The sequence below is a fragment of the Meriones unguiculatus genome, chromosome 9, assembly GCF_030254825.1.
Source record: "Meriones unguiculatus strain TT.TT164.6M chromosome 9, Bangor_MerUng_6.1, whole genome shotgun sequence".
Lineage (NCBI taxonomy): Eukaryota > Metazoa > Chordata > Mammalia > Rodentia > Muridae > Meriones > Meriones unguiculatus.
This window is the reverse complement of record NC_083357.1, coordinates 100,122,966-100,267,144: the sequence shown is the minus strand read 5'-3', so window position 1 is coordinate 100,267,144 and position 144,179 is coordinate 100,122,966. Positions and strand designations below refer to the sequence as shown.

General features: G+C 40.2%; 1 protein-coding gene across 2 annotated transcripts; it reads left to right on the top strand.

Moving 5' to 3' along the window:
- Nucleotides 1–69,025: 69,025 nt before the first annotated feature.
- Ednrb (endothelin receptor type B) lies at nt 69,026–140,433 on the top strand. Of its 2 annotated transcripts, XM_060391570.1 has the most exons (8): nt 69,026–69,311; nt 69,916–70,449; nt 89,593–89,705; nt 89,838–90,042; nt 91,277–91,426; nt 92,175–92,308; nt 93,040–93,148; nt 95,520–98,178. In XM_060391570.1, the coding sequence occupies exons 2-8, from the start codon at nt 69,967–69,969 to the stop codon at nt 95,652–95,654; spliced, it is 1,329 nt and encodes a 442-aa protein (XP_060247553.1). In that variant the 5' UTR covers nt 69,026–69,311; nt 69,916–69,966; the 3' UTR covers nt 95,655–98,178. The 2 variants fall into 2 exon arrangements, with proteins under 2 accessions (XP_060247553.1, XP_060247554.1); XM_060391571.1 differs by lacking the exons at nt 69,026–69,311; nt 95,520–98,178 and adding an exon at nt 139,833–140,433 and having other exon boundaries at nt 69,702–70,449.
- The last annotated feature ends 3,746 nt before the right edge of the window (nt 140,434–144,179 follow it).

Below are 144,179 nucleotides of genomic sequence, written 5' to 3'. Positions count from 1 at the left end.
ATCGGGAAATGGCTGGGATACAGAGTTAATAAAATGTAACTGATAAGAAAAAAAATAAAATTAAAAAAAAAGAATGGATCTCATGCTTCGTCAGGTGTTCATGTGCGTGTGTGTGTGTGTGTGTGTGTGTGTATGTGCGAGCGCGTGCACGCATTCATACATCCAAGTCTGTGTTATAGGTATATATCATATATATCTATATTTTCATATCAAACACTGTAGGGCAGCGTCTCATCTGTGATCTGTCAATTGCCACCTTCTATATATATAAGACTTGTACTGTGCCTGACCTGGAAATATGAACAAAAAGTGTCACCGAGTTAACAGTTCTATAGCATCACTGCTCCTTCAAGTGAGGACAAACTTTGGCTAGTATATTTCTGAGAAAACCCAAACAACTGCACAGAGAGTATTGTGTATATCTGTATTCTTCTGGGGGGGGATAATTAATTTTAAAACAATAATGTACAGGAGACACAAGTCACGAATTCCCACTTAGGATCTACAACATGAGACTTGTCATTCAATTGAAAAGAAGCTGAGCTGTATTTGACAAAATAATGTACACAGCACAGGTCAGGTGGCTGCCAAATTGATGCTACATTATGAGAAATGATCCTCAAGCTACAGATTACAAAATCAGGCAGAAACTGGCTTTATCTATGAGAACATTCCCAAGACTGAACCGTCAGGAAAGTCACATCCTCAGACAGACTCAGATTTTCCACCCACTGACATTTGCTGTAAGCATGAATAGAGTTTCTGAGCACAGTTTTCAACTCTTACAGCGATGACCCCTTCAAAATGACACATATATTTTTAAAAAAGGCTCATTCTAATTTGTTTGGAAACATTTAAAGTCTAACACAAACTTTATAGTAATATTCTAAGAGATTTGCTAAATATACCTTCCTAACTGAAAAAAAAAAAAAAAAAAAAAAAGCCTCTTCCTGAGTGCTGTTTAATGAGCTAGGGACTAGATATTCAGTTTTAGGGTGGAACAGTGTCTTTACAAGCATCAGGAAACAAACAGTTCTCCTGGCTTTTCTACATGCTCCCTCATATTAAATATGACCAAAAGCATCAGAAAAAAACCCCAGACTTAGGTACCATTAGTCTTATAGTAAAATCGTTTTTAAAAATGGGGCAAGTGGCCCAAGGTTACAGAGTTCTGTGATTAAGCCAGGCTGAAAAGCCAGAGAATCTGACCTCAGCGTCTGTTCCTAGCAGCTGTGTAGGTACAACGTATCAAATTGTTTCGTTGTTGTTGTTTGTTTTCTTAGATTAAAATATAATCACATCATTCCTCCCTTCCTTTCCTCCCTCTACACCCTCCCAGATACTTCTTGTTTCTTTTCAAATTCATGGCCTCATTTTTCAGCAATTATTTTTTAAAATATTTATTATATTCAAAAATCTTTCTAAATCAATCTATAGGGTTCCATATACTGACTTTGTTGTGCTCTTTTTTTAACTTGTTAATTTATTTAAAATTTTTTTTAATTTTTATTATTAGATATATTTTATTAACTCTGTATCCCAGCTGTATCCCGCTCCCTCATTCCCCCCCAATCAGTAACCAATTGGTTTTCCTAGTAAGGGGAACAGGGACTATTTCTGACATGAACTCAATGGCTGGCTCTTAGACCTCCCTCTCCCCCCCATCCCCCCCCCCCCCCCGAGGGAGGAGCAGCCCTGCTAGGCCACAGAGGAGGACTTTGCAGCCAGTCCTGAAGATACCTGATAAAATAGGATCAGATGAATGGGGAGGAGGTCCTCCCCAATCAGTGGATTTTTCAGCAATTATTGCTATGTACATATATGTATGCGTGTATACATGTACATTCCTAAATTGATAATCAAAGCCTGCCTGGTGTTAGGCGTTACTTGCATGCACTCTTTCAGGGCTCACCATTGAGCCCTGGCTAGCCAGTTTTTGTCACCTTTCCTGGGGAAGGCCTTTTCTCCTTAGCACTCCTTACTTACGTGCAGTTCTTAGTCTAGTGTTGAGGCCTGTGGGGCTTTCACCCGTCGTGCAGTATTTCATGAGTCTGCTTCACTCCTCCAACTCCTCCATCTTGCAGATGGCATCATATATTTGCTGAAAAACAAGTGGTTGCTACTTTGTTCTCATAATGTTCCAGTGAAGTGTGTATTCTGCCCTCTTATGATTCCATAGCCTTTTTCGGTTGGATAGGATATTTTAAAGTTACTGGGATTTTTATAAAATAAAGTCATGAGGTGACCTATTCAAAGCAGAGATTAATATTTGTGTTATTATTGACTTTTTAATAATGTGCTTTTCTTACTTTTCTAACAGAATTTTGAAGACGGTGGTAATAATTTTGCACTGGAGAATGAGAAGACAGAGCTGTTACTATAACTTTTAGTTACTCAGAAGATTTAGCTCTATGCTGACCTGAATTTTAAAGACTTTTTTTTTTTTAGGATTTAGACTGTAACTAGGCCAGAGAGCACTTGATTAGCATTTGTGGGACCCTAGTACAATCCTCAGTACTGCCTCCGACCCTACAAAACAGCCCTCCTCACTGGTTCCTAGTGATTCATTGTGGGAACCTGTTTGTTTGCTTGTTTGTTTGTTTGAGGTTCCTTTCTTTTTCCCCCAATTCCGTGAATAGTTTAAACAATTCTGGCTGAGGACAAACAGGAAAAAAAAAATGTTCCTGTGGAACCTAGCCTGGGCTTGCTGATAAAGGGAGCTAAGCCAGAAAGTGTCTGTGGTCTCTTGAAAAGCGCAAGGGCTCTGCATCAGCTGAGGAAGCAATGGGTGAGACCACCACGGAAGACGCATACAGGATGAAACTGGATTATTTTTAACAACCGCCCAGTTTTTCTGCTGTTTTTGCTAGATAAGCCCATAAGGCAATAACCTTGGCAAGTATATAAACAGATATTAGCTTTTTAGCCAAAATAGACGTACCTTGCAGGCGCTTCCTTTTCCTCTGAAGCTAGTCTATCTTATTTTATTCAGCAACTGCAAAACAAATGCCCCTCAGTTCACTCCATTTGTTAGAGCGGAGAGTACCCTGTCCCCCCATGTTGTCCCCACCCCTGCCTGCTGCAAACCGCTGATACCACTGTTGTTATCATAGAGGCTGTTTAAAGCAAAAGTACAGGGAACCACAAATGTATGCATTCTGTCCCCGACATGTTTCCTTTCTGCTGGGAAGCTCTGTTTATGGCGTCCCCAGTGTCCCTAGAGTGCTGTGGGGTTGGACTATGTGACCATAATGATAGAAGAAGCCACTGTCTGCTATAAGGCTGAATAGACACGATCAGCTTTTGACTGCGCATGGGGAACATGGACTAGCGTACGTATGGCACTACAACATGCTGTATATCACGTGGAACCTTTAGCTCCGTCCCGACCTGTCTTGGCAGAGATGTAGTCACTGGTAACAGGACATGGCGGTTGCCGTCTACACAGTGAGGGCAGATGCTCTTATTCCAGGCTCACGGAGACCCATATGTGGCATATCCTTGGGGTTTGCTGGCTTCAGAACATTCCAATACGGAGCACAGTCATTTCTGTTTCTAGAAAAAGACTCTTCGTGAAGTTAACAAGACTATGATAAAAGAACGGGAGCCAGGGGTGTCACTTTAGAGGTAGATTGAAGCCACAAAGACGAAAAGTATAAGCAAAGCTTTTGGGAAAAGCACACGACAGACACTTCACGTGGTTACATGCATTCCAGTGATCTTTGATGGCCTGGTAATAGCAACAAGATTTAGGAATGCTGACATGCATCTGATTACATGTAACTAGTGAAAAACCATGTGCTAAGACAAGCATGTGTGAGCGTTGGGGTAGGAAAGATGAACAGGTGACACCTGTTTCTGGGGGCCACCTAGCAAGAAGTCAAAACACAAACTAAATTAGGAGAATTAAATTCTTCACCTGGTAGCTACAGCAATATCATCATATACATGCATTGAGCCAAGAAGGAATTTTTAGGTAATTCTTTAAATGCAGCAAGTGGCAGGGTCTCACTAGCCTGGAACTGAAATTTTATTGCTAGTGAAGAGCTACTAACTTTTTCTTTTTCTTAAACACCTTTGGTACCAGATGCTTGCAGTTTGTTGACTTTTTTTTTCCTCGAAAAAAATCAAGTTGTAAACTTTTATTACGAGTTAAAAATGAAGTTCTTAAAAATCTCAACTTGTTTAGCTCTGTTCCCCATTTTTTAATTGGATTACTTGATTTGTTGCTTTTCAGCTTCTTTAGTTCTTTATATATACTGGATATTAGCCCTCTGTCAGATAGAGGGTTGGTGAAGATTCTTTCCCAATCTGTAGGCATTCGTTTGTTTTGATGAGGGTATCAAATGGCAGAGAAACACTTAAAGAAATGCTCAACCTCATTAGCCATCAGGGAAATGCAAATCAAAACGACCCTGAGATTTCACCTTACACCCATCAGAAAGGCCAAGATAAAAAACTCAAGTGACAACACATGCTGGAGAGGTTGTAGAGAAAGGGGAACCCTTCTCTAGACTGCTGGTAGGAATGTAAACTTGTACAACCACTCTGAAAATCAATCTGTCACTTTCTCAGACAACTAGGAATAGCACTTCCTCAAGATCCAGCTATACCACTCCTAGGTATATATCCAAAAGATTCTCAAGTACACAATAAGGACATTTGCTCAACCATGTTTGTAGCAGCTTTATTTATAATAGCCAGAAGCTGTAAACAACCCAGATGTCCAACTGAAGAATGGATAGAGAAATTGTGGTACATCTACACAATGGAATATTACTCAGCAATGAAAAACAAGGAAATCATGAAATTTGCAGGTAAATAGTGGGAAATGGAAAGGATCATCCTGAGTGAGCTATCCCAGAAGCAGAAAGACACCGTATATACTCACTCATATAGACATATAATATAGGATAAACCCACTAAAATCTGTACACCTAAAGAAACTAATCAAGAGGGAGGACTCTGGCTAAAATGCTCAATCCCCGTTCAGAAAGGCAAAGAGGATGGACATCAGAAGAAGAAGAAAACAGGAAATAAATTAGGAGCCTCCCACAGAGAGCCTCTGAAAGGCTCTGCCCTGCAGACTATCAAAGCAGATGTTGAGACTTATGGCCAAACTTTGGGCAGAATGCAGGGAATCTTATGTAAGAAGTGGGAAATAGTAAGATCTGGAGAGGACAGGAGGTCCACAAGGAGAGCAACAGAACCAAAAAAAAATTGAGCACAGGGGTCTTTCCTGAGACTCATACTCCAACCAAGTATCATGCATGGAGATAACCTAGAACCCCTGCACAGATGTACCCCATGGCAGTTCAGTGTCCAAGTGGGTTTCATAGTAATGGGAAGAGGGTCTGCCTCTGACATGAACTAATTGGCCTGCTCTTTGATCACCTCCCCCTGACGGGGAGCAGCCTTACCAGGCTACAGAAGAAGACAATGCAGCCACTCCTGATGAGACCTAACAGACTAGGATCAGAAGGAAGAAATAGAAACCCTCCCCTACCAGTGGACTTGGGGAGGGGCATGCATGGAGAAGGGGGTGGAGGGGAGGGGTTGGGAGGGGAGGAGGGAGGGAACTAGAGGGGAGATACAAAGTAAATAAAGTGTAATTAAAAATAAAATAAATAGTACATGGGAGCCAAGATGGCGACTAGCACACACAGTTTCTGAGCAGTGGGATACCTGATCTTCTGAGTTGGAGAATGGAAGGACCCCCAACCCAGGAAAACCACAGCGAGGCTTTCTGAACACCAGAGAACATCGCAGGAGGTGAAAACTTTGGCCTCCGGTCACCCGGAGACTTGCTTGGGGAGGGAGAGAAAAGATCCTTTGTTCTTGCTGCACTCCCTTCCCCCAGACCTCCTTCCTCCTCGGCACAGCGGCACAGCGGACTCATCTTTCTCAGCGCAGACCTAACTGCCTGGGGTATACAACCGCTGAGACGGAGCCCCAACCACTTTAGCGGCAGACAAAAGCCAGCAGTACGTACCCCGGAGTCCCAGATTCGCGCAGCGGCTGCACCATCCTCCCAGGGCGCGAATCTGCTAGACACCATACTAGCTCTGCAGGATCGCCATCACTGACGGTACGACCCGCCCAATCCCACAGTGACAGAGAATACGCTATATACTCACCGAAACCAGGCAGAAACGTCATACAACCTGGACACACCAGGCACTGGGCCTCCCAAGCTTGGAGAGCACAACGAAGAGATCCCAGGACTTCCCAGAAAGCATTGGGACTAGCAAGCCAGTCTCCAGTTACAGCGGGACGTGGCGGCGGAGCAGTACTGAACTGGCGGGGCACCACAGCCCTCCAGTTTAAGACTAACCAGGGCCAAACCAGAGAACAGAGAGCCTGATTACCCCATCCCTGCTGAAGTGACCACCCTGAAATCTCCAGCTCCAGCAAGACCTCAGAACCTGGCAGTGACAGCAGCACAGAACTGGCGGAACACATCAAAGAAGCAGGGCCAAACCAGAGAGCAGAGAGCCCCGGATACCACGATCTCTGCCAAGAGACCTGCCTGTACAGCTAGTCCTCAGCACACGCTGAGAGTGCTCAGCTTCCTGAAGAACTCTCCAGACACCAGAGAGAGACAGCACCAGTCTGATCTGCAGAATCCAAAAACAAACAGGGAAGGTTTCAGATAAGCCAATGGCCAGAGGTAGGCGAAAGAACACTTCCAACATAAATCAGGACATCATGACTTCACCAGCAAACCCCAAAATCGATGGATACACCAATTCAGCAGAAGCACAGGAAAATGATTTTAAAGCCATGCTTGCCCAATTATTTGAGGCTCATAAGGAGGAAATGAACAAGTCTTTCAAAGAGATGGCCAGTCAATTGGAGGCAAAGAAAGAAGAAATAGACAATATCCTTAAAGAAACACAGGCAAACATAGCCAAACAAATAGATACACAAGTAGAGGAAAAATTAGTGGCATATAAGAAGGAAATGAAAAAAGAAATAGAGGCCATCGTAGAGAGACAGGAATCCAAATTCAAACACATGAAAGAAATGGTGCAAGGCATGAAAACAGAATTAGAATCAATAAAGAAAACACAAAATGAGAAAACCCTTGAGCTGGAGAACTTGGAGAAAAGATCAGGAACCACAAAAGTAAGCATCACCAACAGAATACAAGAGATGGAAGAGAGAATCTCTGGAGCTGAAGACACACTTGCAGAAATGGATACTTCTCTCAAAGAAAAAGTAAAATCAGAAAAGTTCCAATCACAAAATATCCAAGAAATCAAGGATGCTATGAAAAGACAAAATCTAAGAATAATAGGAATTCACGAAAAAGAAGACTCCAGACTCCAAGGTCCAGAAAATATTTTCAAGAAAATCATAGAAGAAAATTTTCCCAACTTAAAGAAAGAGATGTCCATAAATATACAAGAGGCCTACAGAACTCCAAATAGACTAGACCAGAAAAGAAACACATCACGTCACATCATAGTCAAAACACTAAATCTACAGAACAAAGAAAAGATATTAAAAGCAGCAAGGGAAAAAGGCCAAGTAACATATGAAGGTAGACCTATCAGAATCACGCCGGACTTCTCATCAGAAACTATGAAAGCCAGAAGGGCCTGGGCAAGTATCATGGAGACTCTAAGAGATCACAAATGTCAACCCAGACTACTATATCCTGCAAAGCTTTCAATCAACATAGATGGAGAAAACAAAATATTCCATGACAAAACTAAATTTATACAATATCTACACAGCAAACCATCCCTACAGAAGATACTAGAAGGAAAACTCCAATCCAATGAAAACAAATTCACCCAAGAAAACAGGGCATACAGATAATGTCCCAACAAAAATGAAAAGAAAACAAGCAATGAATCAGGGTTAGATCATCGACTCCATTACAAAAGGAACTAACATGCATTGGTCACTATTATCTATCAATATCAATGGACGCAACTCACCAATAAAAAGACACAGGCTAACAGAATGGTTAAGGAAACAGGATCCAACATTCTGTTGCATCCAAGAAACACACCTATGCAACAAAGACAAACACTACCTCAGAGTAAAGGGCTGGAAAACTGTTTTTCAAGCAAACGGTTCCAGAAAACAAGCTGGAGTAGCCATCCTAATATCTAATAAAATAGACTTTCAACCCAAGTTAATCAAAAAAGATAAGGAGGGCCACTATATTCTCATCAAAGGAAAAATCCACCAAGAGGACATCACAATCTTGAATATCTATGCCCCAAATACAAGAGCACCGACATTCGTAAATGAAACATTATTAAAGCTTAAATCATACATTGATCCTAATACCTTAATAGTGGGAGACTTCAACACTCCACTCTCACCAAGGGACAGATCAACTAGACAGACACCAAATAGGGAAATAAAAGCACTCACAGAATCCCTAAAGCAAATGGACCTAATAGACGTCTACAGATCATTTCACCCAAACTCAAAAGAGTACACCTTCTTTTCAGCACCCCATGGAACCTTTTCCAAAATAGACCATATAGTGGGCCACAAAGCAAGCCTCAACAGATACAAAAGGATTGAAATAATCCCTTGTATACTATCTGACCACCATGGACTAAAGCTCGACCTCAACAACAACAGAAACAACAAAAAGCCGACACGCACATGGAAACTAAACAACTTACTACTCAATGACAGCTGGGTTAAGGAAGAAATAAAGAAAGAAATTAAAGACTTCCTAGAATTCAATGAAAAGGAAGGCACAACATACCCAAATTTATGGGACACACTGAAAGCAGTGCTCAGAGGAAAATTTATAGCACTAAGTGCCTGCAAGAAGAAATTCGTAACATCACATACAAACAACTTAATGGCCCAACTGAAAACCCTAGAACAAAAAGAAGCAGATACACCCAAAAGGAGCAGACGGCTGGAAATAATCAAACTAAGGGCTGAAATCAATCAACTAGAAACAAATAAAACTATCCAAAGAATCAATGAAACAAAAAGCTGGTTCTTTGAGAAAATCAACAAGATAGACAAACCCTTAGCCAAACTAACTAAAAAGCAGAGAGAAACTATCCAGATCAGCAAAATCAGAAATGAAAATGGGGACATAACCACAGACATTGAGGAAATCCAAACAATTATTAGGTCATACTACAAAAGCCTATATGCCACAAAATTTGAGAATCTAAATGAAATGGATAATTTTCTTGAAAGATTCCATCTACCAAAACTAAGTCAAGATCAGGTAGAAAGACTGAATAGCCCTATATCTCCCAAGGAAATCGAAGCAGTCATTAACAGTCTCCCCTCCAAAAAAAGCCCTGGACCAGATGGCTTCAGCGCAGAATTCTACAAGACCTTCAAAGAAGTGCTAATTCCAATTCTCCTCAAGCTATTCCACAAAATAGAAACAGAAGGAACACTACCAAATTCATTCTATGAAGCCACAGTCACCTTAATACCTAAACCACACAAAGACCCAACAAAAAAAGAGAACTTTAGGCCTATCTCTCTTATGAACATTGACGCAAAAATACTCAATAAAATACTTGCAAACCGAATCCAAGAACACATCAAAGATATCATCCACCATGACCAAGTAGGCTTCATCCCAGGCATGCAAGGGTGGTTCAACATACGGAAATCCATCAATGTAATCCACTACATAAACAAACTGAAGGAGAAAAACCACATGATCATCTCCTTAGACGCCGAAAAAGCATTTGACAAAGTCCAACACCCATTCATGTTTAAAGTCTTGGAGAGATCAGGGATACAAGGCACATACCTAAACATAGTAAAGGCAATATATAGCAAGCCTATAGCTAACATCAAACTCAATGGAGAGAAACTTAAATCAATCCCACTGAAATCAGGGACAAGACAAGGCTGTCCATTGTCCCCATATCTCTTCAACATAGTACTTGAAGTCCTAGCCAGAGCAATAAGACAACTAAAGGAGATCAATGGGATACAAATCGGAAAGGAAGAGGTCAAAGTGTCACTATTTGCAGATGATATGATAATATACATGAGCGACCCCAAAAATTCAACCAGAGAACTCCTTCAGTTGATAAACACCTTCAGCAAAGTGGCAGGATACAAAATCAACTCAAAAAAATCAGAAGCCCTCCTATATACCAAAGACAAAAAGGCTGAGAAAGAAATTAGGGAAACAACACCCTTCACAATAGCCACTAATAACATAAAGTACCTTGGTGTGACCCTAACCAAGCAAGTGAAAGACCTGTTTGAGAAAAACTTCAAGTCTCTGAAGAAAGAAATTGAAGAAGATATCAGAAGATGGAAAGATCTCCCGTGCTCATGGATTGGTAGGATTAACATTGTGAAAATGGCCATACTGCCAAAAGCAATCTACAGATTCAATGCAATTCCCATCAAAATACCAACTCAATTCTTTACAGACCTTGAAAAAAAGATTCTCAGCTTCATATGGAGAAACAAAAAACCCAGAATTTCCAAAACGATCCTGTACAACAACAGATCATCTGGAGGTATCTCCATTCCTGATCTCAAGCTGTACTACAGGGCAACAGTAATAAAAACTGCATGGTACTGGCATAGAAACAGAAAGGAGGATCAATGGAACCGCATAGAAGACCCAGAAATAAATCCACACACCTATGAATACTCAATATTCGACAAAGAAGCCAATTCCATTCAATGAAAAAAAGACGGCATCTTCAACAAATGGTGCTGGACCAACTGGATGTCTACATGCAGAAAAATGAAAATAGATCCATATTTATCACCCTGCACAAAACTAAAGTCAAAGTGGATCAAGGACCTCAACATAAAACCAGATACCCTAAATCAATTGGAAAAAAAAGTGGGGAACAGCCTAGAACTCATTGGCACAGGAGACAACTTCCTGAACAGAACACCAACAGCACAGGCTCTAAGAGCAACAATCAATAAATGGGACCTCATGAAACTGAAAAGTTTCTGTAAAGCAAAGGATACCGTCATCAAAACAAAACGACTGCCTACAGATTGGGAAAGAATCTTCACTAACCCTTTATCTGACAGAGGACTAATATCCAGTATATACAAAGAACTAAAGAAGCTGAAAAGCAGCAATCCAAGTAATCCAATTAAAAAATGGGGAACAGAGCTAAAGAGAGAATTCTCGACAGAGGAATATCGAATGGCAGAAAAACACTTAAAGAAATGCTCATCCTCATTAGCCATCAGGGAAATGCAAATCAAAACGACCCTGAGATATCACCTTACACCCATCAGAATGGCCAAGATGAAAAACTCAAGCGATAACACATGCTGGAGAGGTTGTGGAGAAAGGGGAACCCTGCTCCACTGCTGGTGGGAATGTAAACTGGTACAACCACTCTGGAAAGCTATCTGGCGCTTTCTAAGACAAATAGGAATAGTGCTTCCTCCAGACCCAGCTATACCACTGCTAGGTATATACCCAAAGTTTGTTCAAGTACACAAAAAGGACACTTGCTCAACCATGTTTATAGCAGCTCTATTTGTAATAGCCAGAACCTGGAAACAACCCAGATGTCCATCAACAGTGGAATGGGTACAGAAATTGTGTTATTTTTATACAATGGAATACTACTCAGCAATCAAAAAGGAGGAAATCATGAAATTTGCAGGCAAATGGTGGGATCTAGAAAAGATCATTCTGAGTGAAATATCCCAGAAGGAGAAAGACAAACATGGGATATCCTCACTTATATAGACCTATAAGATATGATAAACATAATGAAATCTATACACCTAAAAAAGATAATCAATTGAGCGGACATGGGGTAAGATGATCAATCCTCATTTAGAAAGACAGATGGGATGTGCATTGAACGTATGACAGGAGTCTACTGAGAGCATCTGAAAGACTCTAACTAGCAGTGTTTTCAAAGCAAAGACTCATGACCAAACCTTTGGCAGAGTACAGGGAATCATAAGAAAGAAGGGGAGTTAGTCTGATGGGGAAAGGATAGGAGCTCCACAAGGACCAAATATATCTGGGCACAGGGTCTTTTCTGAGACTGACATTCAACCAAGGACCATGTATGGATATAACCTAGAACCTCCACTCAGATGTAGCCTGTGGTAGCTCAGTAACCAATTGGTTTCCCAAAGTGAGGGGAACAGGGACTATTTCTAACAGGAACTCGATGACTGGCTCTTTGGTCTCCCCACCCCCGAAGGGAGGAGCAGTCCTGTTAGGCCACAGAGGAGGGCTTTGCAGCCAGTCCTGAAGATACCTGATAAAACAGAATCAGATGAATTGGGAGGAGGTCCCCCCATCAGTGGACTTGGAAAGGGGCACGGTGGAGATGAGGGAGGGAGGGAGGGAGGGAGGGAGGGACTGGGAGGGAATGAGGGATCGGGACACGGCTGGGATACAGAGTTAATAAAATGTAACTGATAAAAAAAAAAATAAAAATAAAAAAAATAAAAATAAAAAAAAATAAAAAATAAAAAATAAAATGGCAATATCTTTGTAAAGTGGGGCTTTAGGGTCAAAAAAAAATAAATAAAAATAAAATAAAATAAAAATTAAAAAAAAATCTCAACTTGACCAGTTATGAAACAATTTTAAAACAATTAAAGGTGTATTGAGAAAAAAAAAAAACAAAAAACAGGCCTTTCTTTTTTCTTAAAAGGCACATTTGTCATTACCAGCTTTCGGTAAGAATAATAAAAACCCCATGCTGCATAGATAACTCAGATCGTTCTAGTGTATCTGGTCAACCAGCAAAACGCAAGCACTTAGGTCTTCAGCTCCAATCTTTGTGCATTTCTTATTGCTGGAATTTCATATTCATTCCTTCTTGTTGGATGGCCAAACTGGAGGATGGTAAACGGCATTTACCCAGCCCTTCCCCGGGAAAATCAAGGAGATGAGACCCAAGGTCAGCAGCCACCTCAACGTCCATATCGCAGCAACTTCAATTACCGACACAGATGCCCACAGAACCAAAAATCGCAAGATGTCAAAGAAGCAAAAGCAGCCTATCCACCAGCTGAGAATTTGTCCACTCCCGAGACTTTTTACTTCTCAATTAGATAATATCAAAAATTTGCAGTTTTATAAAATTTTAAGCATTATTCTAATTCTAAAATACATGCTTTGCCTAGGACTTCACACCAAGCTTAATGAAACTTTTTTCAAAGAAAACAATGAGGCTTTTCAAAAATACAGTTACAATAACATACAGTTATCTTTACATACTCAAAAATTGTGACTTTTTATAACACCTGGATGGGAACACATGGATTCATTGGAATTCCTTAGTGACTATGGGCATGTTAAATATTACAGTCAGTGTCTGCAAAATCACCCAATAGACCAGAGGAAAGTTAGCATTGCTGCCTTCAAATTTCTAGCAGTTCTAGATAACGAAAGCCCTTGGTACACCAAGAATTCTTTTTCAATGTGTAGGTGGTTTCCAATGTTTAATAGAATTAAATAGCTTAGGGCTTTTCTGAAAATCTATAAGTACTTTTTATGATTGTAATGCTTACCCACTCAAAGTTACAATGCTACAAGTTCCCCATATCTTGGAAATCATGTGCTCATATAGACACTTTCAGCCATGTGATTTAAGGAGACTTATATTATCCTTCTTCACGTGTGTTCTTTACCTAATACAAATTTGTAGGTGTAGTTTTTAACTCTATTTTATTTTGGTTTCTTATGTCTCTTTATGTCTCTATTCCACCCAACCCCTTCCAACACCCAACACCGGGTAGCTAAGAAAGAAGGTTAGTGGGGAGAAGGGACAGAGTCCTCTTTAGCTATTTCCTGCTGGTTAGGGTTCTCCAGTTCCTTGGGGCAAGTCCAGTTCTTGTTTCAGGAGATGTCCAACTTCTAGTCACAGTGCATCAACAGTAACCAGGAGCAAGGGGGAGCAGCATTATCCTTCTTCTCTCTAGGAGCTTCACAATCTTCTCTGGGTTCTGGTATTTATTCCTCAAATTTAAACTCTCTGTAGCTAACAAAGGGCTCCTCTCAGAGCTAACATGAGGCAAGTATTTTGCTGCTGTGGACAGTGTGAATTGGTCCCATATCCTACATGTGGGATTAAAACAAAAACATGTTTACATCCACAACATTATTATTGCTTAGTTCATGGATATGGTCTTTGCCATCTGGAATTTGTTGAATTCTGGAGACCTTTAGGTTTATAAATATGATAGACCAGAGAAAGAGGGTGTCGTGGCTTGGAGGAAGCAGGGGGGCACTGCTTGCTGCTCTTGCTGGCTTGCTGGTTACCTGAACTTCTGGATTTCCTGATGGTGGATATTTCTCTGGGCCCCACAAGGATCCCATGACCCTACCCAGCAGGAAGAAGTAAAGCGGGCCATGCCCCCTTTCCCTCCAACCTTTTTCCCCTGCCTGAGGTTGGGGGTTGGAAGGGAGGTATAAGCTTCAAGGAACCCCAAAATAAAGTACTAGTTGAAAAACTGGGGTTTACACAGATTAGCTAGAGGACTGAAATAATGATGGCGGGAGACAGTGGAGACAAGACAAATAAGTCACCTAAGGCAATATGAGACAACAAAACAGAAAACCTAGACTTGTGCAATTTATGTTTGAGATGATACAGTAGAACACTTGCTCATTTTGCAAATAATACTTTATCACCACATTTCTCTTAATCATTTCCTAGAAGGTAGGTAATGAGTTACTGCATTTTAACATTTGTGCATTTTATTTATTTTGTGTAAGTATGTGTGTGACACACATGCATGTGTGTAGTTCAGAATAAATTTCACGGACGTTGCTTCATTCCACTGCGTGGGTCCTGATTATTCAACCCAGGTCAATAGGCTTGACAACAACGGTCCTTTCCCACTGAGCCATCTCACCAGCCTATATTAGTATATTTGAAAAAATTCCTATCCAAAAGGATACAAATTAAGGAAGAAATAGAGAGTAGCTGGTTAAGTAGTCAACAATCCTTTCTTCAGGATAACAGAGTGATTTCTGTGCTGTAACTGGTGTCACATTTGTACATGTAGCTTCCCTAACAAAAGAAGCTTCTGGGGAAAGAAACCAAGTTTCTTAACGCATCATGAATCTCTTTCTGCACATGTTCTTTAAGCTGGAAATAAAATAAGCTCACGAGCACATCTTGGTTTGCTCAGACGTGCTCATCCTCTGCTTCCCCACACTTCTGCCAACTTAGGAACCCAGTGCCCGGGCTTCTCAAATAAGCTTAGAATTAGAAAAATTGCTTTCAAACTACAGTACTTAGGGTTGGAGAGCACTTGGAATATGTCTGCCAATTTGGAGGGGAGGGAAAAAAACTTTCTTAAACTGTTGGAGCTCATACATCCAGGCTTGGGGAGTTTGGGGTATAACTTAGCTTGCTTGTAGGACACACCATTTCCTCTTGTGTCACACCCAAGTCTGCAGACTTTCCCCCAAAGTCTGTTTTGTAAGGTCACAGACCTCATCACTATCCCCAGTGTATATGTCACAGCAGCAAAAGCAGCAAAAAGGCTGTCTTCTGATTCTGTCCTAACAAATCCTACAGTGGCTTTATGGCCTGATGTTGAGTAACAGTGTACCTTTCTGGAGTATTTCCAGGAGTCCGCACTGCCCAGGCCTCTCCACGCAGTCAAACAATTTTTTTTTCTCTTCTTAGCCTTCGTGAATGCTTAGTACATTTTTTAATTGTTGTGCCTAAATATTGGAGAGTAGTACTTAATGGGAGGCAATTTTCCATTTCTGGCTTACTGTTTTAGAAGTTTCCATCGTGGAGAAAGGGTACAGTGAACAAGGACAGTTCACACCATGGCACTTAAAAATCTGAGAGATTGACACACCCAGAAATGTGCTTATCTACTCTCTTAGCCATTTCTCAGTCCATACAAGTTGACAAAATTAAGTATCACTGTGACATTTTAATATTCTAACAGAGTAACTGTATTTTATATTCCTAAGTAAGATCTACTCTAAGGCAGGCACCACACATAAAATGAATGGGCTCATTGACATTGTCACAGTCAAGACAGCTAATCAGACTTAGTCAATCAGAGTGATCAACATTCACATGCTCCCAAAATTGTTTTATCTAGTAGAGAAATAAGACAATCAGTAAGACCATACATAATGAGAAATAAATTATAATAGAATAATATAGAGAATGCTAGCAGCCATAGGGAGGATGCTGAGGAGAAAAAAAAATATTCTAAATGATTGCTTTGCAGAGATACATTACTAAGCTGAAACCACGTAGACAGTGAAATCAGGAGACAGGCTAAGAAACAGAAAATGGAGGCCGGTGTTATCTGTAAGGAGGAAGCACAGTCGGAAAGAGCAGCATCACGTTCAAGGTCAGGAAAGTAGAGAATAGGGCACAATGCAAGATCAGTTTTGCAATAAGGAGAATTTTATAAGGTAAAATTTTGGGGGAGAAATGAGGCTAGAATGGAGAACAAAGGTCTATCATGGAAATATTGAATCATGAAATGAAGTCTAACCTTTATTCTTGGGACAGTGAGAATCACTGAAAGGCTTTGGGCAGAACATGATGGGAATTTGAGTTAGAGTTTAGGAGGATCATTTTGAACACTTGTGAAACATTTAAAGGGAATGTTATGAGATGAGACAACGTTATTTGAAAGAATTCTGCAATCATCTAGGCCACTTTAGGTGGCCTAATGAAAAACTGTGGAAATAATAATTGAAAAATGCTTTGCAGAAGAATTTCATAGGTACCATTTTAGCAAATTGTGTTCACCTTTGTAGGGCAACTGGGTTAACGGTTAAATGCTATTAACTAAAACAGCAGTGTAAAAGAGATGCAGTGTGGAGAGGAACAAAATCAGCGAATCCAGAGTTGGCATGCCAAGTATAGGTGTGGCATAGCCTAGGATATCCTAGGAGCTGTGCAGTAAAATAAGCTATGCATACGTGCCCAGAGCTCAGAGGAATGTTCTGGAATGTCTTTGTGCTTTGGGACTCAGAAGCAGAAACAGAGTTCATTGTTGTTTAATGAAATGCATACAGTAAGAAAGCTGATAGGACCTAAGAACAATCCCTAAAACTCATTACCTTCTGCACACTTATTAATTTCTGTCATATTTTGCATTAAAATTGTTTTGTGGACTTTTAGGAGAGAAAACAATTAGTCTATAAACTGAGAGCCAAAGAGGCTACATATCCTAAAAGATTGTACGGCTGCTGTATGTGAGAACCGAGCCTAATTCTGAAGCTTAGCTCAGAAATCCCTTGACCCTGTCCATTTATCTCTAGTTTTCATTACACACTTATCAGAACCATGGGAAGCTAAGACTTCCTCACCATGCAATCCTGTTCTTTTCCCTCAGTCATCCTTAGATTTCCTTAACTGTCTTAACTTTAACAACCTCAATGAGCCATACTAGTTGACAATGAATGATATGGACACATATCCTAAATCATGCTGTAGTTTACAATAAAAATGTCAGTGGCATTCTTTGTAATTTAAACAGAGAAGAAGTCTGTTTATATTCCTTCCAGAAAACAAAATACTCCACACTTCTTGCAATAGCCTTGTAGATAAGAATGGAACTGGCTTGACCTCATTCTTATCCCAGTATTTCCAGATAAATCCCTCTTGTTGAGCTAAACAGTCTCCAAAACTATAGCCAAAGCCTATCAGTGTCTCTCTTCACATTGATTGCACCTACTCCTCCCATAAGCCCTTAAATCCAGGCCTTGCTGATGGCACTTTTTTCCCAGACTCTATCCACCTACTTGAGTTTAAAGGAGCACCAACTTGTGACAGAATTCTCTGCGAAGTTTTATAATTTCACATTGTTGGCTACAACTAGGAGTTAAACACAATATTAACAAATTTCTTTTGCACTATCTTTCATTTTGTTCAAATGTCCCAGTTTTTATTGCCCTCATAAAATGTCTGTGAATTTTCTCAGTGTGATTTGTGCAATTCTCTTGTTAATCTCCCTACGTATTTCTTGGTTTTATGGGACTCAACCTTCTTCACAGCACTTAGGTAACACTTTGTAACTCCATCCATGATAGCTTGTTATCCTGAATCATTGTTTGTTTAACCAGAGACTGTTAACTCCTCCAGAATAAAGACAGTCTTATTTTGTGTAACTAGAATCTAGCACTGTTCCCACCATAAAACTAGGATGAAATAAATATATATTGAACAAATGCATGAGGAAATGAAGACACTTAATTGACTATTATTATTTATCTACATCTCTTTTGAACCAATATTTTCTAAAGTTCTCTAAGTATTCATATTTAAAACTTTCATTAATTTATGGCAACATTAAAAAATATATAAGACACCTAAAAATGATGATAGATGTATACAAACAGACCATTACATAGAACTCCATAAAAAATAACTAATAGAAATTGAGTTTTTAATATTTTTAAATCATGAACCAGAGAACTTAACTTTTAAAAATTCATTATTCCTAAAAATTCACCTATAAACTCAACATAATCCAAACAAAAAAAATTAAACAGTCTATGGAATTTGACAAAAAACAAACAAAGAAAAACCTGAAATGTTTGTAACATAAACAAAGATTACCATGAGAACTCAAACCTTAGCTGAGGGTAAATCTCAATCATGGAATGTGTTCTAGCATGCATGGCACTCTTGGTTTGAACTCCAGAGACTTAGAAACAAACAAAATAAATAGTCACTCAAGCCTTATTACAAAGTTATCCTACAGTGTGCTAGCAAGTCAAGGACAGGTATATAGATTAAAAGAAATAAAGAAGCCAAATTCAAAGAGTGACCATAGTTAGAATTATCCCTAATTGACACCAAAGACAACAATTTAGTATAGCTAGAAAGATGGTCTATTTACATGCATGGTCTGGAGTAAGTTAACTCTATATGAAAATATGTGAGTCATAGTCCCCTAACCAAACTCAAAACCACATATAACATCGATTTTAGATGTTGAGGAAGCTGAATGTGAAAGGAAAGCAATAAGATTGTTCAAAAAATATATATAAAGGCAAACAGAATAGACATCAGAAAACAGGGAACAGGACAGGAGCCTACCACAAAGGACTTCTGAAAGACTCTACCCAACAGGGTATCAAACCAGATGCTGAGACTCATAGCCAAACTTTGTGCAGAGTGCAGGGAATCTTATGAAAGAAGAGGAAGATAGAAAGACCTGGAGGGGACAGGAGCCCCAAAAGAAGACTAACAAAACTAATAAATCTAGGCCCAGGGTCTTTTCTGAGACTGATACTACAACCAAGGACCAGGCATAGAGATAACCTAGAACCCCTGCACAGATGTAGCCCATGGTAGCTCAGTGTCCAAATGGGTTCCCTATTAATAGGAATAGAGACTATCTCTGACATGAACTCATCAGTGGCTGGCTCTTTGATCACCTTCCCCTGAGGGGAAGCAGTTTTACCAGGCCACAGAGGAAGACAATGCAGATAGTTCTGATGAGACCTGATAAGCTAGGGTCTGAGGGAGGGGGAGGAGGACCTCCCCTATCAGTGGACTTGGAGAGGGGAATGGGAGGAGATGAGGGAGGGAAGTGGGATTGGAGGAAATGAGGGAGGGGGGCTACAGCTGGGATACAAAGTGAATAAACTATAATTAATGAAAAAAGAAAAAAGAAATCCAAAAAAAAAAAAAAGAAAGAAAAGAAAAGGTGATAACAAACTACCAAAATTTGGAAACACTTGGAAGCCTACAGAGTGCAAAACAGTTCAATCAATGTGGAAAATAATTTGTGTCTCCTAAAGCTGCGTGTGCATACTTCGAATGCCCTGGAATTTATTCTAAGTATATAGCCCCAAAAATGCTGTTATGAGATTCAGCAGATAAAATCCTAACCCCCAATATAGCCATCATTTTTTGAAGATGGGGACTTCAAAGCAGCAACAGATGAAAGGTAATAATAAGAATAGGGCTTTAGTTCTGTGGATCTGGTCTCATGAGTGGAACAAGAAATGCCAGGAGTGAGCACACAGGAAACCTGCATGGATACCGAGAATGCCCCCTGGGGCATCAAACCTGCTGACCTGTTCGCTTTGGACTCCTTTCTCCAGATCACCAATAACTAATTTCCGTTGTTTAAGCTACCTCATCCTTGCTGTTTCGTCTAACTCTCCTAGCAGGCCAACACAAATGAATTCAGATGTTTGAAAAACAAATAACCAAGATTGTTCCCAGGAACACTGAGAATAAGCAAGATGTGGAAGCAGCCCAGATGTGCATTAAATGTAGATTGTATAAATTGTGGTAATTTATGTAATAGAATATAATTAGAGAGTGAAACCGTTAGACTGCAGCTAGACACAACAACACAAAGGAGCCACATAAACACCGCTTGGAGCAGAAGAAAACAACTGTGAAAGAGAGTGCACGCAGTGATAATACTCAGAGACAGTAATTCGGAATGAAATAAACTTAATTTTTGCTGTTCGAAATCAGCAAAGCGGGGGCCAGTAGGAAACAGAGCACAGAGCCCTTTCTGGGTGGTTGCTTACACGCATATGTCTCCTGTGAGAAGTAGTTAAATGGCACAGCAATTCATGTAGTCTGTGGCCTGCACAGCACAGTGACAAGAAATAAACATCCATCTTGGATTCAAACGACAAATTCCTGACCTCAAATCTGTTCACTTTACCAGCGGTTTGATATTCCAGTCATATTAGGTAGTCCTGGATATATGTGTTCATGCTTCAATAATTCAGAGGATTAAAGACCTAACACTTCTGTCATAACAAGACAGCTCCTGAGAGAACATTCTCCTCTGAATGCTCCCCCCTTTGTTTTCCATAACAGTTTTAATCTGTCCCCGCCCTTTAGACAGGAAGGGTTTTCCACGGTCAGTGTTTTCTTCCATGAAGCTCAGGGCCATAGAGTTTGTCTTTCACAAGAGCCCCTGCACGCTCACAGGACTGATGTTTCCCATGCTGAGTCACTCTGGGAATGTCCCCAAGCCCATGGCTTTGAACATTCTCAGAAACTATCTAAACTCCAGCTCTCTGAGCACACCCAGATTCTGATGTATGATAGGACCCAGTGCTCAGCCTGCCTCTTCTCACTTTTAGCCTCTGACTTTCCCTTCCAAGCTCTCAAGTACTTACCCCTTTGCCAAATAATTTTCATTTCGACTTAACCATTTTTTTTCTTTGCTATTTTTTCACTTGAAACACATTTCCCATACTCCAAAGAAATTTCACGACCACAGATATTCTGTTTATTCATTTTTTTAAATTTGTCTATTCATTTTCTAAAGTTGAGTGGGGCAGTGGGGAGGATCTGGGAGGAGATGAGGGAGAGGAAACCATAATGAGAATATATTATATTAAAAATCAATTTGTTTTCAATAATAAAAGACTTATTAAATCCCACAGTGTTAAAGTCAAAGTTTTAATGTTCTTATTGATAATCAATGCTACAATTTATGATGCAAATATTAACTTGATTTTAAATAAATACGACTAAAGCTCTTACTATGTAAAGAATTATGTATTTGTGACATTTTTCCTTATATGCTATTGTACCTTCCATTTTACCAGTTTGAAAGAAAAATTTTAAACTTGGAATTAGCTACGGCTTTACTTTATTTATTTATTTATCTATTTATTTATTTATTTATGCTCCTTTGCTATTTCTTTTTAAATTTTAACTTAATAATTTCTATTTTTGAGATTATTTTTTTATTAATTTTTTTATATTAATTACACTTTATTTACTTTGTATACCAGCTGTAGCCCCTCCCTCGTTCCCTCCCAATTTCACCCTCCCTTCCTCATCTCCTCCCTGCCTCTCTCTAAGTCCACTGATAGGGGAGGTCCTCTTCCCCTTCCATCTGACCCTAGCTTATCAGGTCTCATCAGGACTGGCTGCAATGTCCTCCTCTGTGGCCTAGCAAGGCTGCTCCTCCCTTGGGGTGGGGGAGGTCAAAGAGCCAGCCACTGAGTTCATGTCAGAGACAGTCCTTGTTCCCCTTATTATGGTACTCACTTGGATACTGAGCTGCCATGGGCTACGTCTGAGCAGGAGTTCTAGGTTATATCCATGTATGGTCCTTGGTTGGAGAATCAGTCTCAGAAAAGACCCCTGTGCCCAGATATATTTGATCCTTGTGGAGCTCCTGCCCTTTCCAGGTCTTACTAACTCCCCCTTCTTTCATATGATTCCCTGCACTCTGCCCAAGGTTTGGTTATGAGTCTCAGCATCTGCTGTGATACATTGCTAGGTAAAGTCTTTCAGAGGCCCTCTGTGGTAGGCTCCTGTCCTATTTTTTGTTTTTTATTACTTCCAATGTCCATCCCATTTGTCTTTCTAAGGACGGATTGATCATCTTACCCCGGGTCCTCCATCTTCTTTAGCCTCTTTAGGTGTACAGATTTTAGCATGTTTATCCTATCTTTTAGGTCTAGTATCCACTTATAAATGAATATTTAGCATGTGTGTCTTTCTGCTCATCACTCAGGATGATCTCTTCTAAATCTCACCATTTGCCTGAAATTTTCATTATTTTCTTGTTTTTAATTGCTGAGTAGCATTCCATTGTGTAAAAGTACCACAATTTCTGTATCCATTCCTCCATTTGAGGGACATCTGGTTTGTTTCTAGGTTCTGGCTATTACGAATAAAGCTGCTGCAAACATGGTTGAATAAAATGTTCTTATTTTGTACTTGGGCATATTTTGGATATATGTCTAGGAGTGGTATAGCTGGATCTTGAGGAAGCACTATTCCTAATTGAGAAAGTGCCAGATTGATTTCCAAAGTGGTTGTACAAGTTTCCATTCCCACCAGCAATGGAGGAGGGTTCTCCTTTCCGCACAGCCTCTCCAGCATGTGTTGTCACTTGAGTTTTTGATCTTAGCTATTCTGATGGATATAAGGTGAAATCTCAGGGTTGTTTTGATTTGCATCTCCCTGATGACTAATGACGTTGAGCATTTCTTTAAGTGTTTCTCTGGTCTATATTTTGAGATTATAATTACAGCATTTCTCCCTTCTCTTCTCTCCTTCCAAATCCCCGTGTACTGTGTACTCCTCACCCCTCTCACTCAACCCCATGGCCTCTTCCTGGTACTCTGGTAAGATTGGCAGCTGTCAATAGACATACACACCATGCTCAGAGAAGGGAATCACTTTCGGCAGGGCCTCTTGGTAAAAGCCATTTATCTAGCACTTGAGAGTAGAGGCAAGAGAATCAGAAGCTCAAGGTCATTCTTCGTGAGTTTGAAAACTGTAAAAGTAGTTGATGTAGGAGAAAAGTCTCTTCCATAACTGACATTGTGAAAGCTGGATATTGTGACTGAAAAGAATGCAATTGCACCCTTCTCTTTCAATGCTAACATAAAGTGAGTGTGAGTATGACTGCAGGAGCTACACCATCTAAACTCCTAAAAGAAAATATAGAAGAAAACCTTTTTCACAGTGGCCTTTGTGATGGTTTCTTTGATAAAATAACAAAAGCCTGGATAATGGAAGCATAAATAAACAACAATGTTGTATGAAACAACAACATTGACAAGAATACTTTTTGCATAACAACAGGAATATACAACAGAATGGCAAGAACCCCCAGAGGGTGGGAAAAGTATTCGAAATCCCTATGTCTGATAAAGTTAATATCCAAGATACATAAGGGATATGCACAAAGCACTGACAAGGCTACCAAGACCTGTCACCTCCCTAACACATCAGGAGGGTCTGCTCAGCCAATCCTGCAACTGCACAGCGGTCACACACCCACAGATGGCCGGTGCTTCCGGTCAGCCTTCCTCCTTCATGAAGAAAATGTCAGCAGGGCCTGGGATGTGCAAGAATGTTTGGTATTCACATCTGATATTCAGCAGTCCTCATTTTGCAGGAGGTCTGGATTTAAGCTTCTTGCAGTTTAACCATCTAATGTATCCCTCTAAATATGCATTTAAAATATATCTTTGTTCTATTATTGATGATGGAAAAATAACAAAAAAGAAAATATTCCTTTTGAAGCTTTCTCAATATACACGTGTACTTTTTCTTTGTTAACATGTTTTTTTTATATATTACTTAACCAATTAAACTTAATGAGTTACATAAACTCAATAGGATATTGAATTTTTCATCAGCATCAGTTCCTGAAAAAATTCTGGAAATCCATATTTATGCACAGTTTGGAAGAGCAAAGGTGAATATTAGAGAAACAGTCCAATCAATTTTGCACAGGTCAAAAGCTCAATGTTGTTGTCTTTTTAGTTTTTGTTTTTGTTTTTTTTTTCCTAACGTCTTGTGGCTTGTTTACCTGCAGCCTCAGATATGTGCCCACTTCTGGTGTCCGGTGTTGGAAGAATGCAGCTGACCTCACCCACACATTTCTGTGTCAGTTACACTCTGAAAGATGATAGAGTAATCCAGAGCAAATATCTCTAATCTGCGATAGCATGAGCCACTTTGTGTACAAAAAGCAGTAGTTTGGGACAGAGTCAGGCCCTCGAAAGCAAGAGAGTAGTTTCCCATCATAAACACATTATTCCTGTTGAATCAAACGCGGATAGAGGAGGTGGGGAAGGCGCTGAAAGCAGAATACATGTTCCTCATGACTTCCCTTGTGAACGGGGGGCCTCAGATCAGCCTGCAGTGGACATCAGACAGATTCATGTTGCCCCAGTGTGATGAATAATGGAACACAATGCATAATTGTCAGCAAGCTCTTAGAAGCTCCTCAGACCCCAGCTACCATGCAGAATGCATTACCTCAGGCTCCACGGGGTCACAAGGGAGGTAACCAAGGGTCCGGACGAGTAAATAGACAGTATTGTGTCAAACTCCTGTCGTTATAACAACCCTCTAGAAAGGCTGGAATTCCATTTTCTCGGCTGCTTTCACTGCTCTGTGGGGAAAGAACAAATGGCCTTTGCAAGCAGCAACCCGCCTCTAACTTGACAGTCCCACCGTAGACCTGCCTGCCCACACAGCTAGCTCTGTTTTTCCTTTTCTTTGTCTACAGAAAATCATCAACATATTCTTGTTATATGAAAAGTACTTAGTGAGACTTAATCTTTTGCAACGTGAAGTCATGATACAGGAAATCTAGGTTACGTTTACAGTATAATGGATAGAGATTTTAGTACCATAGGCTGCATCAAACTCTCCTGCCTCAGGGGCCAGCAAGACACCCCTTCACAGTGTGAAGGTCTTTAGTAGCTGAAGGCTTCTCTGTGCCATGAAGGGTGATGGAAAGCAGGGCCCTGTTACCCCTGCCAATCCCAAGAGGGATGTGAGATTAAGGAAACATTCGTGTGACTTCCTCTACGGCCCAGCTTCTTGTCAGGGAAAAGTGTACAGTTTTGTGCATGCACTAGCTCAGGGGGCAGAAGATGTGCAGGGTTGTCAGACTCTCCAGTGAACAGATAACTGTGTTAGCTAACAGCCCACACAACATTCTCAGCTCTCCTCATTGCACAGCATGGGATTCTGTTTGTGTCCTTGAAATGGTAAAACTTCTATTTTTATTTTCTTGCTAACTCTGCCATTTAACATAAATTATATGTAGCCAGAAAATATGTTTGTCTTATGCAACTTTCTTTTTCCTAGGACCTCAGGATTAAAGTTCAATGAATGCCTACTGAATAAAAAACTCAGGAACAAAAATAGTTCTTTTATAAAAATAAGTCATTTTATTAATTAATGAAGTACATGTGCATGTGTGTGTGCATGTGATTGTATGTGGAGGAGTGTGTGTTTGTGCACGTGTCCGTGCTACATGCATGGCTGTGAATGTGTGCATATGTGTGTGCATTCATGTGTGTGTGTGCATAGGAGTGTTTGTGTGTGCATGCATGTGCGAGTGTATAGGAGTGTATGTGTGAGAGAGAGAGTGTGTGTGTGTGTGTGCTACTGTATGAGCATGTGCGTGAATGTGTGTGCGAGTGTGTGTGTGTGAGAGAGAGTGTGTGCTATCTATAGATGAGAGGACCACTTGCCAGAGTAAGTCCTCATCTACCAATGAATCCTGAGGATGAACTCAGATGGGAACTGACCTGACAGCAAATATCTTAACTGGATCATGTGACTGGACCAAGGGGACAGATACTTCTAACGTTGCTTAATATACCAGGATTGTCACATGTAGGCTTCTACTTCATGAGGTAACTTTGACCTTTAAAAACAAAAAGAGGGTCTGGGGATGTAGCTCAGTGGTAGAGCCCTTGCCTAGAATTCATGATGCCCTATGTTCAATCCCCAACACACACACACACACACACACATACACAGAGAGTGGAGACTGGCAAGAGGGAGAGTGAGGGAGGGAGATGGGGGTTATCATAAATATAAGACAAAGTTTTGAGTTTAGATACAACTCTTCATGAGTTTAGGGATGAACCTGAGCTGTTTATGGAACATTGTCTTTTGGTTTCACATTTATCTAAAAACAGCATTGGATGCCTACGATGTTAGAAAATCCTAAGGAGAAATAGCAGGTGAGCTAGAAAAGAGCCATCAGAGGGGCATCCTGAGAAAAGTGGGGCTTCAGGAGAGGCACTCCACCAAGGAGATGGCCTGGCCCAGGCTGCAAAGGAACATCTTCGTAACTCCACAGAAGCCAATCTCATGGCAAGCTGGGAGCCTGAGTAAGAACAGCAAAGCAGGGCTGGCTAGGCAATGATACTAAAAGCTAGCCTTCTAGATGAGTGTTTACAACATGCTTTTAAGAATATTAGTCATTGTTTGTGACTGTCATCTTCCTGACTAGGCTGTGCTTCTCAGACACACCTGCCAGGAAAGAAGTGGGCTCTGAGCAACAGAGTTCAATCTGTGTTGATTGAATAAGGATTGCGTGCATGTGTGTGTGTGTGTGTGTGTGTGTGTGTGTGTGTGTGAGGTGGGGCTTCTATTCCAGATTATAAGGCCAACTCATTAGAGAGTTAAGGTTTAAAAAGAAAAGTGATACTAATGACAGTTCTTTGCAGCAGGGTCCCTCATACCTCTCACTGACCAATATTGAGTCTCTCATCACTCCCAACAATGGCAGAAGTAGAGGAACTGGATTATTTGGCTTACAGAAGACATGGAAAGACACAAATGACACAAAGTAGTTGAGATAATCAACGTGTAAAGACTCACCACTTCTTTTTGCTCTTATTGTAGTTTTTTTTAATCATATTTGGTTCTGAAATTATACTTAAAGATCTCTAAAAGTAGCTTTTTTTAAAAGAGCTAGAGAGATGGCTCAGTGGTTAAGAACATATATTGATCTTGCAGAGGACCCCTGAATTAGGTTTCCATCACCCATGATGGATGGTCCACCACCACTCACACCTCTACTTCAGGGAATTCAGTACCCTCATATGGTCTCCACAGGCACTTGGTCTCACACATAACTTAAAAATATAATTTAAAAAAGATAAATAAAATATTATGTTATTTTAAAAAGTTAATAAAGGTAAGCAAAGATGATCAAGAGTAATTTCCACTTATTAAAACTCTTGTAAAAATTTTTGGCAAGGAAAAACTTTTTTCTTCATTAACTTTTAAATTTATTTATTCATTTTACATCCCAATAGAAACCCCACTCCCTCCTCTCCTCCTATTCTCACCCTCCTACCCACTTCTCCCATATTTTTTTCCTTCCCTACCCTCCCCCAACACAGGTACCAACCCACCCTGATACATCAAGTCCATCAGGAGTAAACTCCTCCTTTTTCACTGAGGCAAGACAAGGCAGCCCTGCTAGGAAAATGGAATCCAGAGGAAAGCAACAAGAGACCAAGTCAGAAACAGCCCCCACTCCAACTGTTAGGGGACCCATTTAAGGACCAAGCAGCCCATCAGCTTCATATGTGTAAGACCAGCCCATGCATGTTCTTTGGTTGGTAGTTCAGTCCCTATGAGCTCCCATGGGCCCAGGTTAGTTGGCTATATAGGTCTTCTTGTGGCTGACCCCTTTGGTTCCCTCAATCCTTTTCCTAAAGCTTTCACAGAACTCCCTGAGTTGAGCCTAAGGTTTGGTTGTGGGTCTCTGTATCTGTTTCCATTATCTGCTGGATGAAGCCTTCAAGAAGACAGTTATGCTAGATTCCTTTCTGCAAGGATAGCAGAATATCATTAATAGTGTCAGAGGTTGGGTCTCTCCCATGGGGTGGCTCTCAAGTTGGGCCAGTCTTTGGTTGGTCATTCCCTCAATCTCTGCTCCATCTTTTATCCCTACACATCTTGTAGACAGAAGAAATTTTGGCCCAACGGTTGTGTGGGTCGGTTGGTATCCCCTCCTTCTGCTGTAAGTCCTGCCTCACTACAGAATGTGGCAACCTCAGTCTTCATAGCTCCTGTTGCTAGGAGTCTCAGCTAGGGTCACCCCAAATCTTCCCAGGAGCCTCCTCATCCCAGCTCTCCAGCTTGCCCCAGAGTTGCCCCAACACAAATTTTCCTTCTCTTTCTCAGCCCCTTCACCCCCCCATCCCTGCTCTCCCTACGCCTAACTCACTTTCCCTTTTCCTCTTTACCCCTTCTCTTACCCCGTTCACTCTCTCCCTCTACTTCCTATGACATCAACTTTATTTTCCCTTCTTGGAGGGATTTAATCATCCTCCCTTGAACCCTCCCTGTTATTTAATTTCCTTGGGTCTGTGGATTGTAGCATGGATATCCTGTACTGTATGGCTAATCTTCCCTTACGACTGAGTACATACCATGTGTGTCCTTCTGGATCTGGGTTACCTCACTCAGGATGATCTTTTCCAGTTCTATCCATTTGCCTGCAAATTTCATGATATCTTCGTTTTTAAAAAGCTGAGTAGTATTCCATTGCAAAAATGTACCACAGTTCTTTTATCCATTCTCTGGTTGAAGGATATCTGGCTATTACAAATAAAGCCATTATGAACATAGTTGAGCAAGTATCCTTGTGGTTTAGTGAAGCATATTTTGGGTATATGTGCATATTTTGGGTATATGTATAAGAGAGGTATTCCTGAGTCTCGAGGTAGATCTAGTCTCAATTTTCTGAGAAAATACCAAATTTATTTCCAAAGTCATTGTATAAATTTACACTCCCACAAACAATGGAAGAATGTTACCTTTGCTCCAAATCCTCACCAGCATGTACTGTCACTTGAGTTTTTGATCTTAGCCATTCTGATCAGTGCAAGATGGAATCTCAGAGTTGTTTTGATTTGCATTTCCCTGATGACTAAAGAAGTTGAACATTTAAGTGTTTCTCTGCCATTCGATATTCCTCTGTTGAGAATTCTGTTTAGCTCTGTACCCCATTTTTTAATTGGGTTATTTGGTTTGCTGATGTTTAATTTCTTAAGTTCTTTATATCTTTTAGATATTATACCTCTATTGGATGTAAGATTGGTGAAGACTTTTTCTCAACCTGTAAGCTGCCATTTGTCTGATTGAAGGTGTCCTTTGCCTTACAGAAGCTTTTCAATTTCTTGAGGTCCCACTTATTAAATATTGATCTTGGAGCTTAAGCTATTGGTGTTCTGTTCAGGAAGCTATCTACTGTCCAATGTGTTCGAAGTTCTTCCCCACTTTCTCTTCTGTTAATATTTAGTGTATCTGATTTTATGTTGAGGCTGTTGATTCACTTGGACTTTAGTTTTGTGCAGGGTGATAAATATGGATCTATTTGCATTCTTCCACAGCCTGACATTCAGTTAGACCAGCACCATTTGTTGAAGATGCTTTCTTTTTTCTATTGTATGGTTTTGGCTTCTTTGTGAAAAATTAGTATTTAGGTGGGTGGGTTTATTTCTGCATCTTCAATTTGATTTCATTGGTCTACCTCATTTCTTTATCTTAATGCCATGTGGTTTTTATTACTCCTATAGTACAGCTTGAAATTGTACTTTTCAATTGCCTACTTGATCATGGTGGATGATATTTCTGATGTGTTCTTAGACTCTTTATGCAAAGCATTTTATTGAGTATTTTTGCATCAGTGTTCCAGGGGGAAATTGGTCTGAAATTCTCTTTTTGTAGTCTTAGTGTGGTTTATATCAGGGTGATGGTGGCTCCTTAGAATGAGTTTGGTAATGTTCCTTCTGTTTCTATTTTGTGGAATAGTTTGAGGAGTATTGGTATCAGCTCTTCTTTGAGCATCTGGTAAACTTCTATGCTAAAACCATTTGGCCCTGAGCTCTTTTTGCTTGGGAAGCATTTTCTTCTTTTTTTAATTTTTATTTTTTATATTAATTACAGGTTATTTATTTATTTATTGACTGCTTCTATTTCCTTAGGGGTTACAGTACTGTTTAAAGTGTTTGCCTGATCTTGATTTAATGTTTCTAAATTAAATCCATCAAATGAAATCTTTTATTTCATTTAGATTTCTGAAATTTTGGAGTACATGTTTTTGAAGTAAGACCTAACAAGTCTTTGAATTTCATCAATGTCTGTTGTTATCCCCCCCCCCTTTTCATGTCTGATTTTTTTGAATTTTATACTGTCTTTATGCCTTTTGGCTAGTTTGGCCAAGGGTTTGTCTATCTTATTGATTTTTCTCAAAGAACCAGCTCTTGGTTTCATTGATTCTATCTATTCTTTTCTTTGTTTCTAAGTTATTGGTTTTAGCCCTGAGTTTGAATATTTCCTGTCAACTACTCCTCTTTGGAATGTTCCCTTCCTTCTGCTCTAGAGCTTTCAGGTGTGCTGCTAGGTTACTAGTGTAAGATCTTTCCGATTTCTTTATGAAGGTGCTTAGTGCAATGAACTTTCCCCTTAGCACTGCCTTCATTGTCTCCCATATGTTAGGCTATATTATGCCTTCATTTTCATTGAATTCTAGAAAGTCTTTAATTAATTCATTTATTTCCTGACTCAGTGGTCATAAGTGGAGAGTTATTCAGTTTCCATAAGTTTGCAGGTTTTCCCTTGTTTCTGTTGTTGTTGAAATCCAGTTTTAATCCATGGTGGTCTGATAAGATACAAAGGCTTATTTTAATATTTTTGTATCCATTGAGGCTTGCTTTGTGACCAAGTAACTATCAATTTTGGAGAAGCTTCTGTGAGGTGATGAGAGGATTGTAGGCAAGGAATACCTTTAAAACACAAACTAGGATTTTTAAGTTGCACTTGTTAGTGCATAGAGTATTTAGAGGATATATTATCTATCTATCTTTTTTTTTTTTTTGCTGACCCTTTGGGAATTCAAAGTATTTAAGTTACATAATTATTTTCCAGTATGTATTTAGTCGGTTGATAGAAAACTGCACAAATGTCACAATTTCAGCTAGATGTTCTCTGAAGAAAGCATAACTATGAGAGTATGAAATACAATTTTACTGTTGAAACAACCCTGGCCAGATCTCTGCTTATCTATGTTGAAAGACCATTTGCGTAAAAGACGTTCCAAATTTTATTTTTAGAAGGCTATGAGAAAAAAAAAAAAAAAACATCCAAACAGACACTCATGAGACATTTCTTCCACATTTTTATTTAAAATTAGCATCCAGTTACTTTTGAATTTGGTTCTCTTGAAAATCCATATTGGAATTTGCTGCTGTAAAACGTAGTTCAGACCAATTAAATTTCATTCATTAGAGTCTTACTATGTATTAATTATGACTGCAGTCAGACTAAGAGGAGCTCAGACTGTAGTAGAAATGAAATCTGTGTAACTGGTGGTAGATAGGATGGCTCCCCAAGGACATAGGGACAACATCACTTCAGCTCCATGAAACTAAACCATCTAAGGGATTCCTGGGAACATGGCCTAAGTTACTCCACTGAACTGCCATGGGCTTATGTTCCATTCATAGGCCACTAGTGAGCATCTTCAAGATGCACACCGTATTCATTACTTTTATGATCTGTGACCAAATACCTGACTAGAAGCATGGAAGGCTGCATCCTGGCTCATGGTTTGAGGCATAAGTTTTATCATGGTGACCAAGGCATGGTGGCAGTTGGTTCCTGGCAGTGGGAACAGGCAGAAACCTACTTGGTGGAGCTCAGTAGTGACTCAGGTCAGAAAAGGTCTGGCTACAAACTGAAAACTATTCTCAGTGATCCACTTATTTCAGCAAGGCTGCAAACCTCCAAAAATCTGGCTTCCAACTGGACACTGTTCTAACATTTGAGCATATGAGGGACGTTTTGCATTCACACCATGAAAACGTCCTACATAGAATTCCACTCAACACACTCAAACCCAATAGGATGAAGAAGACTGTCGAGCCTTAGTGACATATGTGAGTATGTACCTTCACATTCAGATGAAGTTCTTCATCCACAGGAGTCATCTGAAGTTGCTCGGCATGCCTCCAGTCTTTCTTTCAAAGCAAAAGCTCTATGTTCTGACTGTATGTCCAAGAAACTGGGAAAAATGTTAAACTACTGATGCCAACTTTCCAGCCCAAAATTTATTGAAAAATATTCTAGCATAATTGCACCAAAACAATGGGTCTTACTCTTGTCTATCCATAGGAATTATGAAGATTTTAAAAGAAATATTAGAATAATTTATTTTATCTTATATCGGTTATTTTATTATGTGTATGAGTGTTTTGCTTGGGTACGTGTCTGTGTACTGCAGTACATACCAAGTGCCCTTTGAGGTCAAAAGAGGATGTCAGACCCCCGGAACTGTAATTATAAGTGGTTGTGAGCTGCCATATGGATGCTGAAGGATCAAATCCTGGTCTTCTGTGCTCTTACCACTGAGCCATCTCCCCAGCCCCATGAGTTGTGAGGCTGTAAAAGATGCACACATTCAGACAGCTGAACATGAGTGTGTGTATGAATGCATTGCACACACACACAATTCAGACACATTAGTCCTTATATACGATTTAGAATTGACCCAAATAGCAATCATCACTCTCATCAAAGACACTAGATGCACATGGCTCTTTGCTATCTTTCTAAAATGAATATTCCCCTCAAAATCCATAAAGACTATAATATGGATTATAACAATACAGGAAGCCATGGAATGCATCAATTTACAATCTCCCATTTGATTACTTTTTGTAAAACAAATACTACACTGGTTATAAATTATATTTCTGATCAATGTGCTTCAGTGTAAGGCTTTCAGAACTACTCATTGAAGGATGCTGCCAAAATATGTGATTTCCTTCACAAATATGTAATAAACCATAAAGGAACAATCACAAAGCCTCATAGAGGCGTTCCCATGGCAGGTAACCAGGGATTCCTTACGGGTTAATAAAAGTACATTTATTGAACAGCATACTTTTTCTAAGAATTTTATGCAATTTATACATTTTCTCATAAGTGGCTTCCAGGAAATTAAGGGCTGTAAGTTTAAATGATGCTTTTACTTATCAGAGTCATGGAATTTTGATGGCAAAAATAAATGATAGATATTACAGGAACTTTATTTTTAGGAACAAAACATAAAATGTCAAAATTATGATCTCTGTGTCAATAAATACCAATATTTTCTTACTTGTGTTCTGTTAAATATATATCACATATGTATATTACTTGTCAAAACCCAAATCTTATAAAGAGTTTCCCTCCTCAAAGTTTTAGGGGTTTTTTTTATCCCTGTCAAAGAGCTACTTAGGAACCTTTAAGAAAGAGTTTTAATAAAATGGATGGTGACTTAGGATCTCCATAAAAGAGCAAATCCATGCTCAAAAGAAACATATAAGTCACTCTACAGTGTTGGAATTTATTGTTCAGTGACTCATTAATATTACATTGTTATAATTAAATTCATATAAACTAGAAAAATGTCAGTCTCCCAAATCACAAATATACTCTGATCAATAGAATAACAGACTTCTCAAAAAGTCCATATCCTACCGCCTGGGACCTGTTAATAGGGTGTCTTAGTTGCTTCTCTATTTCTGTGACCCCTAATCCTTCTTAAGCAAAGTGGGGCAAATCATTCAAATACATGAGCATGGGGGGGTCACTCTCATTAAGACTACCACACACAGGTTCGTAGAGACAATTAAAAATGAGGGAACTTGAGATGCCAAAGTATCTTAAATTCTCTGGAAGGTCCCTAAAGAATTATTCAGGTCTTAAAAAGTACAAATGGACAAGTCAGAGAAAAGTGACTTGAAAAGACCATTCTACCTTTACTGAATTGGAGGTAGAATAATTATCCATGAGCCAGGGAATATGCTTGGCCTCAATACACTGATAAGCAAGAAAGTAATTTTCTCTTAGAGCTTCTAACAAGGGTTACATGCCCAACAATTTTGTGATTTTTAGTCCAAGGAGACGCATGTCAGGCTTCTAACCACAGATAACAAAATTATGTTTTTTTTAAATATTAAATTCATGGTGATTTGGTATAACAGATTTTTAAAATGAATATAGGACAATAGTGCACATTCTTCTCACTTTGATGCATTAAAGTGAGTACTGAAAATCCTGGCCTGAGCCATTAAGAAAAATAAATTAATGTAATAAAAAGAATAAAATTGGAAACAAATACTCATGTTTGATGATGACATGATTGTGCATGTAGAAGTCCACAGACACTTCACAAAAAAATGTTGAAATTAATAATTCACTACATTGAAAGATTAAAAATCAACATTCAACTAAATATGCAAAATCAATAAATAAAAATGTAAAACTGAGTTTTTACTTGTCAAAAAAAAAGACAATATCGCATGTAGACATATAGATCAAGGGAACAGATTCTAAGTCTCAGATATCAACTCGTATTTATGAATTGTACTGATCTTCCACAGGTGTAACAAGAATACATAATAGGGAAGAGTTTGGCCAACAAGTGGTATTGGGGAAACAACATTCTAGTGCTAAAGAATAAAACTGGATTTTTACACCACACACAACCCAATTCAAATTTGTTTAAAGACTTAAACACAAAGCTGAAGTTATTACAGAGCCCATAGAAGAAAGTCTATGCTCCCCCTCACTATAAGACTCACATGGAGACTGATCAGCCTATGGGCTACATCTGAGCTCAGGGTCTAGTTTCTCTCCATGCATGGTTCTCTGTTGGTGCATCTGACCCCACTGGGGTCAGATATTTTTAGCTTTGTTGGTCTCCTTTTGGGGCTCCTGTCCCTTTAGTATCCTTCCATCTCCCACTCCCCCTTCTTCCATAAGACTCCCTGTGCTCGGCCCAAAGTTGTACAATCACTTTGGAAATCAATCTGACACTTTCTCAGAAAATTGGGAATAGCACTCAAGATTCACTTGAGTGAATTATACATATTAATATATAACATATTAATATGTATAATTATTATACATATAATATATAACATATTCATTATAACATATGCACATATTTTATTCTATACCATTCTTGGGCACAAACCCAAAAGATGCTTCACCATTCAACAAGGACATTTCATTTGCTCAACTATGTTCATAGCAGCTTTATTTGAAATATCCAGAATCTGTAAACAACCTAGATGTTCCTCAATGGAGGAATGGATACAGAAATTGTGACACATTTATACAATGGAATACTACTCAGTTATTAAAAACAAGGAAATCATGAAAATTGTAGGCAAATGGATGGAACTAGAAAAGATCATCCTGGGGGAGGTGACCCAGAAGCAGAAAGATGCACATACTACATACTCACTTATAAGTGGATATTAGCCATGTGATATGGGATAACCATACTAAAATCTACAGACCTAAAGAAGCTAAACAACAAGGAGGACCCTAGGGAGGATGCTTAAATCTCATTCAGAATGGCAAACAGGATAGACACCAGATGTGGTGGAAGAGAGGGAACAGGATGGGAGCCTACTATAGAGGGTTCTCTAAATGACTCCCCCCAGCAGGGGATCGAAGCAGATGCTGAGAGTCACAGCCAAACTTTGGGCAGAACTGATTCTTGTTTATTTATCCATTTGTGGATTTTGTTTTCTTGCTTGGTAATTTTGTTTAGATAGTCTCATGTGACCCAAACCAACCTCAAATTCTCTATCTTCCTGTCTCCATGTCACAAATGCTGAGAATAGCTGCCATGCTGTTCTGCCATACCTGACTCTGAATTGGTTTATATATCTGTGCATCCTTTTCCATTTTCATAGTCAGGGTCACTCCAATACATAGAATGCAAGTATCTAGAACTTGTTCCCCAAACTTTGAAAGTGCATTCCCATCTAATATCCCTATAACGTCCTCCAGATCCACCCTTTAATGTTTGCTGCACTGCAAACATGATAACTAGCGAACATGATAACTGCGACACTTTTTAGGGTTCTTTCTCAGACTTTTAATTCTTTTAAGACTTTTTAGTCTTTTACAACTCTGTTGCTGAATATGAAAACGTATTAATTATAACATATGCACATATTTTATTCTATAGTATGATATATCTACTTTTCATTTCATGTCCCTCTTTCATCCTAAAATACAATGTATTGTCCTTGTGGTAAATTACTTAGTTGGATGAAAATAGCGGTGTTAACTACTCAGAAATTGGCTATTTCAAATTTTGTGAATGCATTTACTAGGTTTCTGGGCTTCCTCAAGACTGGTTATTGCCTTCCTTCTAAGCCAAACTTGATTTTGAAAAATCTACAACTCTGGGGTGTCCTCATGGCAGCAATCTTAAATTTGGGTTATTTAAAAATATCTGTAAAAAATCTTTAGTAAAAATAAATACAATTGTTGAAAAATATCAAATATATGTTTCTCTCCTCGTTTGGAACTGTCTTTTGAGATGCCATTGACATCTGAGGACTGAGCTGCCCTGTGTTGGGCTGGTTTCGGGAGCTTTTACTCTGCGGCCACTAAATGTTAAAGAATACTTTCTATAAAGTCTTACTTGTGTCAACTCCAGAGGAATGTAGCTTGCCTGGGGCCCTGACCTCCCCAGCATCATAAAAATGAGTGTCTTAGCAGCGTGTACAATCTTAACCTACATAGCACTACAAGGGCCCCTTGATTTGACAACCAGCATCTGAGGTTCAGGGTATCATGAGATTAAGGAAAAAACTGGCTTTCTGTTTTAAGAACACATGTATATTATCTTGGAGAGTCTCAATTAAATTTTTTCTTCATCCGGAATACTTTCACTCTAGAAGAGTAAATATAGTAATTTAACTTTTATTGAGTGAAATCAGCTTTTTGCATAGAGCCTTTCCCAACTGTTCACTTTTCTTGAGGACTTGGATAATAAAATAGACAAAGCCTTAACAACTTTGTGAGCCACTTTGATATTGAGAGTATGATATGATGAAAATATTTATGGAGCCTCAGGGTGACTTGTGAATTCCGTGAATACTTCCCAGCCTCTATTATTAGGCAAACTTCCTCTTTTGAAATTTTGGCATTGTGTTTCTTTTTTATCCTTCTACCTATTTTGTTTTGACCTTCTTTTCTAGTCTATCCATCACACTGATTTTTTTCCAGAATGGAGTCTCTGACAGTCTTTCCATGTTATCTAGAAAACAAATTGTCTCTTCTACGCACTTCCCTACCACTTGTGTCCTCTTCATAGATCTTTCTAGTCACTCTAAAGACGCCCTCACCTTTGGCCTCCTTAATGGGTGGAAATTTATGCCTGGTACTTGAATCCTGTCCAACTGCCCCACGATGATGAGGTCATCAACCCTAGAGAAGAATTTGCTGAACACCTTTTCTAAACTAGTATTATTTCTAGCTGAATTCTAAATAGTTGTCTTTTTTACCCATTGAAAAACGTAGTTCTCATTTCTCATCAAGAAACTTTTTTCTTTTTAGAAATCATTACAGAAATACCAACCTTTTTCTAATTTAGTATTTTCTTTTTCCTTATTGGTTCTTTTAAAATTTTTTGTAATGTATATCCCATTTTAAAATTGGATTACTTGATTTGTTGCTTTTTAACTTCTTATGTTCTTTATATATTCTGGATATTAGCCCTCAGTCAGATACAGGGTTGGTGAAGATCCTTTCCCAGTCTGTAGGCTGTTTTTTGTTCTGATGACAGTGTCCTTTTCTTTACAGAAGCTCTTCAGTTTCATGAGCCCCTCCCATTTATTGATTGATCTTAGAGCCTGTGCTGTTGGTGTTCTGGAGTACAGAGCTAAACAGAGCATTCTAATAGAGGAATATTAAATGGCAAAGAAACTCTTAAAGAAATGCTCAAATTCCTTAGTCATCTGGGAAATGCAAATCAAACAACCCTGAGATTCCTCCTTACACCCATCAAAGTGGCTAAGATCAAAAACTCAAGTGACAATACATACTGGAAAGAATGTGGAAAAAGGGAACTCTTCTTCATTGCTGGTGGGAATGTAAACTTGTACAACCACTTTGGAAATAAATCTGGTGTTTTCTCAGACAATTAGGAATAGTTCTATCTCAAAATCCAGCTATACCACTCCTAGGCATATATCCAAAATATGCTCAAGTACACAACAAGGACATTTGCTCAACCATATTCATAGTAGCTTTATTTATAATATCCAGAATCTGGAAACAACCCAGATGTCCCACAATTGAGGAATGGATACAGACATTGTGGTACATCTACACAATGGAATATTACTCAGCAATTAAAAATAAGGAAATCATGAAAAATTTGCAGGCAAATGGTGGGATCTAGAAAAGATCATCCTGAGTGAGTAACCCAGAAGCAGAAAGACACACATGCTATATATATTCCCTTATAAATGGATATTAGACATATAATATAGGATAAAATACTAAAATCTGTATAACTTAACAAGCTAAACTAGAAGGAGAACCCTGGGTAAGATGATTAATCCTCATTTAGAAAGGCATATGGGATAGACATCGAAAAAGGGAGAAAAAAAGGGAACGGGAAAGGAGCCTACCACAGAGGACCTCTGAAAGACTCTACCCAGTAGGGTATCAAAGCAGATGCTAAGACTCATAGCCAAACTTTGGGCAGAGTGTAGGGAATCTTAATAAGAGAGAAAGACTCAGTTTTAGATGCTGAGGGAGCTAAATGTGAAAGGAAAGCAATAAGATTGTTCAAAAAATATATAAAGGCAAACAGGATAGACATCAGAAGAGAAAACAGGGAACAAGACAGGAGCCTACCACAAAGGACCTCTGAAAGACTCTACCCAGCAAGGTATCAAACCAGATGCTGAGACTTATAGCCAAACTTTGCGCAGAGCGCAGGGAATCTTATGAAAGAAGGGGAAGATAGAAAGACCTGGAGGGGACAGGAGCTCCAAAAGAAGACTAACAAAACTAAAAAATCTAGGCCCAGGGTCTTTTCTGAGACTGTTACTACAACCAAGGACCAGGCAGAGATAACCTAGAACCCCTGCACAGATGTAGCAGCTCAGTGTCCAAGTGGGTTCCCTATTAATGGAAATAGGGACTGTCTCTGTGTGAACTCAGTGGCTGGCTCTTTGATCACCTCCTCCTGAGTGGGGAGCAGCCTAATCAGGCCACAGAGGAAGACACGCAACCAGTCCTGATAAAACCTGATAGGCTAGGGTCAGAGGGATGGGGAGGAGAACCTCCCTTTTCAGTGGACTTGGGGAGGGACATGAGAGGAGATGAGGGAGGGAGGGTGGGATTGGGAGGGGTGAGGGAGGGGCTACAGCTGGATTACACAGTGAATAAGTTGTAATAAATAAAAAATAATTATTTTTTAAAAAGCACTAACTGTTCTTTAAAAAGACTTGAGTTCAATTTCCAGCACCCAATGGAGATTCACAAAACCCAGTTCCAGGAGATCTAATAATTGCTTTTGGCTTATGCAGGCACCAGGCATACAAGTGATACACATATATACATGCAAGCAAAGTACCCATACCAAGAGAAAAGAAGAAAACAGAACAAAACAGAAGACAGCAGAGGAGGGGAGGGAAGGAAGAGGAGAAACAGGGAGAGGAGAAGAGGGGAGGGAGGGAAGGAGAGGAGAAAAGAAGAAAGGAGATTAAAGAATAGTACAATGGATTCATTATTATAATGAAAAGAAATGAAATAGCAGGCCATGAGAATACATGAGGATGCTTAAATGTATGTTTATAATGGGAAAAGGCCATTATCTTAAGAAACCTGACTACTATATAACATTCAGAAAATGCCAAAACTGTAGAGACAGGTTGCCAGAGTAAAGAGGAAAAGAATAGGCAATGCAGAGACTATTTAGTGTAGCAAAGTAACTCTATTTGACAGTACAATGATGGATGTTATAAGCCCGGCTCTTCACATGGAATATCAATACCAAAGAGATGAGTATCAGGACAAAGGAAGTTGACTTTACTAAGGATGCTCACTATCAACCTGGAAAGAGGTGAACTAGCATCCCCAAGTCTTTGAGGGAAATAAGAGGATGTCCACAGAGGGACTGTGGAGAGAAATCAGTAATTCCAATGAATGTGAGTCAGGCAGTCTGGTGTTTTGACAATGAGCAGAAACGATGATCTTCTCATGTTGGCCTAGTCATGTCTTAAGGGGAAAATGCTCCAGGAATGCAGAGCAAAGGACGCATCATCTACATAGAAAAGGAACAGTAATAAAGCAAGATGCTGTCCCCAATGGCAGCAGCCTTGGACAAATGCATCCAAACCGCTGAATATGCCCCAAAGTGAACCATGACTCCAACCACTCTCTATACCTATGTTGGCTTCGCTTTTTCTGGTACACATGAGCTTTCTTCACGTGGCAGGAAAGCAGGCTTCTGAGTTTTACAATGTATGGCTTCCATCTTGGTACATCAGAGCCTTGGTACTTGTCTTGGTACATCATAATGCTGTAAACAGAGTGGTATAAACCTACAAAATATACTTACTTATGTGGTCTGAGAAGTTCAAGTCCAAGACATTGGTGGATTCATTGTCTGGTGTGGGCTGCTTTCTAATCTGTAAACTTCAGCATTTTCTTTCTATTATCACACAGGGCAGGAGACAACCCTTCTTTCCTCAGCTACCACCAAGGCATCAATCCCATTCTAGTGAGCTCCACCTCATGACCTAATCCCCTCACACAGGCTTTATGATGAAGTGTGACCACGCCAGAGATTATGCTTCAATATATGAATTTGGTAAGGAACACAAATACATCCCATGGTAGTTTTTCCTGTCCAGAAGGGCCTAAGCTCTGTTTGTTAAAATGCATGTTAAATCCCCTGAAAGGGAACCCCCTGGTTTAGCTTGGACCCCTGATCAACACAGATAAAGTGCTGTATCATGGAGAGTGGGTCTAGTTGCTCAGAGGCTTATCCTTGGGTCCGACACTGAGGTCAGGGAGGAGGTGATAGACATCAGCTCTATGGCAGCTATGTGAATTGCAGCAGTTCCAAGAGGGCTGAAGACAGACCAGAGATAATACCAGAGATACCCAACAGAGGAATGCCCCCTGGAGTGTGGCTTACATCTTCCCACTCAAAGGCAAGGCTTCTGGCACAGTAGACTGACTGCTGTATTACCAGGAAAAACGAAACCCTTTCTTCCTTTTGCACACAGCATCCGTCATTGACTGCTTCTCATTCTTACCCGTTTTAGAAAGAATTTCCTCCCTGGTTTATGTGATATCACTCAGTTCTGATAATTTCTTATCTGGTGATTCCTGCCTCTTATAAATTTGTTGTATTTCTCTTTTGCAAGTATTCTGTGTAATATTAAAAAACAAACAAACCAACCTAGTTTATTGCAATAGCTTCTTATGACCTGCTCTTCTATCCTCTGTGTCTTAATGAATTGGCATGGAAAGCAAGGTGAATACTGTGAAATGCCAAGAGCCAAAATCACTGTGTACTGTAAGAAGAGGTTCATGTAGCTTTCCCATTATCTCAGAGCCCTGACACTAGCACATCATGTGGCCTGAATTCCAGTCCCATTCTCTCTCCTTCTTTGACACCTCCCCTCTCTGCCAGAATCTTCAAGTCTCTTCTCTGGGAAAAGAAACTTTCTGCTTTTGTCTGTTTTTTATTTTGTGTTGCACTTTTCTTCTAACTCACTGTGTTTTCCTTTGAAATTTGGTTCAGCATGAATAGATTATTCAACACATGGTCTCGGGATGGGTAAAGACTATATTTAGGGCTGAAAATTAAGTTATATTTTTGCTTCTTGAAGTTCACTATAATCGACCCCAGATGCATTTAGAGAGATGCATACAATTAAAACCAGGGAGAGATGATAAATTAATAGTTTGTATGGCTGGCAGAACACTTGCCTAGCAAGTACAAAACCCTGCTTGCAATCCCTAGAATAGGGAAAAAATAGTGATACCACAGAGCAGATGAATATTAAAAAAGAAAAAAAAACTGTTGATATCTACCATATAGAAACAGCTCTTACAAATTATTAATACAAGGATTATGACTACAGGTGAAAGCAATTTTTAACGAGCAGGGGTACATGCATGCATGCATTCATTCATTCATTCATTCATTCATTTTTAAATAGGATCTGAAGAGATGGCTCAATAGTTACGAGTACTTGTTACCCTGATAGAAGTCAGCTGGTGAGTTCTCAGCACCGACATCTTGGCTCACAGCCATCCATCACTCCAGTTCCCGGGAATTTGAACCTCCCCCTTCTGACATCTGAGGGCACTAGATACAAATGTAGTACAGCCTGCACACACATGAAAACAGAACTAATGAACCTTGAGAAGTTCTTTAATCGTACAAACTTTCCAACATTAAATTATATCTGATGCCTAAAAATATAGGGTAGTCAAACTGATGACACAGGCCTTTTAACTCCAGCCACTCAGGAGGCTGAGGTGGGAGGATCACAAGTCCAAGACCTGCCAAAGCTACAGAGTGAATTCAAGGCCAACCCCAGCAAGTTCCTGAGAGTACTTTTCAAAACGGGCATTCTTAAAAATTAAGTTTTCTCCAATAGAGTGACAGTCCAGGGCAAAATGGACTCCACAGATTTTGTGTGTGTTTTATTTGGATAATTTGGTGTGTGTGTGTGTGCGCACGTGTGTGTGTTGACCTTGATTTTTTCTTTTTTTTTTAATAGCAAACCTACTTTATGGTTATTAAATGTTCTCCTCCCTCCTTTCTGAACCCCCTAACACCAGGTAGGAGGGAAAAAAGGTTCGTGGACACAGGGGCTGGAGTTCTCTCTGCTACTTCCTGCTGTGAAGGGTTCTAGGATTCTTTGGGGGACAATACCAATATCAGTCATCCAGAAGTCCAGGTAAGCAGCAAAGCAGCAAACAGCAAAAGCAGCAGCAGAACAAACCGGCATCCAGCAATCCTCCAAGCAGCCGCACCTTCTTGCTCTGGGCTGTCCTATTTATTCCCCTCAGAGTCTACAGAATTCAACTGATTTCACCTGGCAAACACTCCGCAAGAGACACGTAACAGGTGTAGACCAACTAAACCCCCAACTTGGGATTTTAATAAAAAAACATGTTTACGTATCGTAAACCAAAAGAGTCCCCAACATTTGTGTGTGTGTGTGTGTGTGTGTGTGTGTGTGTGTGTGTGTGGCGTTATTTTTCAGAGGTTGTGGTTTTGTTTTCTCGGTTTGGTTTTCTTGGTTGTATTGAGTTTTTGTTTTTTAAGAAAAAAATTAAAGTTGGATGGAAAGGGAGCAGAAGAAAACCTACACAAAGATGGGGAAAGAAAGAATATGATTAAAATACATTTAAATTTAAAAATGTTTTAGATAATAAATAAACAAAAATAAAAGTACATGAACAAAGAGCTGTGGGTGAAGTTCTTCTGTTGAGAGGATTTTGCCCATTAAATCAGGAACTTTGTGAGAACTGGAATCCAAAGACAAAAATCCTTTAAGTGCAACTTACAAGTCGTGGCCAGTGACCAGCATGCTTATGGCTTAGCTGTTTTTAGGACAAAAACAATTAGCTATTCCTAATTAGGATTATTTCTTTCTAATTATGTTTATGAAAACCAGGTTTACCAGATTTGCTGTTAAGATATGCTTAAAATTTTGCATATGTGAAAAATGAAATTAGTTTATCTTTCAGTGGTTTGAGGTGGTCATTCAACATGAAAGCCCATAAAAAACAATCTTGTTGTTAGATGAATGCGGCAAGAATTAAGGAGACCATCATCATCATCATCACTTTACAGACAGTCCTTAGAATAAACACCCAGCTCACACTTGTTTTGCTTTCTGTGCTCAGAGCTGTAATCAGATATTAACTGTAATGCACTCTCTAGCCTGTTATTCAGGAAATCCCACCTGATTACATTAGGGACTTTTAAGAATGATGAGACTTGATAAACTAGGGTCAGATGGAAGGGGAAGAGGACCTCCCTATCAGTGGACTTGGAGAGGGGTATGGGAGGAGATGAGGGAGGGAGAGTGAGATTGGGAGGGAATGAGAGAGGGGGATACAGCTGGGATACAAAGTGAATAAACTGTAATTAATATAAAAAATAAAAATTTAATTAAAAAAATGCACTTAAATTGTGTTCTTCATCCCATATTCTCACAGAATTTTTAAATTCTTTTTCCTCAAGTCAAGGCTTACTTTAAAGAACCATTTCTCACCCTTGCAAGTATGGAATAAACCATTTGTATAAATTCAAAGCTATCTAATGTGACTTTTCTTCTTTCTTCCTCTTTCCTTTCTTCGTTTTTTCTTTCCTTCTTCTTTCCTTCTTTCTTTTTCTTTTTCTTTCTTTTTCTTTTTTTATGGAAATAACAATGGCCATGGGCTAATGGTGCAGAGGGTGAGGGCAGTAACTCTTTTAAACACATCCCTAAGAATGTCAGCATTTCCTCATCATCCACCCAGCTATCTCTGGGGAAATACAAGCTCTGCCACACACTTACTTGAATTCCTGTCATTGTGCTCTGGGTATCAATCTCTGCAGACTCAGGCTTATGGTCTATAGCTGGGGTTATCGTCCACGGTGACACGCACTGCAACTGCCACTGCCACAGAGCTGAAGTCAGTGATCTTTTTTTTTCCCTTCGAACAGGAGAGACAAGTGATGCATGAGCTCAGCAATAAATCAGCATGAATCAAAACAACTGAGTGGTGGGACAGATCTTAGCTGGAAAACCAGAAATTTCCAAAGGAAACGATATTAAATATAAACTCTTTCCTATGTGTTGATAGCTGCGTTTGTTTCAGATTTCTAAGCCATTGAAAGTGATGACATGTCTTGCTTTAGAACATGCCGAAAGCATCATTTTCTTCCCCTCGTGTCTACGTCCCCTCCCCACACACACACTGAAGAAAGAGCTGAGGACATGCTCAGCAGCTTTCGTCTGGCTTCTCTGGAGGGTTCTGGTCTTTTCTTTAGGTAGCAAGCGCTCCACAGGAAATTAAGTGCACTTTCTCAGTGAGAGTTTTACGTTTGGATTCTGTTGAGATCTGTACACATGAAAGTTAGATATCGGCCTTCGCACACAAGTGATTCGGTCATGTGTCAGGAGCTGCGCACCTTAACTTTCACAAGAAATAATGAGTTGTGCCAGTTAGTAAGAAAGCTTGATTTCCACAGTCTCATGATGCCATACCTGTGTCATAGCTGAGCCTGACCCTGATGCGTTCTCCTTGCCGGTAGCATGCTTTGGAGTGTTTTCTTAAAAGTTTAGCAAATACAGGAAAACAAGAAGTGGCGGAAGCAGGCCTTTGGTGAGTTTCTGTTTTATTAATATTTTTAGAAGGTACTCTCTGCTTCATATTTGCCACAGCGCCAGGTGACAGAGGCTTCAGGGTCCATCTATGTTCTTATTTCTGCCTCCTGAGCTAACTTGGCGTTTCCCCCGTTTGGCTCTTAAGGGGAGTCTGGGTTGTGTAGCACTCCCTAACAAGGTCAGCCAGGCCTTTCTCTCCAGAGTCTGTTGTGAGGGTTTGCTCTGTGATCTCATACCTCTTATATGTCTGAGGCAAGTTGCTCATTTTTTCAGTTTATCAAGTTGTCCTCTGATAGTAACAATCAGATTGTTAACGATAAACAAAGGTTTACCAAAGGTGAGAGCTTAAACCAAAACCTACTTTACTGTCTTGAAAGTCAGTACACTTATTAGTTTTAGCACAAAAGAACGCACATGATTACCTTAACATTATAGTCATGTGCGCGCGCGCGCGCGCGCGTGTGTGTGTGTGTGTGTGCGTGTGTGTGTGTGTGTGTGTGTGTGTTTCATTTTTAGCAGCATCAATTTTAGATATAAAATTTGCTATGCAAAAAAATTAAATGGTCATGGGTAGTCAACAAATCCATAATCCCTAGGAAGACAATGTCACTACAGGGCAGGAGAGCCATAGTCCCCAGTTCTAATCAAATACATTTCACGTTAAAAGGCATTGTGTTCAAAGTTTTACCCACACATCCCTTAAGCTCCATCCCTTACAAGCCTTAATGAACATTCGCAAGTTTCTCTAACACAATGTGATTACCTACAATTTTTTTTTCCGGTTTTTACCCCAGGTTGCTACAACTAAAGTACTTTGTTACCAGGTTGTATAACCCAGTCTCAGAACTTGAATGGGTGAAACTCATCCTAGTTTCCGGGACTGGTTCTCAGTGAGTGTCGGTACCCTAACTTCCAGGCAAAGGGGCTTACGTACCATCACTGAAACGTGTCCTGACTCTTGTTCCTGCTGTTTCTGCTGCCTAAAACAGTGCCTTCTCAGACCCTCTTCCCCCTCAACTAGTGCTAGCAATGTCATCTACTAATCTACTCACTGTTTGAGTGGTTGTCACTGAACTAAACAGTTCTTAGTTACATACTTACCACATCTGTTCTTCATCAAAATTTACAGGTACCTAATTTATCTCAGCTTGTGGGTACCGATTTCCTTTAACATGTAACTTATACACTATGCTTTGTAAATGGTAAACATTTGTCAATCTGACTCATGAGAGGAAAAGGTTAAGCTTGTGCCGGGAACTGGGAATCACTAAAATTCATTCAACTGTATAATCACAGCATTAACAGCAGCCACTTATACCCAGAGAGGCACATTAGACACACGAGGGAAGCACAAGCCGTTAATAGTGGGATCCTTACCTTACACTGGCTCAAAACTCAAGGCCAGTTATCCACTAACATCCTTTAAAAGATCCTCCCCTTTGGAAGGGCATTGCTCTAGTCTAGGCTGATTGGCTGCCACTCTGTCCTGTAGTCCCGCCTTTAAAATAGTTTCCCATATTTACATTGTAGAAATCAAGTTTGAAATTTCGAAGCTCTCACTTTATAATCTGCCATCCAGTCTGTTAAATTAAGTGTAAAATAAGACACATTGCCCCATAATCTTGACTGTTTGGATTCTGTTAAATGACTGTTTACCTTGAATCTGACTACCTACAAGGTTAGAATTGCGGTTTCTTGGGTCTTCAGGTGTTTCTTTTTGTTGTCCTTGATTTTATTTCAGTAAAAAAGAAATACGCAAAAGTACAGAAATTTAGCAAAGTCCCAATAATTGTCTCTGTAGATTGGAATATTCTAAAACCTATATATCTGTTCACATTTTTAAAAATAACAAAGAACGTGTCATCTGAACTCAAAATAGAGGGTATGTTTCTGATCCTAGAATCTGGAAGCAAATTGTAAAGCTGAAAATGTTCATGAAGAAAAACTAAGATAATGAAGGGGAAATTGAAGCTTCCATGAGGAAAAGCCAACAATAATTTATTAAGGAGCAGTAAAGCTAGGAGGAGGAGGTGGTAAAATGTAAAGAAGCTTTGAGTTTTTAACGGTGGCCTGTACATCTGACTACTTTAGAACACTAAAACTAAGAAATACCTTTCTAAGTTTGGATTAAAAAACAAAATTTAGCCAGGTGTGGTGGCACACACCTGTAATCCCAAGCATTCAAGGAGGCAGAGGCAAGGAAAGCTGTGCATTCAAGGCCAGCCCAGTCTACAAAACAAGACATGCAAGGCTACACAAAGAAACCCTGTCTTGAAAAACAAAACAAAACAAAGCTTAAGAGCTGCTTGTGAAATGCTCACACCGATAGGCAGGTTGCCACAATGAATGAGCCTACATGAACACTTGTGTAAGCTCAAAAAAGCTTTAACCAAAGAGCACACATGCCCCGAGGTTACTATAGGGTTCAGGAGTGCCCGTGAGAAATCTCTGCCGTGATGGAGGTCACCTTTAACATTAACTTTCAGACTTTTTAATGTCATAAGTTTTAAAACCTACATGGACATCGACTATGATGAGCTATGTCAAAACTTACAGGTTCAAATCCGTATACATACCAGACGTAATTTGGACAAGTTGCTCCATCAGACAGGGGTTTCTTATCTTTTTTTCAGACAAGTTAATGAAGAATAGATTTTGTGGAAGAGGATCATGGCACTTGACTAGAATATAAGAACCACAAGAGGAAGCAAAAGCTTAAGGCAGGACATAACCTCTACTTTAGAGTCATATCACTTTAAATAGCAAACTGACCTTTACTACCAAAGGACGAAAATTCATAGCAGTAAAACCAACCTATAATTTATTATCAGATCTTTGTACATAGATAATATTCTTCAACTAAATTGTTTATTAATATAAGGACCTTAAAATTGTTGACTATTGCAAGAAAAAGTTTGTATATTCAGAAAACAAAGCCAGGCATGCCTTTAGCCAAAGCACATGCCTTTAGTCCCAGCGCTCAGAAGGCAGAGGCAGGCAAATATTTGTGAGTTCAAGGCCAGCCTGGTCTACAGAGTGAGTTCTGGAACAGTCAAGGCTACACAGAGAAACCCTGTCCTAAAAAAACCAAAACCAAAACAACAACAACTAAAAACCAAGCAAACACACACAAAAAAGATTACTCATCATTTCCTGAAATGCTTTCTAGAAGCTCTTTTTCCACTGACTTAAATCACAGGATTGCAAACCACCTAGAAATGTTTAGTTAGTAAAAAAAAAAAAAAAAAAAAAAAAAAAAAATACCAGTATCTTAGTTTGTATCTTGATGCAAATTATGTGTAAACATATTCATGTTGAAGGCTGCACACATTAATTATATTGTGACAGTTATCTGGCCGAGATCTCCGATGAACATTATAGTAAATGATACAAATCTTCTCCCTTTTTAACCTGTGCAACACATCGCAAGCAAAGGAACATTGCGGAGATGTGTTCGGCACATATGAGAAGCGCGTATAATCTTCTGCCTAGTGTGAAGGCTCCCCCTCGGGTTTCTGCGGTTTGTGTGGAGACTACGAGCTGGCGCAGAGTGTCAGTCAGGTACAGGGCTTCATTCAGGTGAGGAGAGTCCAAGTGCAGCGTTCGTATGAGATTTTAGTCACCGTATACGCAGAGCCTTCTAGTCTCTTTTTCTTGTGATACTTGTGAAATTTCAACGTAATCCTAAGTTTGCCCTCTGCTCCTTCACTCCACGTGACACTGTGTGTGACCATACTGGTGTGCTCAGCCTTTTGTTTGCTCTTTCAGTTGAGTAAATGTTGGCTGGGGGCTTATTGTGTGAACATTGGGTTTCGGTGTAAAACAATTGTTCTTGACCCTCTGTGCACACTTACAAGGTTCCCTGTTATTAAAATCCTTTGTTAAATTTCAAGTCATAGTTCTCTTCTATGTCCACTTGTGTATTTTCTCAAAATACAGAATGTCAGGCTGGAGAGACTGCTCAGAGTGTAGGAGCACTTGCTGCTCTCACGGGACCCTGGCTCCGTTCCCAGCACCCCATGCTTGCCCACAACTGCCTACAACTCCAAAGCACTGCTGGCATCTAGTGACCCCTGCTGGCCTCCATGGACATGGCACACACACGTGCCCCTGAAGACAAGCAGGCAGCCATGCATACACATAAAAAAAAAAAAATAAACACTTTTTCAGAACATGAAACATAGAAAGCAAGCATGCTACCTATTTTTTATTTAATTTTTTTTTCTAGGAGTGATTAATAGTGCCTGTTAGGAGTTACGACAATAACCAGTGAGCTTCTTGGTACTTATCCTGATAAATCTCACAGTACCTTCTTGAATCTCTTTCTCTGTCATTTCTGATTCTCCTCCCTCACCCTCAGCGAGAGTTTCCGTCTTTTTGTGGAGTGTATTTGGCAATTAGTCTCCATGCCAGTTCTAGATCATATTATCCAATGTCTTGCTGATACTTTAAAATTTTTATTTATTGAAAATAGTTTTTTTAATACAATATATTCTGATTACGGCTTCCCTTCCCCAGCTGCTCCTAGATCCTCCCCAGTTTCCTTTCCACCTAAATCCACACCATTTCTTGTTCTCACCAGAAAACCAACAGGCACCTAAAAATAATAATAAAGTAAAGTAAGATAAAAGAAAAATAAACATACTGGAATAGGAATAAACAAACAAAAGTTCAAAGGAAAAAAGCACAAGAAACATATACAAGACACAAAGACACACATATTCACTCACTGAGAAATCCCTCAAAAACATAAAACCAGAAACATACAAAATGCCTGTAAGATTAAAAAACAACAACAACAACAAAAACTAAAATGCTCTGACAGCATTATGAGAAAAAAAAAAAAACCTCTAAAAACATCATTGAGTTCAATTCATGTTGGCCATCTACTGCTTGGGCATGGGACTTGCCCTCAAGACTTGCCCTCACTTTGTATACACAGTGAGACTCCACAGAGAGAAAAAAAATAGCTAATTTTTTTTTATTTGCAAGCAAGTTATCAATTGTAAACAACTCCTGGGTTGGGATGGAGACTTGTGTCCACTTCCCCTTTCAACAATGAGATGTCCCCTGGATTTGAGCCATGAAGACCCTGTGCCTGTTGCCACTGTGTATGTATGATCACGTGTGTCAATACTGTTGTATGTAGGAGGCCTTGTCTCCTTGGTACCTTACATCCCTGCTGGCTCTTTCCACCATCTTTTCACCTCCTCTTCAGCAGGGTTCCCTGAGCTCTGTAAGGGGGAGGGATCTGATTGAGATATCCCATTCCATGTTTCCTCTCCGAATAATATCAAAGATAGCAGAACACTGTTTAAATTCCTCTTCTCATTTCCATCAACTCACACATAGGTATCATGCCTTGAGTCCACCTGCAAATCACCTGTGCAGCCTCAACCACCCCTTTCAAGTATGATGAGATTCATGACTCAGAGACCATGATCTTTACCCAGTTGCACTCAGTGCATCACAGCCCCTGCCAATGCCCATATGCCCATACCCCAGCTGGAGTTAGATAATTTTCTGATATGTGAATCTGCTCATGCTTCCTGCTGTTAGTCATATGCTTTCCATAGCTAGAAGGTAAGCCACAATCTCCTTAACCTGTACATTGGAACCTCTGGTCCATGATCCTCAATGTTAACCTTTTCGAATGTCTTACACTGAAAGCCTCTCTTTCACTTTCCATTTAAGTCATACTGAAAATATGTTGCTTGTGTGCCTGAAAGGACTTTATAACAGAGATTCATATCAGGCTGCTTTACTTTTTTTTTCTGGAAGTCTCTGTATTTTCACCTGGGAAGTATGTGTTTATCTGTTATAACCCAGCTCCACCATCAATGTTTCTATGAAAACTGTCTTATCACACATTGCCAACTATGTCTGATTCCCTCTGTATATTCATTTTCAGCGCCTAGCATAGAATCTACAACTCAGTGTTCAGTAAGTACATGACTGAGTGATTCATAAAGAAATTAGTAAATGATTATCTGTAAAAAGGGAAAATATCAACCCTGTACATTCTAAAAGAACATAGAGCTGTACATAAGAATTATAAGACCAATATATACCATAACATGAAAAGGTTATAGGTTTATGTTTTTCTGTCTAAGGAAGAACATTGCATGATTTTGTTTATGTCTAAATGGTTTACCTACTTTATCAAGTTTAATCCATACAATATTTCTTGAAAGTAGTTATCCTAAAATATCTTTCATGTCTAAAATAGTCTCACTCATGACTTCACCGAGTCTTCCTAAAAAGCTGGTAGAAAATATTATTTTTAACAAATACACACAAAGACAACACCAAATCTCATAGAAGTTAGATAATTTTTATGATTTGTAAATTTAGGGAACCAATCTCATTTCTTCTCACAAGAATAAATGTTTCCCACGTTAAGTAATGGAAGTCTACACTATCTGTGATATCTAGAGGTGTTTGACAATGAGCATGGATCATTAGTGTTTTAGGAATGTTACAGAAACAAATAATTCCCAAAAAGGATATTTGAAGAGCTGTCAAAATAGCCCATGTCATCACCATTTCTTATATATACATGGATGGTGCATGAGGGATATTTGTGTGTTTCAATATTTGGCAAAACATAAAGGTTCCTCTCTTTGGTGTGATGTGTCCTTTACTTGGTCTTGTCAGATTTATTACTTCTGGTTGCTCTCCAACCATCCCTTTTTTCTTCCTGGTTTATCCGATTGTTTTAATTATAAACAGTGAGACCGTATTCAAAATGTGTGCAATTAAAATACTGAAACTGAGCTGTGTCTAAAAAGAGATTGAGAGAAAACTGCTCTGGCAAACACCAATTACTGAACTACTCACTTGGTATTTTGAGTTTGAGCTACAATTATTGTCCTTTCCAACAAGTGTGTCGATGAAAGCCAGGAAAAGGAGGCAGGTAGACAGAGCTATGCCATGTCAACACAAGCAGAACAAAATACTAGGAAGCCTAAGACTGGGGACAGACGGACAGTACGCTCAAACTCTGGGTCTGCCTTTCCTTTACTGTGCTAAAGCCATAGGCACAGACTTTACTTTCCCTGAGACTGAGTGGACTCACCTTTCATGATATGTGATCAACTATCAAATGTACACAGGTCATATATGATTTTAATAAACTAGAACAATGGAGAGTTCCTCTTGCCATGGGCCCTCTCTACCACAATCCCTGTATGCAGGAGACAGAGGTAGCAGCAGTCCCATGAATTCAAGCTCAGTCTCTACCATAATCCAGCAAGATGACTGACAGTCAAGGATTAGGTCATGATTAAGCTTTTACTAAAAAACTGAAATTATCAGATTCCATATACTACTCATTTTTTCTGCAAATGCTTATTTTATAAGATTGTATACTATTCTGTGTTTTCTTCATTCAGGTGTTTGGTTTTATTCAACTTCTTTGGCAAAGAACAATTTACTGTTGTATTTTGTGTCTGGAAAAATGTCACTCCCTTTGTATGTCACAGAACCTACATAGTAAATGTTGCAAATTCAAAACTGAGTTCTCAGAAAACAAGGGAATTCAGCTAAAAATTAGTATAAACCTTTCCAAGAATTGTCACAAGTTCCTGATGTGAAATGCTCTGTTTGTAGACTAGATCTTTTATATCCTAAAATGTAGCATGCTAGGATTCTGTTCCCTCATTTTATCTAATTTTTTTTATTTTAATTTTTATGTATTCACTTTCCATCTGAATCATAACCCCGTCCCTCCTCCCCCAGTCCCACCCTCCATCCCTGGTTCCCCTATCTCCCCTCCCTGACTCCTCAGAGAAGAGGAGCCACACCCACCCACCCACCGCACAGAACTGAGCACAACCTCTTTCCCTGTATCATGATGAGGTAGCCTCGCCAGGGTTAAGTGGGGGGAATGATAGAATGACCCAGATGGGCCAAAAGCTCCACAAGAAGACCGAGAGAGCCAATTAACCGCCGGAGCTGCTGTAGAGACTGAAGCACCAAGGCCACGCATGGACTGGACCTAGGCCTCCAAAACAGATGTAGCTGATGGGCAGCTTGGTCCTCATATAGGTTCCCTAGTAAGAGCAGTGGGGGTGGACTCTGACATGGACCCTGTTGCCTGCTTTTCAATCCCTTATTTTATCTGAAACAGTGCCACCCACTCTTCCAGTGGACTCCGATGACAGAAAGGCACTAATTCAGACCGGACGTGGTTTTCCATCACAGGCGAAGCAGAAAAATACACATAAAAGCTTCAAAGACTGAAACATATCAAGATAAAACTTTAGATATTAGAGAACAAGAATGCTCCTAAGCCCCAAGTGTGAGGACAGTTGTTGCCACCAACGCTGCCAACCCAAGTATGAGGCGAGGCCAAGGCCAATTGTCATCACACAGATCGTTTCTCTTCAAGATGGTTCAGTTTGCTCTTTTTCCTATAAGCATCATAGAAAACACAGGACTAAGGCCTACATGGAAATGCCCTCTAATCCAGCATGTGGGAAAATCCTCCAGCCAACGGGATGGTAAAACGCCCTGGCATCTTTGAAACTGGTAAGAAGTCAGTAGAGTAGAACTTGTCAGGCTCCTATGAACAGTGGAGCAGTCCAACACGGCATGTCAGGAGAACTATGAGAAAATGGCAGGCCTACTCTGTGCACTTCTGCGGTGTGCAGACTATGTCTGCCTCACTGTTTCAACCCTACTCTGCATGTGGATGTTTTCTGCGTGCCCACTACAACTGTGAGTAAATCAGGGGTATGGGGAGAAGTGGTCTGAGACTGGGTGTGTTCATCCAACGCGTACAAAGTCAGAGTGATCACTTAGAAATGGAAAGCACATCTGCACATGTCCACTGCTAGTGGCAATTATTTAGCTGCCTGCTTTACCTTCTTTCTTGGATGCTGATTGCACACTGTTGAATTCTCTGTCGTATTAATTGTATTTTAAGGTTTCTTTATTATGCTACTGTGCAAAAATACTTAAAACTAAGGAGACTCTTCTTGCAGTCTGGTTTTTTTGTTTGTTTGTTTGTTTTACTTAGTAACTGACTTTCAAAAGGTCACAGTGTGAACTCTCCTTAGAGTAGATACAACAGTATGAACGGTAAAGGATCAGGAGCAGTTTCACAAGAATTCACTAGATACGGTCTCAGGAGTCTCTTGATAAATGAATGCATGTGAAATTATGTGGGAATCGAGAATTTCACTAAGAATCTGAGCATCAAGGAAAACAAATATTATATAAAGCATATGAGATGTTTTGCAAACTAGGAACCAGCTATTATATACCACCTGCCATTGCCAAGAGGGAAATTTGGTATCTAAGAAAAGAAATCAAAGTTATGTAGTTAGAGGGTGTCCTCTTCAGTCTGTATGGCCTCTGCTACTGGGAGTCTCTGCTTGAGTCCCCCTCATATCCTCCCAAGAGCCTACCCTGACTTAGGTCTCCAGCTTGTCACAGAGACCCCCCCACACACACTCAGTTTTTCTTTTCTCTTCTGGCCTGTCCTCTCGCTCTCACTCTCCCCAGGTCTGACCTCCACCCTCTTAACAACCTGTGCCCCCTCTCCTACCTTGTTCCCACTCTTCAGCCACTACCTCTGTCTGTTCGTCTCCCCTTCCAAGTGAGATTTAAGCATCCTGCCTTGGGTCCCACTTATTGTCTTCTTTGGGTCTGTGCCTTGTAGTGTGCCTATAAGAAAATTCTTTCAAAAATCACAAAGCAAATTGGCCATTCATTCTTAGCAGAACCAGTTGATCCAGGAGGAACTTTTCTTAAATTACAAAGGAAGCTTATGTAATTTTTTGTAGTAATTAAAATATCACTCCCATTTATCAAATGCCTGTTCTACTCACACAAACCAATATCACTGCTAGTTAATTTATCCATGTGACCCAGTTGGAGAAAGTGACTTCATTTTCAGTCCTTTGAATAAGCACCGAGCTTATAGGTAGATTTTTTTAAAAATGAAACAGCATGGCTTCCTGAAGCAAAAAAAAAAAAAAAAAATCATTAATATGTAATGTTTTTTTCATTGTTTATAAGTCAAACTTTAGTTTACATTTACTTTTAATATTGTAATTTCCACTAGAATATCAAATATTTAGGAGTCTATGTTTATGGGTGCATGTACATGGGGTACATATGTTATAAATATTTATATATGATTATATAAAGAGCAAACCACTCTACAGAATGGAATGGCTTTTCTTTGGATCTAAGTTTGAATAAATTCAGTTTTGTAAACAATGGTCTGCGACAATGTTTCTAACTCTTTCAAGTACATTAATGCTTACAATGTTAGTATAGTTCATAAACCTTTATAATGTAATGGTAGTTTGCCTTTCACATCGTATATCGGGACCACACATGATGACACAAAGCTCCCATGAAGCCAGTACTTTTAAAATGGTTTTCTCGTTCCGTGCAAGTGTTCTTCTATGTATATGTGCATAAGTTCAACTGAACCCTGATATTCCTTGAATAGATATTTAAGTCGTCATGTTATTTATTTGTGCATAAAAATTAACACAAAATCTAATAACTTGAGAATGTCAAACATTTAGTCTTTGAGGTCCTGATCGGAAGTCCTGTACCTGAGTGATCTGCCTCAAGGTTCTCATTGAACTGTGGACTAGGAAATCAATCACAGGAAGCCTGGTTCTGCCTTGAGGGTCCACTTCTAAGTTCATGTTCGTAAACATGGCCCAGTTTCTCGCTGACTCTTAGCCACAGCCTTTTGTCAGTCTTTAGTAATGCCATCTCCTCAGGGATATCCCTGAGACAGCAGGCGAATCCCCTCAGATCATGGTGTGGGCTGAAAGAATGAAGAAAAGAGACAGGGTGGGAAGGAGGAGAGAAAAAGACAGGAGGAGATGTAAAGTGTCTTCTGACCAAATGTTGGCTTCTGCCATGTCCCTGGAGGCTTCTGTCTTAGTAAAGTGAGATCGGTGCACAATTTAAGAGAAATCTCTACCACTTGTCAGAGTAAGAGAGTAACAGAGGAGGGGTATTCGTTAACTATTATGTAGCTAATTAACAAATTTCTCATCCATGATCTTAGGACCAAACAGAAACTCCTTTGATTGGAATGCCTGTGGCAAGATGGCCTTCTTGAAATGCTCAGGAAAGAGGAAGAGTTTGGGCTACACAAGTATTTGAAGACAACAAGATATTGGCACTGTAGTCAGGCCTCCGTGGGCCATAAGAAGACCAAAGGTGAACACACATCCCTCTCCTCCTGCCCAGCTGGATGCAGTATTCTAACCCTACATTGACCCCATCACTTGAAAGAAGCCACCAAAGGTCTTATGAAAAAGAATGTCTTCCTTAGTCTACTTTCAGATGAATAAACATAAGTATCAATAAAAGACTATATGCTTTTTTCTTTTTTTGGCCAGCGAGGGTCAGATTCCCTCACCAATCTGCTACAGCCACTTGGATCTGATTGCACAGGAAAATGGTCTCTAGACAGGATCATGCCACCTTATCTGCTCAAGATGATTCTCAGAGAAGAATCATAGACAGTGAAGAAGCTTCTCCAAGAGTGTTGACTACACGTAGGTTATTTTGAAGGATACTTTTTAGTGACTTCCAGAAAAATTCGTTCAAGATCTAAAGAAGGGAGATTGAGAGAATGATTTTAAATACAAACTCTAATATGACAGAGCTGCTTCATCCATGTCATTATGCCATTTGAACTTTATCTGTTTCAGTCTCTGGTATAGATTTGAATATTTCAGTCCTCAAGAGGAGAAGAAGGAAGAATAGGAGAAGGAGGAGGAGAAGGAGAAAGAGGGAGAGGAGGAAGAGGAAGACAAGGAGGAGGAGGAGGAGGAGGAGGAGGAGGAGGAGGAGGAGGAGGAGGAGAAGAAGAAGAAGAAGAAGAAGAAGAAGAAGAAGAAGAAGAAGAAGAAGAAGAAGAAGAAGAAGAAGAAGAAGAAGAGGAAGAAATGTGGCTTTGTATGATGACTTTAGGAAAACAGGCTGAAATTATCTTCTCCAACAACAGTATGGTGGCACAGGCCAGCAAGTGTTTAGATGCTGCCTTTCAAAAAACAGCATCTGGAGACTGGATTCCTATTTCTTTTTGGCTTGCAAAAATCATATTTTTGTTGCTAAATATAGGACTATGTATAATAGACATTTAGAGTTTGGGTCTTTACCTTATAAGGTAAAAGTAGGTGTGGGGCTGTCATGAAACAGATAGTGCTACAAATTCCACTGGCACCATTAACAAGACCCAGCTGTGCATCTTAGACGCCTCGAAGATCAACTTGTAGGCAATGTCCGCATGTAGCCAAGTCTCATTATTTCTGAGAACATTTCAGAACTGCTAACAGTTCTATTTTGGCATGTAACAGATGTATCAACGGATGCTAACTTTTTAAAAATAGCTTTTTTAAAGTACTTTTGAAAAATCCAGTAAGTTACAAACTGTTAAGATTTGTGACATGATGCTCACCACATATCATCACCAAGAAATAGTTTATCTCCAACATTTTAGAACTTTATACCTTAAACCTTTCCTCCATCTCAATATTATAGTCTTTATGTAAAAATATAAACTAAAAAGAATAAAGGAATCTATTATACTAATTCATAATACCATCATTTATACGGATAAGAATGTTGAATACAAAGTTTAAAGCGGTGTTCAGGGGCTGGTGAGATAGCTCAATGAGTAAAAGCACTCCCCCTCTCCCCTCTCCAGTTCCGGGTCATCAGCACAGTTGATCATCATAAGGAAGCAATTTGTGGCAGCTACAGAGGCGCTGACTGTACAGCGCTGCTGACAGGCCCGGGGTGCATCAAGTGCCCCTTGACGTGCTTGCTAAGGATGCCGTGCAGCCTGGCGGAGTCATCACGTTATCCTTACAGGGGATACCTTCAATAAAAGTGGTCTGCAAACGCTGGAAATGGTGGTTCACACCAGCAATCCCAGTATGGCGGAGGCAGAGTCAGAGGACCAGGAGTTCGGTGCCATCTTTAGCTGGCAACCTGGGCTAGATGAGACCTGATCTCAAACAAATGAACGACAACAATATCCACAAACCAGCAGCAGCAACAAAACTCCGCTGTTTCCTAAACTGCCACTCTATTCCAGACACTGTACTGTACACGTTTTTCAACTCTAGAATCTGAATCTTACGGTGGAGACACTATTATCCTTTTCACTTAGGTGACTCACGCTGGCTTCACAGGGGTTGGGGTGGGAAGATGGCCGCGGAGCAGACCTGCGTCCCTCTCATTTCCAGACCCCCTCTCACTGAAAGCCTGCGTGTCCTCCTGGCTCTAATCCAAGGGGTTTAAGTGAGTTTGTTAGGGTATTTGCCAGCCTCGTCAGGGCAATCTTTGAGGATTTGGCTAGTACCTCATAAAAACTTCTTAAAGTAACTATTCCATCGCTCTAGTTTAGAAAGGTTCTGGTCCAAAAACTTAAAGGCAACTGTTACCCATAGAAGAGGAAATCTGTTATAGAATGTGATTCTACGAAAATAAAAGCCATCTAAACAGGATAAACATTATATTATGAGATCAAGGTAAAGCCAATATAATATAAATAAAATCAAAGTGTATTTTCACACATCCATAAGCAAAAACATGCATCTATTATGAACAGACCCTACACTGATTACCTTAATTTCATCCTGCTACATCATGTCTTGGAATGTTAGGTAAGGTTTGGTGCTGTGTATTTGGTCCCTTTGCCCATATTCTATGATTATTTCTGTATTTATTATATTTTATTTTTTTATTTTCTTGTGTTGACAGACTGGAGGCAGCACCTTTACCGGCTGATCATCTTGCCTCCTCACTATGACTATTTTTAATAGTCAAAACAATTCTCAGTTTTGAGTCTGAGATATATTTCTTCATATTGCATGAATTAAGATATTTACAGGATTATTTCTGGTATCAGTCACTTCCAGACATTTGTTATAAGGAACAACATAATGACAAATCCAGGAAATGAATCACTGACCTTTTGACCTTCACCAGTGTCATAAAACTTAAAGCACACACACATTTCAACAGTTTTCCAACTGCAGCTGGCTATTCCTGAAGCACCATTGTTGATTCTGAGCCTACTTTAGCTTTTGTTAATGGTTGACGCTTCAAGTATATGTGACAACTAAAGAAATTAAGTTGTGGTTCAGAAGATGGATTTTGTTATTGTCAAACTGAGCATTAGAAACATCTTAGGAAATACTCAGGCGTCTTAGACAATTTGATGAAAATGTTGCTAAGAATGTGACATTTTGCCTTTCCCTTCCTACCCATGGAACAAATTCATCTTTTCCCTGGGGTGAAGGTATGAATAGCAATGTGCTCAGACAAGGTTGTCTCTTAACTGGGAGAAGCTACGTTATGTCTGGAATTCCAAAGTAATTTTGGCTTTTAGGCAAATACATTTGCATTTATATACTTCAGATTAATAACTTAAATATGTTGGCTTGTAGAGCTAATTTTGAGTCAAACACATTGTTGGAGCTTCCAGAGGCAATTTCAGGAAAGGCATTCTGCTTGGAAACAATAGCTGCTTAAAATGTCGTGTGCTTCAACAAATTTTCACAACGACCCACCCCACTACTGCCACACACACACATACATACTAATAATATAGAAGCCACCTTGTGGTAATCAAAAGGAATTAAATGTGCTCATAGAATATCAGATTGTTTCATTGAAAATATATTAACCATAGAGCAAATTATATTATAACACATACATAGTAACAGTGACATTTAATCCTTTGAATTTTACAAAAGATTAGTTGTTTATTTTTATGCTTGAAAATGATTGAATATACCTAAATAATAGTAATATTTTTCTAGCACATGTATTACTACAAGATAGAGGTTATTCATTGACATTACTTTCAATACTTATTTAAGAACTTATTTTCCTAAGTAAATTTTCCATATGATAATAAGAAATTATCTTATAACTTCATACTTATAATATTTACTTAAAAGCATAACGTTTAGTCAAAGAGTTAGAAGAACTAAATCTGTAACAACTTATATTACAACTTAAGCTGCAAATAATTTCATCTAATGCATTTCAATGGTGACAATTATTCACTTTTTCAACTAACTAGAAATTAGAAAATTAGGAAAGAAAAAGTAGAAAACCGTTGTAAAACTGTCTATATTATGTTCCTAACTGCCAAATTCACCTAAAATCCATGTCTATTTTCCCAACAAATAATTGTTGTTTATTTGTTAAATTTATGAAAACTTTGTTGAAAGAGGGACTTTGAGATAGATTGTTCTTGAGCACTCCCTTCCTGTCTGCCTTTGCAGTAGTCAAAGTCACTAGATACAGTCTGTTCCAACAGACACCTTGGAAGCTAAAGCCCATTGTCTCAGTTTAAGGAAGAGGGCTTATTTCAGGGGCACAGCCCATAACTGTTGGGAAATCAAGGTAGCAGAAGCTTCAAGCAGCTGGTCACATGACATAGGCCACCAGAGAAGAGCTATGAACTCATTTATGCTAGTGCTCAGCTTGCCTTCTCCACCTTACACAGTTCAGGACATCCTTCAGGCAAATGGCCCCACAAACAAACAAGATGGATCTCCCTACACCAATTTAACAATCTTGTGGGGGTGGGGGAGGAGACACAGGCATGACACAGGGACGCGACGTAGGTTTATTATTTAACATTGTTAGATTCTAGCGCTCAATCTCCTGCCTGCCTACCTGGTGTCTGTTACCACCCCTTCTGGTATCTCCTCTACAACACGATTCTCTCTCCACTTGAACAGCCTCTGCTGGAGTCTGTCTCTATAGCAGAATCCATCCTTGTTGGCCTTTTCCCAACCTGGCGATTCTCCTCACCTACCCAGCAGGAAACACTTGCTCTAAAGGGGGAGGGGAGAAGTCCATTTGTTTCAGATTGTAGAATTGCAGGCATGAGAAAGCCAAACGGAGACAGGTTGTGGTGAGAACGGGGATTAGGATTCATAGATGTCCTTCATCCTATTACAAAGTCAAGCCCACTTCACAAGGCACTGCAATGTCCCTTTTCATTGCAACCATCAGTTTCTTCCTTTCTTCATCTATGTAAGCTCCAAAGGAAAGGAACAACAAAGACTCATAATAGTGTAATTTACATTATAATTTCTTTATTTGAAGCCAGTACTTTCCATTTTATTAAAGAAGCGAGGGAAGGGCAATAAATCAGCTACTTCAATCCCAAAGCATTTAAAGAGATTCATAATTTGACTATTTGCATTTTTCTAATCTTGCAATTATAAACTACTTAATTTCGGGACGATGGTTTCGCTTAAATATAAACAATGTATCGTATTGCTGTGTCAAATTATTTCACAAAAGCAATTTAAGGAAAGATGAGTTTGTTTTGGCTTACAGTCTTGAAGGGACACAGTCAGTCATATCAGGAAACGGATGGTGGCATGAATATGAGAAGTTTGAGGACACTGTATCTACAACTCAGAAGAAGAGAGAAGTGAGTGCGTATGCTCAGCTCACCTTCTCTTTTTTTATAGTCAATCCTTTTTGCTTATAGAATGGCATCACCTACACTTAGGGATGAACCTCCATTCTAACTAAACTTCCCTAGAAACTCTAAAGACCATTCAGAATACACCTTCTAGGTGCTTCTAAATCCAGTAAGTTGATAATGAAGATTAACTGTCACATAGTTTAACTGAAAAATAATTATGCTATTATTTTTCTTCATTGATATATAATCATTGTAAACAGCACCAGGTTACATAATGGCAGTTTCATAATAGAATATACTGTGCAGATATTCAAAAGTTTAGATACCCTCTGGACTCCCTTTTGCTGCATAGTGCCTTCCTCTATAAAAGCTATTTGGTACCTACTGCTTCAGCAACCTTTCTCTAATGCCAGCCTTCTATCTCTGGCTTTTCTCGTGAGAATTGAGTCTTCTAGATACTTCCCATGAGATCCTGTGAGTAGTTTCATTTGGATAACCCGATTGCTGATGAAGCCTCTTCAGAATCACTTTCTTCACAGGCTAGCGCTTTTTCATTCAGGGCCCCAAAGAGAGAAAGCTATTGTTTCCTGTGCATGCACAGTACAGAGACCAAAACCAATCTAATGACTTTGGCATGGCTTTGAAAGGCTCCAGTGGTTTCTTCCCCCAAACAAAGGTGTGCCACCCCTTTGAGCCCCTCATTTTAGAGGACTGTATATCTCACCTTTCACACAATGTAGAGTTAATAGAACTTTCAGGAAAATCCTTATTTCCCTTTACATGTTCATGCGAGTGGTTCTGCGCCCTTAGAGCTCAGCTCTGAGGCATGACTGGGAACCTTTGAGGTGAGGAAGTTTGAGACAGAATCTCATATTTAGCATAGGCTGTTCTCAAACTCCCATTCATTCATTCCTCCTGCATCAGTCCTCTGAGTGCCACGACCAAAAGTATGCATTGCCACTTCTGGCTGTAAACAGATTTTGATGGCAAAGGTGTCCACTATTAGGGCTTAATAATGCACAGAAATGAGATTGAAATGTCTGGTTGGTTAAATGCATTTGGAAATAAGGAACACAAGCCTGCTGTGGAAATTTTCCTTGGTGTCTCCTAGGATACTCTATTCTGAACAACAAAGACCTTTTCCTTTCTTTAAATGTCAGACTTCTATTCACCATTGGTTATTTATGCCAAGTTTCTCTGTTTCTTTTTTCTAACCTCTGAATGTTTTACACCTCTTTAGCCAGTTCTGATATCAGAAGAATGGAATGGGGAAAGTGCAAACAAAAGAAAACAATTGCAAAAACTCATTGTAAATTACACACTATGTTAAATGTCCCCCATGTGGTGCCTTACCTGTGATTGAATTGTTCTGGCCTCAAATTACAACAGTGTTTTCTCTATGAATAAGTGATCGAAAGTTCCATAGATTTTCTCTGCACTGGTGAATGCAGAAAGCATTCACACTGGAATTCTGGATATATTTTTAAGATTATGTCAAAGAGGTCTGTGAACAGTTTTAAGTCTGTAAACCAAGTCATACATATTTTTTTAACTAAACTTTGTGTAAAAACATGTTAAAGAAAGAAACACAAAAATTAATACTAGAAAAATCACTATGTTCTGATGAATTTACACTGTACCCTGAGGTGGCTGAATTACAATCCTTTTCAAATAATTTTCAAAGGAAGTGTGGCTTTTCTGATTATACTGCTTCCTATAAGCAGAAAAGAAGCGATCATGTTTTACACCTGTAACTATCAAGCCTACCAAAGCTTCATTGTGTTGGAGGTGTGGACTATAGCTAGAAACCATTAACCATTGATAAAATTTCAAATTGTAGGTTCTCCTTCTTATAAACAGACCTCATGTGGCAACTACAGAATCTGATTGTCTGTATAAAAGAAATCAAAACAGAAACAATGTCATATGGAGGTTTAGTACCAAAATAGTATCAAAATCCAAGCATTCAAATTTTGTTATTTTGCAAGAATACATGCAGTTTGAAAGGGCGACACTGGAATGCATACCTGTAACTGCAGCACTCAGGAGGCTTGGCCCGAGTGTATATACCTTTTCCCAGCATTTGGGGAAAGGTTGGGACCAGGCTGGTATAGATAGGGAGTTCCAAGCCAGTTGGGCTACATACCAAGATTGGAGACATGGTGTGCACATTTCTCAAAAGTCTTTAAATGGCCTCAGTGAGTAAAGATGTCTCAGTGATAAAGCATTCACCACTGAGGCTGGTGACCTAAGCTCAAGCCACAGAACCTAGATGGTGGACAGAGAGAAATGACTCCTGAAATGTGTCCTTGGGCTCTCACACATGCATTGTGGCATATGTATCCACACACATATGTAATGCATATATGAACACATACATCAAATAAATTAAAGTGTAATAAAATGTCTTCAAATTGTATATGCAAGCCTTCTCCATTTAGCGGTTTACAAATTGCACCCTAATTAACCATTAGACAAACACAGCTACATAAAGTTAATAGAAAGAAAGAAAGAAAGAAAGAAAGAAAGAAAGAAAGAAAGAAAGAAAGAAAGAAAGAAAGAAAGGAAAGAAAGAAAGAAAAAAAGAAAGAAAGAAAGCTAATGTTGGTGTTATTTGCTATAGCTTCGTACAGTCACTTTAAATCTTTTTTTCTGCTCTTACTTCAACTGCCATTTGATCACTGGCTCTGGTCCTCAGGGAGTGTGTGAAGAAGCAACTGAGCCAATGCTGTCTGGTCTTTTCACACACCTTGTCCCTCAGCACCAGGGTTCAAAATAGGTTTCAAAGGGTACATCCATATCAAGAGGATAATATAAAAGTTCTAGCTTTTCCGTGGCTAAAAGGGGTTTTCTTTTCTTCTCTCACCAGGGGAAAACCTTTGCCTTAAGCAAGCTCCCTGTAGCAAACTTCTTTGAAAAACAAACTCTGAAGTGCATTCAAACTTGTCTCCAGTTCCTCTGAGCTAAAGAGTTTAAAGGAGGGGTTGGGACATTTCCCAGCACTGCTGTGTCACCTTTGGGAGGCTACCTTAGCCTACAAGACACCCAGACAGATTCCCAGAGGACTTTGTGTCTTCATGAAAACAACTGTACAGAGATTCCGAATGGAAGTTCTCTCCCAGGGTAAGTCTTCCATGAACTCAAAATCAGCTCACCCCTCAAAGCCTTCGTAAAGCTATACTTAAACTTTGCTAGATTTCGTTCGATATGCAAATGAAATTTTCACAAAACTAGTAAGTTCATCAATAAAGTCAATAAGAGATTTCATATAATAATTCCAAGAAAGAACTCTGTGTCTGTACAACCCAATCCATGAGTGAGACACTGGGGAGGATCCATGAGTGAGACAGTGGGAGGAAGATTCGTTAATGAGAGAGTGGGGAGAAGGACTCACTAGTGAGTGAGGAGGACTTACTAGTGAGACAGTGGCTGAAGTCTGTTCCTTCCAGGTAGATCCCAGCACTCAGGAGGCCTCCTTTCTCCTGTACCCTAATCTCATTTTAATTTGTAGTTTTCAATAAATGTTACCCACTCTGCTGTTTAAAACTAATTCCCAAATCACTAAAGCACAAGCCCCAGCAAAAGCTTTACAGAGAACCAGGCAGGGCTCAATTTCTTGTGACTTGGTGATGGTCATTCACGAAGATAAAAGACTTCCTCTTTACACTTTGCATTGCCACCCTTACACAATAAGGTTAAATATTTAAGGTTGAATGTCAATTAAATATTGCCAGTTGTGCTAGTCAGTTTTCATTCCAGTTACAAAACTGTACGGCCAAAAGTGAGGTATGGGAGAGAAAAATGATTTTTCCAGCATGTCTGCATGTCCAGCATGGTAGCTGAACCGACACATATTCAATCACAAACACGAAGTAGCAAGAGCAAGGTGATAAGCGCTCAAAGCCTTTCCCTTGGTGACATACTTCCTCCGGCAAGTTCAAGTTCCCATAAGCACCCCCACAGTGCCACCAACCTGGGACTAGGTGTTCAAATACATGAGCTTGTGAGGGCCACTCCTCATTCAAGTCACCACACCTATGTGTAAAATGTTGTTATACCAAAATAATATTAAAAATCTCAATCTAGACGCAATGCTATTAAGTTAGAAATGCCAATCTAGATTCTACATTATTGTTAATCAGAATACAGTTTGTATACTGGGGAAGACAGGGACTCAAAACCTAGCTCAAAAGCCTGGCTTAAATCTGACTAATAATGTGACCCAAAGTGAGCTTTTGAGACTCAGATTCACTACATTCGATACTACGATGGAGCAGCTGAGAGTGGCCATTGTCACAGTAAATTCTACCAGAGTGGACACAGGACTAGCCACAGGATTATCATCATGGATTGCTGCAGCCATGAATCATCTGAAGGAATGGGCGGGCATGGGAGCGTAAGCAGGCCTTCTGGTGTTGGTCTCCTTGGTTTGCCTGTGGTATATATGCAAGATTAGAGTCTCACAACAGTGTGATGCAGCCATGATCATTCAGGCCTTTACAGCCATTGAAGCAGGACAGTCTCCCCAAGCATGGTTGGCTACCATAAAAAGCTAAAATGTTACGCTCAGGATGCGAGGCTAAGCACTGTACTCAGGGTCAGCTGCTTTGGACCCAGAGAAGAGCATGTCTGATTGCATGCGGGTTGATGCCCCAGGTCCCGCCTCTGAGAAAAAGGTATCAGACGGGTCTGATGCTCTTTGGGTGGATGACACCTAAATGAACATCAGTACAAAGTCCCAATTTATTTCTAATATCAGAGATCAGACCTCTACTCTTGCCTGATGCGTCTAAAACAAAAAGGGGGAACTGTAGAGAGCTGCGGAATGCTGTACCTTAAAGATGGAGCTGGTTTCTGCCTTCCACCTTCCCGATGGTGAGTGCTCTCTGCCACGAACAATTCCACATTTGGCTAAGGCTGAGGATCTGGCTTGCTTCCATGTATGTGGACCTATCTGCATTGCCCACGTGGCACGCTGGGGTTGGCTACCCAGAGGCTATTTAAGCTGTGGGCTGGCTTTCCCCAGGGTCAGATGATTGTTCAAGGTTCCTGAATAAACTGCATTGAAAAATAAATAAATAAAACCATGAAAAATAATGCCAATGCTGCATTAAGGGGAGTAAATGAGCTCCAGTGAATGAAATGCCTAATTGTGTGATAGTTCCTGTAGTCAATGGGCAGTCCATATATATATGTGTGTGTGTGTGTGTGTGTGTGTGTGTGTCCATTATATTGGAGTTTAAAGCACGAATGGGAAAAAAATTACACTGGCCTCAAAATTATTTGGCTTGGTTCTTAACCCCTGTGGCTGGAGTTAATAAATTGTGATTAAGTAATTTTAAATCAATGTAATCATATGAGAATTATTTCTTGAGCTCAACTTGCGGCAGGTAAGGTGTTTCAGAGAGAACACAGAATTCAGTCATTGGCACAGGTATTTCACAGGAAATTATCAGTGACACACACAAACCTCTCTATGGCTAGTCTACTTTCCCTTCTTCTGCAGTGACCAAACACCCTGGGGAAAACCAACCAAGGGGAGGAAAGGGTTATCTGGCTTTCAGTTCCCGGCTGCAGGCCACCACTGAGGGCAAGTCAAGTCAAGATCTTGGCGGCGAATCACATCGCATGCACTTATCAAAAGCAGAGTGATGCCTATCCACACGCGGTGGGCTTCCTGCTCGTGCCCAGCCAGCTTTCCTCATTCTGTGCGGTTCAGGGTGCAGCCGAGAAAGCAGATGTACTCCATTCTAAGTGGGTCTTCACGCTTCAAATACACATTTCCCCCTCAAAAGAATAAAATGTCCACAAGCCACCTGATCTAGGCAATGCCCCATTCAGGGCCTCCTCCCAAAGTGTTTTCAGGTTACGGCAGATTGACTTTTTAAAGTATCCAGGTCAATAGTCAAGTGAATTCTGGTTAGCAGTCCAGGAAGTATTGTAAAAACAAGGACAAGGTAGACCTCGGTGGGAACTAGCGAGGACATTCCTCTTGCAGGAATGACATGCCAACAGAGATGCTGAGAAAGAGAGAGGTGGAGGAGAAAAAGCCATCCTGGAGCCCTGTGCGTGAAAGGGATGAAGACTTGTGTAAGTAGGGCAGGTTCAAAACTGCCTTTGGTGGGGCGGGCTGGACACATCCTTACTCCGAAAGCATGCAGAGAATTCTGCATTTGCACAACTCCCCGTGTTGTCACTTGAGTCCACTGTGAAGCAGGTCATTGTTGGCCTTCACTGAGGCAGGAGAAAAATTGTCTTCAAAACAACAAGATGTGGAATTAACACTCACACCCAAGCCATAGTTCTCATTCCTTAAACCTCACTCTTAATCATGCTCCTAAGTATTATTCTCCATTTAAGGTTCACTTTTTAAAACAGACAACCATGTCCTGCTCCCAGCTTCACGGAAAACATTTGATCGGAGCCAACAATCTTAAGATTCAAGCCCTACCTATACAATTAACTAGCTGAGAAACAGAAAGGCTCAATTGGAGAAGTCCTCAACTAACTGTGAAGCCCCTGGCCACTCGGAGTAAATTGCTGCCTGGGATGATTTCCTCTGCATTTTAAACTTCGAAGGCACAGCGGGGGGGGGGGGGGGGACACACACAGGCAAAACTGTGAGTCAGTAGGACTGCCTTCTCCACTGTAAAGACAGAACTCAAGAATGACAGGAAGGGTATGTTCCATTGCTCTGTCTGGTAAAATAAGAATCAGGTTGAATTTGGGAGTGGGCTTCCTGGTTATTTTCCTGTCTTGTCCCTTTTAGGTACAGTAGAAAGGTCCCTGTAGGGGTTTGACGATGACACTTCAGTACACAGAAGAGCGAGAACATCTACACTGTCACGGTCCTTTGCCTGGGAAGAAAGGATCCTGCCCTTCGTGTTGCGTTGAGACCTGAAGGCAACACAGAAAGCGAAAGGCAGCTCCCCCAGACCAACCAGATTTCAGGTGTCACTGCATTTCTGTGAGAAGCCAGAGCATTGAGAATCCTGCCCTAGTCTCCAGCTCCCAGGGTGTCATTGGATGTGGTAGGTTCTCCCGGCTGGATGGCAGACAGCTTCGTGTGGGACACAACTCTGAGCTAGGACTGCCCCTCCCAGAGGTCAGCTGGGGCTGACACTGTCCAGGCATTGCCCAGGGGAAAGGGTTGTGGCAAGGTCGCTCAGAAAACGCGGGAGGAGTCTGGCGGTGATTGATGCTGGGGACAGGACGAATGAATAAAAGTGCTTGTCTTGGGGACAGCAGGGACCCGAGCTAGCTGCTGAGCATCCGCACTGTGGCATTCTCTCAGCCTTCCGTCAGAGCCAGGCTGCGTTTGCTGAAGGAGGAGGGCCACGGAGCAGCTGGACTCCTGCTGCAAGCGGCAAGCCCCCCAGGGCAGTTCAGCCACCCGCGACCCGCGGAGGGGGCTCCCGGCTCAGCTCCTGCTGCCTCCAGGTAACTAACCATTCTGGTTAAGGGTTGAATTAACATCTGTGACTTCACCTTGCTCTGGAGCTTCGCGCTTGACTTAATAGTTCGGGGGGTGGGGAGGGACTTACTCGTAGCAGTGATTTAAACTGAGATTGGGTTGCAAAGCGACTGCGTGTTTGAATTCACCCGGAGAGCACAGAAGCTGATGCTGATATTCTCGAGGCTCTTGCCGAGGGCTTGCCCTTGGCCGCTAGGTGCCTTCTTTCCGGGTCCCCACGCTTCGCTAAAGCGGCCTTGCTTCTGGCCGGCAAACGTTTAAGTGTTCTTTTCCTGGGACACCCAGCCTTCCCCGTCTGTCTGGAACACCCCTGCCGGAATGCTCCGCCCCACTGGTCTACCGCAGGGCCAGGAGCTGGGGATTAAAACCCAGCGAGCAGGGTCAGGCGGGAGAGCGAGAGCAGCGACTGCGGGCGAGCCGGTGGCGCGCTCCCAAGTTCCGCGTTGGCGCGCGAACCAAAGTTACTGTTCCACGCGGGTAGCGGCGGCCGGGCTGGTGTGAGTGTCTGCAGAGGCGTGGCTGGGGTGGCTGACAAAAGTGCCCTGTCTTCATTCCCCTGTCGGTCTCCAGGCTGACAACAGCGGAGCCGCTGCTGGACTCTTCCCCGGAGCAAGCTGCAACATGCAGCCGCCAGCAAGCCGGTGCGGACGTGCCTTGGTGGCTCTGCTGCTGGCCTGTGGCATGTGGGGGGCTTGGGGAGAGGAAAAAGCATTCCCACCTGCCCAAGCCACAGCGTCTCTTCTCGGGACTGAAGAGGTTCTGCCGCCACCCACTAAGACCTCCTGGGCAAGAGGTTCCAACTCCAGTCTGATGCTTTCCTCAGCACCTGCCGAGGTGACCAAGGGAGGGAGGATGGCTGGAGTCCCGCCAAGAGCCTTCCCCGCTCCGTGCCAACGAAGTATTGAGATCAGCAAGACTTTTAAGTACATCAACACGGTTGTGTCCTGCCTCGTCTTCGTGCTAGGCATCATCGGGAACTCCACGCTGCTGAGAATCATCTACAAGAACAAGTGCATGCGAAACGGTCCCAATATCTTGATCGCCAGTCTGGCTCTGGGAGACCTTCTACACATCATCATTGACATCCCCATCAGTGTCTACAAGGTAACGCGCGCCCCCGACAATGAGCTGGAAGCGAGGCGGGTGGGGGTGGTAAGTGGACCCCCTTTGAAGGATGGGGGCGTTGGAGGGGCGCGTCCTCGAGGAGACTGCTGCTCTCCTGATAGCTTCTGGGTTTTCTTGGCTTCTGACAAGTGTGGCTGTCTGAGCAGCGACATTATCACCAGAAACCTGTTAAGAAAGGAATAGGGTTCCGCAACCCAGGCACACGAATTAAAGGCTCTGCGGAAGATGATGGAAGTCATATATTTTAAAAATCCTTTCTACGTAACTATGATGAAATTTAACCTTTGAGAATTACAAGTCCCAAAGTCAGTTTTTCTAGGTGCAACCTCCTGAAAATATGGTCCCCAAACTAGGAGTGCGAATATCACCTGGGAAGTTGTTAGAAACGCAAATCTGCCCCAGACAGAGTTCACATCTTCAGCCGTCCAGGTGGTTCATGGGCCAAGGAACTTTGGAAAGCATTGCTTTGAGGACCCAGAAAGTAGGAGTTACAGTAAAGTTTTAGGGAAAAAAAGTGGCTTGGACTAAAGAGGCCTAGATGTAAAATGTGAATCCTTGCTGCGAGTGGCCCGAGATACTCTGCATGGAATTAATGTCCTGGTCCAAGTACTCAGTCATTCACATTACTTCCTCTAGCCATTCCAACAACCTGCAAGGTGATATTTATGGCCGTTTCACACATGACCAATAGGATCTTCAAAGGCCCTCTATGAGTTACAGGTGGAGCTCAGACTCCAGTATGTCAGATTCCCAGACTCAACACTCATGGCATCATCACTGATATTTCATGGTAATGCGTGGAACACGGGCAAGAGAGTGGAGGACTCTGTAATAAAGTCCGTGAAAGCTTCAGTAGTTCACATTACTGTCATTCCCACTGTTATCAGAAGAAATGGGCTCAGAGAACCAGGCAGTACACAAACAGCCACACTGTTGACTCCGGGAGTTTTGAGAAGTTAGGACGAGTCGTGTCCTGGCACCTGTGGGTCTCATTTTCTTCCATTTCCCAATGAAGTGTCTAGGACCCTAGAGGGAATTTGTGATGTTAACAAATACTGAGCGAGTGAAAAGAAACGTTTAAGTGTAAAGAAATGAGAGTGTGCTTTGTGGACTTGCTAAAGGCCAGTCTTTGCAAGGAGATGGGATGGTGTTAGTTTGGGGAAGGTAGTGAAGAGCGCTGCTGCCTGAGCGGTCACCATAAGGAGCCCTTGACATTTCCCTTCCCTGGTCTCTGGGAATCCTGATCTCAGTAGCCACATTTTAAGGGAATTCCAGACATTTCTGAGGCTTAGAGATGGGACATAGATTAGGATCCAGACCCTAGAGGGAAGCGCTACCAGAAACACAGAAGAAATGCTAAAACATGAGACAGCAGTTGCTTTTGATGACCTCCAAGGCTTTGCCTGGAGACATACAGGCTGAAAATTTTCTTAATTATGGTCACAACTCTGGTGGGATCAGAAGAGACCCACTTCTTCTGGAGTGGCGAGTTAGGTCTCTCCATGGGGGCTGGGCAAGCTTTTCCATTCAACTCTTGCTAACTGAACTCAGCAGTTCGAAGGTGGGAAGTGTGAGAAATTTAAAAATAGCTGAAATCAAGATCCAAGTTGATGGGTGCTCTGTTTTGGGGAGCATTGGTTGACCTGCACATTTAATCAAGTTAGTCACCTCCCTGCATCAACCAGCCACTGAACTGTTGTGTGGAAGGCAAACTTGAAGACAGTTTCTTCCCTTGGATGCATGTAGACCAGACATAAATTGGCTCTGTACCGGACCGCTGTACTTTCTGCCAGTCAAATGACTATTTTGATGAACCAGAGAATATCTGACTGGGCATGAAGGTTTACTTTCAAGTTCCTCTTGAAAGTTCCTATTTCCCTGGGAAGTTATATCCTTTACCCTGAGGCTATTCAATGCAGCAAAGAATACTTCTGAAACAAACTGACGAGTCATTACAAATCTAGCCACTTAATCATCTAAATCTGTCTAAACCAAATCCAAGTCATCACTTACGTCCCACAGCTATGAGTGTCAACATGAATTCCTGCAAATCCTACTGTCTTGCCTCTGGTTTAGTCTGAGGCTGTAACAGTGGACTTTTTTTTTTTATTAGCCACTATGCACTCATTTTATTTCAGTAAATTACTCAGATGACATTTCAAAGAATGTATTGCTATCATCCTTTATTTAAGTCATTAAGGAAATGAAAAAGTTATTTGCCCACACCATTAGAAAGTGATTACTTTTGACTTGGACCCAGCATATCTGGTCCTAAAATCTGTAACCTTCCCTGTCACAGTTGGTCATGAATGCTAAGGCACATCATGTCCTCCTCCAGCCTCCTAAGCTTCGTCAGGACCTCGGCTTGAGTGCTTAGGAAGAATTGCAACTCATGGTCACATTAAGTAAAGACACACAGTAAACATTTTCGGAATTTGAAATGTCAGAATTGTAGTCTGAGAGTCCTCTTCAGATGGTCTATAATATTCAGCATAGTGGATGCTATTCTAAAGACTGTTTACCACAATACCTAAGACGAGTTGAAAGTCATTTTATTCATCTAAATAATTGTGGCAGCATATAACTTCTAAAAATATGTCTTTTAGAGTTTTGGAGCATTGGGCAATATACTTCCCAAAGAATAATATTAGTGAGTTGTGACTGCTGCTTTAAATGTTTTCTAAAGTAGAGCTTTGGACTAAGCAAGTAAATCTCTAACTTTCTGACAGGCTGTTACACCTGTCCTTTGAAATCCAATATATGCAATTTCTGGGAACTTGGTGCCCTTCATCTCTTCTATTGATATGCCCTAGAAGCTCAGAAGTATCCTTTTGAATCTATTACGCACATCTGAAGGTCAATAAATAGAGAGTTCAGTAATGCTGACAAATCACAGAGTGTCCATCCTTCAAGTCTCTCTAAAATACAGGCAGGGTTTTGAGTGAGGTCCTGCTTGCCAGCAGCTGAAAACCTTGAGAAACTTGTCTGCCCTCTCCTGCCTTGCTCTGCCCTGTTTTGCAATGCTTCTTTTCAGTATCTGGATTCCTAGAAACTTTCTGCCTGAGCTATTCTGCTCTGTGGTGTCCTGTATCAAGAGGCCTGGGAAGAGTCTTGGGACACTGAGAAAGCTGCAGATACAGAACACTTCAAACACTCATGTAAATTATGTGTGAAACAATAAGCCCTTTGAACACTCCCCATTGAGATGCATGGGCTGTGCTTACATTGCAGAACATGAAACAGCTGAAAACAGGGACAATCCAATCATCCACCATGTGTATTTTGAAATGACACACGAAACAGTACAAGACTTCATATGAATTTGTAGATAAGTAGACAGATACCATCTGGCCCTGGTCCTAGTGTATAGTAAGCAAATAATAAAAACTATCAGAATGTTTGTGTTTCTATATTGGAATAAGAAAGGAAGTTGATTTTTGGAGTGGTTTTCTTCAGCTTTTGTCTTTACACACACGGCTACAAGCATCATAATTCATTGACACACACGTGTGTTTGCACACACCTACATGCATAACTGCTTCTAAAGGGTGAACCTCTAAGGCTGCCATTGCTAAGTCAAAGAGAGTTTTATGTACTTGCAATTTTGGTAGATATTGTCACATTGTTATTACCATATGCATTTCTTTATCATCTGTGATATGTTCATGAGTTACCATCTCCTTGATTACATGGTATGTGTAGACATCTGAACTAAAAGCTACTGTTCAAATACCCAACATAAGGCTTAATCTCTCCTTATCCACAAGCCGCTTACTCTGCACTTCTTACTTACACTAAGATGATGGCGGCATCTACTTTGTTGCGTCTAAGAACCTACTAGTGAGTTATGGTGGGTCAGGTATCTAAGCTACGCAGAAAGCAAAAGAGTTGAGAATACTTCTCGATGCCAAAGTGCTTTAAGATTACTGGTTGGCTGGCTCAGTGCTCTGATTTCGTTTGGCTTAACAGTGATTTTTTTTTTTTTTTTTTATAGATTGATGGCTGACTGGGGATGCGTTTTAAGTGCTTGAGAAAATAATGAGCTTTTGAATTAATTCTGTATCTTACTTAAAAAGATAATTCTCAGCCGGGTGGGGTGGCACACATCCGAAATTCCAGCACTTAAGGAGGCAGAGGCAGGTGGATCTCTATGATTTTGAGGCCAGCCTGGTCTATAAAGCAAATCCAGGACAGCCAAGGCTACACAGAGAAACCCTGTCTCGAAACACACACACACACATATATATGTGTATGTATTTCTCTTTTTGTTAAGACAATAACTGGATGTATATAATTCTCAAATAATAGCTTGCTTTTCATGTAAGCAACTTGAACTTATAAAATCTGCTTCTAAACTAGAAGGCAGATTGGATTTCCACACTAGCTACTGTGATAAAGATCTAAATGTAATCTGTGTGCAACGGTGGCCAAGAGCTGAAAGTTAACCTTGGGACATGCTGGAGCACTGTCAGATTGTCTTGCTGTTAAGACTTTGCCACCATAGGAGAGTGACAACTACGGAGGCCTACTCCTGACAGGCAACATTTCTGATCTTTAACATGTAACCAGTTAAGCAGGAGCACACATATCAGTAAAATTCTCCCCTGACAAAATGGGGGAGTGCTTCGCTGAACCCCAAATGAGTTTTGAATGAGAAGTCTTGGCAGGCAGGCAGGAATTTTCTGTTCGTGACACTATCAATTATCATTATGAACAAATTCACTCTTCTCGATTCCCTACATAGATAGATCCCTTGTGGTTCTTAACAATTGTGAGTAAACTGGACTAATTGGAAAAGTAAACATGGAGGGGCCAGCACCGCAGTTGGCTTTTGAAGTGACAGCTATTTTCTCTGTAAAGCTGCAGTATATGTACACACAGAGAGCTCAGCATCACCGAGAGGAGAGTACTTCCGCCACATTTAATAACAATGCTCTCATTACCAGTCCTGTAGCTGAGCTATGTCAGTTACATCCTAGCCACGATGAAATATGCTGGTTGGCAGAAGCATTTTGTGTCAAAAATGAAAACAAGCTTATCTTTGAGATTCATTTATTTTTTTATTTTTAAAAAGAAGTACCAAATAAGCACATGAAAATGTTCTCTTTGAACAGGAGCTAATAAGTGGGAAGGCAATTGTTTCTGGGTGACTTAGAATCTATTAACAAACAGCTCAATGCGCATTCAGTTTAGTGGCTACAGCAGCCAGTAACAGAAGAATGCATGTACACAAGCAATATCATGCCTAGGACATCACATCAAGGGGCTTTCTCACTTACGTCTAACTAAAAAGAAGTGGGAAAGCCTGGCCCTTCTGTTTGAGGGTGTTGGCCAAACTAAATAATAGATCAATAGCAGATTCAAGTAACTCAGAAACTCAAGACATCATGGCCCTAGCACACTGTTTCACATGTTGGATGCAGATTACTGTGACAAAATGCTTAACAAACACTGTGCTCTGCACAGTGAAAAGTTATCTTTGCCTTTGATCTGGCACTTGAACACTCCGTGAATTGAAGCCCCTAAAATTGGCAGATAAAGTTTCTTTCAATGTTGTAAGGCTTATCTGTGAAAGGCTTCACTTTTTTTTTTCTTTCCTTGCTCACATAGAATAAGTTGTACAAATTGAAAATATTTCCGTAGTTGTACAAAATGATGACATGGCCAAGCTCTTGTGTTAGGGCCAAGAAACCCTGTTCTTCATTTCACAAGGAAAGCCATATAAGGTTATCTTGGTGTGGCTAATATGCTATAGTTGCTTATTTTTAGAGAAACATGTCAAATGCTGATAAATGATTATGTGATTTAGAGTGTGTTGACAGAGAAAGCCTGAGCTGAAATAAGATTTTAGCTCTAATTTATGATGTGAAACAGCCTCCTCCAGAACTTTGCAAAGCCTTCAAGAGGTTGGTTCTGTTTGGAGATACAGCCCTCTGTGGTGTCCGAGTACACCTTGGCCAAAACATGGCTGATCTCAGCCTTCTGCATTCTTGGTGGTTTATAGCAAGCTGCCATTCTTTCCCTGTAGGTTCCCCACTGAAAGTGCAGGAAATGAAAAAAGTGACCAAAACATGGTGGACTATGAAAAGGTGAATGGAGAGTAGCAATAGAGTCGAGGCTAGAAATGATTATTCTTGAGTCAAAAAGTATCGGCCAAGTTTACTGAAGCATTTTCCAAGTTCTCCCTCTTTGGGGCTCCTGGTCCACTTCCCTGTGTCAGTTTCACTGCGGATTCCAGACAGAAGACAAACCAACCTCAGGAGATTTACCCTGAGCACAGCCTCTCCGGTGACTTAAAGGGCTGCTAGAGTCTGTAGAATTCAGACATCTGACAAAAAGTCATCGGTGTCCCATAAAATATTACACAGAGAGCACTGGGCCCAACTGTGGTCTGAAATGGCTTAACAAGCTTTGTCCTGGTCTTTCCCTCTGTGCTATATTCTAAGTCCTGTGGCTGTAAGGACCCCAGTTCCTGGTCTCTTTAGACATTTTGGAGGATCTTCTTAGGAGACCCAGCTCACATAAATGAACCTAATAGTTTTGTTAGTTCACTTAGCTGGGCTTCTTAAGAATATAGAATGTGTCCAGAGCTCTGTGAATATGATTTTTTATGGATATGATTTTAAGTTCAGATAATGGGACAGTAATAATCTTTTTTTTTTGTCATACTAGGTATGAAACCCAGTGCCTGACATATGCTGGGAGATCCATTTCTTTCCTGGCCTGTTGCAGCCTTATAAATATTCCATTTTGATAATAATAGTATATTACATTTAATGTAAACTTGAATTTTGATGAAACGTTTTCAGTATTTTTAGTTTTCTGATTTTCCTAGAGATTTCTTACAAGCACTGTATTTAATTTGTCACCACAAAGCCAGAGTTCTATTCAGTCACAGAAACATTCCAGAACAGGGGAATTCTCTGCTGTTTGAGTAGATGAAACAGGTTCCAGGGCCTCTGCTTCCCACAGCTACGGTTGTCGCTGTATATACATTGTGATCTACGTAAGTGCTGTCCAGAGAGGGACGAGTTGATATCATTTCTGGCCACATATTTCTAGCTCACATAGCCTAATTCTCACATGACTATTGCATTTTGATTGATGCTAAACACTTGTAATTTGTGTTTGTCCCTGAGGACATGGGCACAGTACATTAAAAAAAAAATTCTATGGACTTAACCATAAGCAAAGCATACATTTTCTCAATGAATAAAAACAATTCAGACATGGAAGTCCCTGAGTCCCTTATTAAAACGGTAGTTTAAAACTCCCCCACCAAAATAACACTTATCAGCTACAGGAAACTGAGATTTTTTTTTTTTTCAAAGAATATTTCCCATCCTAAACTTTGGGAATGTAACGACCCATTCTTCCCTTCTTCTGATGTTTATACAGTTAAAGATCTTCTCTAAGGCCAAAGACATGTTCCCAGCTCACGGGATGGAAGCAACTGGCTGTTTCCTTTTATGCATTGCTCACCGAGCCTCTTAGTAATCATCTCTAACCACCTGTATGTACCATAATTAGGTCCTTCCAAGAACGCAGGGTCTCGATGCAACAGTGAGAATCAGCAGGGTCTGTTTTATGTCAGTCATTTCCGAGACAGGTCTGCAGTGGGAAGACAACTGTGGGAGAGGCATTGCCTTTCACCTCTTCCTGTCAGCTGGGAAGGTCAGAACTCAACAAGTCCTCAGCTCACAATGAAGCCATATCCCAGAGGCTCTGGCTCCATGTCAAGATCAGCTGGTTAGAAGATTCAGAAGGAAAATGCACTGTCCTCTCTGTTCTCTAAAGAACATAGTTAGAGCATGAGACTGTGAGCATTATGAAAAGATTTCCATCTTCTGTCAGATGCAGTCACTCGTTCACTCATGTTTATTCAACATGCATTTAATGAATGACCACTGTGTACCTGGCAGAGTCCTGAACACTTGAAATGTCGTAAAGCAGTCTATGGGAATTTTCACTCAAAGCTCAGCAGACACTCCTAATTTTAAAAATAATAATAATTAAAAAAAAAAAACAAAGTGGTATGTGTGGTTAATGAAGCAAGTGAACATTTCTTCGTGTAAGACGATTAGCTTTGGAATTTCCTGATTTTATAGGCTTGATTCCTTTTGGTATGAGCTAGGTATTAACAGGTGTTTTCCCCATTTAATTACTCAAGAATGTAAGGTTTAATTAAAAAGAGAAATGAAAAATGTAAAGCCCTTTGGGGGATTTTGTATTTGTGTAATAACCTCAAAAAACAAAGGCTGTTCCCTACTCATGCTACTTATCCTTATAGAAGAAAATTTAAAACTATGTAATATAAAAATAATGTTATAATATGATATTAAAATAGCTCGTTTGGATTGCCATGCCCTTTTCTTTCTAAACTTATAAAAAATTATAAATTAGAAAATGGCCATTCTTGAGCAGAATTCTTATAATTGGCCTGGTTGCCAAATGTTCTTTTTTCGATGTATTGTTTATTTGTTTGCTTTTGTCACTCAAAGGAAGTGTGCTTTGGAATGAGTATAAACAGGCCGGAACAAACCTAGTGTGCCATTTTGTCAAATAAACACCGCAGTGTAGTGTCTGTAGGATGCATCACCAACAAGAGCTATTGAGTTACCTGAGACAAATGGAGTGGACACTAGAGTCAGTTACAGGAGTCTGCTCACCATGATAGCCATTAAATAATAACGTATATTCAAACTTAATTTTTAAAAGTATCTGTAAGTTTAATTTCTGTGGAGAGGGCACACTGACCTTCTTTTTCTTTTGTGATGGGGATTGAACCCAGGACTTCACACCTTGCTAGAATTGCTTTCTATCTACCCTACTGAGAGTAGCTTCAGACCTAGATAAATTTTTTCTGTTTTGTTTTTGTTTTTGTTTTTGTTTGTTTGTTTGTTTGCTTGTTTTGTTTTTCTAGACAGGGTTTCTCTGCATAGCCCTGGCTGTTCTGGACTCACTTTGTAGACCAGGCTGGCCTTGAATTCACCTGCCTCTACCTCTCTGGGTTCTAGGATTTACAGGCATGCTCCACCATGGCCAGCAAGACAGATTAAACACACACACACACACACACATACATTTAAGTCATCTTCATCATCAGGTCATAACATTAAATCATGCAATTAAAGGGGTAAAGCCCAAAGATAAAAACAAAAACAGGAAGTAAGAAATGTGCTATTGCTGCATTTTTACTAACATTACTTCTTCCTCTTTTACTAAAGTGTATGAAAAATACCTAAAAGCATCCACTCACAAGGCTTTAAAATGCTGTCTTGGTTGAGAGTGGGTATCCCACAAACCTCACAGGCCTTCTACAAGGATTCGAGTGTTAAAGAAGTGCTTGTTTCCTCAGCATCAACAAGCCGTAAAGACCAAATTTCCCAAAGATGACCACTAGAGATCATGTGATTGACAGAGCTGAGCATCAGTAGTGAGCATGGATTCTGTCAGAGGAAAACAGACTTAGCTGGGTTGCCACAAAACCTTCTGACTTTACCCTTTTAATTAGATAGCTTAACGGTAATGTCTAAATAGTGAAAGTGGATCAAGCATGCCATTAAAAAAAAGTCAGTTTGGGGCTTTGTAGAGGAAAAGCACTAGAGAGCATCCGCAGTTCTCTTCCTTACTACGGAATGATGGGAGCAACAGTCTGCACTCTTCTCTCATCTCCGACTCTCAGAGCGGCAGCTGCCAGTTTGAAACTGAAAGCATGAAAGCTGGTGAACAGGAATTTTCTCTTCTCTGCAGCCCCCTTCCCTTCAAAATTGCAAATTAGAGAGTGGTAACAGCTCAGTTCTCATTAGGCTCTGTACTATCGCTCGGTCGGATTTGAACAGCTTGGTTACAGCTTGAAGTTTATGTTTCCCTGTCTTCTGTGATAACACAGGTCAGAGGTTGGGCTGCAGGCCTCCCAGTGGTATGAAGAGCAATAGCACAATCCCTCAGCAGAGCCAAAAATAATACCAACCTAAAAACAGAGCCTAGACGCAAGATAGAGATCATTTTCGTTGGCTGCCTGATTCCTCTTTGATGGCCTGAACACTCCCATATCTTGTTTCTTCTGATGGCTGCACCTATCTGCAAAACATCCAAATGTTTGAATGTTATATGAAAAAAAATAGCTTGATATTTAAGTCATTTTTTTTTCACAAAAGAGCCATTAGAATAAACAAATACGTGAATAGAAAAGGGATAGATAGAAGACAATGATGCTGATGAAGGAGATAGATAGATAGATAGATAGATAGATAGATAGATAGATAGATAGATAGATAGATAGATAGATAGATAGATAGATGTGAAGCTGAGAAGTCCCATGACCTGCCATCTACAAGCGGGACTGTAGTGGTATATTCCATCTGGACCTAACAGCTTGTCAACTAGGGTGTCACTGCTTTACTTCCTACTTCAAGCACCAGAGAAAATGAGAGAAGGCCGAGCTCAAGCAAGCAGGCTGGAAAGAAAAAGAAAAGAAGCCTTCCTTCTTGCACTTATTTTTATTTATTTATTTATTTATTTATTTATTGCCTCAGACTCTTAATAAATTTGTTGATTCCTGCCCGCAGTGTAAAAAGCATTCTACTTTACTAGGTCCAGAGGTCCAGATTTTAATCTGGGGGCTGGAATACACCTCAGCTGTAGCTGCTCACCTCATAATCCAGGCACTGGGTTTAATCCCTAATACCAAACACAACACTTCACTCAGATCTTGGGTTGCGTTTAGGGGCCCTGCAGCACCTGCCAGTCAAATAGGTATTTCAGGTCAACCATCAAGTTGGATGACTGGGATACAGTCTCTTGTTGCAGATAGACATTTCACACACAGCTACGTGATTGTGATTCAAAACTGTTTTAACTCTAAGCATGCTCTTTCTGAAAGGCCAGTTTTCAAAAGCACTATTTGGAAGATAACATCCTGGTTATAAGCATAGACTCTAGAGATACGCAGTTGGTGTGGATGAGTATCTGTTATTAAGTGAGTAAACTAAGTACTCTTTGTCAGTTTCATACACGTCCAAAGGTATAAACACACATAATCAAAAGTGCTTTGATGATATGTCTGCTTAGTTAAACATCATGCCAAAGGGCTTTGATCAGGCTTACAGCACTAGACACGGGACCCCTTCTGTAGAGTGGACCTCAAATCCAATCAGAAAGTGATTTGTTAGCACCCTTACCATCGTGCCCTTTTGCACATGTGAGCACATCATGCTTGGCAGTTTGGTTTTATAGTTCATAGAGGTCTCTGTTAGATAAGACTCGTGTTGTCCTGTCTCCCCCAGCAACTTGCATAACACCTTCCAGCACCTAGAGAGCTGGTCCTCAGGGAGGAGGGCTCCAGCTCAATTCCTCTATTTTGCAACCATGGTCATGTGCATCTTCAGATGAACTGACCTGTAAAGACTTAAAAAAAGGGGGGGGGATGTGGGCCCTTAATAGGTCAAACACTGAGTCCTTTAGAGCTCAAACAAAGAGGAAGGGTACAGTTAGTTACTTTTCTTACCATGATAATCTTGGAAAACAAGGCCATGCAATGTTGACTTTTGCCTTACCCAAAATTTAGCCAAGCTCTTCCTGAGAAAGGGAAATTGAATCAGGCTTTTGATCATAGAGCAAGATCAGGGTATGTCTATCCTCAGGGTCTATAGCAGAACTAAAGATTATCTGTAGAGGAGTTAAAACAAAACAAAACAAAAAATCCAGGGGCTGGAACTAGAGTTGGACTGGCTGTTAAAAGCACATGCTGCTCTTCCACAGGACCGGGGCTCTAGTCCAGTCCTTACATCAAGCAGCTCATGATCACGTGTAACTCTATTTCAAAAGTATTTAATGCATTCTTCTGGCCTCTTCAGGCACACACACACAAATACACATATAAAATAAATGAATCTCTAAAAAGTATGTGCTGGTCACGCATGGCCTCTTGTATAGTTATCTTTACTTGGTATGTTACTTTGGATAGCCTTTTTATTCATCATGTCACCCAGTAAAGTTTGGAACCCTGAAAATTATCTACAGGTTAAAATCAAGAAGCTAATGTAGCTACGAGCCAACAGGGATTTTGGGTGACAGATCCAACAATCAGTAAAATATCCAGCTTAGGCCAGGTTTTAGGAAGATCTTGATCAGAGTTGCCAATGCAAATGAGTTCAAGGTTGGGAAAGAAATTATGTAAACAGAAATCATACATATTAGCTTCAAGGGGAATATAAAACAATCAAACAAAGAATAAAGCTGGGGACAAACATCTGTGTTAGAAATAAAGGAGCTGAAATCATATGTAGTTTTAGCTCATTGTCTGTTGAAGAAACGCCTTTGAAGGGAATGTGATCACATTGCTTGTCCACTTGTCTTTGGTTGCTCAGTCAGATTGTGATGGAGTAAATCTGACTCAGGCATGATATGGTCAAGGTTCAATCACTGCATGTTTCAAATCCAGATGGACAATGAGCAGAATATCCCAGCTTCTGCCCTGTTTTAAAGCCCCGAGCTTATTTTTCTTTTTAGGACCTGAGGGCTTTAGTTTTTAGCCTTAACCTGACAAAGAGATGCGTCTATGGGAACCCTGGTTGGAAGCAAAGTCATGAATCGAAAGTTGAACCTCTTTTAAGAGTTTTACACAGGCCTGAAAGTGATTGCTCTGTGGTTAAGAACATTCACTCTCTTAATAGAAGACCTGAGTTCAGTTCCCAGCACCTGAAATGGCTCAGAGCCACCCTCATCTCCTGCTCAAAGAAAGGTGATACCCTCCAATATGGAGACAACCATACATGTACATGTGCACATACACACAGGCGAACACACACACATATATTAATCATCATCATAATGATCATAACCATGGTAACAATGTAGACAGCCAACAATTGGGCTTTCCCTTCCTAGTCAGGTCTCTCTGGAGGATGGAATAATCTCTCATGCGTTCATTAATAGGGTTGGAACTGGATCCTATTGTTATGTGTTACTCTCACCTGAAGCTAAGTAATATCAAGCACCTGATTCCATGCCAAGCTGGCTTCTTCACAGATTCTTGAAGTGGTTCTTTTCAAAGTATGCTCATTTTCACTGTCTTTCTGGTAGATTGTGTTTTCCTTGAAGTATGCAATTTTCAGGTGACATTATGACTTTGGATACTTTCTGAGTTATTTAATCATAAAGCAATCCCATTTTTTAAATTTAAATTTTAATTTTTTTTTTACAATTTATTCATTTTATATTCTGACTGAAGCCCCCTCCACAACTTCTCCTAGTCCCACCCTCCCTTTTTCCTCCCCTCCCATTCCCTTCCCCTAGTCCATTGAAAGGGGGAATTCTCCTCTGCCATCTGCCCATAGCTTATCAGGTCTCATCAGGACTGCCTGGGTCCTCTTCCTCTGTGTCTCATTAAGGCCGCATCGACAGGAGCAAGTGATCAAAGAGAGCAGTTCGTGACAGAAGCTCTGGGCTCAGATCCTTTAGCTTTGTTGGTTTCCTTGTGGGGCTCCTGTCTCCTATGCGTCCTTCCCCTTTTCCATAAGACTCCCTGCACTCTGCCCAAAGTTTGGCTGTGAGTCTCATGATCTGCTTCAATCCCCTGTTGGGCGGGGCCTTTCAGAGGGCCTTCTGTACCAGGCTCCCATCCTGTTCACGATCTTCCACTCCCATTACCACTCACATAGAAAACACTAAGCAAACCTTATAGAATTACAAGATAGTATAGCAGGCACTAGAGATGGGGAAGAGAAGCAGGAGTTGAAAGAATTCAGAGGGACTTGAGTGACTTAGGGTGGTGATGGGTGGAAGAGATTCATGAGCAAAGACATGGTCAATGTACATTTATACATACATGAAAATACCAGTGTGAACTCCATTACTTTGTACAATTAATATATAGCAAGACTGTAAATTAAAAAAAAAAAAAAGGAATGGAAAGAGGGAGGAAACAGAGAAGAAAAGGAAACTTCTAGCTCTGCCTTTGGGTTGATATGGTTCTTATCTTGTTTTTCTGCTCTTGTGCCTTCTTCGGTTTGAAACAGTTTTTAATCCTTCCCATGTCTTCTTCCTTGCTATGAGGGCATTGATAGTTTTTGATGAAAAGCTCATATTTTTGTTGTTGTTGTTCATTCTCTTGGTTCGTGTCACAGCCTTTCCATTTTCTCTACAACATTCTGAGAGAGTGCTCCTGCATTTTCTGCTGTTCCTCAAATCCTCTGCCATGTCTCTGCTGTTGTAAGCTTTAAAAGCAGCTTCCACTGTTTGTGAGATACACGTTCTTAAAGTTATTCACTTTTTGTCATTCTCTTTTTGTCTCAGAAGCACTAGGCTGATGAAAGTCATATCTATCTTTTATTTTTCTGGAACCACAAGATTGGAATCCCTGTATCACTGGCATACCCAATGACTTCACCTCAAATCTTCTGAGGGATCTTCGCAATAATTTTACTTAATCTACATTTGAAGATGCTTTAATTTTTCTCCTGTTGGAGTTCTATCAATGGGAATTGCATAATTTTCAAGGCACAGTGTGCGTTCCCTCTTTCCTTCTCAAGAACCACTGGGGTTATTTAACTAAGATAATGTTCATGAAAGATTGAATAACAGCCCAAACGAGGTAATAATTAGGATACAGCAATTGCCAGCACTGTTTGAGAGACTTGGGGTGACAGGACCATGGTGAATTTGGAACGTAAGTTATTTCGTCATCTTGGTGTTGTTGCCTGCTGGACCAAGACTGCATTTGCAGTGAGCAGGCTCACCATGATAAAGTAACATGAAGGCATCTACATAACGCACTCCTTCCCATTTGCCTTTGGTCTCATAAAACAGTTCTAATTGCTAGAAGGCATAATGATAACCAAGGGTCATTTTCTTCCAGAGTATGAAGTATACTGAGAACAAACAACATTACAAAGAAAAATCTTTTCCCCCCTTTCCATAGGCTCCTAAATTGAAATAGTCCAACCGGTAGCTGAAAGCTGCAATTCAGGAGTAAACTGGAGTTGCTTGAGACATGGAGATAGACAAAACACACCACACAAAACAACTAATTGCCGCAGAGGAGGGACAAAAGAACAAACCCAGCAGTTCCTTCTAGTTCCTCAAAGCAAGAGTCTCTCTTTCAAACTGCCTTGAAGGTTCCTGTGTATGAAACCTAAGGAACCAAATACAAATGGAAAGAAAGAGAATTCTGTGGCTCTAACACAAATGGCTCAAATAGAAAGCATATTGAAGCTTACAGGGGTTTTGTGCCAAAGGTACATTTTTCTCCAGAGAAGAGAAATCTCTAGGACAAACAGCGCTCCTGAAGCTTCAGGTTTCCTCTGCTGTCTGACTCAGTATGAATGTTCCAACCAATCCACCATGATCACAGAACTCCTGGCTGCCTCACTTTATTTTTATATGAAACCCAAATAAGAGTCAGGTGCCTAATATACAGTATAAGCTAAAAATTGAAAGAAATAGAAACTCAGAGAAAGTTCAACCAGGAAAAGCAACAACTGGGAAAAGTGGCTACAGTACCTCAAATCCCCCCTCCAGCCATGACTGTAGATTATATAAGAGGAAAGCTCAGAGGGATAAAACTGGTACCCTCATGAGTTTTGGCAGAGTCAAGGTTTCCTAAATTCTCAGTACCAGTGAACATCTGGTATACCATTTGCCAACATACATACAGCTGAAAACCAAGCATATAAGTTACCTGTAACATGCTTAGTTTATTTTTAGCAATATATATATATATATTTTTTATTCACTATGAGGGCCTGGTTTTATTCACTTTGAGGGCCTGGTTATATATATATATATATATATATATATATATATATATATATATATATATATTATATATAATAAATATAATAAAACTATATATATATAGTTTTATTCACTATGAGGGCCTGGTTATCATGGCACCAGCACATCATACAATGTTGGGTTTTTTGTTTGTTTGTTTTGTTTTTTTTCCTTGAGCACATTCTGAGCAGAAAGTTCCCTTATATCATTTTCCTGTTCAGAGCCTTACAAGTGAATGCCTTTGAGCAAGCGTTTGAACTCTTACATCCTCAGCTTGTGTTCAGTTGGCTGGTCACCCACTTCCAACTTGGAGGGCTTCCTGCTATCTTTCCAGTTCACTGGGCTTGCTGTGACCACCTTTGTGCTTGCTCCTTTGTCTTCATAGCATGCTCTACAGATCGTGTGCTCGTTACTTTAGCCAATTATAGACTTAGGTGTTATCTCTTCAGAAAGATCTTACCAAGAGGCTTATGGAGAAAGGCTCACATCCCACACACACTCACATGATATGGTTTCTTCTGTGGGATGTCATCTTTTTTTTGATGCATTTTTATCTCCCTCATTAGATGTATGCTCTACAAGAGCCAGTAGTTTGCTTTGTACTCAGAATAATCTTTGTAGTGAATATTCAATAAACACTGGTTGAATAAATTAACCAATCATGATTGAATTGACTAATCCAGAAGCTATCATACATGTCATAGAAAATACTTAGTACAATATTATATAAGAAAGTCTTTAAAATTATGAATTAATTGGTACCTTTTGTATGTTATATGATTTCATATAAAAATTCCAATTTCTGAATTCTTTGGAAAACTTAGGGAGTTTTTATATTTGACATTCCTTAACAAATAGTATTTGGTGCTTATTAGCAAAAGTTATTCCAGATCTCAGCATTCCTTACCTTCCTGACTGGCTCCCCTTTTCTGCTTTGTCAATGTGCCCAGCCTTTAAGTTCCCAAACATTAAGTACATATGAGGAAAGTCTTCCAACTTTTGTTCCATGTGTCTATGTAAGTTTTCATATCCAATTTAGAAATTAAGTCAGTCTCATGTTCATTCCTCTAGTCTCAGTCATAAAGAGACACACGTTGTAGCCTGTAATGCCATGGTAGAGACAGAACAAGTCAAGAAGCTTGAGAAAAATCACTAGAGTCTCCATTACCAGGAAAGAGGCAGAAATATCCAATTATGTTTCAGAATATCTCTCACTTTTCTAAGGTTATTTTTTAAAAGTGTTTTCAAAACCCATAGATTATAAATATTTTTCTTTATTTTCAAAATCTCATGAATATTAGATCCGGATGTCTACCTAAAGTGATTCATTTACCAGTGTGGGACACCCAGTGTTTACGAAGGAAAATAGTTCAGCAATCAAAAAGGAGGAAATCATGAAATTTGCAGGCAAATGGTGGGATCTAGAAACGATCATTCTGAGTGAAATATCCCAGAAGGAGAAAGACAAACATGGTATATACTCACTTATATAGACCTATAACATATGATAAACATAATGAAATCTATACACCTAAAAAAGATAATCAAGAGAGCGGACATGGGGTAAGATGATCAATCCTCATTTAGAAAGACAGATGGGATGTGCATTGAATGTATGACAGGAGTCTACTGAGGGCATCTGAAAGACTCTAACTAGCAGTGTTTTCAAAGCAGATACAAAGACTCATGACCAAACCTTAGGCAGAGTACAGGGAATCATGAAAGAAGGGGAGTTGGTATGATGGGGAAAGGATAGGAACTCCACAAGGACCAAATATATCTGGGCACAGGGTCTTTTCTGAGACTGACATTCAACCAAGGACCATGTATGGATATAACCTAGAACCTCTGCTCAGATGTAGCCTGTGGCAGCTCAGTAACCAATTGGTTTCCCATAGTGAGGGGAACAAGGACTGTTTCTAACAGGAACTCAATGACTGGCTCTTTGACCTCCCCACCCCCTAAGGGAGGAGCAGTCCTGTTAGGCCATACAGGAGGGCTTTGCAGCCAGTCCTGAAGATACCTGATAAAACAAGATTGGATGAATGGGGAGGAGGTCCCCCCCATCAGTGGACTTGGAAAGGGGCATGGTGAAGATGAGGGAGGGAGGGTGGGATTGGGAGGGAATGAGGGAGCGGGATACAGCTGGGATACAGAGTTAATAAAATGTAACTGATACGAAAAAAAATTAAAAAAAAGGAAAATAGCTACTTTTAACAGTAGGTGTTGACACCAGATAAAGAGAAATACTTGTATAAATATGGGAAGAGAAAGAAGCATGTCCTATTGCTCAGTACCTATGTATTTCAGCAGCATTAGTGTTTGCCAAGAATCTGCTGTATGTCAGACACCATTTGAAGCAGCTGAGGAACTCACACTCTGTCTTATACTCCAGAGAGCCAGACAGTGACAGCTAAACAAGCAATAAAGTAACTTTTATATGCAGTAAGAGTTGGTAAGAACTATAATAAAAAGGAACAGAAGGGAGTGGGAGGAGACAGGTAGGCCTGGCCAATGATTGGAAGAGCAGTGTGAACTTGGGAGGTCCTATGTAGAGAACGTCCACACGGGACGTGAAGGAGGTGAGAGAAGGGGGATGTGTCCATCTGTAGTGAAAAGACTGTGAGGCTAAAGAATGGCATTGACCAAATGCCCTGTAGCAGGCATATGCCTGGTGTGTCCACGGAGAGCTGAGTTAGTTAAGTAAATTGATTACTGATAAACACAAGACCTTGAATACACACGATGCCCTCCTGTCCCCACTCTTCTCCACTCAAAACTACTTCTCTTTGTCTAATAAATGTATGTTTTAACATGGTCATGACCTGAGCATTGAGGCTCTATGAAATATGCAAGCTCTGTTTTCAATAGAAGTGATTCTCAACCTCCCTAATGCTGCGACCCTTTAATACAGTTCCTTATCATTGTGGTGACCCCCAACCATAAAATTATTTTCATTCCTACCTCATAACTATTACTTTGATACTGTTATGAATCATAATGTAAATATCTGTGCTTTCTGACGGTTTTAGGAGGTCCCTGTGAAAAGGTCTTTCAGTCCCTCAAATGGACTGTGACCCACCAGTTGAGAACCACTATTCTAAAGAGGCATTAAGCAAATGGGACCTTGGCCTTTCCAATGAGACCCTGACTAAGCCACTGTCTACACACAGTGAGTCTCATAAACTGGCTGCACTTGTGTTACTCCCAACCTTTCCTCTCTTGGACGCAGGTGCTTCTCAAGGGTAGTTCTTCCTTTGCTCTGTCAATCACCTGTGCTCGGTGATCAGTTCATAGGCGGCCTTGCGCAAAGCTCTCTAACAACTTCACATCTCCTCACTGCAGCTGCTGGCACAGGACTGGCCATTCGGAGCCGAGATGTGTAAGCTGGTGCCCTTCATACAGAAGGCTTCTGTGGGGATCACCGTGCTGAGTCTATGCGCTCTAAGTATTGACAGGTAAGAGTCTATTCTTAGGCTGAGGAGATTCTAAGCTCCATAGAACTGCCATGTTATTTAGGGGATAAACTATGCAATTCAACAGAACCAAGCTCTACCTGCTTGAAAAAATAATTCTCTTTCCATCTTTAGATATCGAGCTGTTGCTTCCTGGAGTCGAATTAAAGGAATTGGGGTTCCAAAATGGACAGCAGTAGAAATTGTTTTAATTTGGGTGGTCTCTGTGGTTCTGGCAGTCCCTGAAGCTATAGGTTTTGATATGATTACGACAGACTACAAAGGAAAGTCTCTCAGGATCTGCCTGCTTCATCCCTCTCAGAAAACCGCCTTCATGGAGGTAAGTTCACTTTGTTTTTTCTTTCTGCACTTTCTTTATGAATATTTAACTCTTTTCCCTAGTTCCCCACTTTGGTAAGCTATTGATTTATTACTACCTTTGGCATGAATTAAGAGTTTAGATCCCAAGACTGTGAGGTTAACCATCACTAATGACCCAACCTGCAAGAAGCAGGATAATTGCTTCTCCATGAACACCTTAGGGATCCAGATAAATCAGGTCCTACAAGAACTGCTGTGACTTTATGGCTTTTGTATGTAACGCCCCACAAGCCTTGATCATTATTGTGTAATATACACAAGACAACCCAACATTGTCAGAAAAACAGATGGATTGACACACGTTTAGATAGAAGTTGCCTGGTAGTAGTGGATTGTACGGTAACCTGCCCCTCATCTCTGATGTTAAAAGAGAAGCCCTTTGAAATTACTATCAAATTTGGGCTATTAATTAAAGAACTCTGATCAGAAATGTTAGTCTCTAAAAGACAGATCTGCGTATTTGACTTTTTTTTTCAGCAGAATTGGTTAATACAAAGGGGGTTGTTCTAACTATAATTAAGGACTATTTACATTTTACATGTACATAGATTATATAAACTTTATGAACTATGAATTCAATAATAAGTCAAAGAACAAAGGAGGGCATTAATGAAATGTCAAGAATGAGTTTGTTTACTAAAAAGGAGTACCACATTGGGGACATAAAATCCTTTCCAACATAGATATATCTGGATCGATAAGGTTTTTTTCCCCCAAAGGTAAAATCAGGAAAAGTATAAGTTACAAGCACTTTCTTAATAGACCTTACATGTATACTTACACTACTGACCTAAATGGCTGGTACAGAGCTCTTCATACCCATTTTTCACACTAAACACACTTAGTAGAAAGGGAAAACATTGCCTAAACACTTATCCTCAATAATACTCCAAATTTTAAATATTTGGTTATTCAATGTTTTATCTTCACATAAGAGTTTTGCTCAGCTGCTTAAGTCTTACTATACTGTCCCAAAGAATTGAAATATGCTCTGTAATGTTCCATTAATTTGATGCAGGCTTTAATTATATGTTCAGTAGATGTGGGCCCAAGAAATTTTACACAGTACATACATGAAAGATATGTTACAAAATCATTGTCCTTTGATGGATATATCTCGTTTTTAGTTGGCACTCTGTACATAAGGTTTTTTTAAGCAAAAGACATTAATCATAAAAATTCTTTCTCTATAGTTTTACAAGACAGCCAAGGATTGGTGGCTGTTCAGTTTCTACTTCTGCTTGCCACTAGCTATTACTGCAATCTTTTACACCCTGATGACCTGTGAAATGCTGAGAAAGAAGAGTGGCATGCAGATTGCCTTAAATGATCACTTAAAGCAGGTAAGAGAATTTAAGGATCTAGTAGATCACGGCCATAATTACATTGTGGACATGAAATTCATAATGATAATGATGTTGACAATAATGATGATGAATGAACATCAAACAGTAGAACAGATTTTCACTTTCTTCCTTCATTCTGCTATTTTTTGTAATGAAAAGAACATTTTATATCACTTACCTGTAGATTATGTATCATCTAAAAGCATCTAAAGAGAACCATTACCGTTTGTTGTTGTTTTGTGTTAAGATAGCATGTGAGGTAGGTCAGGCTAGCCTTTAATTCACCATGTAGTCAAGGATGACCTTCTGTCTCCCAAATGATGGTATTGCAGACTTGCACAACCTTCTCCATTTGAAACACACACACGTATATATGTATAATGTATATTTCAGACTTACTTTATGTGTATGGATGTTTTGCTTGCATGCATGCATACCATGCACACGTGCACAGAGAGGTGGGCATCAGATCCTCTGGAACTGGAGTGATAGATGGTTGTGAGCCCGAATGGGGGTACTGGGAAGCAAACATATGTCCTTTGCAAAGCAACAAGTACTCTAAGCTGCAGAGCAGTCTTTCCATCCCCCCAAACCCTAGCAATTTAATTTTAATTCACAGTATCTAATTGTAAGCTCGGGGCCCTGAGTCTTATGTTTGTAAATACTGTTAAAAATCCTGTCTGAGTAGAATGTGTGCTGTGAATGCCAAGGGCTAGCTTCACAAGGACCTGTGGTTCTGTTTCAGAGACGAGAAGTGGCCAAAACAGTATTCTGCCTGGTTCTTGTTTTCGCTCTCTGTTGGCTCCCTCTTCACCTGAGCAGGATTCTGAAGCTCACTCTTTATGACGAGGGTGATCCTTACAGATGTGAGCTTTTGAGGTAAGAAAGGAAAATACAGTGGGACACAGGTGACATCAAAGGAAACGTGGTGACTGTTGGGGGAAGGGAACCATCAAGCAGCAGGCAGAGGGTAAGGTAGGAGCTGAGGAAGAGAGGTGAAGAAAACAACACATGATGACACACGTGTGAAACTCATTAATCTGTGCTAGCTTTCTTTAAAAAGAGAAAGAGTAGAAATAATTATGCAGTTGTCATTCAGATGTTTCCCCATCATCAATCCTTCCAACAGGCAGAAAGAATACTATTTTCTTATCCTTAGAGGCCAATTAAGACCCTCAATTTTACCTTCACTTCTGTCTTAGATGGATAAATAAGATGAGCTAAGAAATCCTTGAGAATATTGGCAGAGAGTTGTCAAAATGATGACTGAGTGACAAGATGAGAAGCATCAGAGTCTTCAGTATACACATAAGTTCTTTTTATTTTTTTTCCCTGGACGTCTCATCACTTCCAAATGAGAATGTTATTTGTAAAAGGAAAGCTGAATGTGGTAGATGAAGGTAGGAAAGGGCAGTGGCTATGACAAAGACGGAATGAGAGAGAGACAGGCAGGCAGTGAAACAAAGACAGGCACCTCTACAAGCAAATTAGTGGATAAACACAAATCACTGGATGTGAGTGATCATGGTTTTGTTCATGAAAACACAACTGTACATTAAATACATCTTTGAAAGAACATAATTTTACAGACATATTTGCTCTTCTTGCAGCTTTTTGTTGGTTTTGGACTACATTGGCATCAACATGGCGTCTTTGAATTCATGCATTAATCCAATCGCTCTGTATTTGGTGAGCAAAAGATTCAAAAACTGCTTTAAGGTAAGAGACTATTCTAAAATAAAAAGTTTCCTGTGATCTGGCATCAAATGAATGTCTTCAGAACCATAATATTCCTATGGAGAAAGAGATGGAAAATTGCTAATTTTCCCTGCATTGCCACATACACAATGTTTTTAGTTATCTCTTTTGCATGCCAGTACTCACCCCATGCCCTGATGCCTTAGCCACTCACTAATACTATTGGAATTGCTCAGATTAATAAAATTGCATATATTGATAATTGATGTCATGCAGTCAAATAAGAACAAAACTTAGTTAAATGAACTGTTCCTCTGATTTTGGTAGATTTTTGATTGTTCATCGACAAATTGTGTTATAAACAAGTTAATCTCCTTTTCTCATGGCTATGCAAATAAAGTCAAGGGTTAAGAGATGGCTGGGGGTGGTGGGGCAGGGGAGAACACTTGCTCTGCAGGAGGTTCCAAGTTCAAGTCCTCAGAAATGATGAGAAAAGCCAGGCATGCTGTGCTGGGCAAAATGGCACACACCTCTAATCCCAGCATTTGGGAAGCAGAGGCAGGCAGATCTCTGTGATTTCAAGGCCAATTTAATTCACATAGATGATCCTGTTTCAAAACGGTAGAGAGATAGAGAGAAAGAGAACAGGCATGGCTGCTCACATGCCTGCAACTCTTGTGCTGGGGATGAGAGGAATAAGAGGATTGCTGGGGCTTGGTAGACACTAGCCTAACTCTAGATTCAGTAAGAGATCCTATCTTAAGGGAATAAGATCAGGACACCCAAAGGCCTCTTCTGGCACATACATCACACACACACACACACACACACACACACACACACACACAGAAATAACAAGTATAAAAATTAAAATCATTTCTGCTTCTTTTCCACCTTTTGTGTATAGGAATATCATACTGCTCCATGTAAATTTAATTACACCTTGCTCAGATATTGACAATATGGCACCCATCTCTCCATTTGTTCATTCTTTCAACAATGCAAGTAAAATATGCCTGCCCTCCTGTGAGAATGGGCTGTTGTCCCTGGTATTTCATTATTTGAAAATCAAAATTCATTTCCTTGTAAACACTTTTAAAAAGTTGAAAATGTCTTTGCCCATTTGTAATTTGGACATTAAGGGTGAAAGAGAACTTTTATCAAAATCAGCTCTGTCTTTACAGAACAGAAAACCTGCTATTTCCCTGAACATATAGTTTATCATAACACAAATGAAAAAGTTGCTATTTCCTTGGACCGGGCATCTATCATAAAACAAACAGAATGAACAAAGTTTTTAAAAAGTTAAAAACGCCAGTGAAAAGCGAAAAATGTAAACATCAAGACTTTTGCATCCCTTTTAAATTCATTGCACAACAGTATTGAAAAGGCATGTGAGCATAGCGTGTGCCTGAAAACATAGCTGGGCGATATTAAACTCATCATCATGGGAAGAAGTGTATGTCAGCGTCAACTGAGAAAGAGCAGGTTCCGGCCACGTACACCAGTCGCATAGACATAAACTCAACTGTGTGTGCAGTCGCAATACTTGTATTCTCGGGGGGAAATGTTTGGCTTTCACAGATGTCACACATTAAGATGTTTTTTTTTTTCAAGTAAATAAGACAAAGTATGGAAAATTAAGAGAGGCTTGTGGGCCAAAGAGATGATTCACTGGGAAAGAGCACTTGCTCTGCCAGCCTGGAGCTCTGAGTTCAAACACAAGCACCCATGGAAAAAGCCGGGCTTGCCTGCCTGTGCCTATAACCCTAACATTACTGGACGGAGAGAGATCCCAGAGACAGTCTCAGTAGTCAGCTAGGCATGTACAATGAGCTTCAGGTTCAGTGAGACCTTGTTGCAAGGGAGTAAAGGAGAGAGCAATAGAAGGAACAACAGACATCCTGCTCTGTGCATGCATCCATCATATACACACACTAAAAAAAAAGTGTCTGTGTCTTGGGTAATGTTAATTACATACATTTTTTTCTTCTTTGTACTTAAAATCAGCATATGCCACTAAAGCTATTTCCCTTTCCAGTTTTAAAATTTTACTTATCATTACTGTGTGAATGCAATGTGTGTGAGAATGTCACTTATGTCAGGATGTATAAGTGCTATAGTGTATATGTGTGCAACTTTTGGGTGTCTGTTCTCTTTCCATCCTGAGTTGTAGTCTTCAAACTTGGGTCATCAAGATTGCACAGTGCCTTTACCCACAGAGCCATCTTTCTGGCCTTCGTTATGTCATTTTTAGGGGGGAAATGGGAGGTTGCGGAAAGAAAGGAACCGAGAAGCCCACACTGGCGAGGAGAGTCAGAGTGCTAAGGATGGGGAGAGCGGTGGCCTTGTGACTGAGTAAACACACGACCCGTCCTTCTGTTTCATATAGTCATGCTTGTGCTGCTGGTGCCAAACATTTGAGGAGAAACAGTCCTTGGAGGAAAAGCAGTCCTGCTTGAAGTTCAAAGCTAATGATCACGGATATGACAACTTCCGCTCCAGCAATAAATACAGCTCATCTTGAAGGAAAGACATTCGCTTAATCTCATTGTCCTTATTTTGGACAGAAACAATTAAAACAAGAGGAAACCTTTGCCAAGTCAAAATGCAGAGCTCTGTTTGCAGAAGGGCATGTACTAGTGTAAAAGAGGTTATTTTTAACTGCTGTAACTTTTAACACCTGATATTTCATGAGCTGTTTACAACCTAAGAAAGCAATGAAAATGAATGAGGCCACCCTGGGAACGCACTTAGATCTCTAACCAGCACTTCAACACAGCTCTTAAAACCTTGCAGTGTGCTCATAAGCCGCTTACATTTAGAAAGGAGTTCACTCAGAACTTCTGTTCAGGGGCTTACCCTCCAATCCTATGAATCTGAGTAAAGGAAAGTGTGACATTGAAAAAAAAATGCACAGTGTTGCATCCACTAATCTGATTGTGACTGCATGCAAAATGTGAAAGCAATGTGAATGGTATAGTTTTTTGGTCATTAAAAACATTTAAATGATCAGAAGGGGAGTAAGAGAAATAGAGATGGAGCTCAGATGTTTGAAAATCTTTACATTCAAATAAGGCCAAATGTCACAGGGAGAAAAAAAAAATATGGGAAGGTGAGCTGCTATGACTGAGACCTCTGAACTTCCCACTCACACTCTCTGCAGAACCACACAAAACAACACAGAACACTACCTATGGCTTTTTTTTTTTTTTTCAAGATTCTTTCAAATATCCTTTTGCGATTGAAGCTTAAATTCCATTTGATTGGCTTCACCGCCTGTAAATACTTAACTATTAGCTGTAAGCACTACACGTAGGTGACTTAACGCCGGGCAGGTCCCAGCGTTCACAGCTTTATGACGAAGAGATGCCAGGAACCCGGCAGCAGACAGAATGTGAATTGCCTGGTGCAGTGTCCACATGGCGAAGAAGCAGGGAGCACCCTTTCAACCGTGCTGCTGTGGAAATGGTGCGCAGTACAGTGTGGTAGCTAAAATACCATCTTGTCACGTCGTAGAGAGTAGGCACTGTAACCAGCTGTCTTGGAGACATATTGCTAATTTGTACATTAGTTTTGAAAATAGCCAGTAGAAAGGTGTTCTGGACATGGTGCTTTTCCTAAAACTTAGAAGCCGAACGGCTTCTGGTCTGCAAAACCTTCTCACTCTGCGCATTCTTGTCTAGTTTTTTTGTTGTTGTTTTTTAATCTCCTTCCACCGCGTGCCTTAGGTTCACTCCGGATGAGCAGTGTGTGAAAAAAAATAATGCCCAAGAGAAAACCGAGGAGAGAGGAAATGAGGTGGGGTGGGAGGAAGCCCAGGGGGAAAGATTCCCATTCTTAGCCCGGCGTTCGTCACTGCCGCGTCATATCAGTGTGAAAGGTCCTGGGTCGGCTCCAGCAAAACACAGCGCAGTGCTCTGACTCGGGAACAAATCCGAGAGCTTTAACCTTGTCTTAAAATATAACAGAATTTCCTCTTTTTTTTTTTCTTTTTTTTTCCTTTTAGTAACCCATGCCACATGATGAAAATGGGCTAAGAATGCAATTTTTTGCCAAAACCCACTGTGACAATAGAATAAACCCAAATATGACAATGAGGTCAAAGAGAAGGAATAACCAATTGGCCTGCCACACAGGCTCTGTTTAGGAGTCACCCACAGTTCTTGTCCACAGGTTCCTCCTCCTCATTTTTTACAAACACTTAACCCGCAAACGACACCCCAGATTTTCAATTTTCAATTAGTTCATGCCTCCCCGGTTCTTTCACAGTGTGATTGTATTTGTAATTGTTGAGTTTTAGGTTGTTTTTATTGCTGTCTAGCAAGTTATTGCAGCCTTCTTGTTTAACCCAAATTCTTTCCCTCTTCATGTCAGACTCAGGGGCAATAGTCATGTTGCCAAATGATGAAATGGCATAAGAATACTATCTGTGTAGTATTTGCAGTAAAATTGCAGTTGGTGGCTTTTTGATTCAAAATTTTACAGTTAAAGAGTGGTGAAAAACAAACACAATCTCTCTGCATAATTAAAGCCAAAATAAGAAAAGGTACCACCTAATGTAAAGCTTATTTCCTAACATTCAAGCTGTCTAATATAACAAGGCATAACAATAGTGTTAACAAGGATGGTAGAGGCCAAAAGATTTGCAAGCGATTTCACCCCATTTTCTCCTGTCATTCACTGCTAACGTTCAAACACTTTTCAGTATAGACAATATACAACAGCCAAAGGAACACTGTTTCCATCAAAAGGTGGGTGTATTCTGTCTAACATACAATTGTAATAAAGCCATGTAAAAAAATTGTGTTTTGTTTTGCTCTGGCCACTTAAAAGTGGCAGCTTGTGTAGTTGATTAACTTCTTGTGTAAACAAAACTAATAAACATTCAAACAGCTTAAAAGAGCAGCTTATCTTTTGCTATTCAAGCATTCGTTCATAAATACTACTTAAATGGTTAAAGGAAATGCAGATGCTGTAAATGGACATTATTTAAGTTACATATATGGTTATCAATGAATCAAAGTTTCATTAAAATGCCATGATTCTGACATTTGGTATGTCTCTTTGCACGTATGTAACCACCACCGGAACTACCATGTGTGCTGGTAAGTGCTATCCAGTCTTCTAAAGAACCAGATCCTAGCATCCCAAACTGCCAGGTGTATCTGCTGAGTGCTATGCAATCTCAAAGAGAAGTGGCTTGCTTTCATAAAGACTGTGCCAAACTGCATGTAGAATTATAAACATGGTCACAGCAAGGACAGCTGAAGGCAGGATTTGTTTTTGTTTTTTTTTTTTTTTTTTTTGGAGCTGAAGGTATAGGAAAACTTGACTCCATAGTGAGTGAGATTTCCAGCCCTCACCCTTTTTGTCAGCCTTGTACACCCTGGGCAAGAGAATGAAGCCTCCATTTGAAGAAAGCAGCTAATCTGCAGATGGAGGATTCTTCAGATACAAACAGGGAGAGGAAGGTAGGTTCTTGCTGAAGGGGATATGTTTGCTCTATATTCTGTGCACATAGAGAGAATTTTTAGGGTGACTCTTGGTGCCACATTTTAAAGTATGAATGAGTGTCAGAAGCCCAAGGGCACTTTAGAAAACTTTGTAGTGAAAGACAGAGCTGATAACTAACAGAAAAATAAAATGTCAGGAGGCTGAGGAAGCAAAGGAAAAATTCAACACAAATAGACTTAATTTTCCCAAAGTAATAAGACGAGGGAAGCAAAATCAAGGTGTTTAATGCTCAAAAGAATACTTGGGGATTCAGATACTGCTCTAGGTTAGAAGAGATAAAAGCCAAAACTAAAGAACTCCAAAGGCCAAAACTGACAACAAATAGAATATGAAGGAACTCTACCAAACTTTGCTCAGTAAGCTGAGAGCAAGGAAGGAAACCAAGGAAGGAAGGGCAGGAAACAGATGAATCCAACACAGGAAACTCAATGACTAATGTCAGCATGGTGGAGTGGCAAATACTTCAGCTTGTCTAAGAAACAATCAGTCCAGCCAAGTCAGAAGAATGGAGAAAGGAGAACTCCAAGAGAGGGAGAGCAAGAGAGAGAGAGAAAAAAAATTAAAACAGGAAGATTGCCTGGTATATTTAATGACAATCATAGGAGTTTATGGCTCTATAATGGCATCTGGAGATAAATGACAGTTCTAAGAAAACACTGATATTAGATGGTTGCAGAGGGCTGGGATATGGTTCAGCAGTTAAAAGCAGTAGTCACCCTTGCAGAGGACCTGGGTTCAGTTCCCAGGACCCATCTTGTGACTCACAACCATCTTGTACTTCCACTTAAGAGGGATCTGACATCCTCTTAGCTTCAGTGGGCAACAGGCATGCATGAGGCACACAGACATACCTGCAGACAAAACATCCATACTTACAAAACTTAAGCCAATAAAAATAACAATAAACCTTTAAAAATCTTTTAAAAAGACAACTGTTATTCTCCCTCTAACTTTTTCCTTGTATAGAAATGTAAATCAATCTACCTCAAGACCTATAGCACTTCTGGACATATATCCAAAGGACACTCCACCATGCCCCAAGGGCATTTGCTCAACTATGTTCATAACAGCTTTATCAGTAATAGCAGGAAACTGGAAACATTGTGGATGTCCCTCAATCAAAGAGTGGATGAAGGAAATGTGGTACATTTACACAAGGATGTATTGCTCAGCTGTTAAAAACAATGACAGCATCAAATTTGCAAGCAAATGGATGCAACTAGAAAAGAATATTCTGAGTGAGGTAACCCAGACCCAGAAAGACACACATGGTAGGTCCTCGTATGTAACTGGATATTAGCTGCAAGTAAAGGATAAACATGCTACAATCCACAGTCCAGAAGCTAAGTAACAAGGAGGGCTCAAGGTATGAGATGTAAATCTGCCTGTGAAGGGGAACAGACTAGACATTACCAGTGTGTGGGCAGGGGCAGGTGGGGAGGTGGGTACGGGATCAGGAGGGGTAAAGGTAGGGGAAGCATGGAGGGAGAGAGTGCTAGGAAAGTCGACTGAAACCAGGGGGCACCTCTGGGACCAGCTGGAAACATGGTGCAATAGAAAGTCCCAGGAATCCACAAGGGTAAATAAGCCTGAACTGTCCACCTCCAGTAACCAGGCAAGACTTCCGGGGGAGGAATTGGAGAAAATTCCTTAGCCACAAAGCCATTGACCTACAATTTGTCCTGCCTAGAAGATAGGCTGTAGTAAAGGTGGCACAGAAATTGCGGGAGTGGCCAACCAATGGCTCGTCCAGCTTGAGACCCAAGCCATGAAAGCGACCCAACCTCAACACTGCCTGGAGAGCCAGGACCCAGAGGGTGGATAACCCAGAGACCTGGGACAGAAAATGATTCCTAAGGAAACACATTCTTAATATGCTGCGGTAAAAATCATAATCCACTCTGAGGAGCACTTGGGAATTAATATAGGAAAGAGATACTTATCCTCGGACCAGAAATTTCCACTTGTAGAGAATTTCTCATGGGATCATGATACAAACACCAGAATGTTCATGGGCAACATTATTTATTTCCTCCTCCAAATGGGAACAATTCAAACTCCAATATCAATATTTTAAATTACTAGACCGTATGATGTGTCAATAAAATGGAAAATGGAATAAAAGCTCTCCACAAGTTGATCAAGCTCCTCATGACTAAAATTTTGATCCAGCAAACTGTCATGAGTGTTCTCCTGTATATATGGAGGAGTATGTGTAGGCAGGCTAGCCTATACATGTGGGAAGTTTTGTAGCTTACTCAACCTCTGCCCAACTAAATATCTGTAGTACCATCTCCAACTGTGAAGACCACGGGTGGGGAAGAGGAAGGGTGGGATTGGGAGGGGAGAAGGGAGGGAGGTACAGGGGGGATACGAAGTGAATAAACTGTAATGAATAAAAATAAAAATAATCAAATAAGAAAGAAAGTAGAACACTGATAACCTAGGACTAGAATCTGGAAAGATTACTGATGGAAAGTAGCTATATGATTCTTCCTGGTATGGTTTTCCAAAAACAGATTGTAGCAATGGTTGAAAACTTCTTGTTTACTGCCCCGTCCCGCGGGGCTTCAACGAGGTTCCTAAGATGGAGAGATTGGAAGGAATAGGGGGGAGGGGACAAGAGACACAGGAATGAAAGCCAAGTCTGTTTTTCTGATCAAGGCTTCTGTTTATTAAAAATTTTTACCCAACTTATATAGGGAGAAGGCAGGAAAGGGGAAAGGTTAGTCTACTGCTGCAGAAAATAGGAAGAGTGCTTTTATGGGTTAAATATTGTACCTGCAAGATACCATAAGGATGTTCTCTTAAGATATCTTACGGATGCTCTAACAAACAGATGTCCTCACAATATATCACCCATGATTTAGGGTCTTAGATAACTCTTTCACTAAATAGCTTTAGGTCTCCACTAAATGACCTTTGCTCTCTATTTGGCTTTGGCTTCAGTAACTACCTTTGTCTCCACTAGATAGCTTTGGCTCACTAATTGACTTTGGCTTCTGTAGATACCTTTGTCTCCACTAGATAGCTTTGACTTTGGCTTCCATAGATAGCTTTGGCTCCCGGCATCTCCTCCCTTCTTAAACAAATTAAGAGGCTAGCAGGTAGATTTTGAACATAAGGTCTTTTGCAGATGGTGGGCATTAACCAGAGGGGGGAAGTAGTGACCTGATCCTCCCAAGGCTTTTGCAGCCTTTTTGGGTGTTTTTTTTGGGGGGGAGGAGAGGAAGAACCCATCAAAACCTGAGGGCATCCCCAGCAGGTTGTGGTTGGGGGTAATCAGACACCAACCTCTATACAATCAGGTTTGCTTCTCAGGGGACTCAGAAGTGGGCAATTGGGCCCTCCCCTTGCAATGTCATCTTGCACCCCATTACAGGTACCCAGAAAAGCATTTATCTGAGTTTCATGCTGTTCTCATGAGAGCCAAACATAAGCAGTCAAGACCCATTGATGGACTGTCAGCAGTCTTCCTCCGGCTCAGCTAAGCCTCTGTCAGCCAAATCAAGTCTGTGATAATGAACTTGTATGGGTTTAGATGCCAGGGAGTCAATTTGCTGTTTTACAAAGCCAGTAAGTCTTTTAATGGCCCATGGGCCGAAAGATACAAGAAGGAAACCCACCAAAGGTCTCAAGATTGAAGGAAGGAGGGTGGTGAGCCAGGGAGAGGTTGAAAACCAATTATGAAACCAACTCTCCTCTTGTTCTCTCTGTCTCTTTCTCTCTTCTAAGCCTTCCCTAACCTAGCCATGCTGTCCCTTACAATCCCAGTATAATCTGTGTAAAAGCAGCACTCTTCCTTAAGCACAGCACATAAGCAGTCATCTTGACTGGGGGGGGTCTTCTTTGACATCAGTACATTGTCAGGAGAAAACTCCTCATCCACTTGTTGCAACAGGTGTTCCAGTAGCCATCAAGCTGCATCCTTTTCCTGTGAAAGAAACACAGACAACTCCTCGTTCCCAGATGAGTACAGGGTCAGGTCTATGCCATTGATTTGTTAAAGGATTTCTCCATTTTACTTTAGCAAAAGTTTTTTGGCTTTTGTATGCCAAAATCTATCTGTTGCAGATTTACCATGCTTATCTAAATTTTTTAGAAAATTTAGGTGTCCAGGGGAGTGGCTCCCCCTTCTTTGTTTTTTGCAAGTAAATCTTAATTGTTTAGTAGGCACACTCTAGCATGCCTTGTCCTTGAAGATAGCAAGGTATTCCACTTATGTGAGAAACTTGAAACTGTTGACAATTGTTTTAAAAGATTTGTTAGTATATCCTGCTCCCTTGTCAGTTTTAAATTGCTTAGGAACTCGTGGAACATTAAAAGCCTGTAGACAATGAGCAATAACATTTTTTGCAGTTTCTCCTGGTTGAGGAGTGGCAAAAATGAATCCAGAATAGGTATCAATGCAAACATGTACATATTTTAATTTTTTAAATTCAGGAATATGAGTAATATACTTTTGCCAAATCTGATTTGGAACCAATCCTTTAGGACTGACTCCTAAATGAGGAACAGGCGAAACTGAGGACAAGTACTGCAAGCCTTGACTATACCACGTGCCTGTTTCTTAGTCAACCCACATCCAAGTCTCAAGGTTTGACTATTAAGATGATGCATGCCATGGGCATCTTGGGCTCCCTAATTGTAAACAATAAACTTTGGTGGCTTTATCTGCCACTACATTTTCTGTTAGACAGGGGTCCTGGCAAATTAGAATGAGCCTTCAAATGTCCTATGAAAAAGAAAAAATTTCTTTTTTGTATCAAGTTTTGAATTTGTAAAAATAAAATTCCAGCAAGAGAAAATATATGGATTTGACCTGCAGTAGTCTCTAACTTAGGAAAAGACAGAACTACATCTGTAAAAAAAAAAAAAAGTTCAAAGACTACTTTTTAAAACTTTGAAACACAGCCAATACTGTAGAAGATAACTCTGCTATTTGTGCAGATGTGCTAGACACTTGAAAAGACATTGTTTTTCTTTTATAAGCACAGGCAACAACACCAGATCTCACTATAGATGGTTCTGAGTCACCATGTGGTTGCTGGGGATTGAACTCAGGACCTTTGGATGAGCAGAGAGTGCTCCTAACCTCTGAGCTATCATCAGTTCACTCTGTTTGTGACTCTGTTATAATAAGCTTACATATATTAAAATGCCATATTTATTAGATCTTTTACAAGTCTGAGAGCCAGCATATTTGAATTACTCTTTGTCTATTTTTATTATCTGCTCTAAACTGCATCCTATAAACAAGATGTTATATATATATATACATATATTTTTAATGTATGTTTTAGAACCAAATTTTAGGTAGATCTACATAGACAAATTTTATGATTATCCATTTTAAATTTAACCTTAAAAAAAAAAACAACCTAAACAAAGGGACTAGGTAAAACTCAATCTTGTACTCAACTATAATCTTTAGCATAACTTTAAATCTGTTCTTTTTAAACTAAAATCAAAGCAAAATTTTTAACTAAATATAATTTGTAAAGGGGCTAGCAAATCTTATCAATCCTATCATATTGTATTAAAACATAACAGCAAAAAATTAAAGGACAAAAGTTTTATTTAGCATTAAACAGAGAATTAAACTTAGCCTGCAGCCTTTAGCAAAAATGGACTATTCTGGCCATACCAGATCTATAGGCCAGAAAGAAACAGCATTAAATCATTTATTTAAGTACTGTCAGCCAGGTATACTTTTGACCTCCCCCAAAAGGTTGAGAAACTGTTTTTAAGTTTTTTGTTAGACTGTCTAAGGGTTATTATTTTAAAATACCTGATAAATTTTAAAATGTTTTATAGAATTTAACTCTGATGGTCCAAGACCAAACTTAGAGGTGTTGATTTAAACTGTCTCATGTCCAGAAATATTAATATCGTCAGTCAGGTTTTAAAATATGTCAATTGAAGTCCAGAGATAAACATATACACACATAGAGACACAGCTAAGGAACACAGAAATCCGACATTGTCCTCTTGGAGTAACCAGAATACCCAGATACCAGAATTTGACTGGCCTGGAAGGAATGGACTCCCTCATGGTTCCTCTACACAGCTTCCAGATGGAGAGCAGGCTCTAGCAGCCTTCTTTCTACACAGACTAGGGTCCCAGATTAGGGGAGCAATTAAGGGCTCTTTTTCCGGGAACTGGGGAATCACCCAAATTTTTTTGATCAGGTTGGAAACTAAGTTTTCCAGACCTCACGAGCAAACCAAAACCATATACCAAAACAAACAGCTGGCACACAAAAACCTTTGCTCTCTACTTGGCTTTGGCTTCAGTAACTACCTTTGTCTCCACTAGATAGCTTTGGCTCACTAATTGACTTTGGCTTCCGTAGATACTTTTGTCTCCACTAGATAGCTTTGACTTTGGCTTCCATAGATAGCTTTGGCTCCCAGCAGTTTACAGGCCAAGAGAGATGGCTCAGAGGTTAAGAACACTTACTGTTCTTCCAAAGGTCCTAAGTTCAATTCCCAGCAACAACCTGGTGGCTTATAACCATCTATACTGGGGTCTGGTGTGCAGGAAGAATGCTATATAAGTAATAAACAAATAGATCTTTTTTTAAAAAAAACTTATTGTTTACACCAAAATCAGGTAAGGTTGGGTTATATAAACTATACCACAATATAGTTGCTTTCATAAAAACAAAGCATAGACATTCACAAGATGCCAGTAAATTCTGCAGGAAAAGATGTGGTTTACAGAAACTCCAGAGAAGCAGTGCTCCAGAGCAGAGTTTAATAGAACTTAAGGTAACTTAGGCTGGACCAGAAAATGATATCCTGCCAGAAGATGCTTAGTGCAGATTAGAACCACAGTCCAAGATAACAGATAACGTCAATTTTCCATCCTGTCTTTTTTTGTGTCCTGTGCTGATGAGTTGGGGTATTTTGTTGTCTGTTTTTGTTTGTTGTAATTGTTATAACATGCTAACATTAACTTTTCCATTATAAATATTCTTTTTTAATTGAAAATAGGCTTTCTCATGCAATATATTTGAACTATGGTCTCCTATCTCCCTACTCCCCCCATTCAGCTCCTCCATTCAGATTCATTTCCTTTCTGTTTCTGCTTAGAGAAAAAACAGGCATCTAAAGAATAATAATGAAATAAAACAAAAATAAAGTAAAATAAAATCACACAAGCTGGCATAGAAAAAAACAAACAGAAGAAAAAGAGCCAAAGAAAAGCCACAAAAAACACATATAAACTCAGAGACACACATTCACACACACACACACAAATCCCATACAAAAACAAAACCAGAAATCATAATATAATACACACAAAGGACCTGTAAGGTTAAAAAAACACTCTTGTAAAACTTTGTGAGACAATGAAGTTCCAGAGATGTTTTTGAGTTTGGTTTGTACTGGCCATCTACAACTGGACATGGGTTCTACCCTTCAGGTGTGCTTCCCAGTAAGAAACAAATTTTTCCTCCACAAATGGCTACCAATAAGATACCTTCTGTGTTAGAGATGGAGGACAAGTGTGTCCACTTGTCTCAATTCTAGGACCCATGCAGGCCTTGTGTATGCTGCCTCGGTCTCTGTGAGCTCATATGAGCTTCGCTCAGTTAATTTAGGTGGCCTTGTTCTCCTGGTGTCCTCTATCCTCTCTGGCTCTTACAAGCTTTCTGGCTGCCTCTTCAACAGTGTTCCCTGAGCACAGGGGGAATGAAGACATCTTTTGGGCTCAGTGTTTGAAGATCTCTCATTCTTTGCATTTTGCCTGGTAATATAGGTCTTGTGTATGCTCCCATCTGCTACAGGAGGAAATTTCTCTGAAGATGGCAGAGCAAAGCATGAATCTATGAGTCTAGTAGAATGTAATTAGGCATCATTTTATTGCTAAGTCCCCTTGGAGGAACAGTAGCATTTGGTTACTTCTGCTATTTATGGTCTGTAAGTCTCAAGTTCTTGGTCACCAAGCAGTGCTGGGTATGAGTTTCATCTCATGGAGTGCACCTTAAACCAGATATTGGTTGGTTATTTCTGCAAGTTTTGTGCCACTATTGCACACCATTGTGTCTTGCAGTCAGGTCATTGTTGTCTGTTGAAGGTTTTGTAGCTGGTATTTGCTTTTGGGTTTTGCCTTTGGCTTGTGGTAGCATGAAGAATACTGTATTCTATAGGTGTGAAAACTAGGTAGACACCAGCTCAAGTTTTCCATGTCCATTGGGCTGTGTTGGTGTTATCTTCAGCAACAGGGCCCTTTTGTCAGATTTCAAAGACTAGCTGGATGTCAATTTGACAGAAGCTAAAGGAATTATGGGAGAGGGAACCTCAGCTGAGAAAATCACTGCACTAGATCAGCTTGTGGGCAAGCAGGCGATGCACCCCCCCCCCCTTTTTCCCTCTTATTGAAAAATAACTTTTTCCCCTCACATGCTCTATCTTGATTATGGTCTCCTCTCCCTTGAATCCTCTCTGTTCCTCCTCACCATCCCTCCTATCCAGATCCATCCCCTCTCTGTCCCTCATTTAAAAACAAACAGGCTTCTAAGATATAACAAAAACAAAATAAAAACTAATACATTGGAAAAGAATAATAATAAAAAAACCCAGAAAGACTAGAGACAACCCCCCTTATAAAAAAAGACAAAAGAAGCAGATATAAGACACAGAGGACTGTTGGTTCACACACTGAAGAATCACATATAAACACTAAACTGGAAGCCATAACATATACTCAGAGGACCTGCAATGTAGAAAGACTGACAGAGAGAGAGAGAGAGAGAACATATATATACATACGTAAGTAAAACAAAATAAAAATTTTAAATTATTTATAAAAAGCCCTGAAACAAAATGAGATGAAGGATTTCCAATGATGCCTTTGAGTTTGTTTTCTCTTAGCCATCTAGTGACAGGCATTTAGCTTACCCTTAACAGTTATTTGTCATCCTAGTGCCACTCTCGGGAAGAAAACTAAAATTTATTTTACACATGATTCTCAATTGGGGGTAGCTCCTAGGTTAGAGATAGAGTCATGAGCTTTAGGAGCCCATCTGGAGCAGACCAATGCAGGCCTGCTCATGCTGCCTCGGTCTCTGTGAGTTCATATGCAGATCAATCCTGGTGTATTTAGAAGGTCTTGTTTCCTTGGTGTCCTCCATCTCCAGTGGCTCTTCCACTCTTTCTGCATCCTCTTCCACAGGGTTCCTTGAGCCCTGAAGGAGAGGGATTAATAGAGACATCCTTTAAAGGGATGAGTGTTCCCAAGGTCTCTCACTCTGAGTAATGTCTAGCTGTGGTCTCTGTATTTGTTTCCATCTACTGCAGAAGGAAGCTTCTTTGATGACAGCTGAGCAAGGTGCTGATCTAAGAGTATGGTAGAAAGTCATTAGAGGACAATTTTATTGCCTTTTTTTTAAACAAGAGTAATATTTGGTTTTATCCTAGGTCCCTGGGCCACCTAGTCTCAGGTTCTTAGTCACACAAGCAGTGTGTGGTATGGGTCCCATATCATGGAATGGGCCTAAGTCAAACACACACTGGTTGTTTAATTGAAGTTTTCTGCCATCATTACTCCAGCATATCTTGCAGGCAGGCAGGACACCGCTGTAGATCAAAGATTCGTGACTGTCTTGATGCTTATGTTTTGTAACTCCTTCTGTAACACAGAGTACCTTCCTATACCAAAGATGATAGAAAAAAATGGATGAAAAAAAATCTATGTAGGCACAAGCTCAGCTTTTCCAAGCTCAGTGAGTTGTGTAGGTACTGATATCATCAGTGAGACCTTGCTGTTAGTTTGTGGAGAGCAACTTATAATCTTGGTTTCCTTTAATCAGTAACTCAATTGGATGTAATGCAATCCTATTACTGAAATATTCAAGGGAGGTCCAGTTGGGTCTCTGTCTTCCCCATTATTTGGTGATTTCATTTAGATCCCCTTTGTATTTTACAAGGCTTCTCCTGTACAAGACTTTCATTCTACCCTTCAAATGGCCCTTAATTTGGCTGGCTGGCTCTTCCATATGCCCGTCACCTTCTTCCCTGCCCCTCTCTATGGATGAGCCCATTCCAGTCACCCTTCCATCCATTCATAACTATCGATTAACTTTTCTTTCCTAGTCCCTTCTATACCTAACCTCTGTGGTTTTACAGATAACTTGCTTATCATTGGCTTAACAGCTAACGTCCACATATAAAAGAAGACATACATCTACCAGGGCCCAGAAGAAATCTGTGACTTTCTGGGCCCTGGTTACCTCACTCAGGATGACTTTTTCTAGTTCCATCCATTTACCTGCAAATTTCTTGATTTCATTTTTTTATACTGTTAAGTAATATTGCATGTGTCAATGTACCTTCTTTTTCCATTCACTTGGTGAGGGATATCCCGGTTAGTTCCAATTTCTGGCTATTGAAAATAGAGCAACAATGAAAATGGTTGAGTAAGTATCTCTGTGGTAGAATAAAGCATCCCAAGAGTGTAGTTGTGGTTTAAATAGGTTTAAATAAGCATAGGCTTATATGCTTGAATGCTTGGTCATAAGGGAGTGGCAATATTTGACAGGGCTTAGGAGTTGTGGCTTTGTTGAAGAAGGTGTATAGAAGCTATTGTCTGAAACTGTGAAGGTTAAGCCTGGATTGCCATGAAAACCCCAAGATTTTGGAGATTCCAATAATAAGACACCTGGAAAAACTCAAAGAGGGAGTAGAAACAGACCAAGAAAAACAAGTATTTTTCATTTTTATTAATTTTTTATTAATTACAATTTATTCGCTTTGTATCCCAGCTGTAGCCCCGTCCCTTGGCCCCTCCCAACCTCTACCCTCCCTCTCTCTCTTCTTCTCACTGGCCCTTCCCCCAGTACACTGATAGGGGAGGTCTTCCTCCCCTTCCCTCTGACCCTAGCCAATCACATCTCATCAGGACCAGCTGCATTGTCTTCCTCTGTAGCCTGGTAAGGCTGCTTCCCCCTCAGGGGGAGGTGATCAAAGCCCCTGAGTTCATGTCAGAGACAGTCCCTGTTCCCCTTACTAGGATACCCACTTGGACACTGAGCTGCCGTAGGCTATATCTACCTGGGGTAGATGGGCTACATGGGTTTCTAGGTTATATCCATGAATGATCCTTGGTTGGAGTGTCAGTCTCAGAAAAGACCCCTGTGCCCAGATTTTTTGGTTCTGTTACTCTTCTTGTGGAGCTCCTGTCCCTTCCAGGCCTTTTGCCTTCCCCTTCTTTTATATGATTCCCTGCACTCTGCCCAAAGGTTGGTTATGAGTCTCAGCATCTGCTTTGATACCCTCCTGGGTAGAGCCTTTCAGAGGCTCTCTGTGGTAAGCTCCTGACCTATTCCCTGTTTTCTCCCTCTTCTGATGTCCATCCCATTTGCCTTTCTGAATGAAAATTGATCATCTTACGCAGGGTCCTCCTTCTTGTTTATCTTCTTTAGATGTACAGATTTTAGTATGTTTATCCTATATTATAGGTCTAATATCCACTTTTTTCTTTTTTTATTAATTTTAATATCCACCTATATCCCTGAGTGTCTTTCTGCTTCTGGGTTACCTCACTCAGGATGATCTTTTCTAGTTCCCACCATTTGCCTGCAAATTTCATGATCTCCTTGTTTTTAATTGCTGAGTAGTATTCCATTGTGTAAATGTATCACAATTTCTGTATCCATTCCTCACATGAGGGACATCTAGGTTGTTTCCAGATTCTGGCTATTACAAATAAAACTGCTACAAACATGGTTGAGCAGATGTCCTTGTTGTGTACTTGAGCTTATTTTGGATATATGCCTAGGACTGGTGTAGCTGGATCTTGAGGAAGCACTATTCCTAATTTTCTGAGAAAGTACCAGATTGATTTCCAAAGAAATTGTACAAATTTACATTCTCACCAGCAATGGAGGAGGGTTCCCCTTTCTCCACATCCTCTCCAGCATGTATTATCACTGAGTTTTTTTATCTTAACCATTCTGATACGGGTAAGGTAAAATGTCAGGGTCTTTTTTTCTTTGCATTTCCCTTATGACAAAGAATGATGAACATTTCTTTAAGTGTTTCTCTGCCATTTAGTATTCCACTATTGAGAGTTCTCTGTTTAGCTCTGTACCCATTTTTTAATGGTTTACTGGATTACTTGATTTGTTGCTTTTTAACTTCTTGAGTTCTTTATATATTCTGGATATTAGGCCTCTGTCAGATAAAGGGTTAGTGAATATCTTTTCCCAGTCTGTAGGCTGTCCTTCTGTTCTGATGACAGTGTCCTTTGCTTTACAGAAGCTTTTCAGTTTCATGAGATCCCATTTATTGATTGTTGATCTTAGAGCCTGTGCTGTTGGTATTCTGTTCAGGAAGTTGTCTCCTGTGCCAAAAAAATTCTAGGCTCCTCCCCACTTTTTCTTTTAACTGATTTAGTGTGTAAGGTTTTATGTTGAGGTCTTTGATCCACCTGGACTTTAGTTTTGTGCAGGGTGATAAGTATGGATCTATTTGCATGTAGACATCCAGTTAAACCAGCACCATTTGTTGAAGATGCTATTTTTTTTCTATTGTATGGTTTTGGCTTCTCTGTCAAAATTCAAGTATCCATAGGTGTTTGGGCTTATTTCTAGGTCTTCTATTTGCTTCCATTGATCCACCATTCTGTTAAAATAAGTATTTTTCATTCAACAAAGCTGAAAGAAATTGGAGATCTAAAGAGTGTTTTGACATCAGACATAGAAATGCGGAGTTTAGAGTTTTCCCAGCTGGTTTCACGTCTTGCTTTGGTCTAGTATCTGTTCACTATGCTCTTTCCTTCCTTTTGGAATGATAATGTATATTCTATGCCACTCTATGATGAAAGCATATGATCTGCTTTTTGATTTTGATTGTACAGGTAAATACAATTAAGAGATTGTCATGAGTCCCAGAGGAGACTTTGAGCTTTTAAACAGTGTTAAAACTGTTATAGAATATGGGAACTTTTAAAGTTAGACTGAGTGCATCTTTGCATTATAATATGGCTACAAGCTTATGGCGGTCAGGTAGTGGAATGCAGTTGTTTGAATAGGAATGCCCCTACTCATATGTTTGAATGCTTGGTCATGAGGGAATAAATACTTCCTGTGCCTTTGATGTGGGTTTCTTCTCTTCTATTTCTAGTATTCTTAGATTTGGTCTTTTCATTGTGTCCTAAATTATCTGGATGATTGGTGCCAAGATTTTTTTAGATTTACCCTTTTCTTTGACTAAGGTATTCATTTCTTCTGTCATGTCTTCAATGTTTAAGATTCTCTCTATCATCTCTCAGATTCTGTTGGTGAGGCTTGCCTCTGTAGTTCCTGTTCAAGTTCCTACATTTTCATTTCCAGATTTCCCTCATTTGGGGTTTTCTTTATTGAGTCTATTTACAGTTTCAGGTCTTTAACTGTTTTACTGGTTTCCTTCCACTAATTTTGGTGTTTATGGATTTCCTTAAAAAATGTATTCATTTCTTCCTTGTGGCACTTTATCATATTTATGAAGGCTATTTTAAGGTCTTTGTCTTGTGCTTCATCTGTGTTGCAAGTCTCAAGCCTATGGTATGGTTGCTGTCACTAGTAAAGATATAGTGTCCTGACTGTTATCAATTACGTTTTTATGCTGCTGCGTAGGCATCTAGGTTTGGAAAGATTATAAATGTAGGGTGCTGATATATAATCTTGTCTTTATTGTCTGGTTGTTTTTTACCCTTTGGTTTCAGTTGCCCTCTTTGGTTCTTAGTCTGATGTGTTGTGTTGTAGGAAATTTTCTTGGCATCCTGTGAGATGTGACAACTGTAGGTTTGGGGTAAAATGTATTTCTGGCTATTGGAACCTGACACTTAAGAAGGAGAATAGGCTAGGAAGAAAGGGCTGTGAGGTCTCAGGAGGGAGAAAAGCACAGTGTTCCACCAAGATCTGGTTGGTACCCTGAGAATGGGGACAGAGAATGAGAAGAAGCCACAACAGGTAGTCTGCAGAACTGGGCATGAGACCCAGAGAATGGAGGAGGAGGGATTCAGAGGAGGAATGGGAGAGTGATGATCTGGAGCTTGCACATCTTTGCTGGCCTATGTGCTTCTCAGGCAGGCTTTGCTGGTGAGGAATAAGGATGGAGGAGAAGATATGAGGAACACACTGGAGAAGGGGGCAGAGGGGAGAGGAAGACCTCAGCAGGTAGTCTGTTACAGAGTTGGGGGTTAGATTTGAAAAGAGGAAGGGGTCGATGAAGATCTACCTGCTTTCCTGGCTGTAGTGTCCTGCCACTTCCCAGGGAATCATATTTTCTTGGTTGTGATTGATGTGGGAGTGTTCAGCTCACTGTGATTGGCTCCGCCCCTGGACTGGTGGTCCTGGGTGTTATAAGAAAACAGGTTGAGCAAGCTATGAGGAACATGCCAGTTAGAAGCACTTCTCCATGGCTTCTGCATCAGGTACTACCCTACTTGAACTCCTGCCCTGACTTCCTGAAGTAATAGTTTGTGGTGTGGAACTGTAAGATGAAATAAATCCTTTCTTCCCCAAGTTGCTTTTGGTCATGGTGTTTTACCACAGAACCCTTACTAAGACGCGTGCCTTGCCTTGCCTTGCTGAATAGTTCCTTATAGATAGGCATTTGGTTCTGGGAGGGACCAGACCTAGTCAATAGCTTCTTTAATACTGTAGCATATGTTTCCACCTCCTTCACTGTAAGGTCTCCCTGCAAGCCCAGACACAAAGCTAGGCCCAGATGGAAAGGAGGTAGGTCCACACCCTAACCACTTCCCTTTCCCTGCTCTCTTCTAGCAGCTTTAATAGCCTCAGGGCTTAGCACCAAAGAATTATGAGCCATCTCTTTGCCCACACTATTTAAATTAGCCAATTGGTTGGGAAACCGAAATCCTGGAAATCCACACTCCTTTGACATGGATAAGTTGACTCCTACTGATTCAGCTTTCTGCTTCCTTGATGCTACCTAAGGGTCCTTTGCCTCTATGGCAGCCTGGGCCTTCTCTCTTTATATCCGTATGTAAAGAACTCTTCCATCTATTCAAGGGTCAGTGTGTTTTGTCCCACAATCCCAAGAATCCTTAGGTCATGTAAAACCATGGAGAAGACATAGGATGGCTAAGGAAGGAGGAGACGTGGGTCTTCATATCACTCGGGCTTCAGAATGAGCTATTCAAACCTCTCCTATGCTAAGTCCTTGGTGAAACCAGTCTAACTAGCTGCAGAGTATCTGTCCCTGATTTTTATCACATGTTGTACACAGACAAGTATTCTCTCTAAATTATTTGTTGGCTGTTTACTCTCAGACAATGAACAAATAGTCACAGAAATAATTTTGATGAAAAGGCAAACATAAATTTGTATCATCCTTACACAAATAACTACAGACAACTAGAGAATACTGAGGGTGGAAGAAACAGTCTTCTCCAGGGAAGAGTACACCAATTGTTTGGCCAATACCAAATGGTCAGCCCTGAAAACATATACAGACAAGTGAAATTATATAGACTGAGAGGTTAGATTTAGGGATATGCATAGATATGCATATACCTATGTGTCTTATTGAAAGTATAGAAGCCCCTCAAGGGGAAGGCACATGGATGTCCTGGATTGAGGGCAAGAGAACAGAAGTGACCAGATGGGGGTGAGGGGCAGTAAAAGAGAACGTATTGAGAGAGACAATGAAATTGGTGGAATATTGGAGGCGTGGTAATACAGAAATCCATTGCCATGGAAACGCCCTAGAATCTACAAAAGTGACCCTAGGGAATTCTCCTAGTAATGGGGAATATGGAGCCCAAAGTGGCCATCTTCTATAACCAGGCAAGACTTCCACCAGTGGGCTAGGACATAAACCCAGCTGCAAAATCTTCAACCTACAATCTGTCCTGCCTGCTGCCCAGAGATCCAGGATAAAACCAAAGCCAAACATGACTGACAAAAAAGAAAAATATAAAGAATAAAAGGCAATGAAATGACTCTTAGTGATATTCTGCTATGCTTGTAGATTGGTGCCTGGCCCAGTCATCATTAGAGAGGCTTCCCCCAGCAACTGATGGGTGCAGATGCAGAGAACACAGCCAAACATTAGGCAGAAGCAGAGGAACCTCACAGAGGATGGGGAGGAAGGATTGCAGGAGCCTGAGGGGTTAACAAAAGAGCACAGCCCACAGAATCAACTCAGCAGGTCTCAAAAGGGCTCATATAAACTGAAGCAAGAAACATGGATCCTGCATTGTCTGAGTTAGGTCCCTGCATACAATTATGGCTATGTAACTTAGTGTTCTTGTGGGAATACTAACAGTGGGAGGGAGGAGTGTCTCTGACCCCTTTGCCTGCTCCTAGGACCCTTTTCTTCTTACTGAATTGCTTCACAAAGCCTCTATATGCAGGTTTGTGCCTAGTCTTATTGTAAATTGTTACACCCTGTTAGGTTGGTGTCCCTCGAAGTACGTTCTGTTCTGATTGTGTGTTGGTTTTGAAGAAAAGTAGATCAGGGAAAGAGAGGAAGAGGTAGGTAGAGGAAATGGAAGGAGTGGAAGAAGAGGAAACTTCTGTCAGGATCTAATGTATGAAAGAATAAAATAAATGAAAGGTCACTGAAATTACAGAAGTCAATCTTACTTCTTCTCAAACACAAGTAAAAACAGCATTTTTGTGCTTATAAAATTTAAAACTGAAGTATGCACTTCCAGGTGGACGAACAACATTTATTTCCTTTATGAGATAGTGGAACTTCGGATAATTAAAAATATTCCTCATTCTGCTTCCATCTGCCTTCCAAAAAGCTGAATGTTATAGTAACAAGGTACTCATTGAGAAAGCGGCCGTTAGTGGTTCCAGATTTTCTTGGGTAAACGCTTACATCCAAACATTAGTGGTGTGACGTACTTTAATGAAAAGGAATGCAGTGTTTACTCTCCAAGTCTGTCTGGAAGACAGTCTTTTTCTCTACACGTAGAGGCTTGCTCTTTATCCTGATCACTGATGCAGGGGAGTCAACAGGGTGGCCAGTTAGGTCATAAAGTGTCTATCAGAAGTGTATCTTGAGTTCCACCTCTAATAGTTGACCTGGAATGGTCTTCACTGCTTTCTAAAGTCAAGTGACACCAGGAGATATGGATGAGCCAGAGTGGAGTTCTTTGGGAGTGTTAGATGTAGACGCTCGCTCACATAAGCATTGGAATTAACACTGTAAATCTGTTTTCTCCATAAAAAAAAAATTCATCTCCACTACCACAATCATTTAAAGTTCTATGTACTTCTGAGAATCGACTTACATGATGAAAAACTATGTCAGAAAGAACACGTCCTATGGAAACTTTAAGCTTACAGTCGCTTTACTAGTCTTCCAAGTGTTATATATATATATATATATATATATATATATACATATACATATATATATATTAATATTGGGAGGACAGATGTGGAATGAGGTTATGGCAGTGTTATATTTTTGAATAGTTACTGCCTTGAGAATTTCCATATTAAAGGGCAGCCCTGTCTCATAGGAAGACTGTGACCATAGATGGGTTTATGGAATTTCCCTGTGACAGAAAAGTCAAGTTCTGAAAGAATGTGACTCAGAAAAGCCTGGTTATCCTAAAAGCTGCTTTCAGGACAGTGATGAGAGAAAAGGCCTTGTTCTTATTCATGTTCATTTGTTTTCACTTAGAATTTTACTACTTCTGGACTATCAGTCATCAGGCATTTGTCACAACTCTTTCATGCCTGGCATAAACCCTGAAGAAGTCATGGTATTCAACTTCTGTCAACTTAATCTCCACACGAAGACTGTAGTCTAAAGAGGTTGGTAATTTAGACAAAAATTAATTATAAACAATCAGTTTTGTAAGCATAATTCATATCTGCACTTTTCCAGGGAATGTGCAGTTGCCTGGCTAGGAGCCCACTAGCAGTACTTTCAATGTCAAATCAAAATTCTCTGGATTTCACCAGTGAAACAAAACTTCTCTCTATGGGAAAATTTTGTGCAGAATGTACTTAGAAGACATTGAGAAAGAGAGAGCTAATCCTAAGAACGCTAGGAACAAGAGCAGAAGAGAAACTCCTCTCTGAGAGCTGTGTGCAATGTCTTTTAAGTCTCTACGATATTAGATCAGAGAACCACCAGCCTTCTGAGACAAAGAAGCTGTAATCAGAGTTATCCACATGTTTCCAGTCCCCATAAAAGATGTGTGTATGTGTGTGAGTACCAATATGGGTATTCTAAATAATGACACTTTAAAATGTTATTTTCTTTCAGAGTGTCATTATTTAAAATACCCATATTTTAACTGAAGAATTTGCATGAGCTAGACTTTACCTTGGGACTTTAATTGCCTCTCCAACAAGTTGTTGCTGAAGATTTGCTGACTTGTCATAGGTAGTAATGAATACCAGTGTCGTTGACTTGAGAATTTATATTCTAATACTTTGTATACTATAGCCTCGCCGAAATGGCCTTAATTCAAGGAAAGAACTTCTATTTTGCTGTAAAATTATTTTTGCCCCATTTCCTACCAAGTTTTAGTGTATGGTGATTTTGATAAAATTCTGAGAACTGAGCATTTTATATCTGCAGACCCATACTTTAAGCCTTGGGGAGCAGGCATTTATATTTTGTCTAGTCCTCTTAAGTATAGTTGAGCCAAAATCACCCCTGCTTCACTTCAAACATCTGCTGGAATCCTCGGCTATAACAGGATATTGCTTGGATTCTCTTGAGTTGAAGCAGAAGAGCTCAATGAAATATCAAAATTTGTTCCTGTAGTATGTTGTGCACTTTAATTTCCTTTCGATTCTCTTTTAGGAAGTTATTAAAACCTTAGTTTTATTGTTAAAAATATGTTTTCTTTTTTCCATTGGGAAACTCTAAAAATAGAAGTGAAAAATGAAAGTCAAATACTTATACTTGCACATTTAACAGATATTCACATAACGGTGATCTTAGGTAACTAGAAAGCAAAGTAGTTAGATTCAGAGGTCTCCAAGGAGAGACTTGAGTGCCATGCATGGGCTCCTGCTGAGTCAGTATTTTAAAAGACTATCTCAGGCCTCACGAGGGCATGCACTTGAGTTATAAACCTTAGATTAAAATTCCAGTCCATTTATTGATTGTTGCTCTTAGAGCCTGTGCTGTTGGTGTTCTGTTCAGGAAGTTATCTCCTGTGCCAATGAGTTCTAGGCTGTTCCCCACTTTTTTTTCCAATTGATTTAGGGTATCTGGTTTTATGTTGAGGTCCTTGATCTACTTTGACTTTAGTTTTGTGCAGGGTGATAAATATGGATCTATTTTCATTTTTCTGCATGTAGACATCCAGTTGGTCCAGCACCATTTGTTGAAGATGCTGTCTTTTTTCCATTGAATGGAATTGGCTTCTTTGTTGAATATCGAGTATTCATAGGTGTGTGGATTTATTTCTGGGTCTTCTATGTGGTTCCATTGATCCTCCTTTCTGTTTCTATGCAAATGGGACCTCATGAAACTGAAAAGTTTCTGTAAAGCAAAGGATACCGTCATCAAAACAAAACGACTGCCTACAGATTGGGAAAGAATCTTCACTAACCCTTTATCTGACAGAGGACTAATATCCAGTATATACAAAGAACTAAAGAAGCTGAAAAGCAGCAATCCAAGTAATCCAATTAAAAAATGGGGAACAGAGCTAAACAGAGAATTCTCGACAGAGGAATATCGAATGGCAGAAAAACACTTAAAGAAATGCTCATCCTCATTAGCCATCAGGGAAATGCAAATCAAAACGACCCTGAGATATCACCTTACACCCATCAGAATGGCCAAGATGAAAAACTCAAGCGATAACACATGCTGGAGAGGTTGTGGAGAAAGGGGAACCCTCCTCCACTGCTGGTGGGAATGTAAACTGGTACAACCACTCTGGAAAGCTATCTGGCGCTTTCTAAGACAAATAGGAATAGTGCTTCCTCCAGACCCAGCTATACCACTGCTAGGTATATATCCAAAGTTTGTTCAAGTACACAAAAAGGACACTTGCTCAACCATGTTTATAGCAGCTCTATTTGTAATAGCCAGAACCTGGAAACAACCCAGATGTCCATCAACGGTGGAATGGGTACAGAAATTGTGGTATTTTTATACAATGGAATACTACTCAGCAATCAAAAAGGAGGAAATCATGAAATTTGCAGGCAAATGGTGGGATGTAGAAAAGATCATTCTGAGTGAAATATCCCAGAAGGAGAAAGACAAACATGGGATATACTCACTTATATAGACCTATAAGATATGATAAACATAATGAAATCTATACACCTAAAAAAGATAATCAATTGAGCAGACATGGGGTAAGATGATCAATCCTCATTTAGAAAGACAGATGGGATGTGCATTGAACGTATGACAGGAGTCTACTGAGCGCATCTGAAAGACTCTAACTAGTAGTGTTTTCAAAGCAAAGACTCATGACCAAACCTTTGGCAGAGTACAGGGAATCATAAGAAAGAAGGGGAGTTGGTATGATGGGGAAAGGATAGGAGCTCCACAAGGACCAAATATATCTGGGCACAGGGTCTTTTCTGAGACTGACATTCAACCAAGGACCATGTATGGATATAACCTAGAACCTCCACTCAGATGTAGCCTGTGGTAGCTCAGTAACCAATTGGTTTCCCAAAGTGAGGGGAACAGGGACTATTTCTAACAGGAACTCAATGACTGGCTCTTTGGTCTCCCCACCCCCGAAGGGAGGAGCAGTCCTGTTAGGCCACAGAGGAGGGCTTTGCAGCCAGTCCTGAAGATACCTGATAAAACAGGATCAGATGAATGGGGAGGAGGTCCCCCCATCAGTGGACTCGGAAAGGGGCATGGTGGAGATGAGGGAGGGAGGGAGGGACTGGGAGGGAATGAGGGATCGGGACACGGCTGGGATACAGAGTTAATAAAATGTAACTGATAAAAAATAAATAAAAAATAAAAAAATAAAAATAAATAAATAAAATAAAATTCCAGTCCAACTATCCGCTCCACTTTTACCTATGCACAAGTAAAGCTTCTATGGATCACAACTAAAGGATTAAATTTTGTATCCTCTCAGTCTGGCTGTCCTTTACTACAGAGTAGCAGCTTTACAAAGAAAGAATTCACTTCCTTTAAGCTGGTGTTAGCGGTTCCGAATATCCGAGAGTTGAGAGAAAACTGAGAGCTGATCCTGGCATCAATCAACAAGTCTAGTTGATTTGTGCGCCTCTCACCTTAGACATCCACACCATTGTCTGTTTATTTACCTCTGCATCTTTTTAATTCCTCTCAAGGGTCCATTCTATATTTCCAGCGTCTCCAGTGGCATGAAGCAGAGCCACCCCCGTGTCCCTCTCCTCATAACCTCACTTCCCACAAATCCCAAACTAATTTTAATTTTCTTCAGCCCATTCACTCACCACACACACACACACACACACACACACACACACACACACACAGCTACTCCTTCAAGTGAATCATTCAAAAAAGCAGTCATAGACAATCCTAGAAGGACCACATTTCAGGATCTGTTCTATTTGCTACTCCTTTAACGACCGCTCACATCCACAGCTGCTGGCCCTGAGCTTAGCACTAGAGCATGGTGGGTTTTTTGCTTTTTTGTTTTGTTTTGTTTTAGCTGTTCTTGGGAACACAGAGTAATAGCAGCTGTCTCCTTACAGCACTTTGTGTCAACATATAAGATTTTGTATATGTGTCCAGGCTATTTAGCTATTTCCTAAATCGGCTCAAGTACCATGTCAAAGCCACCATTGCTGACTGGTGTAAGGATTAGTCAGTGGAAATTACAATGGTGTATGCCTCTAAAGGATCTACTTAAGATGCAATTAATCCTAGTGTCTTGTTGTATTATGGCTCTTCCCAAATTTTCCAGAAATTTTCCACTGACAGAAGATGAGAAATGTTATATGACCTCCAAGGTTTTGACACATAACATGAAGTTGCACAATTTAGGACACTTTTCAAGTACACACTTGCTTGAAGTCTTATAGTGCAACTAAAATAACCTATGCCATATTTGAAATACATTGAATAATACATTTATAGACTAAGATCAGAAAGGAGAGGAGAACCTCCCCTATCAGTGGACTTCGGGAGTGGCATGCAAGCAGAGGAAGGAGGGAGGGTGGGATTGGGAGGGGAGGAGGGAGGGGCTTATGGGGGGATGCAGAATAAAGTGTAATTGATGAAAAATTAAAAAAAAGGAAAAAATAATTTAAGAACCTTAAATGACTTTCAAAAGTGGAGGAAAACATGGAGTTAGTCAATTGGCATGGAGCACGTCTCGCCCCTGGGGGCAATGGTCTCCTGAACCTACTCAGACCTCGGACACCACCACTGCTAGTTCTAGAACTAATGCAGGATGTTCCAACGAGGGGGTTAAGGCTTCTCATAATATTTCCTATAAGCCCACACCTGTTTATATGCCCCATTTTTATTCATTATTAGCCAGATAGAGCCAAGTAATTGTGGTAATGATACTTGCTTTTTTGCCCAATGCTGGAATGCTAGTAAATTTAGGTATGCCCTGGTTACTCGCATGCCTCACTGGGTGTCTGTGCCCGTTGATGCCCCTCACGCTATGACTCTCTTCAGACAGAAAAGGGATCTTGGAACTACAGCCACCATTGTTACTGCCATCTCATTGGCGGCTGTTGGAGCTACCACCGGGGCATTAGCCATGAGTCATACTGGGCAGACTGCTCAGACCCTGAATAATCATTTAGCCAATGTAGCTCATGCCTTAGTTGTACAAAAAGGAATTAATGCTCAACTAAAAGGAAGCTTGATGGTGTTCAATCAGAGGATTGACCTCTTGCAGGAGCAAATTGATACCCTATGGCAAATTGCTCAACTTGGCTGTCAATGAAAATATGCTGGACTTTGAGTCACTAGCATATAACATGAGAATTTTTCCTGTGCTGCAAATCTGTCTAAACAATTGTCGAGCTATATTTTAGGTAATTGGATTGGAGAATTCGATACTACGATGGAGCAGCTGAGAGTGGCCATTGTCACAGTAAATTCTACCAGAGTGGACACAGGACTAGCCACAGGATTATCATCATGGATTGCTGCAGCCATGAATCATCTGAAGGAATGGGCGGGCATGGGAGCATAAGCAGGCTTTCTGGTGTTGGTCTCTTTGGTTTGCCTGTGGTATATATGCAAGATTAGAGTCTCACAACAGCATAATGCAGCCATGACCATTCAGGCCTTTACAGCCATTGAAGCAGGACAGTCTCCCAAGCATAGTTGGCTACCATAAAAAGCTAAAATGTTACGCTCAGGATGCGAGGCTAAGCACTGCACTCAGGGTCAGCCACTTTGGACCCAGAGAAGTGCATGTCTGATTGCATGCGGGTTGATGCCCCAGGTCCCGCCTCTGAGAAAAAGGTATCAGACGGGTCTGATGCTCTTTGGGTGGATGACACCTAAATGAACATCAGTACAAAGTCCCAATTTATTTCTAATATCAGAGATCAGACCTCTACTCTTGCCTGATGCGTCTAAAACAAAAAGGGGGAACGGTAGAGAGCTTCGGAATGCTGTGCCTTAAAGATGGAGCTGGTTTCCGCCTTCCACCTTCCCGATGGTGAGTGCTCTCTGCCACGAACAATTCCACATTTGGCTAAGGCTGAGGATCTAGCTTGCTTCCATGTATGTGGACCTATCTGCATTGCCCATGGGGCACGCTGGGGTTGGCTACCCAGAGGCTATTTAAGCTGTGGGCTGGCTTTCCCCAGGGTCAGATGATTGTTCAAGGTTCCTGAATAAACTGCATTGAAAAAAAAATGCTTTTCTGCCCACCTTAACTCCTCAATCTCTTAGTAATAGTAACATTGCTAATGTAGGGATCCTGTTTCATCTTTTATTTTGCCTGCCTAAAAGCCTTTTTTTATCACTCCATAAGTGAAGATGAAGCTGAAGGAGGAGGAGAAGGCTTATCGATGTTACCCACACAAAGTAGCTTTCCTTTCTTTCCTGTCTCCCTTTATGCAATCATTTCTTTTCTTTTTCTTTTTTTCTTTTTTGGGCACTGTGGATTGAACCTGGGTTTTATGCATGCTCAAAAGCATCCTAAAACTGATCTAAACCCAAACCACTTTTGTGGTTTTTTCTTTTAAAACAATGTCTCCTAAGTTGCCTAAGTAGGCCTTGTCCTCATGATCTTCCCACCTTAGCCTCCTTAATAGCTGGAATTATAGTTCCGGGATAAGTGCTGCCAAGTGATTACTGTGTATCAAGACTTATGGAAAATCTTTGGCAAGCAATAGCTTAATTTTGAAAGAACATTACCAGTTAGTATCAACAGTGTCCTCCGTTTATAGATGATATGAATGAGTCACAAAGATGACAAGCAAGTTGCCAGTCATACATCTATGACAGTGAGGATTTACAATACGGACCTCCTCAGTGGTGGAAATTATTCATTTGTCTTTCTTATTCTTCATTAAGAAGAGGATTTAATAGTTTCCTCTATCATGGATTCCAGTAGGGAAAGGCACCTACAATTTGCAAGAGTCTCTTGAACCAACTAATGCAAAACCTCAGCACTAGACAAGTAGGATGTTACCAAGAAGCCTATTTGGGGACAAAATTGAAGGAACTAATTAATATCTAAATAAATTTGTCTGTTCAATTCTCTCTTTCATCAAGCTGTGGATGGAAGTTATTTCATGAGTAAACTCTCTTTTGATCCCTTACAGAGCACATAGTCTATATTGGTGACAACCAAACCCAGGCTCTAAGACACAGGACTTGGGAGGTTTAATGTTACCCTTCCTGAAGATGACTCGGCTCTGTTCTCTTCATGCCAAACATCAGGAGCCAGGTCCTCACTTCTCTTATATCTCTGATGTGGCCTATACCTTTGAAGTTTCTCACCCCACTTTTAGCAGCTTTCTCCAGGCAATGAATGAACTTCAAATAGCTAAAAAACTAGGCCAAGGTTGAAGTAGATCTTAATCAATATCTCTTTCTAGAACACTGAGGTCCTGGCAAATCAGAGCTCACGAATACTCCTGGCCACTCTATGAACCACAAACTAGTTGTGAAAGCTAATTGTAAGGGTTAAGTAATTTAGACCTAAATTGAGTTCAGAATAAAAGGTCTCCTCACAGGTCTTGGTTCTTTATCGAGCCAGCGATTGCTTCACTGACCTACTTTAAGCGTGTGACATCTGTATTCATAACATGTCTCTGCAAGACGGGTTCACTTTAACAGTGTGCCAGTGTCTTTTGTAAGGCTTTGGATGACACCATAAGTCAGCATTCAAGACCTTACATGAGGGTCATCCCGGGAAATTTCCATTTTAAATCTCAGTCCAAAAGTATGTCATCTCTGAAGAATACTTTTTGTGTACTTGATCTGGAAAATGAAAACTACGTCACATGCTTCCCCTTTGCAACGCTTGCCAGGGATTCTGAACTCAGTCAGTGCTCAAAGAAATCAAGCAGTGTATTGTAGATATTTGCTACTATTTTTAGTATCTTCTGTGGCTTCAGTAGTTATCAGTCCTTAGTACACAAACGGTTCTTCTTCTGTTTCACAAATACCTGATGTCTTCTATAGAACCAGCACTGATCTAAAGATTACAAATTTCAGATGTCCTCCAAGGTCTTTCAATTTAGAGCTGAGAGCCACTTGAGAACTGTTTCACTTTCTTTTTATTTTACTTGTCTTATTTGTGTCCTAACTTACCTATCCCAGTCCACATTCTTTTAAAAGTCACTGTACCTAAATGCTTAACCCATCAACTTTACAGTAATGACTAGATATGCTTTTAAAGAGTCTTTCTTAGGAACCCTTGCCTCTTGTTTAGTATCACATGGGGAAGATTCTAGGATTCCTGATGCTCATACCTTACCTTAAACCAACTGAGTTGTGATCACGGGGATAAACTGAAACACTGCCCATTTTTAACGCTTACAAGCTGATTTTGCTGTTCAGCCAACTTGGATGCTACCTCCACGCTGCCTCCCAGTCACTGGCATTTGGGCACAGGTCTGAGCAGATCAGGCTTGGCTGTGGTGTCCTGCCAAAGCTTCTGCTGGTCCTTGGTTGCTCCCATAAGCTTAGCATCTGCATCCTGTGTCTTGATAGGATATAAACTGGCTCCAGGGACACTTTCCTATCTCCCCCTGGACTCCAACCGTTCGGAGAGAATGTTTCCCAAAACTGCACAACCTGCTCTCTTTTCCTGTCTCCCAAAGCCTGACTGCTTAAGTGCAAGGACACTCACATGCGGGAAAATTCTCTTTATTCCAACTAATTTCTACAGATGATAGAACATTCCATCATCCTTTTCTTTTGATTTTTTTTTCTAAATTTATAATATTTTCCAAGGAAAGTTCCTAAGTATCTCTTTTGGCTGAGTGTGCTTTAACTAACTGATCAGTTTTGCTATTCACTCTATTAGGGGGCATCTTATTCAAGACTTCTAATTTAACTGCCAAGTACAATGACACACTTCTGTAATCTCAGGTACTCAAGAGGCTAAAGGCAAGAGGACCATGAGTTTGAGGCCAGCCCAGCTACTTAGCATTACATCTCATTTTTTTTCCAGATTTATATTATGAATTATCAATAGTGCCAGCAGGCAAAAGCACTTCCCAGCAAGTCTGAAGACCTGGATTCGATCCCCTGGAACCTATTCGGTAGAGGGAAAGAAGCAGTCCCCACAAATAAAGAATTACAAGCTATCTTATATTCTTTACAGGATATGCGACTCAGTTCCTTGAGACTTCTTTAAAATGTCGAACTACTGTAAAATACTCACGCCTGAACTAAGGGTTCTCTGGCCATTTTTTTTTACAGAACAGAACACACGGGTCCTTTCTTGGGGCGAGGACAGAAGTGGGAGCAGAGGGAAAGCGGGTGTGGTTCTACACAGACAACTTACAGCAGGGGGATGAAAGAAAGACCCCGTCTTCACCTGTCTACATCAATACCAAAGTCTGGTTGAAATACTCACTATAGTTCTGCAAGACAGTCAAAGTTGCTGTACGACAAAGAGGCTGTCTCTACACTATTTCTCAGAAATGCAAGGAAACCTACAAAATGAAACAAGTTTGTTAAAAAGCACGCTCATCTTCTTATGAATCCCTGTCTGGACGAAGACTTGCTTCCCCCTAATCTCACTTGGGATTTTTCTTCTCTTTTTCTGTCTACATCCACACACTGCTCCTTTTTGTCTCATAAAAGTTCCACATGCCCTTATCCTAAATCAAGGTATATGTGTCTCTTGGCACTCTGATCCCAATGATTCATTTCTCTCTTTCATTTATTCCAAGAAGTAGGAACCAAATCTCCTTTGTTTCCCAGAGTACCTATAGACTTGCATTCTCCCACACTCTGTTATTAATAAATAAGCCCCTTTGGGGAGTCTTCTCTGTACTTAAAAAATAAAAAAATAAATAAATAAATAACAAAACAAAACATTTCTCTTCTGAGGTAAAATCTCCAGGCTACCAGAGCTGGAGGCAGGGAGAGTGGCTGCCGCTTTGTGATCAGGACAGTGTAAAGGTGGTTTCTCTCTTCCCTGCTGGCCTCTCCTGGCACTTGCTACTCAGGGCAATTCGGAGAGGGCTGGTTTAGAACTTGTGTTGAATACGGAGAGAGATCGGCCTTCAACTTCCTTTCCTGTGTTCCCTTCACAAAACCAGAGTTAGGAAATAGAAATGGTGATGCATTGTCCTTCCCAGGGAAGACATGATAGCTAGCGTTTGCAGGAAATCAGGGTACAGGTAGAGTTACGCAAAAGCAACCCTGTCTTTTTGTCTGCCCATACCCAGAATGAAACTTCTAGCACAGGAGAAGAGACAGGCCACAGATCCAGCGCCACAATCACTGCCATTACCAAGACAAGGCTTGAGGAAATGTGTCTTCATTTACTGGATCCCTGCACACTGTTCTGGATTATTTATTTTATTTACTGTTGGGATGTTTCTCCTGGGGGGGAAGGGGGCACGGTGCTTCTAACACTGCTATCACAAAAACCACTGATTTGTTACAAAGATCCATGAGCTGATTTTCAAAAGAGAACTTATTTTGGTTCCATGAAGCAGCTTGAACTTGCATTCAAAACCCCCCATAATGCTTATACTATGTACAAAGAGGACAAGTGGCCTTGGGTCATACTAAAAGTAAAAGTGTTTTTTTTTTTTGTTTGTTTTGTTTTGTTTTGTTTTGTTTTTTTCTGTCCCTTCCAAAGCCTTCTCTTGCTATATCACATAACCAAAGACTTTAAATTTCTCCACCACAAAGAAAACTGAAAAAAAAAATGCTTGGGAATCTAATACTAGACATAAAACTGGCAGGGGAGAATAAAGTGCAGTTTTTCTCAGGTTTGTTTTTTTCATATTCTACATTATTAGTTCTGCAGTCATCTTGCCTTTACCATGATGGTTAAATGTCGGTCTTTCCATCTAGAAAGTAAGCTCTGTGGAGACAGGAACAATTTTGCTCCCAGCAAACAGCACATAATATGTGCATAGAATGTCTTCCACAAATGTCTTGAATAGACAGACATTGCTGTAGTAAGGACTGCTATCAGCACACTGGTGTGCTTCTATATTCAAAAAATATTTCACTAAGAACTGCCATTAATAAAAATACAACTTTAAAGTAATTTTAAACTGAGGCCATCATAGGGGTGAATACAAATTTAAAATCTCTGCCCCAGTCCTGTCTGCCTCACCGTCCTTCCTCTCCCAGGCTAGAACTAAAGCCAAGATTAACCTTGAAATAAAAAGTCTCCTAGTAAAATCCTGGGAAGAAAATGGAAACCCACTCATTTACCTACTTGATTGCACGAGTCACTCTCCTAGTTGCTATGACAAAGGCAAGGGAAGGCTCCTTTAGACTCACTGTGTAAGAAGGTCTGATGTCCATGATGGGGAAGGCAACAGGAGCCGACGCTACTGGCATTGAGACCAATCAGGGAGCAGAGAGACATGAAACCGGGTGCTCGGTGCCCTTTGTCCTTCTCACTCAGCCTGGAGTGCCATCTGTGGAACACTGCTCTCTGAAGTCCAGGTCCAGGCTGAGTCCTCCCTCCAAGTTAACTCTTTATGGACACACCCAGGAATGTGTTTACATGGTGATTCTAAATCTAGTCAAGCTGCCAATCAAAAGGAGCCTTTACAGTGCTAGCATGACCACAGGGGAATGGTCATACAAACTCATGTGGGTGGAGACCATCTGCCGACTGGGTCCATTTTCCCCAGTGAGCTTCCTTTTTTGATCTACGCTTCAGTTGTTAGGCTTTGTGTTGACCCAAAATTTCAGACCTGACATTACAACAGGAACTTCTGTATGAACTTCAGCGTGCTGATCATCCCTAGAACCATTTACTTCGGTTTTTATTCAACCTGCTCTCTTTAGAAACAAATAGCCCCATTCTAAGGGCCTGATGCATGAAGTTACCAATATTGAACCTATGTTTCACTATTGCCATAGTCTGTCTTCTGAGATTACAATGTGCCCCTTTGTTTAGGAATTATTAGATTACTTTCTCGACACTGAGATCCAGCTGAGTCCCCAGAAAGTTCCTGACATGCATTAGAAGCAATATATATTATCCCCAGGGTTATCTTTATGCGCTTATATTTCTTAGCATCTGAAAGGTGGCGATTGGAAACATAAAAGAAAGTAATGAATATTAAAATATTAAACAAGTGGCAAAACATAGTATGCATTTTTACTATTTAACTTATTTGCCTCTAGAAATGTTGGTTTGGAAATGAAAAAAGGAAGAAAAGAGTGAAAGGAGAGAGGGGGGACAGAGTCAGAGAGATATGTGTAGGTTCTTAAGCTACATGTTTAATAAGGTGAGCGGTAAGGATGGGGAACTGTAAAGTTAAACTGGGCATGTGACAAAAAGCACAAACCACATGCACCTGCTGTAGAATTCTTGAGGGATGCTTAAAATAAGGCAGAAGTTGCTTTGGTCATAACTTTTTCCTTAAGACTCATTGATCTCATTTGCCTTCCCTGGGATACAGTGTTTAAATTTCTATTCTTGTGCCAGAGATGATAGTGAGCTGCCAAACTCAGATTAGTCCAATCTACCAGTAACTATCACAAGAATTGACTCAGACAGATCCAAAACCAAATGATTTTCCATAATACCAACTTGAACTCTGCATTGACAGTGTCATCACCTCATGTCAACCCCTAATAAGAAACTAGTTAAATAAGCGTACTGTCCACAATGACATTTTGCTGGAAGAAAGGTACAATAACATAGAGGAAGACAATGCAGCCAGTTCTGATGAGACCTGATAGGCTAGGGTTAGATGGCAGGAGAGGACCTCCCCTATCAGTGGACTTGGACTTGGGCAGGGGTAGGGAGGAGATGAGAGAGGAAGGCTGGGGTTGGGAGAGTGTGAGAGAGGGGGCTACAGCTGGGATACAAAGTGAGTAAACGGTAATTAATAAAAAAAATAAATAAATTTTAAAAATAGTCTAAAAAATAAAATGTCTCCAGTTCCTCTTCTAAAGGCTTTGGCATATTTAAAAAGTTCAATTTCATACTGCTTTAATTAAATCCAGCTGTAAATCTAAACAATGTTTCTATAATTTACATTTCTAATATATATTGGTTATTTATATTCTGAAGTAACGAACAGATGATCAAACTTTCAAACTGTTGATGATCAAACTGTTCCTGAAAATGGCAGCATAAAATTTTACTATAATATTTGAAATGATACCACCACATAGCACAATGCTGATATTGAAGTGACCTTTCTGCTTGTCTGTTTATTCTAATTAGACTTTAGAATTTCAGTACGTCCAGAAAAAAATGAGAGACAAAAAAGCCTAATTTGGGAGGTAATGGAACTTGCCAATGTTCATTTATTGCAATAGTGGAGATTACTGAACTATCCCCTCCCAAAAAACTACACTCACACCCTAAAGATGGTTTTGACCTTTCATCCATGTCCACCAAGTATAAGCTCTTGTTAGAATCTTCAATACATTTATCAGTCTTTAGCCGCATACTGAAAAATATGCCTTGAAGCAGATCCCCAAATGTCATAATTATACTATTTTGTTCTAAGGAGCTACAGAAGGACTCAAGGAAAGAGTGTTCTTACTGAAGTCAGCAGTAACTCAGCTTGGGGGTTAAGAGTGAAACTCGCCAGAAAAATGAACAGGCTATTTCAGCAGGCTTCAGGATTTGTGGACTTGGTTATCAACACACAACTTTCAAATCACCTTATTTAATATAACAAATCAATGATATTAAGCCCATAATTCCCACCTACATATTCTTATCCATGCCTCTCAAGGAAGTGTCTTACTGGATAAAGTAAACAAACCTAATATGAAAAACTTTTAAAAAAATACTACATTGAAAAAAATCATCATTTTTTTATTTTTTAGAGCTTATTCACTTTGTCTCCCAGCTGTAGGCCCCTCCCTCATCTCCTCCCAACCCCACTTTCCCTTCCTCTTCTCCTCCCATGCTCTTCCCCAAGTCCACTGATAGGGGAGGTCCTCATCCCCTTCCATCTGACCCTAGCCTATAGGGTCTCATCAGGACTGGCTCTGTTGTCTTCCTCTGTGACCGAGTAAGGCCGGCCTCCAACGTAGGACCATTCATGGAAATAACCTAAATCCCCTGCACAGACGGAGCCCATGGCAGCTCAGTCTCCAAGTGGGTTTCCCTAGTAAGGGGAACAGGGGCTGTCTCTGACATGAACTCAGTGGCTGGCTCTTTGAAAAAAAAAATAATCTTTTACAGCATATGAAGTATGCCATGAAACCACTGGAGGTTTCTCATGGTCTCAGTCTTGGTAGTTTTCCTTAGCGACTTCCTTGTTACAAGTGTATTAAGAAGTCTACTTTCCTAGCTTTATTAGACATGAAATTTATTAGACATGAAATTCTGGGAGTCACTCTTAAAGCAGCTTCAAACACAATACCTGCAATAGTATACAAAAGTCCCTTTTACTATAAGACTCACGGAAGGGCATCAGACTCTCCATAACATGTTCACAGACTGTTAAAAAATCTATTAGATATTTTCAATGGAACATAACAATGTTATAATGTATAATATATAAATATAAATTAATATAACTTTTCTTCTAATGAGTAATAAAAGTAGCTAGATCTTTCTATTCTACAATGTTTCTCTGTCATGTAAATTAATTCTGAAGCCACCCTAACTTCTATTATGCCACTTTTGGAATATGTCTAGTTAACTTGCATTAGACCATGAAAAGGGAAATCAAAGTATTCATGTGTAGAAGACTGAAGGAGCAGCTCTTTTTCTTGCAGCTAGAGTCTGAAGGCCTATAAACAACTACCCTTTTCCCGCCAAAGTTCTAAACATTTTGAGGATTAGATACGAGTGATATCTGGTGCTGTTGTCTTAAAACTGCTCTTGGAGGGTGGCATGTTAGTTCTATCAGTTCGGGGGAAGCCACAAGCAATGCAGATAAACACAGATGTCTCATTTCAAAGTCCACCCTTTACTAAGACAATGAAAACTGTTCCCTCCAGAGAATCCAGGAGACAGCTACTTTCCTTCTGAAATTTACCTATTTCCTTCTCCATACCAACTTGGCCTAACCATGACCTGTGACCAATGTGTGTGGTGCCTTAAGCAACAGGGTCTTCTGCTCGTCTGCCCAGCCTCTCCCCACTTACCATTTCCTCTCCATTGTCTTCTTTCCATCTTCGTATCACTGCTATTAGAACACTGCCTATCTACTATCTCCTCCTCAGCATCTTTCTTCCCCCACAATTGGTGAGGACTAACGGTCCCTTTCTAGCTTCTTAGGTTCTACCAACACTCCAAATGAAACACAGAAATCTAAAGATTCTATGCTCAGATCCACATATTAGTGGAACATGAGGCATTACTCTTTCTGACTCTGTTTCCCAGTTCCATCAATTTACCTATAAATTTTATAAATGTATTTTTATTCATTTTGGTTTTTTTCGAGACAGGGGTTTCTCTGTGTAGCCTTGGCTATCCTGGACTGACTTTGTAGACCAGGCTGGCCTCAAACTCACAGATCTCTGCCTGCCTCTGCCTCCCCAAGTGCTGGGATTACAAGGATGCACCACTACATCCAGCTTTCATAATTTTATTTTTTAATTGTTAAATATTTAATTATATCTTAATTAATTATTTGAGGCTTTCATACAATGTATTTTGAACACATCCACTCCCTCTCCCCAAGTCCCCAAGTCCATAACTTCCACCTTCCCCTTACCATTCCTTCCCACTCAACTTTGAGTTTTCTTCTGCTCCAATGCCCATCAAACTTATTTTGGCTAAGGCTGAGGATCTGGCTTGCTTCCATGTATGTGGACCTATCTGCATTGCCCACGTGGCATGCTGCGGTTGGCTACCCAGAGGCTATTTAAGCTGTGGGCTGGCTTTCCCCAGGGTCCGATGATTGTTCACGGTTCCTGAATAAACTGCATTGAAAAAAAAAAAAAAACTTATTTTGTTTTTCCCACCTTATCATGGCCTGCCCTGATGTGTGGTCTACCACCCAGGGGTCACACCAGTAAAGGAAACTGCCTTCCCCTGCAGCTAGCAAATGCCAATAGCTCCTCAACAGTTAGTGGGACTTTGTGCCCACCTTCCCTCCTCTGTGCCGAGATTTTGCCCAGCTTGAGCTTGTACAAGTATTGTACATGCCGTCACAATCACTGAGCAATCCATATGTGCAAGTGCCCTTCTATATCCAGAAAAGATAGTTTTCTTGCTGCTATCCACCACCTCAGGCTCTGACAATCTCTCTAACAATCAATCTCACCAGGGATCTTCTAGAAGATCCCTGGGCCTGGAAGGAGTGTGTGTGTGTGTGTGTGTGTGTGTGTGTGTGTATGTGAGAGAGAGAGAGAGACAGACAGACAGACAGACAGACAGACAGAGAGAGAGAGAGAGATATGAAAATCCTAGTTTAGAGATGAACAATTAAACTTAAACTGTAATTTTATTTTTTACAGCTGAATAAAATACCACTGTAGAAAGGTACCATATTTTCAATATTCATTCACCAGCTGATAGACATCTAGGTGGCTTCCATTTCCTATAAACATTGATATGCATGGGTGCCTAGTGTAGGAAATAGTTATTTGTACATGTGCTTAGGAAGATTAGAGTTGGGTAATATGGTAAATCTAGCTTTCTAAAGAACTGTCACATTAATTTCCACAGGAGCTGTACCAACTTTAATTCCCACCAGCAGTTCATGAGAGTTCCTAGTTCTCTGCATCTCCCCTTGTTATCTATCTTTTTCTAGATCCTAGCTATTTGCAGTTGCAATGAGATACTATAAAATCTCAGTTTTAATTTGCATGTTGTTGGCAGCTAAGGGTGGTGAACATTTTGAAAATATTTCTTAACCATTTGCATTCTTCTTCTGAGAGCTCTCTGCTCAGCTCTATAGTCCACTTTTGGTCGAGTTGTTAGTTTTCTTGTTCAGTTTTTAAATTGTTCTTGTACACTCTAAACGCTAATGCTCTGTCCCATGCATACTATGATGTTTCATCAGTTAACCGATTTTGTTCTGCAGCACAAAATCTTTTCAATTTCTTGCAATTCCACTTGTTGATTGTTGGTCAACAATTGTTGATTACTTCCAGTGTGTTCAGAGACCTGTTCAGAAAGTCCTATGTCCTGGCATGTGGTCTCTAGGGGGTCCTTCTAGAGAAGTTGTTCTCCACCTGTGGATCACAACCCCCTTGGGGTCAAAGGATCCGCTCACAGGAGCCACCCGAGACCATCAGAAAATACAGACACTTGCTTTAAGGTTCAAAAAAGCAGCAAAATTAGAGGTATGAAGTGGCGATGAAAATAATTTTATGGTTGGGGCTTCCTCAGCACACCCCGAGGAACTGTATTAAAAAGGAGGCAGCATTCGTAAAGTTGAGAACCACTATTTCAGATGTTTTAGAGGTTCAGATCTAACACGGAGATCTTTGATTCACTTGGAATCCACTTGTGCCCCATGTAACAGAAGGATCACATTTTATTTTTCTACTTATAGATACCCAGCTTTCCAAATATCATTTGTTAAAGATTCTGTCAGGTTAATAATGAATTTATGAAGAATTCGTAAGCATTACTTTTATTTCTGTCTTGTGGAATAATTTGAGTAGGATTGATGTTACTTCTTCTTTGAAGATCAGGTATAATTCTGGGATTGTTTTAGTTAGGCAATTTTTAATTACTACTATCTTGTTAGTTGATAAAGATCTGTTTAATTTATTTACTTCATCTTGTTTTGGTGTGTCATAATTCATGCTTTCTTTTAGAATTTCTAAATTAGTGTAATATAAATTATTAACTATGCCTTTATGATTTTCTTAATTTCTTTTGTATTTGTTATAGCTCCCTTCTTATCACTAATTGTATTAATTTGGGGGTTCTCTATTTTGCTTAATTTAGCTAAGAGTTTGCCAATTTTATTTATCTTTTCTGTTTTTTATTCTTTATTAATTATACTTTATTCACTTTGTATCCTCCCTGAGGTTCCCTTCCTCCTCCCATCCCAAAACCCTCCCTTCCTCCACCCTCTGCATGCATTATCTTTTCAAAGACAACTCTGTTTCACTGCTTCTCCTCTTTTTCCTCCTCCTCCTCCTTCTCCTCTTCCTTCCTATTCATTTCTGTTTCATTAATTTCTGCCCTGATTTTTGTTATTTCTCTCAATATACATTTTTGGGGGATTGATTTGTTCTTGTTTTCAAGTGCCCTAAGGATCATCACTGGGTTATTTTAGATCTTTTTGTGTTTATCATTTGTTTGTTTTGTTTTGTTTTGTTTTTCATGTAGGCACTTAGAACTATAAACATCCCTCTTAATACTGCCTTCATTGTATTCCATGGATTATGATATGTCTTGTTTCTATTGTCATTTAATTCTAAGAACTTTTATTTTTTTTATTTTCTTCAGTCGACCCATTCATCAAACAGTTTGATATCCATTAATTCATATATTTTCTATAGTGTCTCTTACCATTGACCTTTAGCTTTATCCCATTGTATTCAGATAGACTACAGGCTTGTTCTGTGTTTATTGAGATTTCCTGTGTAGGCTAATATGTTATCTCTTTGGGAAAGTTTTTATGGGTTCCTAAGAAGAATATGTATTTGGTATCCGGTAGAATGTTTTGTAGATATCCATTAGGTCCATTTGATCTTGGATGTTATTTAAACCGAGTGTTTCCTTATTCAGTTTTTTGTACTGCTTAACTATCTAATGGGAGAGAGTAGAGAATTGAAGTTACTTATTCTTACTAAGCTAGGGCTAAGATATGATTTTAAAAAATATTTAATAATATGAATTAAGATTTTTTGGGGTGTGTATATACTTAGACTTGATAGACTGATCCTTTGAAATAACTCTATCTCTTCTGATAAGAATTGATTTGAAAAAAAAAAGAATTGGTTTGAGAACAATTCTCAACTTCATATGGAAAAACAAAAACCCAGAATTGCCAAAATAAGTCTGTACAAAAACAGACCGTCTGGACATATCTCCATCCCTGATCTCAAGCTGTACTACAGAGCAATAGTAATAACAGCTGCATGGTACTGTCGTAGAAACAGAAAGGAGGATCAATGGAATTGAACAGAAGACCCAGAAATAAACTCACACACCTAAGGATACTTGATTTTTTTTTACAAAGAAGCCAAACCGTACAAATGGAAAAAAGATAGCATCTTCAACAAATGGTGCTGGTCTAACTGGATGTCTACATGTAGAAAACTGCAAATAGTGTCATATTTATCACCCTAAACAAAAGTAAAGGCTGAGTGGATCAAAGACCTCAACATAACACCAGACACACTAAATCTGTGAGAAAAAAAAAAGTGGGGAAGAACCTAGAATTCTTTGGCACAGGAGACAACTTCCTGAAGAGAACACCAACAGCACAGGCTCTAAGATCAACAATCAATAAATGGGACCTCATAAAATTGAAGAGCTTCTGTAAAGCAAAGGACACTGTCATCAGAACAGAAGGACAGTCTACAGACTGGGAAAGGATCGTCACCAACCCTATACCTGACAGAGGGCTAATATCCAGAATATATAAAAACTCAAGAAGTTAAAAAGCAACAAATCAAATAATCCAATTAAAAATGGGGTACAGAGCTAAACAAAGAATTCTCTATAGTAGAATATTGAATGGCAGAGAAACACTTAAAGAAATGTTCATCATCCTTAGTCATCAGGGAGATGCAAATCAAAACAACCCTGAGATTTTACCTTATACGCATCAGAATGGTTAAGAACAAAAACTCAAGCAACAATACATACTAGAGATGATGTGGAGAAAGGGGAACCCTCCTCCATTGCTGGTGGGAATGTAAACTTATACAACTGCTTTGGAAATTTGGAAATTTGGCACTTTCTCAGACAATTAGGAATAGTGCTTCCTCAAGATCCAGCTACACCACTCCTAGGCATATATCCAAAATAAGCTCAAGTACACAACAAGGACATCTGCTCAACCATGTTTGTAGCAGCTTTATTCCTAATAGCCAAAACCTGGAAACAACCTAGATGTCCCTTGTCTAAGGAATGTATACAGAAATTGAGGTACATTTACACAATGGAACACTACTCAGCAATTAAAAACAAAGAAATCATGAAATTTGCAGGCAAATGGTGAGATCTAGAAAAGATCATCCTGAGTGAGGTAAAGCAGAAGCAGAAAGACACACATGGTATATACTCACTTATAAGGAGATATTAGACATATAATATAGGAAAAACATACTAAAATCTGTACACTGAAAGAAGCTAAGCAAAAAGGAGGACCCTGGTAGGTAAGATGATCAATCCTCACTCAGAAAGACAAATGGGACAGACCATTGGAAGAAGGAGAAAACAGGAAACAGGACAGGAGCCTAGCACAGAGGGCCTCTGAAAGACTCTACCCAGCAGTGTATCAAAGCAGATGCTGAGACTCATAACCAAACTTTGGGCAGAGTGCAGGGAATCTTACAAAAGAAGGGGGAGAGAGGAAGACATGGAGGGGACAGGAGCTCCAAAAGGAGAGCAACAGAACCAAAAAAATCTGGGAACTGGGGTCTTTTCTGAGACTGATACTCCAACCAACGACCATTCCTGAATATAACCTAGAACCCCTGCTCAGATGTAGCCCACCTCCCCCTGAGGGAGGAGCATCCTTGCCAGGCCACAGAGGCAGACAATGCACAGTCCTGATGAGCTAGGGTCAGATGAAAGGGGAGGAGGACCTCCTCTATCAGTGGACTTGGAGAGGGGCATGGGAGGAGATGAGGGAGAGTGGGATTGGGAGGGAATGAGGGAGGAGGCTACAGCTGGGATACAAATTGAATAAACTGTAATTAATATAAAAAATAAAAATAAAGAAAAAAGAATTGGTTTGAAGTCTATTTTGTCAGATATTAGAATAGCAATGTCTACTTTTTATCTGGTTTTATTTGCTTGGAATACTTTTTCCTAGCCTTTCACTTTAATAAGTTTCTCTTTTTCAATAATATGTGTTTCTTTCAGGCAACAAAAGAGAGTCTGTTTTCTAATCCAGTCATTTCTGTGTCTTTTGATAGGTGAATTAAAAACAATGATATTCAGATTTGTTACTGATACGATATATATTGTGCTGTGTCATTCTATCGTTTGTGGTGTTTGGGACTTTCTTAGTCTTCTTTTGTTTAATGGGTGTCATAGCGTCACCTAGTATTTCCCTCCTCTAGCATCCTATAAAGGTCTAAATTTGTAGTCATGAGTTCCTTTAGTCTGCTTTCATCATTTTCCCCACCATCAATCATGACAGGTTTTCTGCATATCTTAGACTGGGTTGAGGATTTTGTTTTTTGGTTTTTGTTTTTTCTAAATTGGCAAGACATTAGTCCAAGTCCTTCTTGCTCACATGGTCTGGACTGAAAATCTAGCAGTTTTTCTAATAGGCCTATCTTTGTGATCTGGCTTTTCTCTTTTGTAGCTTTTCATACACTTCCTCTGTCCAGTTCATTTAATGTTTCTACTATATTATAACATGGGAGTTTCTTTTTTATAAAGGACTCATTTATTTTATTTTACATGTGACTGTTCTGTCAGCATGTATATATGTATACCATGTGTGTGCTTGGTGCCCACAGAACTCAGCAACTCATGCCCAGAAACTAGAGTTCCAGATACTTGTGAGCCACCATGTGGGTACTGGGAATCAAACCCAGGTCCTGTGCAAGAGTAAGAAGTGCTCAAAACTACTGGGCCTCCTCTACATCCCCCGTCTGGGAAGTTCCTATTCTAGTCCCATCGATTTGTCATGCCATATAAATTATGTCTAGATGGGTTCTCTTTCCCTAGAGTTAGGAATGTTTTCTTCTATAATTTTATTAAAATATATTTTCATATCTTTTGAGTAAAATTCTTCTTCTTCCTGTATGGATGTAATACATAAGTTTTACCTTTTAATAGGGTCTTCACAAAGCCGTTGTATGTTTCATACATGAATTTAAAACAATTATTATTGCCCTGCCTGGTGGTACATGCCTGTCATCCTATCACTCAGGGAGGCAGAGGCAGGCAGATCTCTGAGCTAGCCTGGTCTACAAAGCGAGTTTAGAACAGCCAAGGCTACACAGAGAAACCCTGTCTTGAAAAATAAAAATAAAATAAAATAAATATTGGCCTGGACGCAGTGATTTAGTTCTCTATTTTGTGTTCCTATCATGATATTCTGTTTCACGTAATGCATTCTATTGATGAGGCTTCCTGTTAAACTTGTTGTTTGGCCTGCTATGTTTTTCATTTCCACTACCATTTCAGTTTTGGCATTTAAAATGTAATTTGAAAAACGTAAAGTCAATAGAATTTACTTAATTCATTAATTGATAAAAGAACCAGGAAGATGACAAGGCTGGTTCAAAAAAAATTTGGAGTGCGCATATACTACTGTGACAGGGTAAGACAGTACAGAGTTTCCTCCATCTTGTGTTCTTGTTGAAGCCATTTCAGTCTTAACTAGAATTTGATCCCCTGGGTGGGGAATTCCATGGGAATTTTCCCAAATCTATTTCAGAAACCCCAAATCCAGGTGCCCCAACTAGCTTATCTCAGATTCTGTTAAACTCCTTGCTTCTGTGAAACTCCCCTGCAGCTGCCAATCGAGATGTCAGAATGTGGTTTACCTTCTTGATATATGAGGTTACAGGAGGTGATACCTGGATCCCCAAATACACGAGTGTCATCCCAGGTGGCTGGAATAAAGACTTTCGATTGGCCGCAAACTGTGTCTGAGCAGTCATCTCTGGTAGGATTCCCAGAACATTACAATCAGGAACACTGACATGAATATACAAACATGTTCAGGATTGGTTCATACATACAACAGAGCAAATTTGATAAAAATGAATCTGTAATTTATGGATAAAAGTTATCTACATTAATATCACTTTTCTGCAAATACAAGCTTTAAATTCACTTAAAGATAATAAAATAAACAGACAATCCAACAGGGTGTACTAAATATACTCAATATGTTTTGTACACTTCTTTAAGCTAGAGAGAAGGACAGAACTGCTTAAAATATCCTATGAAGGAGAAAACCCAGTTTCTTAATCATATTTGCACATATGATTTTACATGTAAGTGATATGAAATGTGAAAAAAGTGAAGGGCATTCATAGGTATATAGTCACTGGATTGCATATTTCCCATGGCCTCAGGTAATCACCCACCACTCCTAAACCTGGTCTAGAGGGAGGAAGAGTGGGTGTTGGGTGTGAGATTCCTCTCTTAACTTCACACAAGAAAGGTATCACATGATGCACAGACATAACACAAAGGCAAAACATCAATACACATAAAAATAAATAAAATTTCAAATAGAAATAAAATGCAAATAGATAAATGCTCTATTTACAAAAAAACAAACAAAAAACACATTGTTAATTATAGATAAAGAACTTGCTGGCAGATGAGGAAAAGTTTCACAGATTAAGGTAGAAGTCATCTCCTATGTTTATCCTCAGAAACGAAAAAAAAATCATAGAAGTGATGTAGGTGGGCCTAGTTCTTCACTTCATAAGTGGTTTATGTTGAGATCCTACCTGAATCTGTTATGTTGATGTTAGAGGACCCTGCTTTGACTCCTAAAAGGACCTGCAATTTATTACTATTACTGTTAACGGCTGTTATTTACAGAAACGTTTCAGACTTTGGACTGCCTACAACACTCTGGATAACACAGGAAGATGGAGTTTACAGCTGGAGGGAAGCGACAGCTGTTGAATATCCCAAGGAGGGAGCTGAGGACAAAGCACAAACTTCTGGTGGCCATGCATGCAAGCAAGCCTGGGAGATAAACTCTGGAGGAGATGACTCATTTCTCTTTCAGGCGAACTTCATAGCATCAGGCCCTCTAATTTAGGGTTAAATATTTAAATGTACCTTTAATCACACCATGTCTGGGCAGCACAACTTAAATTCTCTCAGCTTGCTACAGAGAAACATTAACTTCCAAAAATAACTTCATTAATTGCTTTTATAAGACAGACCTGGCAGTGATCCTTTGAAAATAAATACTGCATGTATCAAATTATCTAATTGGTTTAGACAAACCATGAATGTGTTTGAATCACCAAAATTATAAAAATGTTGGATTTGCTGAATAATTTGCACGGAGGACCAACTTGCTTTGCTCTTTGTTTTGTTTTGCTAATAATAATAATGTTTCGGTGCATTCCCCTAAGACTTGGAATGGACCGTGATATATGGCCAAGAAAACCTTCCATTTTAATTGAAAACAAAAATAAATAAAGCAAATAGGATTAAACACCTTCAAAATATTTTCTTTTTTCTAATTTTGCATTAGCCTTTTACCTTTTCAGTCATCCTTCAAGACCTCTAAGTGAGAGAAATAAAAACATGAGAATAATAAGAAAAGAGAGAAGGCTGAAAGGAGGAAAAGAGGGGAGCAAAATAAGAAGGAAGTGGGGAGGAAGCGGGAGGAAAGTGGGGAAGAAATAATGGGGAAGTAGAAGGGAAATAGTCGAGGGGCTGGGGTTTTAGGATATAATCAGTGGTAACTGACTCTGACAAAGCTAAACAAAGTCCAGGAAATTATTACCGCATGCCTAATGGGTAGTTCACAGTACCGTAAATGGACTTAGACTCCAGGGTTAGAAAGAACAGGAATGGGGGGAGTCCAAGATGGTGGCGACTAGCACTCACCATATCTGAGAAGCATAGGATCTAAAACTCCGAAATCCGTGAGTGGAGGGGCAGCTGAAGCCAGAATATTGACATTGAGGCTTCCTTGGCCAGAGGAGACAACACGTGAGCTGAGACCATTAGAAGCCAGGTCACACACGGACTTCTCTGGGGAAAGAGGCTGGCAAACATTCGATCCCCCTGCACTTCCCCTTGTCGGCCCCCTCTTCTCCTCAGCGGAGCCGGTCCACAGTACCCCTGGCCCATAGCACAGAACACCCTGCCTGGTGACAGCAGAGGTAGGCCTCCTAGATCCTCAGCCACAGCTGCCAGCTATACCAGCCTTCAGGGTCCAGGATCACGTCCCGCAGGACCTTCCAGCCAGTGACCGTATGGGCTGCCCAATCCCTCAGTGGTGGGCAGCCAGCGGTACGGGATACCCAGGTCCACCAGGCCATTGGGGTCACCCAGGTCCGTGGACCTCTGTAGGGGCTCCCCAGGACTTTCCAGCAGGCATCTGTACCAGCCTCCCAGTTCTGGTGCTGTGACTAGACTCCAGTGGACCGCTTTAACAGCCTAAGTTCTGAGGCTGCAGCACCACTGAGCTGACTACACCTGCATTTGCAACAGTAGACCCAAATCTGAGAGAGCAGAACAGGGAGAACCCCTGTACTTTCCGATTAGACCTGCTAGAGAGAGTATGCCTTCAAGTGAGTGCCTGCAGAGCCCCAGATCCAGGGTCCCTCAATGCTAGCAGCCAGACGTCGGATCTCTCCCACCCACACACCCACTGTGGGCAACATTCTAGAGACAGCATCCTCAACATTGAAGCCCCTGTTCTGTGGGTCTACCAGTTGAGTCAAGGCAAACAATTCCTGGAGCCCAGACAGAGCTGAATACCTTTATTTAGAGAATCTGCGCATGCCCATTGCACCCGTAAACGGCATCGTCAGGCTCTAGTCACTTCCTCCCTTTTATGTGTCCTTAGCCACAGGGTAACCATATTTTCACATCGCCCCTCCACATTCTCACTGTGGTGGTCTACTTCAGCACAGGCCAAAAGACAGCAAAACCAATTGGTCATGTCAAAAGGAGCCATTTCTCTTATTATTTATTAGCTAACTAGCACAAATAAGAATAAAAACATTGCTCACCCCACAAGATTTTTATGAGGATTAAGTAAGAAAATGTAACGTGCATGCCATGGTGCCTAGCCTGTTGTAACTATTGTTGTCATTAAAATTAGTAATAATATACCACAGAAATAAAAATCGTGTTTTCAGACTGCAATACTATGTTTTGGGTGGCTAGCCACTTACTATCTGAGCTCATATAAAGTCGGGCAGAGCATAAAGAGCATCAGTGTAAACTTACCACCCAATCTCCTAACCGTGAACCTAGCAGATGGTGCTAAAATAAGCGAGGGTGCTGAGAAGCTCTCTCTCTATTGATAGATTGTCTCCTCTCAGTCATTCAAAGACAGTCACAGGACTTGCTTCCTAGTGGCAAACTGGAAAACTCTGCCTCTCCTCCCTATTCATTCTACTTCCCATCTCTCTCTCCCTCCCTCTCTCTCTCTCTCACACACACACACACAAACACACACGCACACACACACAGAGAGAGAGAGAGAGAGAGAATGAATGAGACAGCTAAGCCAAAGGAAAGAGAAGAACTAAATGAGGAAAAGAAGAGGAAGAAAAATAAAGAGAAGAGAAGTGGCAAGAGCGTGGGATGTTGCACATATTTATCAGAGCATTTCTGAGAACCCAATATGGCTCTTAACTTCACCACTTTCTCCCATCTCCTTCTGCTTTCCACTGCTGATAACACAGTTCTGACCAGAGGCAAGTAACAGCAAGTGCTAACTCACCCTGGAAGTTCTTGCAGAGCACACAAAGGTGGACAGAGAACTATATGTGTAAGACCACAGATTTCCTCGTCTCTTCCCCTCACCACCTTTCTCTTTCCATTTACTTCAAAGATGAATTCAAGTACTTAGCATGCTTGACTTGGGAAATGAGTGCTGTTTGATACAGCGGAGTCCTGCCTTTGACCCCAGCAATCATCATTAGGAGTGTGGCTAGTGCAATTTGATAGAGTTTGGCATCCATAAAGCCAATCCATTGTTACATTAGAACAATAGGTACACTAATCCCCTGAACAAGTTGGTATCAGAAGCAGCCATTTAGACGGACAGGAGCTAGCAGGGTACTGACTGCATTTGGCTTGGAAAGAAGCGTCTGAAATTTAATCTTCAACTGGCCAAATAAAGGGAGATTCCATCCAGCTTTATTTTGTTATGCCCCCAATCTCCTTTCTGAGATTGGAACAAGACGTGTCTATAATCATGACTTTATTAGCCTTCCAAGGGAATTTTAGGATTAAGTGGAAGATTTATTATGTACAGCAAAACATTCATAACAAATTCTGCAGGGAAACAGTTGCAAAATCAGCCAAAAGCAATTATCGCAACAGAGTAGGGAAAAGTATTGCATGGGTGCCTGCGAGGCTGGAGCCCAGAGGGGTCGCCTGTTGCCTCACTGCACATGCAACTCAAGAACTGGAGATGTTGTGTCCTGTCATCACAATATTTTTTTCTGTTAAATGGTTTTAAATGTTTGACATGCACATTACAAAACTATCAGAGAAAGGCTCCCCTTCCTTGCAGGGGTTAGAGTCTGGAAGCCAACCCCCCACGCTGGCCTTTGTCAGTGATTCAGGCCACATTAGCAAAAGAAAGCGTTTTCCAGACAGGCTGGACTTGGAAGGGCCCTCCGAAGGGAACACTGGGGCCTTTGTTACTGCTTCTTCACGTTGCTAATGGACACTTCATTGAGGGAAAGCGGGTTCTTCCTTTTCTGTTGAACTTTGCTTGTTTTCAATTCCAAGACTCACCCCATTGAGTTATTTCAGGAGCTAAAATTTGATTTTTAATAACAATGATTTACTACTTTCATCCTGTTATGGCAGTCATCTAATCAGGTCACAAGTGGCTGAATCTTTGATTTCTAATTAATTGGGAACAAGTCAGCTAATAGAACAGTCTTTTTTCTCAAGTACATCCACCTACAAAAAGCCTCTAGCCAAACTGCAGCACAAAAAAATACTCAACTTTTCAGAAAATGGCCATTTGGCTCAAAGTGAATATTTCTTCACATAATGAACAGTGCTAAAGAATGGATTCTTAAGCCAACTCTCTCTTACCTTACCTCTTTCACTTGGCTTGTAATTACCTTCAAGAGGTCTTGGTTCTGAAAATTAACTCTATCTCACCCTTTGCTTATGTTCTCAGGTTTCTTCCTGTTCTTTCACTCAACTACTGACTGAGCAAGGAAA

Coding starts and splice junctions, on each gene's coding strand:
- Ednrb (XM_060391570.1), top strand. CDS start 69,967: ATGCAGCCGCCAGCAAGCCGGTGCGGACGTGCCTTGGTGGCTCTGCTG. Junction 70,450..89,592: donor TCCCCATCAGTGTCTACAAG/GTAACGCGCGCC, acceptor TCCTCACTGCAG/CTGCTGGCACAGGACTGGCC. Junction 92,309..93,039: donor TACAGATGTGAGCTTTTGAG/GTAAGAAAGGAA, acceptor CTCTTCTTGCAG/CTTTTTGTTGGTTTTGGACT.